The following is a 110,599-nucleotide window of genomic DNA, read 5'->3' as shown; positions in this document are numbered from 1 at the left end:
GGCAGGTCGGCTAGTAGAGTATCTATGTCACTACCTACCTGAGGAAATGAAACTGAGTATTTACAGCATCTAGCCTCACATATGTAACCTGTCTAGGGGCCCTTTGTGTGTGTATAGAATATAATATCAGCTGTGCTATGCTGAAAACAGAGCTGTTTCCATAGATATATAGTCAATTATATCTCTCGTCCACTGGGGGACAGCAGTGTCCAGAGAAGCCAGCAGAGGGGGCCAGCAGTGTCATCGGGATGGTAGCACACACAGGCACACATACGCATACAGGAGAACACATACACACACACATTGACAAAGACAGACTATTCCCACAGTCTCTTAGTGGATCATATACTCTCCCTTGTCATTCACGCTGCGTGCTCAGCGTAGACTGTAGACTATAAAGGCTGTGTATTTATAGATGTACTGTATGTTTAAATAGGTGAAGTGAACACTGACTGCTCTGGATCCTGTAACAGGGCCAATTTATCACTGTGTGGAATAGTCTCAATTCAAGCTCAAATGAGCTGTACCAAAAGTTGCGTATGATTAATTGCACTCTCAGAAATTGTAGTTTTAAAAAGTTTACATGTAATACTATTCTCAGAGAATATTAACCCCCAAAAATCTTTCAAACGAAATGTTACCCTCAGGATATTAATAACAGCATGTTTGGCAAGAAAATGTTGCAGGGAGTTATTTCTGCCCAAATCCTTTTTCCGCTGAGCGTCCTAGTTGCATAGATACACTCTGTTGCTCAGGCGACAGTTGCCATGGTGAGAGGAGATTTAGTAACCATGGAAATATGATCGCCAAAGTAAAGTTCAGCATCCCACCAACTTGAAGTTGGCATGACTGACTTCTATAAATGTAAATAGACTGTATTTTCATGAATGTATCTTAGAGTGATTAAACGTTCTTAAATATGCATATCTTTGGTAGTAGAATGACTCATACAGGTCACAAGCAAGGGTGAAATAGAACCAGATCATCAAAGGACAATATTGTAAGTAAAACCATTCAGAGAAAATGTAATTCTCCGAAATGACATTTCAAGCATCAACTTCCTTAAGAGTCTAGGGGGGAGGGGGGGTGGGGGTTCTACTAAGCTAACATATGGAATTGTTTTAACATGGTCATACCATGGATCATTTAGCTATTTGATTTGGAATTTTAGGACCCCTTTAGGTATCAGAAAAATATATTGAAAACATTTTTTGATCAGACATTGAATTTGGCCTTACTGCTATCAGCCAATAGAAATACATTGAATAACAGATTAATACATGGAAACAAATCTAAAAGAAGTTTGTTTTAAAGTGTATGTCCTATATCTGAGAAATATAAGAATGATCAGGAAGTTATTCTTAGTTTGTTACCCATATTTAACAAATGCTTTTGGCAGTGAACTACTTCCATATATACTTCCATTCATGTATTCAACTGGTATGGGCTACCTTCAACTGGTATGGGCTACCTTCAACTGGTATGGGCTACCTTCAACTGGTATGGGCTACCTTCAACTGGTATGGGCTACCTTCAACTGGTATTGGCTACCTTCAACTGGTATGGGCTACCTTCAACTGGTATGGGCTACCTTCAGAGTCTTGTGAAGCTTTTGGATGTCCTAGAGCTTAACAACCGACATGTACACTACCGTTCAACAGTTTGGGGTCACTTAGAAATGTCCTTGTTTTTGAAAGAAAAGCACATTTTTCGTCCATGAAAATAACATCAAATTGATCAGAAATACAGTGTAGACATTGTTAATGTTGTAAATGACTATTGTAGCTGGAAACGGCAGATTTTTTATGGAATATCTACATAGGCGTACAGAGGCCCATTATCAGCAACCATCACTTCTGTGTTCCAAATGACACGTTGTGTTAGCTAATCCAAGTTTATCATTTTAAAAGGCTAATTTATCATTAGAAAACCCTTTTGCAACTATGTTAGCACAGCTGAAAACTGTTGTTTTGATTAAAAAAGCAATAAAACCTACCTTCTTTAGACTAGTTGAGTATCTGGAGCATCAGCATTTGTGCATTCGATTACAGGCTCAAAATGGCCAGAAACAGAAAACTTTCTTCTGAAACTCGTCAGTCTACTCTTGTTCTGAGAAATGAAGGTTATTCCATGAGAGAAGTTGTCAAGAAACTGAAGATCTCGTACCCGCAAAACACCAGTCTCAACATCAGTGAAGATGCTGGGCTTCTAGGCAGAGTTGCAAAGAAAAAAACATATCTCAGTCTGACCAATACAAATAAAAGATTAAGATTGGCAAAAGAACACAGACACTGGACAGAGGAACTCAGCCTAGAAGGCCAGAATCCCGGAGTCGCCTCTTCACTGTTGACGTTGAGACTGGTGTTTTGCAGGTACTATTTAATGAAGCTGCAAGTTGAGGACTTGTGAGGCATCTGTTTCTCAAACTAGACACTCTAATGTACTTGTCCTCTTGCTCAGTTGTGCACCAGGGCCTCCCACTCCTCTTTCTATTCTGGTTAGAGACAGTTTGCACTGTTCTGTGAAGGGAGTAGTACACAGTGTTGTATGAGATCTTCAGTTTCTTGGCAATTTCTTGCATGGAATAGCCTTCATTTCTCAGAACAAGAATAGACTGACGAGTTTCAGAAGAAAGGTCTTTGTTTCTGGCCATTTTGAGCCTGTAATTGAACCAACAAATGCTGACGCTCCAGATACTCAACTAGTCTAAAGATGGCCAGTTTTATTGCTTCTTTAATCAGAACAACAGTTTTCAGCTGTGCTAACATAATTGCAAAAGGGTTTTCTAATGATCAATTAGCCTTTTAAAATTATAAACTTGGATTAGCTAACACAAGGTGCCATTGGAACACAGGAGTGATGGTTGCTAATAATGGGCCTCTGTACGCCTATGTAGATATTCCATAAAAAATCTGCCGTTTCCAGCTACAATAGTCATTTACAACATTAACAATGTCTACACTGTATTTCTGATCAATTTGATGTTATTTTCATGAACAAAAAAATTGCTTTTCTTTCAGAAACAAGGACATTTCTAAGTGAACCCAAACTTTTGAACGGTAGTGTTTGTGTTTGTCTTCCCTTTCCATCTTAGTGTGTTGCCCAAACTGTTCGGCCGCTACAGACAGAAGTTGGCAGATTAGCGGTACCAACGTCAGACGAGTCCCGTGATGCGGTCATAGTGTAAAACGGAGAACACCATCCTGTTCGTAAGAGTCTCATCTTTCCATAGAAGGGTCGTATTAGTTCAGACATTACGGAAGTTTTCATGAGTAGACCGATCTTCAGGATGTCTCATGGTCTGACAAACACCGCTGTAGCTCGGTCACCTTCCACCGCAGACGCTGAGAACCGCCATTGGTGGTTGCTGTGGATTGAGACGCAGCCCAAGCAAAAAAAAACAGATATCTCTATCTTAAACAGACAGATTTTGATGGAGATTTGTATTATTATGTTAATTATATTTCCGCGGGGCGCTGATATTGAGTCTAGCTTTAAAGGGATGGACCAGTACCAATTCAGTGCAATACAAACTTCTTATTGGCTACTGAGTGAACTGAGAGCATTTGAAACATACTTATCTTTTATGGCCCTGCATTGCCCATCTAATGGCCTAGACTAGCTGACCAATCACAGAGGACCAGTGTTTTGCCTTTATTAAACTCAAGTGGAACCCACACGCCTCAATGCCTTGGTTTCTTGAAGTACCGGAGAAATCTGAGAGACAGCTCTTTTGCAGGTCACCAAATGTCCCTTCGCATTGCTCTGAACTTAGTGAGATAGATTTGGACTAACATCCCCGCTGAGGTTACATCATGAGTCCCCGCTGTGCCCAGTGTTTGAACTATATATATAAAACTGCTATCCACCACCCAAGTGCCTCATTCCCCCTCATTTTCACACAGAGATCTGTACTCATTTTGCAGTTTGTTCTAAATTCAATGGGAGTTCAGTTAGCATGCCTGATCTTCATATGCATCCAGCATCACTTGCCTTCAATTCCTAGTCTGTCTTTCTTCCTAATTTGAAATCAATATAGACTTAGTTATGTAATTATTACACAACTATATGCCGGTAATGTATTCACCCTTGTGGAGTAATACTGGCCATTCTGTCCCTCTCTTTTCTTCAGCCTCATTTCTTAAAAACATATTGACCTGGATCTGCTGGCTGTGAGGAATGAGGCGGCCTCCTGTTTCTAAGTAAATTGGCTCTCACCGCGTCTGGGAGGGAGTCATCAGGACTGGAGCAGAGTCGAAGGAAAACACAGAATAGCTTGTGTCAGTTCAAACACTACATTTACATTTAATAATGAAACTAATACCGTTTTTTAAGGATATTGTTTATTATTTTGGCCGCAGGTCCAATTTTTATTCATGTTGCTGACCTAAAAATCTCCCAAAAGCAGGTCCAGGTGAAAATAGAGAAATAGATGGAGGTGAAGGAGAGAAAGGTGGATGGAGATGGGGAGAGAGAAAGAGAGAAAGAGAGAAAAAGAGAGAGAGAGAGAGAGATATGCAGGAGCAGTGGTTTGATGCCTTGAGCAAGGTGTGCTTATGAAAAAGAGTTAATATCTTATGTGATATCTTACTCCAGCCAGCCTCATTCAGACAGATTATGGTTATTAATACACAGACACAAAGATGGTCATTTCATTTCTGTCAGTGGGGCAGGTGTAATGGAAGCAGTCTCCAATCTTCCCTTCTCTTTGTTTCAGTCAGAATATCATAGAGTAGAGTAGAGTAGAATAGAGTAGTGCAGAATACAGAGTTGGGTAGGGTATGGTAGAATAGAGTAGTGCAGAATACAGAGTTGGGTAGGGTATGGTAGAATAGAGTAGTGCAGAATACAGAGTTGGGTAGGGTATGGTAGAATAGAGTAGTGCAGAATACAGAGTTGGGTAGGGTATGGTAGAATAGAGTAGTGCAGAATACAGAGTTGGGTAGGGTATGGTAGAATAGAGTAGTGCAGAATACAGAGTTGGGTAGGGTATGGTAGAATAGAGTAGAGTAGAAATACCTGGATTCGATCAACAAATCAAAATACACCTACTGTATCCCTACTGTAACATTTCCTTGTGTCTTTCCACATTTTTTTAGGCCTAACTACTACCACTCAAAACAACAGTAAACAAACAGCAAGATAACTCCCCTCTTGTCATTAGTTGCAGCATCCTTGTTCCTCTATCTTCTAGAATCTAAACCCACCCACACATTTCTTCCCCACTCCCAAACCATTTAGGGCTCTATTCAATCCGTATCGCAGAAGTTCAGTGTTAAAGTGTGGTTGACTCGCAGTTTGGTTGACTCGCATTGCCTCGCAGCATAATTGTCTCGCATTAGCTGAGCCTGCATTCACAGTAAAAGCTGAATATGTCAGCTCAATAGGAAATTGCCTTTACATTTCTATCACACAATCTGTAACGGTTCAGCAATACAGATTGAATAGAGCCCCTAATCCTTCTTGACCTTGACCTACACTGCTGATTCACCCCGTTTTTCCGTCTCGCTCTCCATCTCTCTCTCGTTCTCTTTCTCTTTCTCTCTCTTCCTCTCTCTGAGAGAGAGAGAGAGAGAGAGAGAGAGAGAGAGAGAGAGAGAGAGAGAGAGAGAGAGAGAGAGAGAGAGAGAGAGAGAGAGAGAGAGAGAGAGAGAGAGAGAGAGAGAGAGAGAGAGAGAGAGAGAGAGAGAGAGAGAGAGAGAGAGAGAGGAAATAAGAAAGGTATCCATAGAAACTATCGAGTTGCATATAATTGTGGTCTGTCTGAAATACTATAACTAACTATATTTCCCTGCTAAAAAGAGACATTGCTGATGCCAATACAAATATGAATTATAAATTAAACTATGAACAGTAGTGTCTTTGATGGAAATTAGAAAGTTGGATGAACTTATTGCAGCTAGGAGAAAGTTCTGCAGGTCTCCATCGCTAGTTCAGTAGTCTCCCTGTGGTAAAATATTGCTCTAATCAATGACAAAGCAAACGAGGTGGTGATTGTTAGCAGGGTGCTGAGACTGGTCTGGAGGCTAAATGTATGTGACAGCCAGCCAGGCCACGGTAGGGTGGTGATAGTTCGAGGAGTATCCGTTTTCCGTTTTAGTAGTTTTCAGCACCTCTGCTCTGGACAGCTCCACAATGCAACACTGGGATCCGATTTCAATTGCCTGTTCACACTAGGTAACTAGGGAGACTTGGTTTCTTACCCCACACCACCTCTTCAGTTGGTTTGTTACGTATATATGTAGAATCATAATTTGACCAATTATGTCGCAACAAAATAATCGTGCAGCAACGGGATTTGAACGTTTAGTCCATAATGTTGTTGGATCGGTAGTTAGGACATTAGCTGGCTAAAAGTAGGCTACATGAAAAGTGCACTACTGTTAATATAACAGTGTGTTAGTGTGGGTGTTCACTACTGTTAATATAACAGTGTGTTAGTGGGGGTGTTCACTACTGTTAATATAACAGTGTGTTAGTGTGGGTGTTCACTACTGTTAATATAACAGTGTGTTAGTGTGGGTGTTCACTACTGTTAATATAACAGTGTGTTAGTGGGGGTGTTCGGTGGATTTATGTAAATCACGAAGCTCATCTGGATTTTCTGCGGTGCAAGAAAATTCTCAGCCACAAAAGAGTGATCAAATTAAGAATCTGCATTTGTAAATGCGACTCTAACATTACATAATGTCTGTATTTGTCGACAACGACAATATTTAATCAACCACTTCCTTGTCATTAACTTTTTTTATTAGGCCTATTGCTATAAATCTATTCACAGTTCAATAATACAGCTTCAAACTCGCACAAAGACAGCTCGCATGTACAGCCTAACAGTGATCTAAATTCACTGAAAATCCAAGCAATGCATAGCAACCTGTTTTCTTCTCCGGAGGCCAGTCTAATAAAAATCTGTGGCGCGGGCGGTAAATAATAGGGAAGCACACCTACACTCTCAGGAACACAACTCCACGTAAACGGGGACATAATCAAAGTGACAAGCGCTCCATCCCTCCCGCCCGCCCTCTCTCTCCCACCCACAGCTAGCTAGGGACAGAGAGATGTGCCGTGCGCACCTCACATACACAGGGTTCGAGCGCTTATTGAGTCAAGTGCGAGTCCAACAGAGAGAGCGAATGCGAACAGTTGAGTGGGATGCAATGAAGCAACACAACAGAACATTGGAAGAATATTAGGATTCAAAGACAAAAAGTTTCAAAATGAACGTTATGAGACAATGAAGCGGGCTGCAAATAAGGAATTCGTAGAGAGAGGACAGAACATTAAGGATGTGTTTTATTTTTTATTCTGGAGAGGATGTCAACGGTGTTTTTCAAGTAGCTAACAACATTGCCATTCAAAAGGTGAGTATTTATTCTAATCGTTGACAGTTTTTTAATAGACAAAAACACTTTTCCATTGACAGGACAAGTTGTCATGAACTTGACCTGTTTGTCTTTAAGATTGGTTGGTTTTTAGGTTGGCTAGTCGAAGATTCTTTGTTGTTTTTAACATGCCGCGTTTCGACGAAGCTCACTTCATACACTAGTTACGGCCCCGAAATAAACTGCAGGGTAATCTTGTCTGTTTTCACCGGTATTATGTCACGACATGAACTCCTCGCCTTGTAGAGCCCAGTGAAACCTGTTGTTTTCTGCTGTTCACTGTCCTTCAGACAAACACTGTAAAAGGATCAATGAATCCGCTAACGTAACGCATTGTTCTGGCCTATAATGTCAATCAACTGTAAATGACGCGCAGGCAAATCCTAATTGTGTGACATATTTTATTGACTAGGCCGTAGGCGATGTGGTATGCCAGTTTGGATATCCTGAGAGGTTTGATTTGCAAGACTCGAAATTAGATCAGATATGGACACATAATTCCAATATTCACACATTATTATTTCCTATATGCGAGGGAATAGATTTCAGCACTGGACAGCTCTACACGTCAGCATCAACTTTGATATAGTTTAGCAAGTGCGTAGGCCTACCCTGCACTGTGTTATAAAAAAAAGTATAATTTTAGTTTTTCATTGGCTATTCAAAGAATGGGATATCTCGTCATCCCATATTTTTTCATAGATATGGGAAGGGCATGTTTTTTTACACAATAATGTGCATTCATGATAGACGTGCAGATCGTGCATATTTGAACGAGATACTGTGTTCATAGAGCTCCCATCAAAGCCATTCAAAAAAGACGGACATAACTTTCCCCCCTTCCTATTACTTGCCTACAATAACGTCTGCCATAATCATGTATAACAATGCTTTATTCAGTGATGACGACCCCACAACGCCACCAATCACCGCTAAACCGGATCAAAAGTAACACCCCATCCTCTGATGTCATAATCTCTATACCCCCTGTTCTTTCTTCCCTTCATCCATCCATCCCTGACAAGCGGATGCCCTGCCCTGTGCTGTCACCTAAACTCTTCACTTTCTTTTTCCTTTCTTTCTCTCCTTTTAATGTCAGCCTCAGATTAAAGAAGAACATTTAAGCCAGGTCGCTTGACTGCATCCACCTTTCATATCACAGTTTGGATTAGGAGATTACCACACACGCACATACAAACGCCAACGCCAACGCACATGCATACACACACACGAGCGCATACACGCACGCACGCACGCACGCACGCACGCACACACACACACACACACACACACACACACACACACACACACACACACACACACACACACACACACACACAGACACAGAGACACACAGAGACACACACACAAACTTTCATCCATTCATATTCATTTCCCCTGGGATTAAGTGTTTCCGGATTCAAGGCATATCTGAGCTGTATATACATATTGACAATTTCAGGCCCTAAATGTATTGTGTGTGTAGAGTTCTGTTGTGGAGTAGGTTGTGGTGTGGAGTAGGTTGTGGTGTGGAGTAGGTTATGGTCGGGGTGCTCAGTTGGTAGAGCATGGCACTTGCAACGCCAGGGTTGTGGGTTCTATTCCTACGGTGGACCAGTATGAAAATGTATGTATTCACTAGTGTAAATCACTCTGGATGAGAGCGTCTGCCAAAATGTAAATGTGCTGAAATATCTGGGTGTTTGTCTCTGTTCTGTGTGATTCAGTTTTACCCACATTAAAGTGGATCAGTCCTGTATGTGACTCAGTCACTCAGGAGAGCACTTACACCTCTGGTGTCTCTACCCTATCGCTTCACCTCGGCGGCGGTGCCTCGTGCTAAAATATCCCCGCTCGACACGGCAAATCAGAGCGTCGAGGAGGGGAAAGAGGTTCCTATGGAAACGGCTAATAACTATCATCAACATTTAATTACTCCTGCTCTCCCTCAGGGACTAGTGGTTCCTGACTGTCTCTGGCGGCGTCCTAAGTGACACCCTATTCCCTATATAGTGCACTACTTTTGACCAGAGCCATATGAGATGTGGTCAAAAGTAGTGCACTATGTAGAGAATAGGGTGCCATTTTCTTCCTACTCTCTATATACAGTACCAGTCAAAAGTTTGGACACACCTTCTCATTCAAGGGTGTTTCTTTATTTTGAACTATTGTCAACATTGTAGAATAATAGTGAAGACATCAAAACTATGAAATAACACATATGGAATCATGTAGTAACCAAAAAAGTGTTAAACAAATCAATATATATATTTTATATTTGAGATTCTTCAAAATAGCCACCCTTTGCCTTGATGACAGCTTGCACACTTGGCATTCTCTCAACCAGCTTCATGAGGTAGTCACCTGGAATACGTTTCCATTAACAGGTGTGCCTGGTTAAAAGTTCATTTATGGAATTTTCTTAATGTGTTTGAGCCAATCAGTTGTGTTGTGACAAAGTAGGGGTGGTATACAGAAGATTGCCCTATTTGGTAAAATACCAAGTCCATATTATGGTAAGAACGGCTCAAATAAGCAAAGAGATATGAAAATCCATGATTAGTTTAAGACATGAAGATCAGTCAATCCGGAAAATTTCAAGAACTTTTAAAGTTTCTTCAAGTGCAGTCGCAAAAACCATCAAGCGCTATGATGAAACTGTCTCTCATGAGAAACGCCACAGGAAAGGAAGACCCAGAGTTACCTCTGCTGCAGAGGATAAGTTCATTAGAGTTACCAGCCTCAGAAATTGCAGCCCAAATAAATGCTTCACGGAGTTCAAGTAACAGACACATCTCAACATCAACTGTTCAGAGGAGACTGTGTGTATCAGGCTTTCATGGTTGCTGCAAAGAAACCACTACTAAAGGACACCAATAAGAAAAAGAGACTTGCTTGGACCAAGAAACACGAGCAATGGACATTAGACCAGTGGAAATCTGTCCTTTAGTCCGATGAGTCCAAATTTGAGATTTTTGGTTCCAACCGCCGTATCTTTGTGAGACACATAGTAAGTAGGTGAGTGGATGATCTCCGCATGTGTGGTTCCCACCGTGGAGCATGGAGGAGTAGGTGTGATGGTGTGGGGGTATTTTGCTGGTGACACTGTCAGTGATTTATTTAGAATTCAAGACACACTTAACCAGCATGGCTACCACAGAATTCTGCAGTGATACGCCATCCCATCTGGTTTGCGCTTAGCGGGACAATCACTTTTTTTTAACAGGACAAAGACCCAACACACATCCAGGTTGTGTAAGGGCTATTTGACTAAGAATGAGAGTGATGGAGTGCTGCATCAGATGACCTGGCCTCCTCAATCACCCGACCTCAACCCAATTGAGATGGTTTGGGATGAGTTGGACCACAGAGTGAAGGAAAAGCAGCCAACAAGTGCTCAGCATATGTGGGAACTCCTTCAAGACTGTTGGAAAATCATTCCAGGTGAAGCTGGTTGAGAGAATGCCAAGTGTGCAAAGGTGTCATCAATGCAAAGGGTGTCTACTTTGAAGAATCTGAACTATAAAATATATTTTGATTTGTTAAACACTTTTTTGGTCACTACATGATTCCATATGTGTTATTTCATAGTTTTGATGTCTTCACTATTATTCTACAATGTAGAAAATAGTAAGAAAAACCCTTGAATGAGTAGGTGTGTCCAAACCTTTGACTGGTACTGTATATTGTACAAAATGTTCTAGATCTGTAGTACATCTATATGTCTTGGAAGCCTCTGATGCTGAAGATGCTGATATGGTTAACAGTATGGCTACATTCTGAGTTTCACGTCTCAATGGGAATCAGGTTGACCGGAAAATAACAGTTTCCTCAGTCTGTGGCGATGGATTCATTATGATCTGGCATTATCCCATAGACTCAAACTGAGAAACTCAAGCTGTCACAGTCTTCCACTCATATACATTATTCTTCTCCTCCAACCTAACTCAGATACACATTCTTGTCCAATCAAACTCCCAGGATCCTCGGGAAGTGGTATGGAAAGACCTGATACGTGTGACCCTGGTTAAACACTCCTTAAGACACAGTCTCTCTCTCTCTCTCTCTCTCTCTCTCTCTCTCTCTCTCTCTCTCTCTCTCTCTCTCTCTCTCTCTCTCTCTCTCTCTCTCTCTCTCTCTCTCTCTCTCTTTCTCTCTCTCTCTCTCTCTCTCTCTCTCTCTCTCTCTCTCTCTCTCTCTCTCTCTTTCTCTCTCTCTCTTTCTCTCTCTCTCTCTCTCTTTCTCTCTCTCTCTCTCTCTCTCTTTCTCTCTCTCTCTCTCAGCCCCTTTGGTCCAGCTGCTACAGTGGTTGATATGTAACAATGCTGACGTAATCTATCCCAGCCTCTTACTGAGGATTTAAGTTGGGAAGGATCCTGGATCCTCAATCCGGCCAATAAGCACACGGCAGGAGCAACATCTGTCCATCTGCTGTGTGTGTATTTGAGAGGGAAGAAAATGTCCATAGACTGTCACGCAAAGGTAAAAAACAATCCTGCTAAATCCTGTCAGTCTGTGGACAGTGTGTGTGTGTGTGCGCGTGTGTATGTGTGTGCACTCACGCTCAAGTCTGTGTGTTTTAATAAATCCGTGCTGACGTGTGTCGACGTGTCAGTTTCGTTGACCCAACAGTGATGTCACAGCGCCTTAGTGAGCTACTGCAGTTGGACATGTATTTTTCTACACATAGCTAACTCCACACCTCACTTCAAACCATCCAGTGCTGCTGTCCTATAGCGTGCAGCTACAAACCTGTTACGGCTGTTATGCAACGCTTTCCCTTGGTCGCCCTGATAGTCTAGCGATCACATAATGGGTACTAGCTCTAACCCACTACGTCACCCGGCCTCTAACCCTGTCATCAAGCCAAACACCAGATCAATTGTTCCCTTAACAGTAGTTCAGCACAGATTCCCCTCTCTTTCAGACCTTTGGCCCCTCCTATGTCTGTTAGTGTGTTCCACCCCATGCTGACATAAAGGGGCCTCGGGCGACCGGCTACGAGGGACTCAATCTATAACCATCATGATGAATATTTGTCTGTTTTTCTTCACGCATGAAGAGAGTTGACTATCTCCCACCCTCGTCCTGCATGACATGTGTAGATGTAGGAATACTGTGCATTGGGTGCTGTGATTCTGAATGACCTTAAAAATTCATACTGTTCTCTGATTTGCTGTCATTCCAGGAAATGCATCAGAAGGAGGCAACGCTGATATCTCCAAGGGGTCCTTAGACCTGAGGCTGTTGTCCTCCTGCCCCTCTGCCCACAGCCTCCTACCAAGCTGGTCTCTTTTAATGGTTGGCACTGGCCACCGCGGCCCTGATTACTGCCCACACAGACACAGCCTGATGATCACTGGTGCCATGGGAGCGGTGCGAGTCAACAGGTAGGACTGGAGAATAGGACAATCAGCTCCTTTTCTCCCCCTTTTCCTGCCTCTAAAAGCATGTCCTTGTTGTCTATTCTTGGACTATAAAACACAGGAAAATCACGTTTTTGACTGCACTGGGCCTTTAACCATGTCTCCTTCACCCTCCTCTCTAAACTCACGTATTTTGTTTGGGTTTTTGTTTCACATCAGATACAGCATCGTAGCCACCGATGAAGACCACTTCAAGATCTCCACCCTGGGCCTCCACAATGGCCATGGTCCCCTGATGCACCACAATATGACTGGGAGGGGTATGGGGGGCGGAGGAGGTGGTGGTGGTGGAGGAGGAGGAGGGTCAGAAGGAGGAGGAGGCGGCAGCTCGTTAGCCCTGCGAGCAACAGAGCCTGTCCACAACGGCCGCCAGATCTCCACGACGGGGCCCAACCATGTCCGGAGCCGCTTCGTGAAGAAGAACGGCCAGTGCAACGTGGTTTTCCACAACATGGAAGACAAGACGAAACACTACCTGGCCGACATATTTACCACCTGCGTGGACATCCGCTGGCGTTACATGCTGCTCCTCTTCACCTCTACCTTCCTGCTCTCCTGGTTCCTCTTCGGGGTGGTCTTCTGGGGAGTGGCCCTGGCCCATGGGGACTTCGACCTTCGACCCGGCCTGGGAGAGGGGCCTCTGGCCGGCTTGGAGGGAGGAGGGGTGGAGTGGAAGCCCTGCATCCTACACGTCCAAGGCTTCGTAGGGGCGTTTCTCTTCTCCATAGAGACCCAGACCACCATTGGGTATGGGTTCCGCTGCGTCACCGAGGAGTGTCCGGCAGCGGTGGCTACGGTGGTGGTCCAGTCCATTGTGGGCTGTATCATCGACTCCTTCATGATCGGAACCATCATGGCCAAGATGGTTCGACCTAAGAAGCGGGCGCAGACCTTGCTGTTCTCGCACCACGCGGTAATCTCCATGCGGGACGGGAAGCTGTGCCTGATGTTTCGCCTGGGGAACATGAGGAAAAGCCACATCGTGGAGGCTCACGTCCGGGCGCAGCTCATCCGGCCGCACGTCACCGCCGAAGGCGAGTACCTCCCCATGGAGCAGACGGACATCGACGTGGGCTACGACGAGGGCCTGGACCGCCTCTTCCTGGTGTCTCCGCTGGTCGTGGTCCACGAGATCAACGAGAACAGCCCGCTGTACTGCATGAGCAGCGCCGACCTGACGACGGAGGACTTTGAGATCGTGGTGATACTGGAGGGGATGGTGGAGGCCACGGCCATGACCACCCAGGCCCGCTCCTCATACCTGGCCAGGGAGATCCTGTGGGGCCACCGCTTCGAGCCCGTGGTCTTCGAGAAGGAGCACCGCTACCAGGTAGATTACTCCCGCTTCCACAAGACTTACGAGGTGCCAGCTACTCCGCACTGCAGCGCCAGGGAGCTCCGGGAGATGACGGGCCGATCCCGCTCCCCCTCGTCTGCCTCCGGCTCTAGTTCTACCCGGTCAGTGTCCCCTCTCGGTCCCAAGTCCTCCGGCCTCCACCTCTTGCCTCCACACTCCCCCAGCGCCTTCTGCTACGAGAACGAGGTGGCCCTGTGCTGCGGGGAGGAGGAGGGGGAGGAGGTAGGGGAGATGGGCGTGATGCTGGGGGGGAGGGACGACGGGGAGGGGGAGGAGCGGGACGTACAACTAGACATCTTCCAGGAGAGATTTCAGGACCAGGTAGCGGTGGACATGAACATGCTGTGTGTGCTGGACATGGACAATCAGATTGACCGGCTGCAGCCGGCTATAGCTCTTGATGCGCTGGGCTTCAGGAGGGAATCAGGAGTGTAGTGACTGATTCATACTATAGAGTCAAACTGAGACAAGACAATCCTGCGCTGGTCTGGTTACGCATCCACTATAGTTGCTGGAACTGTGCTAGAAAGGATATTGTGAGAGGAAAGTGTCCAAGCCAGCCAGGGCCGTAGCTACACATGAGGACACTGAGGTCCAGACCTAGTTATTATTATTTTTTAATAAAAAAATATGTATTTTTGGGGAACTCATTCGGGGTCTCAACTTACTGTTGAGAGTTAGAATAGTAGAATACACAAGGTGCGATTTTGAAACTTGGCTGCCCCAGTTTTCCTCTGTCACTCACTGACAGTCACTCAAATAGCCCATGTCATTAAAAAAAAGGTGAATTAGTCTAGTTAGTCTAGACTAAACTTGTAGTAATCATGACCAAATTACTGACTGGGCACATAGGGCACATGCCCAGGGGGCCTGATCTCCAGGGGTCCCCAATTGATTTTGTTAGTCGCTCTCACTCAGATATCATATTAACCATAAGTCATGTCAAAATGTGTAGAATTGCAGGAACATTTCAGAACTTTTTAATGCTTTACCATTTGTTAATAAAATACTTTCTGCTAACAGATCCCTCAGTACCTAATAAATTATAGTTTTTAATCCTGGTGCTGAGTTAATGTGTAGCGGCTAATTGTGTAGCTAGGCTATGCGTTTGTAGATCGACTGAGGTGAATGAAGCTTCAGAAACCATAGTGATAATGGCTTAGGTCATGTTTTTTTGCTCTCCTCCAAATAGCATTTTAGAGTTTTTTAATTGTTTAGAAATACAGTAAAATGTCCTCGCTAACAGTCAGACCCTGGCTACAGCCCTGAAGCCAGCACATTGTGGTTTGGGTCAGCCCTGTAGTGTGGATCAGTCATAGAAGACTCTCATGTCTAGTGTCCCGAATGAACTATGTGTCCTTGGTACAGTTCCTCTGCTCTTTGTGTATCCAACCAAAGTCCTCAGAGAGAGAAGGTAAGAATTCTGCAGCACAACGACGAAGGAAGGTTGAATGAGTTTCTTTTTGTTTTTAAACATAGTTGTGTTCAGTACATGAGTCTAAAGTTGCATTTTATAGTGCAAGACTTAAATGTATTCTTATTCTATTCAATATTCAGTTGTATATATTCTCTGGAATAATGTTCTTTATGAAGTAACTTTTGGTTCCATTCAACTAAATCTTGGTACAGTTTTTTTCATTTACAGATAGTTGTCATGAGTCATTAATACTTTCAAAACCACAAATTAAGTTGATGTGGTATTAAAAAAGTATTTTCTGTTTGTAAATATATCATTTTTCATGCTTAGAAACTAGGGCCGGGATGATACCAATATCACGATACTTGTTAATATTGTGGCAAGGAAACAAAGCATGAAGCGGATTTAAGTTCTTCAGGAAAACATTCGTAATGTTGGAAACAAACATCATTATGTTGTCATTCAGAGTCACATTTATTTATTTTCCAAGCTATAGCACCCAATAATTTACATACATTTTTTAAGAACCAAAGAGTTTGGTCTGCTTTGTGTTTCCAATGAATATTGCGATACTGGTAACATCACAGACCTATAGAAACCATGGTAATTTTGTCTTCCTGCTTAAGGTATATTACTGTTAATGTTTGATACATGAGCTATGTATTCCAAAATTAGAAAATATTTTATGACGGAAAAATAAATGATGGAAAAACAATGAATCTGAACAGAAACTGAGTTGGAAATAACATGTATTGTCCAGATAAAGAATAACGAGCACTTTATTCTGTATTTTATCAAAAGGAATATCTAAAAAAAAAAATGAAATATTTTAATTGCTGTTTTGTATGAATTAATAAATGTCTAGTAATAATAATAATAAACAAGCAGCAGTAGCTGTTCTGGTTGACACACTCTGCTCTGTTCTCACACAATTTTTTCCCATCAGTCCCAAAGGTCAAAGGTCAAACTGACCCCACGTTGATGTCCACCTGTTTCTGACTGCTCATTGGTTGGCCTGGTTTGGGGAAGTGTGTGTGTGATGTGAAGGCAGGGGGTTGTTGTTCTCTAGCTCAGTGACTCAGAGGTAATCCCATACACACACCTGTCTTCCTCACGATTCTCTCTTTCTAAACCAAAACTGGGGTATTACCCCAAATCTGTGTCGTACTCAAATAGCTCAGTACAGAGAGTTTTTATTTGGCAGGTTGTCTTTTAAAACGTCCCAGAGAGTGAGGGAGAGCGGGGTAGATAGAAATAGAAATAGATACAGACTGGAGAAGGACATACTAGGCCGAGGGGCAGTGGGGAGGGAGAGATAGAGAGAGAGGGGTAGAGAGAGGGGAGAGGAGAGGAGAGAGAAAGAGGGAGAGGAGAGGAGAGGAGGAACAGCTTGCTAAACACAACACACTGGTTTACTGTACCTACCTTCACCACGAGGGGGCAGTAAAGACTGCTCCACCACAACAGACCAATGGAAGAGAGAGTATGGTATACCAGCTCCCTCATGTGGTAAATTATCGGTCAAACATAACTATTTTTTTAAAGACGACTAGTCACCAAACCTTTATTTTCTGAAGTGCTAAGGCCCACCTGAACCCTTTATTTTCTGTATATGACGAATTACATTCCAAAACAATATCCATTTTCAGAAATGTTAGTAAATCAACTTTTATTATTTAAAGAAATTATGAAAGAGTTTGGTGTGTTTTTTCCCTGTCTAATCATGTCATGGGGTTGTTCAATGACAGACATGTATTTGTTTAAAATCTATCACTTGATGGTTTCGTTTCAGAGAGACAAAATGCTATATATCCGCCACATTCTCAGAGAAATAAGTAGTAATGCTAGGTTTTACACAGTCAAATGGAACAAATAACGATTTTTTTTTATAGAGAGCTGTACAAATGATACATTTATGAAATCAATGTTTAAATAAAAAATGTAATAAAAATGCAATACAGTAATAGGAGATCTGTATGTAAAACATTTGACATTTTAGTCATTTAGCAGATGCTCTTATCCAGACGACTTACAGTGAGTGCATTCATTATAGGATAGCTCGGTGAGACAACCACATATCACAGTCAAATATACAGGATAGGAACATTCAAGCTAAACAATGGATTTACAGTATAGCATTTTGACATCCCACACATCAAACCCATAAGCAATCACTGATTAAAAAAACACAAATGTGAAATTTAATGTATATAATGTTTTGGAAATAAACTCTTCATTTAATCTCTTGATGTGGTGAGGTACCTATAAGCAAAAGCTATAACTTTTTAAAACTCTATTTTCAAGAGCAAAAACAAACAATTCTTCTCCACATCTTCAGCAGTCGGTGTTGCTGAGCTCTGACAGGGGAAACTCCAGTAATGTCATATGTCTCCCCAACATCTTCCTCTCCTGTAATCAAATCATTCCCATCTTTAATTGTATTAAATGTGTTCTCCTGCTCTAACAAGCCACTTCCCCATCTCTATCGCTATCTCTCTCTCCTTCTCATCCTTCCATCATTCTCTCCTTCCTCTACTACTGTCAGTTCAAACGAGCCGTTTCCCCATCTCATACGCTATCTCTCTGTCGTCCCTCCCTCCCTCCCTCTCTACTGATGTCGGTTAATTAGCCACTGTGTCACACCCCCTTGTCATCAACATCCATAAAAACGACCAGCTGGGTGACCTTTGGTGACCTTTCTCCAGACTCCGTCAGTCATAATGGCTGACTAGAGGATCTAGGATCTGGGCTGTCTGGCAGGGGGCTGCTTTAATGCTTTGTAGACCTCCTCTGCTGCTGTTGGTTTCTGCCCTGAGGTTGTGTGGGGCTGTGTGGGGCTGTGTGGGGCAGTGGGCCTAGTGTTAGGGAATAGGGGCTAGTGTGTGTGCTCAGTAGGGGACAGTATTGGGGACTAAGTGGTGGAGGGTTGGGGGTCCTGGGACCCATAATGACCTGTTGTGTGTTGTGGAGCTGTGAACCATTCGTTGGAGGACAGAGAGGCATTGTGTTACACTGGGCTGCCCACGCTGGCTACACCACTGAGAACCACCACAGGCTGTGTGTGTGGGGGGATGGGGGTAAGTGTGTGTGTGTGTGTGTGTGTGTGTGTGTGTGTGTGTGTGTGTGTGTGTGTGTGTGTGTGTGTGTGTGTGTGTGTGTGTGTGTGTGTGTGTGTGTGTGTGTGTGTGTGTGTGTGTGTGTGTCTCTGTGTGTGTGTGTGTGTGTGTGTGTGTGTGTGTGTGTGTGTGTGTGTGTGTGTGTGTGTGTGTGTGTGTGTGTGTGTGTGTGTGTGTGTGTGTGTGTGTGTGTGTGTGTGTGCGTGCGTGTGCTTTTGTTTCTGTCTGCCTGTCCGTAAGTCCGTCTGTCTGTCTATTTGAGGCCCTGAGATCAGGTGAGGTGTCTAGCCTGTGAGGAACACCTGTGGATATCACATGTATCAACGCGTGCTGCTGTAACCACATGCAGATCATCCGTTATTGTCTCGGTGCGTGAATATACAAGACTGTTAATGTTTGCTGAGAAAAACATTGACACCACGTATGAAGAATACTGAAAATCGCACTATTTATTTTTCCTTTCCTCTCTTTCTTCCCCCTTTCATGTCTTGCTCCTCTCCGCCAACAACAGAGTCTTTCATTCGGGCATCTCAGTGGCTGCCTCAGGCCCTCAGGCCCTCTGCTGTTCGCTCAGCTTAATTAAATGTTCTGAGAAAAACTCATGATTGGAAAGTGACTAGTCTCTTCTCTCCTCTCTCCTTTCTCATCCCTCAGGGCAGTTTCCCATTGATTTTCCCATGCATCTTCCTTTTACCCCTCTGATCAGCATCAGAAAGACATTTTCCTGAGAAGTAAACTACGTTTTGCAAGTGAGTAGTCTGCTGGATGAAGCTCTTTCCCTCTGTATCCATAGCTATACAGCCAGGTCTCTTTTGGGAAGGAGGTCTTCTGAACTCAATAGGACTTCCTGGTTCAATTCAATGTTACAGAAAAAGTGCATCTGCACCAACACCTTGTGGTTAGAACGTCTGCCCTGAGATTGGAAGGTTGGGAGTTCGATCGCCGGCCGAGTCATACCAAAGGCTGTAAAAAATGGGACCCGATACGTCTCTGCTTGCCACTCAGCATTAAGGAGATGGATTGGGGGTAAGTCCCTGCGATAGACCAGCGTCCTGTCCAGGGGGTGTACTGGCACATCAAGCTGCCTCACGCTACAGAAACAGGGGATCAGCTCCTGCTCCTATGAGCCGTTCTGGCTCTCACAAGCAAGTCTACTTACTATGATCTATATAGACAACATAACTACGTATGCGTTGAACTCCTTTGCTCAATAACACAGGAATCCACAGCAGTCCTGGGCAACCATACAGGTGGTTATCGGTCTAATGATGCCTCCCTCTACCCAAAACCACATGACACCCAAACTCAGCACTGTCTGAATGAGAGGGGGGAAGGTAGGGGGAGGCCTGGGGCTAAAAGTGGTGCTGTCTGCAGCCTCTCATACCACCACTACTATAAGCCCTAATTGGTTAATTGGATCACTGCTGATTGAGGGAGACCTCTGAGGTTATTATTATGGGAGGCTGGGATAGTAACCTGGGGTTACCCTTATTATACACTACATGACCAAAAGTATGTGGACACCTGCCCGTCGAACATCTCATTCCAAAATCATGGGCATTAATATGGGGTTGGTCCCCCGTTTGCTGCTGTAACAGAAACCACTCTTCTGGGAAGGATTTACACTAGATGTTGGAACATTGCTGCGGGGTCTTGCTTCCATTCAGCCAATGGACCATTATTCCACCTCCAAACTTTACAGTTGGCACTACGTATTGGGGCAGGTAACGTTCTCGTGGCATCCGCCTAAACCCTGATTCGTCCGTCGGACTGCCAGATGGTGAAGCATGATTCCTCATTCCAGAGAACGCGTTTCCACTAGTCAAGAACCCAATGGCGGCAAACTTTACACCACTCCAGCCGACGTTTAGCATTGCACATGGTGCTCTTAGGCTTGTGTGTGGCTGCTCGGCCATGGAAACATATTTCATGAAGCTCCCGACGAATGGTTATTGTGCTGATGTTGCTTCCAAAGGCAGTTAGGAACTTGGTAGTGAGTGTTGCAACAGAGGACAGACAATTTTTACACGCTACACGCTTCACCTCTCGGTGGTCCCGTTCTGTGAGCTTGTGTGGCCTACCACCTCACGGCTGAGCCGTTGTTGCTCCTAGACATTTCCACTTCACAATAACAGCACTTACAGTTGACCGGGGCAGCTCTAGCAGGTCAGAAATATGACAGACTTGTTGGAAAGGTGGCATCATCACTGAACTCTACAGTAAGGCCATTCTACGGCCAAGTTTTCTATGGAGTCTATGGAGATTGCATGGCTGTGTGCTCGATTTTATACATCTGTCAGCAATAGCCGAATCCACTCATTTGAAGGGGTGTCCACATACTTTTGTATATATAGTGTAGTTTACTTAATATGTAATACATTTTTCTATTTGAGAAAAATCTTCAAATTTTTCGTAAATATTTGACTTATCTATTCATTGTGTATTTGAATAGGGACAGATAGAAAAACATAGGTTTCTTTATCTATGGTGACATTATGACAAAAGGGGCAATCTGCAGTTGTTCGTCCATTTTTGGACATAAATTGAGGATATGTACCCATTGATTCGTGGAGAATATAACTTAGAAATGCCTCAGGAGCTTAGTTCAACTGTTGTACTCCATCAGAACCAAAAATATAAGCTTGTTTTACTCCAATAATAAAATCAAATAAAAAAAATTAACCTTTATTTAACCAGGTAGGTCAGTTGAGAAGAAGTTCTCATTTACAACTGTGACCTGGCCAAGATAAAGCAAAGCAGCGCGACACAAACAACACAGAGTTACACATGGGATAAACAAACATACAGTCAATAACACAATACAAAAATCTATATACAGTGTGTGCAAATGTAGTAAGGGAGGTAAGGCAATAAATAGGCCATAGGGGCGAAATAATTACAATTTAGCAATTAAAAACTGGAGTGATACATGTGCAGAAGATGAATGTGAAAGTAGAGATACTGGGGTGCAAAGGAGCAACAACAACAAAATAACAATATGGGGATGAGGTAGTTGGGTAGGCTATTTACATATGGGCTGTGTACAGGTGCAATGATCAATAAGCTGCTCTGACAGCTGATGCTTAAAGTTAGTGAGGGAGATATTAGACTCCAGCTTCAGTGATTTATGCAATTTGTTTCAGTCACTGGCAGCAGAGAACTGGAAGGAACGGCGGCCAAAGGAGGAGTTGGCTTTGGTGACAAAACGGATGGCCTGTGATAGACTGCATCCAATTTACTGAGTAGAGTGTTGGAGGCTATTTTGTAAATTACATCGCCGAAGTCAAGGATTGGTAGGGTAGTCAGTTTTACGAGGGTATGTTTGGCAGCATGAGTGAAGGATGCTTTGTTGCGAAATAGGAAGCCAATTCTAGATTTCATTTTGGATTAGAGATGCTTAATGTGAGTCTGGAAGGAGAGTTTACAGTTGAACCAGACACCTAGGTATTTGTAGTTGTCCACATATTCTAAGTCAGAGCCGTCCAGAGTAGTGATGCTAGACGGGCGGGCAGGTGCGGGCAGCTATCGGTTGAAGAGTATGCTTTTAGTTTTACTTGCATTTAAGAGCAGTTGGAGGCCACGGAAGGTGTTTTGTATGGCATTGAAGCTCGTCTGGAGGTTAGTTAACACAGTGTCCAAAGAAGGGCCAGAAGTATACAGAATGGTGTCGACTGTGTAGAGGTGGATCAGAGAATCACCAGCAGCAAGAGCGACATCATTGATTTAGAAAAGAGTCGACACCATTCTGAGTCGACCCGAGAATTGAACCCTGTGGCACCCCCATAGAGACTGCCAGAGGTCTGGACAGCAGGCCCTCCGATTTGATACACTGAACTCTATCTGAGAAGTAGTTGGTGAACCAGGCGAGACAGTCATTTGAGAAACCAAGGCTGTTGAGTCTGCCGATAAGAATGCGGGGATTGACAGAGTCGAAAGCCTTGGCCAGGTCGATGAAGATGGCTGCACAGTATTGTCTTTTATCAATGGCGGTTATGATATCGTTTAGGACTTTGAGTGTTGCTGAGGTGCACCCATGACCAGCTCGGAAACCAGATTGCATAGCGGAGAAGGTACGGTGAAATTTGAAATGCTCGGTGATCTGTTTGTTAACTTGGCTTTCGAAGACTTTAGAAAGGCAGGGTAGGATAGATATAGGTCTGTAACAGTTTGGATCTAGAGTGTCACCCCCTTTGAAGAGGGGGATGACCGCGGCAGCTTTCCAATCTTTGGGGATTTCAGACGATACGAAAGAGAGGTTAAACAGGCTAGTAATATGGGGTTGTAACAATTGCGGCGGACAATTTTAGAAAGAGAGGGTCCAGATTGTCTAGCCCGGCTGATTTGTAGGGGTCCAGATTTTGCAGCTCTTTCAGAACATCAGTTATCTGGATTTGGGTGAAGGAGAAATGGGGGAGGCTTGGGCAAGTTGCTGTGGGGGGTGCAAAGCTGTTGACCGGGGTAGGGGTAGCCAGGTGGAAAGCATGGCCAGCCGTAGAAAAATGCTTATTGAAATTCTCGATTATCGGAGATTTATCAGTTGTGAAAGTGTTTCCTAGCTTCAGTGCAGTGGGCAGCTGGAAGGAGGTGCTCTTTTTCTCCATGGACTTTACAGTGTCCCAGAACTTTTTGGAGTTTGTGCTGCAGGATGCAAATTTCTGTTTGAAAAAGCTAGCCTTTGCTTTCCTAACTGCCTGTGTATATTGGTTCCTAACTCCCCTGAAAAGTTGCATATCGCGGCGGCTATTCGATGCTAATGCAGTACGCCACAGGATGTTTTTGTGCTGGTCAAGGGCAGTCAAGTCTGGAGTGAACCAAGGGCTATATCTGTTCTTAGTTCTAACATTTTTGAATGGGGCATGCTTATATAAGATGGTGAGGAAAGAACTTTTAAAGAATAACCAGGCATCCTGTACTGACGGAATGAGGTTTTGTTTGTAAACAAAGGAAATGTGCCTGAAAACATGGTTAAAACTATAATTTTGATATTGTGGATGGTCAGTCCTTGCATCCATACCAGTGTCTATGAATTTGAGAGTGGTTACATTTCTCCAGCCCCATCCCTCAGCTTTTTACTGAAAGCGAGATCGCTTTGTTATTATTTCAGTTGCTGATTGCTGCTTTAAGTGCTCAGACTACAGTATTATGACAACACATGAAACCCAGTTCCTTCCTTGTTGGTAATTGGGATATCTTTGATTATTAATCATTTCAGATGTAGCAGCACTGAGAGATACATTGTAAGAATGGCTAAGCTAAATAAATAGTCAACATCCTACACGTCTGTGTGACAAGATGCCATGACTAGCCCGGTGCTGACACTATGACTGAGGGGCCACTGCCAGCCAGTCACAGACGCCATTGTCCACCTTCACATTATTTTAATACCATAATTTTCAACCTCCTGCTAATGACTCAGTCCCATAATTCCATCTCTCTCTCTAGTTGTCTCACTCTACCCATCTCTCCCCATCTCGCTCTCTAGTGGTCTCACTCTACCCATCTCTCCCCATCTCTCTTTCTCTTCTTTCTCTCGTTCTTTCGTTCTCTCATTTTCTTGATATCTTGTTTTCTAGTTCCATCTCTCCATCTCTCTCTCTGTCTCTCTCCATCCCTCCATCACAATTGAGGTAACTCGGGCCAGTGTAGATACGGACCCAGGGGCGAACAATAGGGCATTCATGATGCCTTGCAAATGCAATGATGATCCTGCTCTCTCTAAACCCCCCCGCCCCAACCTCCACCAGCCTCCACAGCTGCACAGGAATGCGGTCCAACAAGTCCCCCCCCCTCCCCTCTATCCCCCCCGCCCCCCCCCAAACTTCCACCCTCACCACTATCGCAACCAAAGCCAACCTCAACCCCCTTCCCAAATAAAAAGAGAGAGGGCAAGAAATGGGCAATTCTGCAGATGGAACACAAAGAGAGGATTCATGGCTTTAGTCACAGACACTCACGGGAAGAGAGGGGGACCCATTTAAGTGTTGCGCAGCTGCACTGATTCATTGCAAAAAATGGGTGAGGAGAGACAAAGGTCAGCAAGCAGCATAATTTTTTATTCATCCTTCTGGAATCTGCATGAGGCCGTGCACATTAAATCACTATATCACTAAATCACTAAACTATGAATCACAGGGAGCCATGGCATCAGTATGATATGGCATCAGTATGGTCTGACAGTGGTCCTGGGTGGCTGAGTTGGTAGAGCATGGCACTTGCAGTGTCAGGATTGTAGGTTAGATTCCCAATGAAGGCCACCCATATGAAAATGTATGTATGTACGTACTACTACTACTAGTCTCTTTACAAAAAGTGTCTGCTAAATGGCATAGACAGTGCATTTGGAAAGTAATCAGACCCCTTGACTTTTTCCACATTTTGTTACATTACAGCCTTATTCTAAAACGGATTAAAGAGTTTTGCTCCTCATCAATCTACACAAAATACCCCATAATGACAAAGGTTTTTAGAAATTTTAGCAAATTTTTGAAAACCTAAAAACTGAAATATTACATTTACATAAGTATTCAGAGCCTTTAGTCAGTACTTTGTTGAAGCACCTTTGGCAGCGATTACAGCCTTGAGTCTCCTTGGGTATGACGCTACAAGCTTGGCACACATGTATTTGGGGAGTTTCTCCCATTCTTCTCTGCAGATCCTCTCAAGCTCTGTCAGGTTGGATGGGGAGCGTCACTACACAGCTATTTTCAGGTCTATTCGATGTTCAATCGGGCTCAAGTATGGGCTCTGGCTGGGCCACTCTAGGACATTCAGAGACTTGTGCCGAAGCCACTCCTGCATTGTCTTGGCTGTGTGCTTAGTGTTGTTGTCCTGTTGGAAGGTGAACCTTCGCCCCAATCTGAGGTCCTGAGCACTCTGGAGCAGGTTTTCATCAAGGATGTCTCTGTACTTTGCTCCGTTCATCTTTCCCTCAATCCTGACTAGTCTCCCAGTCCCTGCCACTGAAAAACGTCCCCACAGCATGATGCTGCCACCACCATGCTTCACCATAGCGATGGTGCCAGGTATCCTCAAGACGTGACGCTTGGCATTCTGGCCAAATAGCTCAATCTTGGTTTAATCCAACTAGAGAATCTTGCTTCTCATGGTCTGAGAGTCTTTAGGTGCCTTTGGGAAACTCCAAGTGGGCTGTCATGTGCCTTTTACTGAATAACGGCTTCTGTCTGGCCACTCTACCATAAAGTCCTGATTGGTGGAGTGCTGCAGAGATGGTTGACAGATCGATGACTCGACACAATCCTGTCTCGGAACTCTACGGACAATTCCTTTGACCTCATGGCTTGTTTTTTGCGCTGACATGCAATGTCAACTGTGAGACTTTATATAGACAGGTGTGTGCCTTTCCAAATCATGTCCAATCAATTGAATTTACCACAGGTGGACTTCAATCAAGTTGTATAAACCTCTAAAGGATGATCAATGGAAACAGGATGCACCTGAGCTCAATTTCGAGTCTCATAGCAAAGTGTCTGAATACTTATGTAAATAAGGTATTTCTGTTTTTGTTTTTTATAAATGTGCCATAATTTCTAAAAACCTTTTTTCGCTTTGACAATATGGGGTATTGTGTGTAGATTGATGAGGGGAAAAAATAATTAGATCCATTTGAGAATAAGGCTGTAACATAACAAAATGTGGAAAAAGTCAAGGGGTCTGAATACTTTGCAAATGCACTGCATCTGGCATCAATAAGAACACTGTTTCAATTAATCAGAGCATATTAATATCTGGACATGATCTACTAATAAAAATATATCCTGTATGACGTGGTATAAAATATATCTGAATGTTACTCCCAGGATCAAATCAAATCAAATCAAAGTGTATTTGTCACGTGCGCCGAATACAACAGGTGTAGGGTTGGCGGGTGGTGGGTGGAGGGACACAATGCAGATAGCACGGTTAGCCAATGCTGTTGGTTAGAGCCTGCTTACTTACAGGCTCTAACCAACAGTGCAAAAAAGGTATTAGGTGAACAATAGGTAAGTAATGAAATAAAAACAACAGTAAAAAGACAGTGAAAAATAACAGTAGCGAGGCTATATACAGTAGTGAGGCTTTAGCAGTAGCGAGGCTATATACAGTAGTGAGGCTTTAACAGTAGCGAGGCTATATACAGTAGTGAGGCTTTAACAGTAGCGAGGCTATATACAGTAGCGAGCCTACATACAGGCACCGGATAGTCGGGCTGATTGAGGTAGTATGTACATGTAGATATGGTTAAAGTGACTATGCATATATGATGAACAGAGTAGCAGTAACGTAAAAGAGGGGTTGGCGGGTGGTGGGTGGAGGGACACAATGCAGATAGCACGGTTAGCCAATGTGCGGGGGCACTGTTTGGTCGGGCCAATTCAGGTAGTATGTACATGAATGTATAGTTAAAGTGACTATGCATATATGATGAACAGAGTAGCAGTAGCGTAAAAGAAGGGTTGGCGGGTGGTGGGTGGAGGGACACAATGCAGATAGCACGGTTAGCCAATGTGCGGGGGCACTGTTTGGTCGGGCCAATTCAGGTAGTATGTACATGAATGTATAGTTAAAGTGACTATGCATATATTATAAACAGAGAGTAGCAGCAGCGTAAAAGAGGGGGGGGGGGCACACAATGCAAATAGTCCGGGTAGCCATTTGATTACCTGTTCAGGAGTCTTATGGCTTGAGGGGTAAAAACTATCATTACTAAGATGGTATCCAGGGCAGGCTGAGTGTCATAATATAACTAGGAGTAAATATGTGAGCCATGGAGGGTAAAGGCTACACCTGAACCATGGAGGCGTGGGATGGGGCCTTCCATCCACATTCTCCATTTCCCAGCATGAATGATACGCCATTTTGTCACTCACATGGCCTGGTTGTTTATAGTGTTATGAAGTTCTAATTTTAGAAGCGATATTAATCAATTAGAGCAAGTTGTTAAAAAGATGTAGAGATTTGGGTCAGAGTTGGAGAGGGTTGATTAGGTTTGAATTCCTGTTAGTTGCTTTGGATGTGGAATTTGTCCATGAGAATAGTTCAATTCCTGAATTGTCCTGAACCCTGATTGACGTCAAACCTGTTTACAGATGTTCTGGCCAATAGGTATTTGATGAAATGATTTTGAACTACATATTTTTACCTGTGTTATACACTTGTGTGTATAAGGTAGTAGTTGTGGAATTGTTAGGTTAGATTACTTGTTGGTTATTACTGCATTGTCGGAACTAGAAGCACAAGCATTTCGCTACACTCGCATTAACATCTGCTAACCATGTGTATGTGACAAATAAAATTTGATTTGATTTGATTTGATTTGTTGCTAACTGTAAAATTGAAGTGTCAACAAAACATGTCACAATTAATGGGGGAAAAACCCAAACAAGTATAAGCTAACTCTGCCTGTAAGTACAGAATATTTCCATCATTCAGGAAGCAATAGGTTGTCAAATACAACCATGCTAATATATGCAGTTCCTCCTTGTCAAATTATTTTCGGGCTTCTATTGAGTGCGTCATCATTCTGAACAAACAGCACCATTCACATCAGCCCTACGTGTCCATTGACATGGGAATGACTGTCCTCAATTATACACACGACAGTCGAACGCAGAATGTGACCCACTGCATGAATATGTTGACCGCTGTCCATGTTCCCTTGTTCTCTCTCTCTCTCTCTCTCTCTCTCTTTCTCTCTCGTCAGATTTCAGGAATTTCCCAGTGAAACTATTCTATGGACTGAGGCCAACACAAAAGGGCAGCCATCTCTCTCTATTTCCTTCTCTCGTTCTTTCTTTTTCTCCTCTATCATTTCACCATCAGCATGCTGTTTTCCAGGACGCAAAACTGGATTCCCCTTTTTTAATCTTTCTCTGCCACGGCTATCATTTTAGAACATGACATCACAATGACATTCATAGTATGTAGCTGCAGGCTTATTGGTTCATTTGAGAGTAAGAGATTACATTTTTGGGGGGATAGAGCCACAAACATGAACACAAAATGGCTGCTGCTGCCCCATATCACCCCACATGCACCTGGGGAGTCAGACATAGTGAATCCTGTCCCCTTGAACCTGCTAGTCATGAGTTCCCCATCCCCTCTCTCTCTCCTGCCACAGCACCATACAGATTCTTGTGACAGCGACAGGAGCAGACACATTAGTGCAGCCGGTCACATGGCAGGTTAAAGCAGGGATGTATGTCTCACTGTGATTAATAGATGGACATGTGAGTTCTATTTTCCACAGAGCTGTCAGCCCCTGGGGCCCATGGCCCTGGATGGGAGAGATGGGATCTGGATAGGAGAAAGATATGGACAATCTCTCTCTATGTTATATGAAAATATTCCCTTTGTACCAAAATGTACGTAATTCATTGTATTGATGAGCACATTCAGTACCTTATCTTGTGTAAAGTGGAACAAACAAAAGATTGAGCAAAATGCATTTACAAACAATTCAAATGGACTTTCTTTAAAATAAACAGATTGACATCAGTATTTTGGCAAGAAGTCTTATATTTTGGCAATAAGTCTTAGTAGTAGCCTATAGGATATGTCCGTCTCATAGTTGACTATACACAGATAGAGATTAATTATATTTAGGCAATAAATTTGCACTCAACTTAATTTTTCTAAAAGCCCCACTTTTTCCTCATAATTACTAGCTATTGAACTAATATATTTCAAAGATAATATTTAATCAAACGAATGTTAACTTATACATTCAAAAACGGATGATCTTTTAGATGTAAATAGCTTATAATAATCGACTGATTAGGCCTAAAAATAATAGATTGCAAGTCTGTCATTCTTGAGAAGAAATCGAAAGCGAGATGAAAATCAAACGAAAGTTATTGGACCAGGACATCAAGTTCACTTTTTTGGTTGGCCTCCTTTTAAAATTGTTTACAACTCGTATGCGCCTAGTTGTTCATTCATTTGATCTATCTTTCGTGCATTTCTCCCACACTATCAAGACAATTGTTTTTAGTGCAATTTATACAATTTATAGACTATATATATATATATATATATATATAAGAATGCATTTCTCCACGATTAATGCTACGACAATGAATAACATATTATGAACATTCTGATTGAACTAACCCTATGATAGGCTTATGAGTAGCACAGAGAGTTTTGGTGCGTTATTTAACAGGAATTCCGAACAGAATGAAACCATTTCTAGAAGACCTATAACATTTCTCGCCTATAACTGACTGAAGTAACTCTTCCGGCATAGCCTTGCTGCAGGATCCCAGTGTTATGAAAGTATATAATACAATTTCAGTTCTGCTAAATTGAGAAAATTGTAAAGCAGGTGCTTATTTCGTTAGTTAATGGTATATTGAGAATTTCTAGAATATCTAACGCTAATTTTGGCAACGGAAAAAAAACGAGGATTTCATGTGAATTAGCAAAATAATGACAACTTCAATCACTGCTAATTAACAATTTACTTTTAATTTGGAGTCTCACTAAAAAAACAGTTTCGTTTTAAATAAATTCAAACATATTTTTACCTTCTAGTTACAATACATTGGGAATACTCTAAGTAAACATCTCGCATTCACATAAAAAAAGAATGCCATGCCCTGCATAAATTCACAGTGATTTTTATTTCACCTAATGCATAATATAACATAGCCTACAGCACAGTCACTCTGAATCACAAAAGACATATCACAATTAATTCCAACTTGCTCTTTGCCCGTCAGATTCCTTTGCTTGCTTATATAAATCAACATAAAATCAAACCTTTTGTCAGCATATGAGTGAGAGGCTTTTTCTTTAAACTGCTCTCTCTCATACACAAACAGAAGTAGTCACTCACATCAAGGCCAGGACAGGGCCTCAGTATCCCAGTGTAGTCAGAGGGGTGTATGTAGCCCCCATCCTGAATCCTGCACCCTCAACCAACCCCTCTCGGACGAACCCACCAAGACCAGCACCCAAAGGCCCAGACCCATGGTCTCGGTGGACATGAGAATAAAACAGATGGAGAAAGCTAGTCCAGCTAGTGCAGTCCTTGGATGTTGTGTTATGTGTGAGATACTGTGTCTGTGTAGTAACACAGGGCCCAGAGACACACATCTCTTTCTTTTCTCTTATCATTTTTTCAAGATGCACAAAACTGCTTTTTGTTCCTCTCATTTTTTCATTTAGGAGTCTAATGGAATGGGGCTTGCAGGGCATCTGATCACATGGTTACAATTCACCTGAGATGACAACAAAGAGGCTAAAGAAGAGAGAGACGAGAGGGAGAAAGGGAGAGAGAGAGAAAACTGAGACACGGATTCAACATGAGAAGGAAAAGGGAAACACTGGCGGTTATTGTTGCAATCAGTGTGTGTGTGTGTGTGTGTGTGTGTGTGTGCGTGTGTGTGTGTGTGTGTGTGTGTGTGTGTGTGTGTGTGTGTGTGTGTGTGTGTGTGTGTGTGTGTGTGTGTGTGTGTGTGTGTGTGTGTGTGTGTGTGTGTGTGTGTGTGTGTGTGTGTGTGTGTGGCCCATAATATTCAGTCCCTTAATCTATCTTAACGTGTGACAATGTACTTATATACTGTAAATATCTGATATATTAATGACTACAAGTAAGTTACTTACAAGTTACATAGAATACAGCCAGTTACAGTAACAATACATTCAATGCAGTAAACATCATGAATGATTTGACCTCAACAGCACAACCTTACACACAGAACACTCTGGATCTTGACATGTATTTTAGACGCATATGTAATATTTTTAAGGGACGTCCAAGAGCAATTTGGAAGAGCAATATCGGAAGTGAGAAAAGTTATGTATTTCATAGAGTATAGGGGTGAAAGGTCACGTACATTGACCTCAGGATTGGGGCCATAAGGCCCTTATTGCTGGTCAACAATGTAGGGATGATGATTTTGGATCTAATTCAACTCCTCCAGCAACTCACTCTACCCTATATCACTTTTTGTCATATTTCAGCACTATATCAGCCACAGGCAGTACTGGAAATGTACCCAATTATCATACTTGAGTAAAAGTAAAGAAACCTTAATAGAAAATTACTCAAAAGTGAAAGTCACCAGTAAAATAATACTTGAGTAAAAGTCTAAAGGTATTTGGTTTTAAATATACCTAAGTATCAAAAGTCAAAGTAAAGGTATAAATCCTTTCACATTCCTCATATTAAGTTAACCAGACATCACGATGCTCTTGTTTTTTTTCTTTTTTCTGGATAGCCAGGGGAACACTCGAACAGTTCATTTACAAACGAATAATTTGTGTTTAGTGAGTCCTCTAGATCAGAGGCAGTAGGGATGACCAGGGATGTTCTCTTGATAAGTGTGTGAATTGGACCATGTTCCTGTCCTGCTAAGCATTAAAAATGTGACGAGTACTTCTGGGTGTCAGGGAAAATGTATGGAGTAAAAAGTACATTATTTTCTTTATGAATGTAGTAAAAGTAAAAGTTGTAAAAAATAGAAATAGTAAAGTAAAGTACAGATACCCCAAAAAACGTATTAAGTAGTACTTTAAATAATTTTTAGGCCATAGACCTAATTCTTTTATTATTAATTTCCTGGGGTTAACGATGACCTAGGTATAAGTAACATATTCACTGCATCAAATAGGGCCTTATCAACTGTATAATGACGTTATAATGAATATAACGACGTTGTGTATTTTAATCCCTTGGAGATTTTTCGTGAAGTTTAGTGTACTTTGACCACAAATGTATTATCATGATTGTTTATTTATTCAATATAACATGTCAACACATCAAACAAAGCAGGCCTTATTTGGTTCCTAAATAGAGCCAGTGTAAAGTCACTTAAGCCACTCTGATGTAAAATCTCACCTCCTTTCATTGGAAATATTAGTGGTGACGGACGGACAGGCAATAACAGTAACCCGTCGTCCAGTAAGAAAGCCGGAGAATATTAAATGACCAATAGGCGTCCAGCGTGTGCGCAAGAGGGTGGCGTCGACTCAGTGTTGGAATGCTGCCTCTCAGAATGTTTTCCACTTTCAATCACTTTTTTTTCTCCCGTTCCTTTTCACAACGGCGCTCTTTAAGCTCCGGTGCGCGATACAGAGCGGCCATTCATTGAAGGGCAAACCAAACGAGGGGGCAGGGGACAGGGCGAGCGTCACACTGGTGGACAGGGGAACGCACGAACTCCCGTGTTGAACGGGCGATCTCCTAAACTCTGCATTGGTAAGTTTTGTAACTTTATTTTCCATATGAACATAAAATAGACTTGTTTACGTCTTTGGGTGGAATTTCAGAAATATCCAAATCTTATTAGCTAAGAGGTTTTTTAAATTCCCAATATGATGTTGGGCTGAATTTTACGGGTTTTTCTCAGCTTTAGTCTAAAAATAGGATTAAAACAGGGAAATACATATTCTCAAGATTATTTAAAGATAAATACTGAAACATTTAGGAGTTCGTTTTTAATATTCAGTTTTCTTCATGAACCTTGTTTATTTGGAAAATAGGCCATCTTGGGTGAAGCAACCCCTCCTATGATTAGCCTATAATGGCATATGGACTCCTATGATTAGTCTATAATGGCATATGGACTGATATAAAATGACAAGAACCGGTGGATTTGGTCTTCTTATTATGTAGCCTATAAACTGGTTCCAGTGGACATATATTAGCCTATATTTCGTTACATTTTGTGGCCTAACATAACTGTAAACAAGAAAACATTGTATGAATGCCTTTCTGTTCGTCTCAGAGCTAACGGCCATTTCTAGGCCTACCATTGTAATGAAAATATCCACTGGGAATAGACGTTGAATTGACGTCTGTTCCCACTTGGTAAAGTCTCTGCTTAGGTCTATAAAAAATGATGTGAAAAAAGTTAGCAAATGGGGTCTGACCTCATTGCCCAGTGTAAAATGTGTTAATCGCCTAATTTTGTTCTATTCTATGTTATTAATTTCAGGCGACATCGGTGGAAGTGAATGGGAAGTGCAAAGGACAGGATTTGGGTACATTCGATTACGCACGAGTAGGCTATGGGTTTACGCGTGGCATATAGGAATAATTCCATATAAAGGAGCGAGTCCGGAGCACATCTCTCAGCGGTAGCTTAAAGTTTTGCATTCTCTGAACAAATTTACCAAATTTTCCTGCAAGGATATTTTTTTTGTTGCCAATCGATAATAGCCTATACATTAACATGTCTGGAGAGGAGCACAGTCTATCCGAGGCAGAGTTGAGTCCCGGGGGCTCAGATGATGGTCACTCTCTGTCACCGGCACACTCCGGGGCCACCGGCGGCCGGGACTCCCCGCTCATCGGTCCGTCGCAGCAACTGACGGGGCTTTCTGGCGCAGATGGCGGCGGAGAGGACGGTGGACTAGTACCCAAGTCAGAGGTGGATATGGACCGGTTCCCCATCGGCATCCGCGAGGCGGTCAGCCAGGTGCTGGACGGATACGACTGGACGCTCGTGCCCATGCCCGTGCGCGTAAACAACGGGAACAAGAGCAAGCCGCACGTGAAAAGGCCGATGAACGCCTTCATGGTGTGGGCGCAGGCCGCGCGCCGTAAACTGGCGGACCAGTACCCTCACCTGCACAACGCGGAGCTCAGCAAGACACTCGGCAAACTGTGGAGGTGGGCATTGGCAGGCATTGAAATGAATAGGCCTACGTGGGAAATTGATCATCTATAGGCTACCTGTAGGCCTTGTTGGCGTTTGTGTGCAATTGGAGCATGACTCATGCATAAAGTCCTACTGTCTTCAGATACATTTCCTTCCTGTATTTTTCAAATATGTTTCTGAAATGAAAGGCACTATATTATATAACCATTAACGTTATTTAGCAGACACACTTATCCAGAGCAACTAGGGTTAAATGCCTTGGTAAAGGGCATTATTATTCACCTAGTCAGCATTGGGATTCAAACAAGTGACTTTTCAGTTACTGGACCAACCCTCTTAACCACAAGGCTACCTGCCGCCCTGCCATGACCATGTTTTGTCCCACAGGCTCCTGAATGAGAGTGACAAGAGGCCTTTCATTGAGGAGGCGGAGCGACTGCGGAAACAACATAAGAAGGACTACCCAGAGTACAAGTACCAGCCCCGCAGACGCAAGAACGGCAAGCTGGGGACCAATGGTGAGGGAGTGGAGGGAGCAGAGGGGGAGGGCAGCCATGCCCAGACCCATTACAAGGCCCTCCACCTGGATGTGCACAGTACAGGGGCTGGGTCCCCCCTGGCCGACCTCCACCACCATCATCACCACCACCCTGCAGGTGAGTTCAACTTTATTGGTTAATGAATTTACCCAGTACTATGAGTAAGTCCTACTTCAACTAGCTAGGGCAAACAATAGGCCACCTAGCACCACACGGCCTTCTGTAACCTGAGAGAACAAGAAGGAAACAGAACTACCGTCTCCATTCCAAATGTTTCACTTCTATTGCTTTGCCGATCGTTATGTTTCCTTTTCCTTCCAGGTCAGGGTCACAGCCCGCCAACACCCCCCACCACCCCAAAGACAGAGCTCCAGTCTGGAAAGATGGCGGAGGGGAAGAGGGAGGGCGGCGGTGGCTCAGGGTCCTCTCGTGGAGGAGGCCTGGGGGTAGGAGCAGAGGGGGCCTCCGGGGGCCATTCATCAGCGGGCGGGAAACCCCACATCGACTTCTGCACCATGGACATCGGCGAGATCAGCCACGACGTGATGGCCAACATCGAGCCCTTCGACGTCAACGAATTTGACCAGTACCTGCCGCCCAACGGGCACCCGGGGGTCGGCCAGGGCGGCGGCGCCACACCAAGCTCCTCCGCTACATCCTACGCCTACGCCCTCGCCGCCGCCAGCGGTCACTCAGCCGCCTGGCTCTCCAAGCAGCATCAGCATCAACAGCCCTCCCCCTCAGACGCCACCAAGGCCCAGATCAAGAGTGAGTCCGGGGCCGGGAGCCACTACGCAGAGACTTCCTCCTCTTCGTCAGGAACCCACGTCACCTACACCCCCCTCAGCCTCCCCCACTACGGATCAGCCTTCCCCTCGCTGCCCTCCAGGGCACAGTTTGAGTACGGGGAGCACCAGGCTCCGGGGCCGTACTACGCCCACTCCAGCCAGGCCCCGGGGCTGTACTCAGCCTTCTCCTACATGGGGCCCAGCCAGAGGCCCCTCTACACTACCATCACTGACCCCTCCAGCGTGGCCCAGTCTCACAGTCCTACACACTGGGAACAGCCTGTCTATACCACCCTGTCACGGCCATGAGAGACTGAGATGCATGGGATTGGATGTGTGTGTGTGTGTCTCTACACCACCTTCTCACGACCCTGAGAAAGGGATAAAGAAAGACAAAGATTGGAAGGGTGTAGGGTGGCTACTGAATGTGTGTGTGTGTGTGTGTGTGTGTGTGTGTGTGTGTGTGTGTGTGTGTGTGTGTGTGTGTGTGTGTGTGTGTGTGTGTGTGTGTGTGTGTGTGTGTGTGTGTGTGTGTGTGTGTGTGTGTGCGGCAGGTTAACAAAGGATGGATATCTTACTGATCTTGTATTGGGATTCATTGGGACTTGACAGTGTATCTCTTTCCATGGAGGCCTTATAATCTTTTACTGTACAGTATATTTTCTATCACAGCCAATGGTCAATAGCCAATCAGAATAAACCTTTAACCAATGTGTGCCATGTTTTAGTGTGTAAGGTCAGGATCCCAGCTGCCAGAGTGTCATAGTGTATAGTAAGAGGGCTTATTGTGATGATGAGCCCAGAGCACACAGAACTAATACCGTAGTGGGAAGAAGGATACACATAGGGTTTCAAAATGCTGCTAACTTTCCCCAAAATTCCCAATTTTTCCAGAAATCCTAGTTGGAAGTTCCTGGAATTAGGAGGGAATAAGAAGGATGTCCAGGAATCCTCTTACTGGGATTTCTGGAAAAGTGGGGAATTTTGGGAAAGTTAATGGAATTTTTCCAACCCTAGCTACCTATATAACAAAGATTGATTAACATTGCCGGTAAGGACTGGCTTTCAGCGGGTTTCCACAGGCTATCAGCCTAGGACAAATACAATGTGATGTGTATCAGAACAGGGTTGTTTTAGATTGAAATAATCCGATTCTATTAACCAAACTAAAGGAAATGTTTGTGTGACTTCATTTTAGTATTTTTTTTATGACTTAAGTGATGTATTTCTTGGTTATTTTTTATATGACTTTACATTCTGGTTCGATATTACACTGACATGTCTTCAACACTGCTTCTGAAAGGAAATGTTTATTTCAAATAGGTCAGTTTACTTGGGCAAACAAAAAAACTTTATGCGTTGGTCTACGGGCGTCAGGTAGCCTAGCCGTTAAGTGCATTAGGCCAGTAACTGAAAGGTTGCCGGTTCGAAACCCTGAGCCGGCGTGGTGGAAAAACCTTCTGTTCTGCCCTTGAGCAAGGCAGTTAACCTGCAACAACTACTCCCCGGGCGCCATGGACGTCGATTAAGGCAGCCCCCACTGCACATCTCTGATTCAAAGGGTTTGGGTTAAATGTGGAAGACACGGTTGAATGCGTTCAGTAGTGCAACTGACTAGGTATCACCTTCTGCGATGCTGCTTGACTCGTGTGTTGCGTTGTGCAAAACCATAGTTGACGAGGAAAAAGGACATTAAAAAGGATGGAAAGAGAATTCCTGGAAACACTTTAGCATAGAGTTCTGGAAAGCAGCACGTTACCTCAACTCAATGTACATGTGCCAATAACACTTTACATGCTCTAATATCCTTGATGAGAATATATGGCACACATTTTGCTTATCCTAATCATAAATAATAAAACAATTGTTGAAGTCACTGGACTTTTTGTTTATTGATATGGATTGCATTTGTTAGCTCTGGTTGCTTCTAATTCCATTTGTTGACCAAATTATCAAAGCAAAACAATCTACATGACTCAGCAAGTACAAAATCGGCAAAATCTTTTTGTGAGGAATTCTCCAGCTTTAAACTAAAGATTTACTCTTAGTGAGAATTAGTGAGCTGTTTAGAACAAATGCCACATGCTATAGTTTATGTACATAGGTTTTCCCCTCTGCATCTCCCTTTTCTGTATCCGGTTTAATGTCCCTCTCGGCTCCCTCTGCAATGTGAATGATCACCACGTCTCTTCTTCCATAGGGGATTTCTACGGAGTCATTTTATACTGACCGTCTCTGCTTTGTAGTTTTTATAAAAAATAATTTCATTTCTTTTTTTCTCTCAATTTTGTACATTTCTGGATAGTTTCTAAACCTTTGTACGCTACACATTTGATGCATCTGCTTTCTTCTACAAGAAACAACAATGTACAAATATTATTGATGTTGTCATTACGTTGTCATTCTATTAAAGCAATTTATTTATACAAAACTGAAATCTATTGAAATTCATTCCACATTTTGAGAAAATGCGTTATGATATATAATAATATATATTTTGTCCTACAAAAGCATCAGGTAAAAGGATAACAAGTAACAACACAACATGTACAGTGCATTCGGAAAGTATTCAGACCCCTTCTCTTTTCCCACATTTTTTTTTACGTGACAGCCTTATTCTAAAATGGATTGAAGAAATTGTTTCCCCCATCAATCTACACACAATAACCCATAATGACTAAGCGAAAACAGGTTTTTAGAAATCTTAGCAAATGTATTTAAAAAAATAAATAATCCTTATTTAAATAAGTATTCAGACCCTTTGCTATGAGACTCAAAATTGAATTCAGGTGAATCCTGTTTCCATTGATCATCCCTGAAATGTTTCTACAACTTGAAGTCCACCTGTGTTAAATTTAATTGATTGGACATGATTTGGAAAGGCATACACTTGCCTATATTAGGTCCAACAGTTGACAGTGCATGTCAGAGCAAAAACCAAGCCATGACGTTGAAGGAATTGTCCGTAGAGCTCTGAGAATGTATTGTGTCAAGACACCGATCTGGGGAGGGGTATCTAAACATTTTTGCAGCATTGAAGGTACCCAGGAACACAGTGACCTCCATAATTCTTAAATGGAAGAAGTATGGAACCACGTATTGCCACTCGGCCAAACTGAGCAATCGAGGACCTTGGTCAGAGGGGTGACCAAGAACCCAATGGCAGCTCCAGAGTTCCTCTGTGGAGATGGGAGAACCTTCCAGAAGGACAACCATCTCTGCAACACTCCACCAATCAGGTCTTTATGGTAGAGTGGCCAGGTCGAAACCACTCCTCAGTAAAAGGCACATGACAGCTGGCTTGGAGTTTGCCAAAAGGCACCTAAAAGGACTCTCAGACCATGAGAAACAAGATTCTCTGGTCTGATGAAACCAAGATTGAACTCTTTGGCCTTAATGCCAAGCTTCAAGTCTGGAGGAAACCTGGCACCATCCCTACGGTGAATCATGGTGGTGGCAGCATCATGCTGTGGGGATGTTTTTCAGCGGCAGGAAATGGGAGACTTGTCAGGATCAAGGGACAGATGCACAGATCAAAGTACATAGAGATTGTTGATGAAAACCTGCCCCAGAGTTCTCAGGACCTCAGACTGGGGCAAAGGTTCACCTTCCAACAGGACAACAACACTAAGCACACAGCCAAGACGATGCAGGAGTGGCTTCGGGACAAGTCTCTGAATGTCCTTGAGCGGCCCAGCCAGAGCCAGGACTTGAACCCGATCGAACATCTCTGGAAAGACCTTAAAATAGCTGTGCAGCGACACTCCCCATCCAACCTGACATAGCTTGAGAGGATCTGCAGAGAAGAATGGAAAAATCTCCCCAAATACAGGTGTGCCAAGCTTGTAGCGTCAAACCCAAGAAGACTCATGGCTGTAATCGCTGCCAAAGGTGCTTCAACAAAGTACTGAGTAAAGGCTCTGAATACTTATGTACATGTCATTTCATTTTTTTTTATTTTTTTTTATACATTTGCAAAAAATCCCCAAAACCTGTTTTTGCTTTGTCATTATGGAGTATTGTGTGTAGATTGATGAAGGGGGGGGGGGGGTGATTTAATCAATTTTAGAATAAGGTTGTAAAGTAATCATTTTTTGAAAAAAATCTGGGGTCTGAATACTTTCCAAATGCACTGCAAACATCACTAATAAATCAAATCACTGCCATGTAGTCAGTGCTACAACAACAAGATCTCTGTCCCACAACACAAACCCTTCCCCTAAGCAGTTTAATTTCTGTTTGTGTGTGTGGCAAGCTAAAATTGACTGCTAATTCGCTGCGTTTAATCGGCTGAGGCTGCATGTTACTCAGAGAGACAAAGAGAACCATTGAATATGAGAGGGAGGGAGGGAGGGAGCTAGAAGGGGAGAGGGCCAGTGAGAAGGCCAATAGCTACCACAGTCAGTACCCTACTTTACACATGGACTTTCATAAATGTCTAACATAAATGCCTTAACTTACTCCCTCGTGCCCTGTCTCCCTCCCTCGCTACGTTTGCTCGCACTTCACAGTTCAGCTACGAAATGTAATGGATTCAAGCATTCAACAGCAGTCAGCAACCTAGATGATGGGGTAAAAATGTTGATGTTTTAGCTAGTTAGACAGTCTCACAACGCACAAGTTGATACCCAAACTCTTTGGATTGATAAATCATGTGCCATGCTCTACACAGTTGATACTTGAGGCAAATAGAAAACATAAAAAAAAAAAAGGTTCATTCTTCAACATTTAAAATATAAGTTACACTCAAACACATTATTGCACAAAAATGAACACCTCATTTTTCCATAGCTCTATATGCCTTGTACAATTATCTGTGGTTTTGCCTCCCTCTAGTGGGTCAATGTTGTACTGCAAGGCCAAATGCCTCATCACGTGGCTTTAAAATCTATGGTTTCTATGGCAGCCGCCAGTTATGTCCGGAAGAAACACTGCCATCATTATCCCATGGTGCAGCGTCAAGAAAGTTGAGAAAAATAGAAATCCATGGTAAGAAATACTACACTGTTTAGTTGTCTTGATAAATATATTAAATGTTTGCAGTTTGGGTATCTTGACTTCCTAGCATGCAACGTTTTGTTATCTGCCATGGTCTTTGCTCAGCAGCAGCTAACGTTAGCCAGCTGGCTTTAGATAACTTCTCCGTCATTCGTTGCAGATGGAGACGTCTTCTCGTGATCAAGCTGGTGGAGGTCTGTGGAACTGTCCTAGAAGGACCCAGTACAGCAAGGAGATTCAGGAGATGCTGAAATGTGGGGTTTTGTTCTCTCTCTTTGTGTGTGTGTGTGTGTGTGTGTGTGTGTGTGTGTATAAGCGTTAGATCCACACAAATACAATAAGCCTACCTGTGCTCTGGTTTCACAGTAATGATGCAAGAGTCGAGACTCACCAACTTCCAGCAAAGACAGATAAATGACAAACTTAAGAGTGAGTGTCACATGTTTGTTATCCATCTTCTCTTGGAAAGTAATGTTGACTTACTGCTTGAACTTCCTCCACGCCTGTTGCTCTATTTTGAGTCCTATCATTAATTGAAGTTTTATGAATAATTTTGCCAAACAAAGGTAAGATAATGTTATGTTTGTCTGCACTTTCAGAGGGATCAGCTTTGCCATTGACCTGCAACCCCACATCATCGGCTCCTCCCTCACTGCCCAAACCCAAAGTCGTAAAGAATAGCACGACCCGCACTCCAGCCAAGCCCCTGAGGCGCACCGCTGACAATTGTAGTTCTGGGGACAACTACACCAGAGATAGGTTCCGCCCCAGTGCCACACGTACGCGTTATGCTTCAGCTCTACTACCTTTCAACTGTCCGAGACGCTTGGAATTCTAAAGATAGGAGGCCCTGTTCTTCTGATATCAGAACTAGTTCACTGATAGTTGGTCAGGGACACCTGGGAACAAATGTACCACCATGCTCTTCTTGTAAAAAAAAAAGAAAGAAGTAATTTAGGCCTATGTGTATGAGCCCTCTTTTACAGTAGTTCTCTCACATTTCATTTGAATGCATTCAGTTGTACAACTGACTAGGTATCCCCCTTTCCCTCTATGAGAGATCTGGATGAGAGATGTATGTGCATTCATTCTCTCCCTCACTTCTTCTTCTGTAAGGAGATTTAGAGAAGGAGAAGAGGAGGCTCCAGAACATTCTAGCTACGGGACAGGAGGAACCCAGACCCAGTCGTCCCAGGAACATTTCCCTGGACCAGGGCCCAGAGGAGGAGAGGGACCGCTTCCAGGAGGGTGAGGTTTACCTCAGAGAGGGAGAGAGTTACTGCTTTCTGGCCACGGGGAAACATGTCGTCCACATCTCTGGCTCTCCTACATGTTTTCTACATATCTCTCCTCCTCACATACATAACTTTCCCCTCATTTCAATTCAGTTCTATATGACTCTACTAAACTAATAAAGTAATTTGCCCCAACCTACTGTAACCCCGTCCCAACACAGTGTTTGATTAAGGAGTTTCTCCTTGGTTTGATGTACGGTCTTCGCAAGTTTTCTAAGGGTTGTGTTCCTTTCCTAGTTTTGGATGAGATTGAGGAGAGGAAGGAGTTTCTGGAGGAGATGACAGCCCTGGGGAAAGGGAAGCAGTATCACAACATCATCAACACAGAGATCTCACAGGTAAGTTGTCTGATATACCTCATGTCATAGGAATGTCTTTAAGGAAAATAATGTACACCTAAAAACAACAGTGTTTCCATTGTACGGTTTCGATGATACAGATTCACTGGTGAACACAACGCGGAATAACACACGTAGGTACACTCACTCTCTCACACATTTTTAACGGTTGTTTGTGGCTCCTCGCCTTCCAGAAAATCCGTGAGCTGGAGGTGATTGATAAGGCCCGCAGTGCGGAGCTGAGGACCATTATGCCAGAGAAGAAGTCTGAGTGACAGAGAGGAATACTCATCTACTGACTCTGCTGAATGGATCTACTATACTGCTAATACTCTCCTACAGAAAACACACCGCACAGGAATTCTGAACTCAAACTTGGATACTAGTCTTCATTTGTGCATAATGCTTGTTCAAATTATGGCATGGTAACAAATGTTGCTGGGAAGACCCCAATGCATCCTTATCAAACTGTGAAAAAGCGTTGTAGTGTACATTAAAATATGACCACACATCTTTTTAGCGGCATTAATATGTTTTATTTCACAGTCTCCCAGATTTCAATGCAATTCTGTTGTTTCTTTAGGACCATGTTTCAACATCGCTCTACAGAAGCCCTTGGTGTGAGTTTTTAAACAGGAAGAAGATGCACAAACACACAAGCAGCCATTTTGAATGGAAGACAAGATCGTGTACTAGACAATATACGAACAGACTATAACAAGACATTCAGTTTAACTCCGGACAAAAACGAGACTTATTGACGAATACATTTAAATAAGGGCACTCTTAACATAAACGGATCTCATAGTACTATCGACTTTGACGGCAGATTCTAAGTTAAGGCAAAACTCATTGGAATTAGACAGCGTTTACAGAGTCAAACAAAGGCATTGTAAAATATATAAATTAAAAAGATTTGCATATTTTGCAGACTTTCCCAAAACAGTTAAACTGATATCAACTGGAAGGTATTAATAGTTTGCTACATTGTTAAAAGATAGCTACGGAATTTATATACACAGAGTGTACAAAACATTAGGAACACATGCTCTTTCCGTGACCTAGACTGACCACGTGAAAGTTATGATTCCTTATCCATGTCACTTGTTAAATCCACTTCAAATCAGTGTAAATGAAGGGGAGGAGACAGGTTAAAGGAGGATTTTTAAGCATTGAAACAATTGAGACATTGATTGTGTATGTGTGCCATTCAGAGAGTGAATGGGCAAGAAAATATTTAAGTGCCGGTTTGTGTCAAGAACTGCAACGCTGCTGGGCTTTTCATGCTCAACAGTTTCCCGTGTGTATCAAGAATGGTCCACCACCCAAAGGACACCCAGCCAACTTAACACAACTGTGGGAAGCATTTTGAGTCAACATGGGCCAGCATCCCTGTGGAATGCTTTTAACACCATGTAGAGTCCATGCCCCGACGAATTTAGGCTGTTCTGAGGGCAAAAGGGGGTGCAACTCAATATTAGGAAGGTGTTCTTAATATTTTGTACACTCACTGCATGCATATATATATATTTATTACAATCCTTATTGTATAATGTAGCCCCTAGAACTGTTCACACTTGTTTCGGTTGTAAATCTGGTCAGATTCTGTAATACTATTAAGTCAGTGACCTGTCATGATACAACTAAGTTAGTTAAATACACTGCTTTACATTCCTTGTATAAAGTCATTACTTACATTCCATCTTAACGATTTCTTACCTGTCGGTCATACGTCTCATTCTCAGACCGTGATTATCCAACCCTAAACATTGTCCAACATAATATCTACAGTCCAATATAATATCTACAGTCCAATAGTCAGTGATTTGGGAAACATGGTAAGTAGCTAGTTAAGAAATAACCATTTCGCTAAAAGCTAGAGTCATTATTTGGGTTGTCATTACTCCACCTTAACTGGCAGTATTTACTCACAACAACGGGTTCCTCTTTTAAAAAGATTCACAATAGTTCAGAAGTACCACAGACTCAAACCAGACAACTGACTGACACACACAACTCTTCGTTCTGTATCCAATCTACAGACAATGAGACGTACGCAACGTCCATGAACAAAGGGAAAACCTTAGGACCACTGAATAGGCAGGAGATGAGGGAGTGTTCTTTAGTTTCGATCATGATAAGAGACTGATAAATGGTAAGAAACCTGCAGTCATAGTATTTATATCTTTGTTAAAAACCGATTTAAAAAAGGCCTGGGTCACAATGTGCAAAGTAATATTGAAAAGGGATAGAAGAAACCACATATTGCGCTGAACCTCAAAGCTACACAAAATATACCTCTTCAATTCAGTCTTCAGATGTTTCTTAAGGTTTTAGTCTTAAAGCAGTTGAGTTCTTAACTTTCTCTTCACACAAAGGCAACTTCAAATATATACAGTACAGAACGCATTGGAGTGGCAGTATTTGAAAGAGCATCATGGGAGCTGCAGTACGGAGCAGAGTATGTGAGCGGAGTGGAGCAGAGTATGTGAGCGGAGTGGAGCGAGGAGCTGCGGTAGGGAGCAGAGTATGTGAGCGGAGTGGAGCGAGGAGCTGCAGTAGGGAGCAGAGTATGTGAGCGGAGTGTAGCGAGGAGCTGCAGTAGGGAGCAGAGTATGTGAGCGGAGTGGAGCGAGGAGCTGCAGTATGGAGCAGAGTATGTGAGCGGAGTGGAGCGAGGAGCTGCAGTAGGGAGCAGAGTATGTGAGCGGAGTGGAGCGAGGAGCTGCAGTATGGAGCAGAGTATGTGAGCGGAGTGGAGCGAGGAGCTGCAGTAGGGAGCAGAGTATGTGAGCGGAGTGGAGCGAGGAGCTGCAGTAGGGAGCAGAGTATGTGAGCGGAGTGGAGCGAGGAGCTACAGTAGGGAGCAGAGTATGTGAGCGGAGTGGAGCGAGGAGCTACAGTAGGGAGCAGAGTATGTGAGCGGAGTGGAGCGAGGAGCTGCAGTAGGGAGCAGAGTATGTGAGCGGAGTGGAGCGAGGAGCTGCAGTAGGGAACAGAGTATGTGAGCGGAGTGGAGCGAGGAGCTGCAGTAGGGAACAGAGTATGTGAGCGGAGTGGAGCGATCCCAATTTGACTGGAGTCTCGGAGCGAGATTCCCAAAGGCTGGAGCGTCAGCCTTCTCACCCGCTCCAATTTCGTTCCAGTAGCGCTCACTTCACGAGCTCAGGGCATGCCTGGCCCAGCATGCATCTGTAGTCTATTTGTGTGCTGCTATAACCCCTTGCTTTAGCTACTGTCATGCAGTTCACTAAATATTTTCATAAAGAAACTGCTAAAACACACCGGTGCTAAATCAAGGTGACTTACAAGATGAGGACCAAGAGAGGGATTACGGCGATGTAGCATCCACAACTAAATAATCAAATCGTGGAATCCGAAAAGACACGCATCCCGAAAGCATGATGGTGTACTTACCATATGCACATGCTAAAAGAAATAGGCTTGGCATAGTCCAACGTATTTGTTTATTCAAATACTTTTAATTCAAATCATATGGTTTGGTTTCATTACTTGAATACCAAATGGTAAGTCACAAAAATAGATGGGTGTTGGTTAAATTGTGATTTTAATGAACGGAGCGAATTTGGAGCGGCCATTTTTTCCCTGTGAGCGCAGAACGGTTTTTAGCGGAGCAGTTGAAAAGAGGTGGATCGCTAGCGCGAGCGGGATTTCCAACCGCTTAACTCTGCTCACATACTCTGGTAGGGAGGAGCGACTAGAAGGATATGCTACAGTAAGAGGAAGGGGGAGCATATTACAGGTTGCACACATTACAGTCTTTAACACAGCTGTGAGAATCCTGTGTTGTTTTTCCTTCTCTTCCCTCCACCGTGTTTTGTTTCCATCTGTCGTTTCCTTGCTCTTTCCATCTGATATGTCCCTCTGTAAAGGATGGTATCCCTCTTCCTTTCCTCCATCCATCATCCACATCCATCCTTCCGTACCTTGTTCAGCTCTTGTCCTTCTCTGCCATCTCCTTGCGTGGGCTGCCACCTTTTCCTTGGTTCACACTCAACCTCTTCAGAACCTTCATGGGTTTGAACTTCTCCTTCTTCTTCTTCTTCTTCTGTTGCTGCTGCTGCTCGCCCTCTGCTGCTGGCTCCTTCTGGAAGTCTGGAGGAAGGGAGAGATGGAGAAAGAAGAGAGAGAGAGGGGGGGAAGACAGAGACATGGACGAGAAGCGTGAATACTTCTAGCGGAAAGAAAGATGAAAGGGAGAGTTCTAACAAAACATGAAGCTTTTGTCTCGTCTTACCTTTTCTCTTCAACATGGTCGCCACCAGCTTATCCTCTTCCTCTTCCCTATTGGAGAAGCACAGTAAGATCACCAAAAACACAGACATCGACTGCAGATCACCTATCTACTAGCCCATCCTGCTCTAACAGTAGATGATAGGTGATTGATTACCTCTGCCTGTCCTGATCCATGTTGTTGATGATTTGGTTCCGCTGTTCGATGACGGTGACCAGCTCTGTCATCAGCTCCTGCTCCCTGCCCTTGTCCTCCTCATTCCAGTCTTTCTCTACAAGATGGAGGGATTAAGAGGGGAGGATGAATGAAGAGTAACGCACTGACTTAAAATGTGGATTATTTTCTGGACCCTGTTCCATTTCAGTGAATTCAGTCAAACAACAAAGAGGAAGGAAAGAATAAAAGTGTAATGGAATCAGGACTTTAGTTAACAAGCTTCCCATCACAGGTAGCTGCAAGGGCCTTGTGCTCTATGATGTCATTCGCAAACAGGAAGTGAGATCACACACCTGGCTTGTTAAGAAGACATCTCAGCTCATACTCTACGTCAGCCTGCCTCTCCTCCAGGTTCTGCTGCTTGGCCCTGTCAAGAGAAAATAAATAGTGTGAGAATCTTAAAGAGACAGCTGCTAAATGGGCCAATGAGCACAGGCTCTGGTGAGGCTTTGGTACGTACGTGTAGACCAGCTCAGCCTCGCGGCGCACCAGCAGGTGTTTCTCATGGATCAGAGTGAACCAGTCCACCAGCAAAGTCTCCTCCTCGTCATCTAGAACAGGAACACCACCATGAGAATATGGATAATATTATACTATAGATACAAATATGGACTATTGACCTGACTATTAAGACTGTTGACCTGACTATTAAGACTATTGACCTATTAGACTATTAAACTATTGACCTATTAGACTATTAGACTATTGACCTGACTATTAAACTATTGACCTATTAGACTATTAAACTATTGACCTGACTATTAAACTATTGACCTATTAGACTATTAAACTATTGACCTGACTATTAGACTATTGACCTATTAGACTATTGACCTGACTATTAAGACTATTGACCTGACTATTAAGACTATTGACCTGACTATTAAACTATTGACCTGACTATTAGACTATTGACCTGACTATTAGACTATTGACCTGACTATTAGATTATTGACCTGACTATTAGACTATTGACCTGACTATTAGACTATTGACCTGACTATTAAACTATTGACCTGACTATTAAACTATTGACCTATTAGACTATTGACCTGACTATTAGACTATTGACCTGACTATTAGACTATTGACCCGACTATTAGACTATTGACCCGACTATTAGACTATTGACCTATTAGACTATTGACCTGACTATTAAACTATTGACCTATTAGACTATTGACCTGACTATTAAACTATTGACCCGACTATTAGACTATTGACCCGACTATTAGACTATTGACCCGACTATTAAACTATTGACCCGACTATTAAACTATTGACCCGACTATTAAGACTATTGACCTGACTATTAAGACTATTGACCTGACTATTAAGACTATTGACCTGACTATTAAGACTATTGACCTGACTATTAAGACTATTGACCTGACTATTAAGACTATTGACCTGACTATTAAACTATTGACCTGACTATTAAACTATTGACCTGACTATTAAACTATTGACCTGACTATTAAACTATTGACCTGACTATTAGACTATTGACCTATTAGACTATTGACCTATTAGACTATTGACCTGACTATTAGACTATTGACCTGACTATTAGACTATTGACCTGACTATTAGACTATTGCCCTGACTATTAGACTATTGCCCTGACTATTAGACTATTGACCTGACTATTAGACCATTGACCTGACTATTAAACTATTGACCTGACTATTAAACTATTGACCTGACTATTAAACTATTGACCTATTAGACTATTGACCTATTAGACTATTGACCTATTAGACTATTGACCTATTAGACTATTGACCTGACTATTAGACTATTGACCTGACTATTAGACTATTGACCTGACTATTAGACTATTGACCTGACTATTAGACTATTGACCTGACTATTAGACTATTGACCTGACTATTAAACTATTGACCTATTAGACTATTGACCTGACTATTAAACTATTGACCTATTAGACTATTGACCTGACTATTAAACTATTGACCTATTAGACTATTGACCTGACTATTAGACTATTGACCTGACTATTAGACTATTGACCTGACTATTAGACTATTACCTGACTATTAGACTATTGACCTGACTATTAGACTATTGACCTGACTATTAGACTATTGACCTGACTATTAGACTATTGACCTGACTATTAGACTATTGACCTGACTATTAAACTATTGACCTGACTATTAGACTATTGACCTGACTATTAGACTATTGACCTATTAGACTATTGACCTGACTATTAGACTATTGACATGACTATTAGACTATTGACCTGACTATTAGACTATTGACCTGACTATTGGACTATTGACCTGACTATTAGACTATTGACCTGACTATTAGACTATTGACCTGACTATTAGACTATTGACCTTAGGCTTAATCTAGGACCATGCAACCTCCCGATATCACAAGACTAGTCTTGAGAGGTTTATATGATAGCCAGGAGTGCAGAACACTGGTTGATCTGATAGTTTTACCATTGGGGTTATCTCGTAGTTTTCTCTCCAAAGCCACTCCTCTCTGCTCCAGCTCATCCAGCTGTTTCTCCAGCTCTCCCATCTCTCCATGGATGTCCTCTGCTGGGATGTACTGGTCTGACTGCACCTGAACAACACACACATCACAAAACACTAGCACTGCAATCTTAAAATAATACAATATGGTACAGTTCGCATTATTTACATCCAGATTGAGTTGTTCCTTTGAAAACATTAGCGCCACTAGTCAAACTATAACCAATCCCATTGCCTATGGTAATAGCAGTAATAGTAGACTGTTGGCTTGTCGCCACATTCCATAAAAAGACTCAGACTGTCTGATGCTGAATCATCGAGTGACTCATTGAAATACAAACTTTAGCTGACGGTGGTGTCCTCACAATCTCACCTTGCGTTTGATGAGGGGGAAGCCGTGTCCAGGTGCGGGGGGCCGGGCGGGGCGAGGGCCTCTAGGGGGTCTGGTTTTAGGGGAGGAAACGGGGGAGGAAGAGGCTTTCCTGTTGAAAGGGTTTTCCTTACAAGTCCGCTGGAAGCAGAGAGAAGACAGAGATGAATGTCAAGGTATTAAATAATTATCATAGTATTTGTTAGTTAGGTATGAAGCTCATTACATTGAATATCTTGTATCATTAAAAGGTTCTTGGAAGTTAGTGGAGTTCATGTATTTTTACATGGTGAAAAAAAATGAGAGGTCCAGAATCCCTTACCTTGGGGGGTGGAACTGGGATAGCACTTGATGCTGCCAGGGGGCTGGGTGTCGTCGGGGGTCTTGGGGGCGGGGGCCTGGCACTCCGATTGCTCTGCGGAGTGGCCGGAGCCGAGCTAGGATTGGCTGGCTGTGGAGGAGGGGAGGGGCTCGGAGAGAGGCGATTGGCTGATGTGGAGGGGGTGGAGCCACCACAGGGCCCACAGATGGAGGGCTCTGATACGCTCTTGGTGAAGGGGTTGTCCTGATCGCCTGTGGATCTGCCCCCTAGGGAAGCTGGGTGGGAGGAGCTATGGTCGGAGGCAGAGGATAGGCTCTCTATGCTAATAGCTGGAGAGGGAGAGGAAGAGGAGGGCTGGGAGTGAGGAAGGACTGAAGAAAGAGGGATGAAGTGATATCAGAAAACAGAAAAAAGGAGCAGAAGTTGAAACGGAAAACGAAGTAGAGTTGGATGGGAGGAGGATGGAGAGAAAAACATTGTTAACATCCATGTATACACATCGAATGGTAACTTTCAAACTGACAACAACAAAACCACAGTGCTGTGCAGGACATACAAGACACATGATTGACATGATTTGAGGTGAAGTGGATGAAACTAGTCCAATGCTCTAACCAAGTGGTTCCCAACCTTTTTTGGTTACTGTACCACCAACTGTATTTTGTTCTGCCCAGAGTACCCCTGAAGTACCACCTCATCTGCATTTTACCAGGATGGTCTGATAAGTCTTCAAGTACCCCCTGTGGATAGGTCCTAGTACCCCTGTCTGGGAACCACTTCTCTAACCAACCTCTGTCCTACTCTGTTGCCATCAAGGCCCACTGACCTGAGTTAGAGCCGGGGGCCTTTGGAACAGGCTTTGGGGGCGCCGGACGTTTCTTGCACCTGGAGCCATTGGGGCTTGCAGAGCGGGAGGAAATACCCCCAATGGGGGGCGTGTCTGGGTCAGCTGCAGCGTCTGCAGCCTGGGAGATGCTGTACCACGGATGACTCACCACCACAGTGGGAGAAACCAAACCTCCTACTGACCCCTCCCCTGACCCCACCTCCTCTTCCTCTACTTCCTCATCGAAGGGGTTGGCGGGTGCAGGGGGCGTGGCTGGTCTGGAGCCCTCCCCTTTTAGAGAAGATAACGAACCAGTGTGTGGGGGTGTGGCCACTCCAGGGGGAGGGGGAGGTGCTGCTTTCTTCTTGGGTTCTTGGGATTGGACGAGGGCCAACCAGGGCGGGTTAGGGGGTTTGGGGGCGTCGCTGGAGAGACAGGAGCTGAGAGACAGGATGAGTGGGGGAGACAGAAACAGAAAGGGAGGGGGGAGACAAAACAACAAAGACAGATGAGTGCATGAAAACATCCACATGCATTAATAACACACAAAGACTGCTGGACAGAGACTGGGAGAGGAACAGAGGAAGTAGTCCAATCACTGTAGACTAGTAAAGATAGGTTAGTCAGTATACCGAACCTTCCAGGGGAGTGGGATCTTTCCCGAGGTCTGGGAGCTGGAGGAAGAGATCTCCTGTGTTCACCATGATCACCTGAGAGTCAAAATCAGACGTTTCATATATTTTATATTAGGATGGAGTTCACAGTTCAATTGAGGATCTACAGTAGCAAATAGCATAACTTATTTCAGCTGTCAATCACCTTAATCGACCACTCACCATTGACCGCAAGGTTGTCAACGCGGGGTGGGCGGACCCTGGGGGCGGGACGAGGTGGAGGGGAGGGCTGTGACAAGCGGCGAGGGATGGGGACTGGCTTACTGTTCCCTAGTCCTAGATGACTGACAGGTGTAGGAGGGATAACCCCATTGGCTGTGTCTTTGGCTGGTGTCGGAGTCTCCTCCCCCTCCTCGATGTCATCGAAAGGGTTGGGAGGAATGGAGGGTGGAGGTTTGACCTCTCTTTCTCCTGCACTGTCTTCCCTCTCTTTCTCTGTTTTCAAAGAGTCAGTTTTTGTTGTTGAGATAGGACATGGTGTAGAGTCAGAGTCATTGGTTGGTGTGGGGGTGTAATCCTCATTGGTGACACCCTCTTGGGGCGGAGTTTCTTGGGGCGGAGTCTCTTTTGGTGGCGGAGTCTCTTGGGGCGGAGTCTCTTTTGGTGGCGTCTCTTGGGGCGGAGTCTCTTTTGGTGGCGTCTCTTGGGGCGGAGTCTCTTTTGGTGGCGTCTCTTTTGGTGGCGGAGTCTCTTGGGGCGGAGTCTCTTGGGGCGGAGTCTCTTTTGGTGGCGGAGTCTCTTGAGCCGGAGTCTTTGCCGCCTGGTCCCTCCCAGAAGGAGGAGAAGTTTGAGGCAGCATGGGTCGACCAATCCTGACGGACGGAACCGTTGTCGGTCGCTTACTTAGGTCCGGTCGGCCGTTCTGATTGGCTAAGGCAGACCTGGCAAAGTGATGCGTGCAGACCAGGGAGCCGACGTCGTTTCCTAGCTTGTAGGACCCAGGCAGCAGAGTGCTGCTACACTCCCTACACCTGAGAGAGAGGAGAGCAGGAGGCAACATTCAGACTATAGTAGGCTCTGACATACCCTGTGGTAAGCACATTGATTAAACACTTGTAAAAACAAGTTGAACTTCTTCAAACTCTGGAAATACATATCAACAGAGGATATGCAACTGTCTGTTTTGAGTAACTGGAATAGCAGTGTTTTATCATTATACAGTAAACAGATTGAGCAGTATGACATGTTGTAGTAGCTGTGCAGACCAGATACACAGTAACTGAACGGGTGGTGTTCACCTGAAACAGTTGCGGTGGTAGAGCTTGCCGTCGACCAGGAACCTCTGCACCAAGTGGACGTGCCTCTGGCAGGCGGCGCAGCTGCTGCTGAGGGTGCTACGCTTCACCCCCGCCTGTACCCCCCCGTCCGTACCCATCGGACCAGGTAGACTCAGCTAGCACGGGCGTGGCAGGCAGGTGGCCAGGGGGTGAGGGTCGCAGGTGGAGGGGGTGTGGGATGGGGGAGATGGAGAGGATAGGGGGGAGGGAGGGAGGTGGGGGGGAGATCAAACATGGAGTCAGGATCGAGGATGTGGAGGATTCATTCTGCTTATCATTCTGCTTATCTAGCTAAAACCAGTCTGTTATATTTCCACCACCTCCTCGGCTTAGAGTCATTGCCTTAACTAGCTACATTTATTTTATAATCGTTGAAAAACATTGTCTTGATATTAAAAAGTGATATGTATTAAGTGGAAAAGTAGTAAAGTTCCAAACCAGCCTCTAATTAGCAAGGAAAGTCTAGTAGAAAACTAGTATTAGTGATGTAAGAAACTCTAGCAGGTGTTTTTAGTTAAAAGTCAAAGGGTTAGCAGCAAGTGTTCAAACTTGGCACACAACGTTAGTAGTATAAAACAAGTGTTAAATAGTTAGTGTCTATGTACAGAGGTTAAAGTTCAAAATGACTGACCTAACTGTTTCGATCCCCCTAGCCCCCCACCCATCCTACTGTCTAGGCTCAGGACCAGAGAGGGGGGAGGAGGTCAGAGGCCAGGAGGAAGAAGAGGAGGAAGAAGAAGAGGAGGAGGAAGAGTAGGGAGAGGAGGAGTGGATTTCCGTCTAAAGACGGGGAAGGAGGGAGGAGGCCGGTATGGGGGGGGCGGTGGGAGGAAGTCGTAGAAGGCATGCGGAAGAAGGGGAGAGACGGGATACAAAGGCTATCTTTAAAAGAAAAACAATGGAGACTAAACTTCTAGGATATAGTCCACATCAATACTATCTTATAGGCCATATTTCTGAGATGGCCTATCCTACAAGTTTAGCCTAAAATGTGTTTAGTAAATAGAATTACTCAATCCCGTACTGCATTGATGTAACGGACAACGTGACTTCAATCGAAACACTCACACACCAACTAGTACCCAACCTCTACCATACGGTCACACCAATAGATGCCATAGACAGACAACAATCCATTCACGCATCTGAAACGTTAGCATCGACACCTGATACTGTGACAGTCAATGTTACATAACACCTTTTGAGTGATTGTCCAGGTCTTGTCCATGCCAAAATACAAGCACAAATATATTCCCTGTTATGTTAAACAAATACAATTCATTAGTTATAATGCATGTACAATACAGTTAAATCAATGTAGTATTTTTGGTATTTTATTAGGATCCCCATTAGCTGTTGCAAAAGCAGCAGCTACTCTTCCTGGGGTCCACACAGCCATTAGTTTAATTTAATAAGGCTTAGAATTAGAATCATGTGAATGACATCATACACACAATCCGTAAATCCAGAATATCTGCATAAATCGATATTCACGTAATAACAAGGAAAACATGATTTCTTATTGACCCCCAGTGTAAAAGAGGCAACTTTGTCGTCGAGTTTTGTTATACAGAAATAACATACACCAGGTCAGAAAGCCCGACCTACGGTTTGCAGTGCTCCCACGTTGGGAAATAGAGCCTGTGAGAAGAGCTCTTTGGCTTCAGGCAATTCGGCGTGGAACAGCGTGGCATTGTGGGGAGCCGGTGTTCAAGTAGGCTACACGTAGCTAGCTATGTGTGTGGAAAATGTAGCTAGCTATGTGTGTGTCTTACCTGTCAACACAGGTAAGACATTTAACTTGTTTAGTATAGTCTGTTTGTAACGCCATTCACAACTTGTAGCTGTATAGTCTGTTTGTTTGTGTCGGTGGTCTTGTCTAGCTTAATGTTCTGGTTGGAAGCTAGCAACACATATAAACAATAGGCTAATATTGCTGCGGAGCAATGAGGAGATTCAGGACCTTTCCCCATACGCGTTTCCATGGCAATTCCATTGTTTTGGTAGCATTCCATTGACCTCTTTACCACATGTATTCATGCATCATCTGATTCCCGATACCATCGTAGCCCTTACCTCGGGCTCAACCACTTTGTCTTCTAGAGGGGCCACCGGTCTCTTCTGGGCCGGCTCAATGTGGCCTGTACCACTGGACCTCTTCAAGCAGGGGGGGTTGGCTACAGGAGAGGGAGATGGTATCAGTCAATTTCTTATTGAGTTTATGCATGGGCTAACTGTAGATATTTTCCTTTGTGTCAGAGCACTATAAAACCCAGAGGGCCTTTTGAGAGACCAGTTACAAATGCAATCGTATAGTAGTGACTCAGTGACGGCCTGTCAGTGATACTGTCGCATCTAATAACACAGGACCACTTCTCATCCAGCTAGCGAACCGTTTAGGTTACAGCTGTGTACTAAAGGCCCAGGAGTACTGGACCACCGGTCAGTAAGCGATCGTTGTGGAACATTCAGATAGAACTATAATATGTAGAACAAATATGCCTCTCTGACAAATAGAAAAAGGAATCACGTCAGCTCTATTCATGACAATTCTATCTGCAACATTCCACAACACAGTCCTGGATTGGCGCTTTCATGGTGTCTGGGTCCTCCAACCCCAGAGCTGTACTACTCACCATGGGACTTGTTGGTGAAGAAGTTGTAGTACTGGGAGACATAGGTGATGATGCTCAGCCTGTCAGGCACTTTCATGGATACCATGTCCTCTGGGTCCAGCAGAGCAGGGATTCCCAGCTCCTCCTCCGCCACCTCAAACGCCTGAAGGAGGGCGGGAGGGAGAGAAAGGAGAAAGACAACAATGTGAAAACAGACATTAGTTATTTTATTGTGTGTGTGCGTGCATGCACGCGCCCATGTACACTTTGATACTTGACCCCATGCTTCAAAAAAAAAAACTCTGCGTTATTTGGTCATAATTAAATGTTAAAGCCTGCCAGAATACTGTTGGTTGGATAACCATCTACCTAATGAAAAATTCCACTGAGGAAATGAAGGCCTTAATAGTTCTCTGCCCCAAATGGCACCCTATTCTCTATATAGTGCACTACTTTGACCAGGGTCCATAGGGCTCTGGTCAAAAGTAGTGCACTATGTAGGGAATAGGTGCCATTTGGAACGCAGGGCTGGTCAGGTTACAAAACACTGGGGATAATACAATCACTTGGCAGCTGTTCAATAAACAGGGCCACAATTGATGCAAAACTGTGTACATGTAAACAAACTGTGCACATGTAAACAAACGGTGTACATGTAAACAAACGGTGTACATGTAAACAAACTGTTACAAACTGTGTACATTTAAACAAACCAGTGAACGGGAGCTGTTTTTGCATGTGAAAAACAGACACATTCATCAAATGTAATATCAGTCAAAACAACGACAGCTTGCAGACAGTAGTTGAGCTGAATGTTATCCCAGCAGCAAGATCAACTCTAGCAATTAACTCAAAACAGAACGTCCCATGATGACTAAACCTTCTCAAGGATTATCAGTAGTCAGATACGTCTGAGAAACAATGGTAAACCAACGCAGGGGAACAACTGAAATCTACCGTGTAGACAGTGATTGGAAGTTAATCATCTAGCTTTAGTTTAGCATGCTGCGTGTTTGGGTTCAGGATTAGGCTGTCTCGGGCTAACTCAGGCTAATGCCGTAGCTACAGTGAAACACTACAAATGTTCACAGATATCCGACATGCTGCCAGTGAAGCAGTTATTTCAACCACCAACTGCTTCAACCCTGAAAAAGCTCTTGGATTATTGGAAAGAAATGTAAATAGTAGCATTCAGCTGTCAACTCAAACTCAGGTTGAGGATTGCTATAAGTAGACTAACCAAGGCCTACTCAACATCACGACAATGTTATTTTGGCCCCTTTGCAGTTGTTGACAAACAAATATTTGGCTTTGTTATTTAAATGATTTCTACAAACAAGCCTACAGCGGAGGACTAGTTTTTTTTCATATCCTCCCTTTGGTTAACTGTTTTGTTTTGTCTTTCGTTTTGTCATTCTTTCCTGTCCTCATTTGCTTGCTCTCGCGCCCCCTTTCCTCCCCCCCTTCACATGTCAGGCTCCGGCAGGAACCAATAAACAACTATGCTCTCGACAGACAGACAGAGAGACAGACAGACAGAGACAGATAGACAGACAGATACATAGAAAGAAAGACAGACAAACAGACATGAAGCAGACAGATGAAAATGTATGATAGTTAGCTGACTAACTGCAGACACTGCTCCACTGTCTCACCCATGTGACATCTGTTACTCATCTCTATTACCTTCCTAAACAACACTCACACTCTCATAGACACTAGCGGGCCTACACCTGGCTACACTGTATTCTAGCATAACAGAACTCACCCAATACATACCCTACCACAGACACAGAGGATGGAACCAGAGTAGCAACCATGACTGACTTGTCACAGCTAATTACAGTATCCGGCAACATGAAGTCACTAGCTGGTTCACAACTAATCATTACATCTAGGCCAAGGCTATTAGAGTGTGTCTGCGTGTGGAGAAGTGATGTGTTCTAGTGACTCACCAGACGGTTGTTCTCGTAGACATTCTCCTTGGAGAGGGAGTCAAAGTCTCTGGCATGACAGGGGGGGAAAAAGACAACATTTAAAATCTAAACGAATAACCTACTCTAAATCATTGATACAATCACAATACTAGTCAAATTATGAGAGATCACACTGCTATTGTTATGTAAAAGGTTGAGCATCTAACCAGACCAGAAATAACCCATATAGCATATTAAAGCTATAATATGTCACTTTTTGGGCAACCCGACCAAATTCACATAGAAATTTGAGTTATAGATCAGTTATAGATGAATTCCCATTGAAAGTATGTCTAAGAAGTGGTAGATCTGTTCTATACGTGCTATTTCTCTGCTTCCCGTTCTGAGGTTTTGTTTTTGCGTCTTTTACTTTGGGTTTTGTACACCAGCTTCAAACAGCTGAATGAATATACTATATTTTGGGTTATGGGAAATATTTTCCAAAGAGGTTTAGATGGTACAATGATTGTCTACACAATGACTGTTTGTTTTGTCACACACACTGAAATTAGGCTAACTATTAGAATTTTAGCAACCAGGAAATGGCGGAGCAATTTTTGCTTAGTGCATCTAAGTAATGACAGGCCTAACTATCTTGGCGGGGTTAGTCGGTTTGATCTCATCAGAAAAGACTTGAGTGATGGCCCATCAAACACCATCACGATCCGAACAGAAGGAGAGACAGTGTTTGGCCATACACAACCAGTTACCTCTATATTTCACTGAGAATGTGGCCACAGCGCACATCAACATCAACAGTGTTTTATGGGTGAACCCCACCGTGATGAAAGGACAGCAGGTTGGCTCAACACAGCAGTAATGAGTAGGTGGCTAGTTGACTGGGCCTGGAGCAGGGAACTAAACCCCATGTTCCCACCAGTTAACATCCTGCTGTAAAACTGGGCCTGCATCTCAAATGGAACCCTATTCATTATGTAGAGCACTACTTTTGACCAGCGCTCTATGGACCCTGATCAAAAGTCGTGCACTATGTAGGGAATAGGGTGGGATTTGGGACGCAAACCGAGAACATTTGTGAGTTGCTTTTGGACGCAACGTTTCTGCTCTGTTAAAGGTATATAGGAAAAACACCAACATGTTGTTTCTCAGTCTGGATACAGGAAACCTCACTAGCACAGCCAGCCCATAGACTAGTATGAGACTGCCTATAGCACAGCCAGCCCATAGACTAGTATGAGACTGCCTATAGCACAGCCAGCCCATAGACTAGTATGAGACTGCCTATAGCACAGCCAGCCCATAGACTGGTATGAGACAGCCCATAGCACAGCCAGCCCATAGACTGGTATGAGACAGCCCATAGCACAGTCAGCCCACAGACTGGTATGAGACAGCCCATAGCACAGTCAGCCCACAGACTGGTATGAGACTGCCTATAGCACAGCCAGCCCACAGACTGGTATGAGGCAGCCCATAGCACAAAGGGAGCTCTGTTCTCCCCCTAATCTGACTCTCATGGCCCCAAATGCACTTAGCCTAGCCGTCCTAACCTAACGCTACGTCACACACACTGCCACTCTGCTGTAGGCCTACTGGTGCTAAAGCGCTAATGCTACAGCCGAGCCTGCTATTATTCAAAGTTGTGCAAAGTGCAGCAACTGCCATTGCCAAATCGTCCTTGAGTAACACTGGAGTCTCTGGAGTGGTGCCCCTCGGGGCTTCAACAGCTGACAGCCTGACAGGCCAGATCAGAGCAATGCTTCCCATGTATTCATTTAGCAGCAGCTAAATTGTTGTTGCCACAACAACTAAAATGAGAGAAAATAATTGACCTATCACATTTTTTTTTACAATATAATCTTTGAGAACAAGAAATCAATAAAAGCTAGACAGTCAGGGAGAAACAAAAATTATACTAACAATAGATGAAGTATTTTTGGCATGGCTGGATTAGTGACAGGGCACACAGAGTTAGGGTACATGCCCAGGGGCCCCGATTGATTTTGTTATAATGTTTGAGCCTAAGAACACAGAATTAGCCATGGCAAAATGTGTTTATATGGAAGGAAATTCATTTTCACACTGCAAAATGTTTTCTCGGCTCCATGGAAAAATTGATAGAATTGCAAGAAATTGACTGGAAAAACAGCACATTTCTCTCTGCCAACAGTTCCAGACCGACTTAACCCACTCCTTCTGCGAGCATTGCACATTTTTGGGGGAGAATCACTGCAGACCATGACATGGAAGGATGAGGCACTGAGAACCTAATCCAACAAGTATTGCTGCCCTGCTCACAAGTTGATTTTCGACGAGGGGCCTGCCATTGCCACCGGTGTGCTCGCTGTCAACCATCCTCATGATTAAGTCCTGTACTGTGTGTGAGTGGACTTGGTGTCGCTGCCAACAAGCTACACGGTCTGCTTTAAGCTACATGCTCTGGTGGTTAAACAACAAAACACAGCATGTAGTCAAATATCCTCAGCATATTTGGTGGTGATGTTGCTGCGTGGACAGTAAAGAGGAAAGAGGAGACATTTTGAACAGTCTGGATGGGTGAGCTGCACTGTGTGGGAGAAAATGAACTTCAACCCGTCAGAAAGGTTCAACTGAGAAACACAGAGGTAGAGAACACCGTGTCAGGGTGGAAACGGGAAGTGAAACACAGAAAGGGGAAAAGAGAGACAATACGGAGGCCAATAGCGTCATGTGTAGGGGAGAATGACAGATCAAACAAAACACGTCTGACATGAGACCGTAGTCTGGCACCGAAATCACATGAAACGGAGGTCAATACTGACTGAATAATAACTGATATGGGCCAATCTGTCTGAACCCATTGATGGATCTACTGAATAAGGCTTATTGTTGGTACTGAGGAAATAATACAAGTTGCAGCTACCCAACCTTGGTCAGGCTTATAGCTTCAGTTTAATCACCTTGCTTATTAACCCTGAACCAAGAGCCACTTCAGTCAGAGAGAACTGGACCCTGTCTGATCCTGAATGACATTACCAGGATTCAGTCAGATAAGTCATTTGTATAGTACAGTGGCGTGCTGAACGCTGTCAGTGCTAAGAACTGGAGTAGCATCGCTGTGCAGTACTGTACACTGGCTGGCTATAGTAGCATGAGAGCTAAATGCAGGTTGGCAGGAGGAGGCCCCTGCTGCAGATTACCCTGACGGCCTGTCTGTCTGGATCAGACTGAAGACAGTCACAGAGAGGCCAGGCCACTGCTGCGCTGCTAGTTGGCTGATGAGGCTGCCTGGCCAAATAGCTCTGAGCTCAGGAGACAGAGGTAGAGCTGGTTCTTTAGCCTTTGACCCATAGAGAAAGATGTACTGTAACATATCTGGTGTCATTTGCCCTCACTCCTTTCTACTGTATGTAGTAGTTGAAGGCTTAGGTCACGTCGTGTGATCTCATGTCCTGTCACACACACACATAAGCCAGGATAGGTGCAGTGTGTATGAGATCCTGCATGCAGGTCATGCACGCTTGGTATTCACACACACGTTGAAGGACATGGACACACAACATGTGACATCTGCTGTACAGTAATAAGACATTCCTTTACAGAGCAGAGTTACAGTACGAGGTGCATGGTTGTACCTGAATCATCTGTACTGTATTGAATGGGAGGCATCATCGTTTGCTCACTCCTACTCTGAGCCAAGGCAGTTCTATTTACCATCTTCCGTCTCCTTGCAACCCATCATCGACATAATTTTGATGCAGTTAGTTTGTGGCCTAACTGTGCCCTTGTTTTGTGACTGCAGTGTGTGTGAGTCCCACACAGGAAAAGGGGTGTGTTGTTACAGACAGGGCCAGACCTGTCAACCTACATTAGATACTGCACACTTGGCTTACCCTTGGTTTTCCCCTTTCTAATGCTGCTTAGAAACAGTCTCTGCAGTGACGCCTGGATTACAAGTCAAGCCTAGGTTTGCTGGCTGTAGTAGCTCACAACAACGTTGTTAGTGGAACACTGATTGTTGTGGCGAAAGGCAATGTAGGTTAGCAAAACATATCTTTGTCCACACAAACACGGGTGCTAAAATGATAAACACCAACACAAGCTAGAAGGCACACCCTCCCTATATTTAGTTTCATGTTGAAGTGACATGATCTTGATCGAGTTCAAAAGGTTTCCGTTCCACAGTTCTGTGAAGGTGAGGACAATCTTAGTTCCCTGGCTACATAATTCCGAAGGTGGTCTGGCTCTGGCTGAGAGCACTAACTTGCCACCCCATGATATAAGTACACCCCTTATCTAGTTACAGGCTAGATTTTTTAAATTTAACTAGGCAAGAACTAGAACAGTTAATTTAGCCTAGCGTTAGACCAGGAACACAGAGTGTACTTGAGTGTCCTGATAGGATTAGATTACAGTGAAATCAGCAGTCACGCATTACGGTATCGAAGTTCAGCACCCAGATTGTTCTGTTGTTAACAGTTGTTACATTGTAACAGCACGTTGCAACATTGTACTTAGTGATCCTATTTTGGAGCAACAAATTGTTAAATTCTTGATGAGTTCGTGAGTTCCATTGTTATTTTAGAATTCTTGTCAATATTGACTTTTTGCCCTGATGTGTTAAATAAACCTGCTCTTTGTTGCTGGCGTGTTATGTTTCTAAATATGTATTGTTTCAGAGGGACAAGATCATCTTGTTTAGGCCTGGGAAGAAGTGGAGAACGTTTTTCAAAGTGTATTGAAACTAACTAAATACTTACATCAAATCCGGTCTATATCGGTGGATTATGGCACAGAATGCCAAGCCATCCCGGAAAGACGATGACATGTTCTTGATGTCTACATCGTTGTAACTCTCGCATTGTATCCGACACCATTCTTGAAGTGCTTTTAACGACCCCATGTTTGGAAACATTCAGATTTTATTCCTTTCAATAAGCTTTTGTAAGATTCTAGAAGCCGTCCTCCTGCTTTTCGAATTTTGGAGGACAACACCCGAAATGACTCATTCGGAATTCCATTGACTGGTCGAGGATAGTAGCGTTGAAGTCACGTTTGGTAGCAAGCAGGCTAACTTTGCGATGTCAATGAAACATGGTTTCCACAACTCCGCCTGCAGATGTGATCAAAGTTTCGATCTGCAAGTTTTCCCAACACGCACAATCAATAATCACCATATAAAAAGAATCCTACATACAATGGGTTTGACAGCTTGTCACAGAAATGTTGTCAGTGGCTAGCTAGCTACCTGGATTAGTTAGCTTCGGTCCAAATATAGACGAACATCTCAACCCTGTTTCAGACTGATGCAGTTAGCACTTTAGCTAGTTAGCTGGCTGAAGCTAACTAGCCATGTTTTCACTTGGAAAAACACATTCATTGACCCGAAACGTGTCCCTTATTCGTGTGAACTCAGTTACAATCCTTATGTTGAAGCATTCATCCAAAACTTTAAATGGGAAACGTGGTTGCTTGTTATATGGTGCAGTCCCATCTGTGTCGTTATACCGGTCAGACTCCAGAACAAGGCGTTTTTTCTTTCTCGTGCACTCCTCTTGACGCCAAAACAGAAGATACATGTATCAGATAAATGCACAGTTGTGTTTGGATGGCGATGATGGTTAGTTAAATGTATTATGAAAAATTAATTGTAATCAAGGCAGCCGACCATTCTGCCAAACCTTGCTTCGGCTGCCTGCTGTTGAAATGAAACGAATTCAACAACGTTACTCCTTTCTGTCCGCTAGAGGGAGTAGTTAAATACTTTTTTTGGCAACTTTTTTGGCCACTATAATTACAGGACACACACACTGTCTGTTGACAGCGACACAAACTCTTTTTGACAACTTTTATGAAATATGTTGTTGGTCTCTCCTCCTCTCTGTGGAGTTTAATAGACGTATAAGTGAAACTCTAAACTGCATATTGCTGTTTATGTTTCCAGTTTCTGTGCTATTAGGAGCAGGCTTGTCATCAATGGTTGAGGGTTGAGAACACACTTTGTGGAGGCAGAGAAGGATCAGGTATATCAGTCATTTAAAAAAACATAAATAGACCATGGGCAACAGCCAGAAGGCTTTAGCCTACCGGGTGTGTTTCTATTGCAATGCATCTGTCTTGCTCCTGATGGAGCCTTTACATGTGACGACGAAACATAGAACTTTGTGCCTTTTCGTGGTATCTGTGTAGAAAAGTGACATAAACATCCTGGAATATCAATCATGGAAGATGAGATGATCGTGCATGACATAGAGTTATGGTGTGTGAGTAGTGTCTGTGTATTTGGATGAGAGCAGCAGGTCTAGGGCTGACATGTGGCAGTATGACTTGACTTTTATTTAATTGAATTTTTTATTATTAACAAATATCAACAAACAAAAGAGGAAAGTATGACTTGACATGGAGGCTTTTGGTGCAAGATGATATCGGTCATAAAATGCATCATCACGCACCTCAGGTTTTATCCTTGACAACCGTGTAGTAGGGGGACTACCAAGAATGGCTTGATATGATGACGCCCATATCGTTGCATGAGACAGGCAAAGTAACGCGATAGCTGCCAGTTTGGCAATCGGAATCCCGAAAATGGCGGCGCCGCCAGAGGAGGAGAGCTTGGAGTCTCGCGTCAGTGAGTCATACGATGCTTTTACTGCTATAACGACTCAATACGTGAACAATTTACTTTCAGAAAACTGAGGTAGAGAATGCGCTGTAGTTGTAGTGTCATGAGCATAATTGTTGTATGTGCAGTGGATGAACATCCCAGTGATGATGATGCTTTATCCAAAGTGCTAGCTAGCGTGCTATAACGTAGCGATGCTAAGGTCGGGACAAAAACAGTCCTCATCCCTGTATTGTTTACGCAGAATAATGCCTTGACAAGCACGGATATCGTTTATTTTAGATGTTCTTAATACGCAATTTGTTACAAATACAACAAAGTCCGACTTTGAAACTGGTGAATAAGACTGGCTAAGCTAACTAGCCACATTATCCAGTGGCTAAGTATCAATGGTCAAATAAATTGGGGAGGAGTCATTCTGCTAACGTTTGCAGCAAGTAAACACGAAAGCTTTCTTTGTGCATTTGGTTCTAGGGTAGCGACAAACCCTTGAAAATGTTGATAAGCCCCAGGTTCTGGAATTTGCTTTTATTCTCCCCAGACAAAGCCACCAACCCTCGGAACAAGGAGGCGGACTGGGACAGTATTCAGGGCTTCTGTGAACAGCTCAACAATGAGCCTGAAGGGTAAGGAGGACCAACATGTGGAGAGTTGGTCATAGGCTTGCTTTGTCAGTCAGTACTTCAACATGTTTAAACATATGGCAAACCATACAGGTACTCTTATTTGATGTCACCTCCCTCCCCCCTAGTCCTCAACTGGCTACCAGACTTTTGGCACACAAGATCCAGTCACCCCAAGAATGGGAGGCCATGCAAGCACTAATGGTGAGTATACCATTATCGGGGTAATGTATTGGTTGACATGCTCACTGACATCTCCATTAGCCAGAATATGCTAATTGTAAGTGATCCCACCACCAGCAGTATCATAACATATATGTGTCCCTAGGTCCTAGAGATGTGCATGAAGAACTGTGGGAAGAGATTCCACAATGAAGTGGGCAAATTCCGCTTCCTCAACGAGCTCATCAAGGTGGTCTCACCCAAGGTACTGTCTGGAGGGCTATTTCTCTAGGGTTCCATTTGAATTGAATCACTGTTTGACTGCACCCCTTTTGATCTGAACCAAACTTTCCATATTCCATACGTATTTTCCCATGGTAGAAGTGGGGTATGCAAAATGGGTCCATTTTGAGCACCTGAATGTTTTGTCATTTCGGTCCAATAAGTCACTTTCTGACCACTTCTACTACGGGCCAATATGTATGGAAAGTTTTGTTCAAATCAAAAAGGGTGCGGACAACAAGTGATTGAAATCAAATGGAACAACCCTTTATGTAACTCAACCCCTTTTATAAACAAACAAAACACAGTAATCCATTATGTCTGTTTTGATGTTCCTAAATCTCATCTCCTGTGCAGTACCTGGGTACTCGGGCCCCAGAGCCAGTGAAGAAGAAGGTTCTGGAGGTGATGTTCAGTTGGACGGTGGGCCTGCCTGACGAGCCCAAGATAGCAGACGCCTACCAGATGCTGAAGAAACAAGGTGAGCTTTAATAGTGATGACACGCGTAGAAAGAATAGGAGTGAAATAAAACGTTCTCTCTGTGTTGATCCTTTTCTATCAACTCTCATTGTTTTCACTATGCTGGAACTTCAGGACGAGGAATATGGTTAAATCATATGATTATTACAGTACTGTAACTGTATGATCATTTCAGGAGTTCACTCATTAAATTTTATAGTTATCTGTATGTTCCCCTAACGTGTGCTCCTGATATAAATAGTATTTTGTCCATGTCAATCTCACTTCTTCTTTTTATAGTTATGCACCAACATAACACAAAATCATATTGAAACTCCTGAGTCTGCATCCAGAATTTTTTTTCTTCCACTTAGTCTGTCTAAGTGAGAGAAAAAAACTGTTTGTGTAGTATGACTGTTTGTGTAGTATGACTGTTTGTGTAGTATGATGGAAGATAATTACATAGTGTTCAAGTTAAGTGTTTTGCTCCAGGGAGTGACGGCCAACAATATTTCTTAGCCTGGCCCTGAATCCGTTGGTTGGGCTGCTTATTTTTACAATAACTTCATGGGGAAAACAATGTTATTACCAACGTGCCGGAAACCCACTCTATATACATGATGTACTATACACTGTAGGGAGTGCCGGTGACAGGCTGTTTATTCATGTGACATGGATGGGGTTCCCTGTTCTCTTCCAGGCATTGTGAAGCAGGACCCGGTACTTCCTGATGAGCCTCTCCCACCCCCTCCGCCCAGAACTAAGAGCGTCATCTTTGAGGATGAGGAGAAGTCCAAGGTAAAGATGACAATGAAGCAGCCCCTTGAGTTTTGTCAATAGAGATGACATTAGCGGACATTTTGAATTGATGTCGTCTTTCCATTCTTCCACTGTAATTTTCATGTATTCCCTAACGGCCTGCTCTTCCTCTTTTACCTCTCCTCCTGTTTCCCCCTGTTTTCCTTCCTCTTCCCTTCCTTCCTTTGTAGATGCTGTCTCGGCTTTTGAATAGCACTCACCCTGAAGATCTAAGAGCAGCAAACAAACTCATTAAGGAAATGGTGCAGGAGGTGTGTCCTACTCTGTTTACTCCTGTCTGCGCGATTGTGTGTTTGTTTGGGTGGGTGTCAATCAATGCTTATATGTCTATTGCATTCACAACGCAGTCAATTTTTTTACTAGTACGCTAAGTAAACAGCGAGCACTTTATATCGTCAAAGCACTTCTAATGATTTTATGGATTGAATTCTGAACTCCCTCACGATTGTGATTTACTATCCCTACAACTGCTCTCATAATTGTACTGTATATGCCTGCAATAAAACAACCTATGCAGACTTCAGAGCGCTCCAGCTTTTCTTTTATGGGATAATGTTTTTATTTTATTGCAGTGTTCTGAGTGTGTGTGTGTTCTGTTACGGTCCTCCAGGACCAGAAGCGAATGGAGAAGGTGTCTAAGCGTGTGAACGCCATCCAGGAGGTGAAGGAGAGTGTGGGCCTGCTGACCCAGCTACTGGGAGACTATAGCAAGGAGAGCAGCTCCCAGAGCAATCAGGAACTCATCAAGGTCAGCACAGAGCAACACCACTAGGGGTGTGTGTGTGTGCAATGGGCTATTTCTAAATGTGTTTGTGTTTGCAGGACCTATACCAGAGCTGTGAAAAGATGAGGCCTACTTTGTTCCGATTGGCTAGCGACACAGAGGACAACGATGAGGCCTTGGGTGAGAATCTTATGTTTACATATAGTGTGATAGAAAAGTTAGAAAAGTTTGGTCATATGCACATTCTTAAAAACATAGGTGCTGGGCTAATAAAGAATACTAGTATAGAACAAGAAGGCGCGCACACTGTCAGGACCTGACGAAGATCCGTTTCGGATCGAAACGTTGTCAATAAAGCAGTGAATTGGGAGCCGTAAGAGTGTGCGGGCCTTCTTTGTTCTATACATATAGTGTGATCACATCAATACAGCAGGTATGATTCAAAATGGCTGAAGAGTGATGCATGCCTCTGTACGGTTGTTAGACAGTACTATATGGTTATGTAGTGTTCTGTATTGACGCATTGCATAGCTCACCCTCTGTGTACGTCTGTTACGCCAGCTGACATCCTGCAGGCCAATGACAGCCTGACGCAGGTTATCAACCTGTACAGACAGCTGGTGAAGGGAGAAGAGGTGAACGGAGACAGCACAGCCATGCCCACACTACTAGGTGAGAGAGAGAGGACCTCTGTAGGGTCACGACCTGAACCTGCTGGCGTCTCAGAGGGGCAGACACACTGTTCTACACACTCCCAACATTGTTCACACATGCACAGACTGAACCTCAGGACATCCAGCATAATCAACCACGTTGTTTCCCTGTTCATTTTCACAAATGTGTTCCGTGTGTTTAGTTCAGTAGTTTCAAACATTTGATCACAAAGACTGACATGTTTGATCTCTCCACAGGAAGTAGCACAGCCCTCCTAGACCTGACAGGGTTGGACACCTCGCACACCGGACTTCCCTCCTACCCAGACACCCCCTCACTACAGACCCCGTCACAAGAACTGGGTATCAGCCTGCTAGATGATGAGCTCATGTCACTAGGTAAGCAGCAGTTCTGAATGTCGTTTCGCTAGCTTGTTTACTCTTATTAAATTGCCCAATTATTTTCCAACTTGCCATGACTCGTCCAACTGTGGTTATGCATTGTGTTCTCTCTCGGTTTGTGTCGACAGCCTCTTTCTATTGTTGTTTTCACTCAGGACTCAATGACGTAACGCCCAACTCTACCCACACTCCTCAGTCGGGAGACTGGAACTCCTTTCAGGTGAGAGAGAGTTGTCAGCATATGACGCATGCACACACACACAAAATGTCCCTAACCTAGTGTTTTTCTGCGCAGTGTTCTGACAGTGTAGAGCCAGTCGTCCCAGTGATGCCTACTGCAACAGTGTTGCTACCGGCCGTGACCCCTATCCCCCAGGCTCCATCAGGGGGGGCCCCCGCTGCTTCCCCTAAAGCCCTGGATGAGTTAGACCTGCTGGGCAAGACCCTGCTGCGTCAGTCCCTACCCCCGGGGACGCAGCACGTCAATTGGTAAACACTGCAGGCCAGAGAGGCAGCTGCTTATCTGTAACGTAAACACTCTGTTTTCTCTTTAAAAAGCTGACCCTTTGCTCTCTCTCCCTCTCACAGGGATAAACTGCAGCCCCAGTCCAGACCCACCCTGCGAGACCTCCAGACCAAGTCCAGTACCAACACTACTAGTACCTCCACCCCCAGCCCTGTCCCGGCCTTCCCCTCGGAGCAGCCTGGGTCTCTCCTAGACTCCCTGCCCAGCCTCGGGCCTCCTACCCCAGCCGCCCAGAACGACATCTCCTTAGCTAACGTGACTGTGCCCCTGGAATCAATCAAGCCCAGTAAGCCAATTATCTGATCAATCTGTATTACTGTATGGTTGTTTTGAACGTTAGCAAGAAAAATACCAAACCAGACTCCAAATAATAACTACAACATACCCAGCCGTTACCTGTGTTGCAACATGTCTCCAGACATGGTGATGGCTGGGCATGAACTAACCCTAAGCCTCTGTCTGTCCTCTAGGCAGCTTGTTACCAGTGACTGTATTTGACAAGCACAGTTTGCGGGTGCTGTTCCACTTTGCCCGTGACTCTCCTCCCTCTCGGCCTGACGTGCTGGTAGTGATCATCTCCATGTTGTCCTCCGCCCCCATACCAGTCACCAACATCCGCTTCCAGTCTGCAGTACCCAAGGTTGGTCCTGTCTCTCTATCATCTCTCGCTAACCCCCCCCCCCTCTAATTTTTTCTTAGTGATCCATCTTTTACCTCTATCATTTGTTTGTCCCTAATTTCCACTCTGTAGATGGTTGTGTTCTGTGGTAACATATGTGCGCTGAGTTGTGACTGTAGTTTAATGATTAGATGGTTGTGCGCTGAGTTGTGACTGTAGTTTGAGTGTAATGTGTTTCCTCCTCTGTCTGTTTCTAGGTGATGAAGGTGAAGCTACAGCCTCCTTCAGGAACTGAGCTTCCAGCCTTCAACCCCATCTTACCCCCAGCTGCCATCACACAGGTCCTACTGCTGGCTAATCCTCACAAGGTACTATCCACACACACACACACACACACACACACAGACTCCTCCCGCCTGCTTTCCAAGGTGTTTAACATATGCTCATAAAAAAAAACTGCCAAGTCAGCATCTCATTTGTAGCTGTGAAATTCCCTGAGGTGACAAACTGTCACCGTGGCAACAAAACAGAACTTAAACATGTGCAAGCAGAAAGCATGTTAATTTGTCCCCTTTCCTGGTGTAGCCTAACATGTTTCTGTTTTTTATTTCAGGAGATGGTCCGGTTGCGATACAAGCTCACATTCAACCTGGGAGAAGAATCACACGATGAATCCAGCGATGTAGAACAGTTCCCCCCTCCAGACACCTGGGGGAACCTTTAGTGGGACTGATCAACTTCCTGTCACCTGATCCGCTGCTTCCCTTAGGTGTAGGTCGAAGGTCCCCCCAAGCACTGGTCCAGGGAAAGATGGCGTTTTTACATTGTGATGGTTACGGGAAATCTGGTCTTAGACCTGTTATTTGGGATTGGTTTCTCCCTTAAGGGTCACACCAAATGTGTGCTGTTGACATCTGACTGCTGACTTTTTCGTGTAATTCTTACATGTAAAATCGGTTTGCACTCAGTTCGCAAATTACGTCCGGTACTCTGTTCAGAGGTGCTAACTACTCTCGGCAGGCAAACGCTATTGGTGTGTCCGTGCCCTTATGTCTTCCCATTTGTTATGGATTGAATATCGGCAGGGAAAGCTGATCCTAGATAAGTTATTTATGGGCAGTTTCTCCCTTATGCCTTCCCATGTGTCCCATCCATGATCCGCCACCCCATGTCCCTATGTTGTCATCTTTCATACTCCATTTTGTGTTTTTCTTCATTCCATTGACTACTACAATCAGCCCTTATTCTCCAATGCATTACTGTATAATAACCACCTCACGTGATCTGTCCAAAACAAATCATTGCTGTGAGTTCTGAGAGAACAAGTTGAAGCCTTTTAAACTGAATGTGGTGGGACTGTTTCTCTCAGGCCTATGCCTGATAGCATTATTCTGCACAAAATATGACACTCAAATAGTGTAGTCCAAAGTATTTTTTTTATTATTTGTACGGTGTAAGACCAGTTGGGTCTGTGAGTGTGTAATATAAGTTGGGCAGTAGGTGTCTAAAGCTGTAAAAAATGTATATCCTGTCCAATCTTCTGTGAAGGAATATCCAATCTATGACGTTTTTATTCATTCTATTGAAATCACATGATCATATTGTTTTGATTTGATCTAAACAGCAATTTGTTGCTGTTCCTATTTTCCCCCCGTTTAAGTGATTTCATTCACTACACGATGCATGCACTTCCTGTTTGTTTGGTTTTGCACATGAATATGATTCCCTCATTTGCTGTCCTCTGTTCCACCTTCAGCTGTTGACGTTGACCCAAAGGGAGAGGCGTTAGTTGAGTACTGAGTTGTCAGTGCTGACACCGTTTAAATCTGCCGTATGTGCCTAAAGCTGAGAGTTTGTTCTTTATGTATCTTGGTATTTAATTTTTTTTTTACCTTCCATGTACATATGAATGCTAATTTGTTTGTCAAATTTTTTCCCGTTTCGGAGTCGGACTACTGATTTTCTTGTTATGACATCTGGTTATGCTTCCTTTGGTGCGAGATGTGAAATTGTCATTGATGATGCGTCCGTTCAATCTCGGGGCGACCAATCATATCCGCAAGGGACAGTGGAGGCGGAAGCTTTTGCTCCAGTCAAGTAGTACCACACCCGATTCAATCAATAAAATTATTTATTGAAGACTAAGATTAGTTGGTCAGGTATCATGTTAGTGCTGGGCTAGAAGTAAAGCCAGCAGCCCCACCTGTCCATTGCAGATACAGTCATCCACCCCTGGTCCAACCATGCAGCAGCTGCATATCTCACGTCATTCTGCAGCTCCCCTCCACATTACACCTCCCTGCCTTTATTACCTAGCCTGCGTCCCAGAATTGTTTGTGCGGTCTTGCAAACTCAATGACTAGGAGCTGGTAAAACAGATCTGGGACTCAGGCTACCTATTTCTTGCTCTGACTTTGTAAATAATAAGAATGGTTCTGCAATTATGTACATTTGCCAAAAAAAGTATAATTACAAAGAGCAAATAAATATTGAGGGGGGAATGGTGAGAATGTAGTGCAAATATGTATTTAAGGGAAATAAAGTTATTCTTTTTCTTGGGGGTTTAAATGGACTTTTGTCTATTGGTGGTTGTCAATGAATGTGCACTCATGCTTACCTATCCTATACTCCATAAAACAATTACAAGGATTTTGGTTTCAGAAACTTTATTGAAATCCTGTGAAATAAAGCAAAGTAGAAAAATAACATACATATGAATTACCTCTTACCAATAAATGTTGATTAAACATTCACAAAGCAACACTCAATGCGCAGGATTATGACAAGTGTCTGATTTTCATTCCCAAATTGTCCTGATATAGTTCTAATATGATTCTGAAGAAAATGGCATAGCCATAGAGCTTATGTAGTTTATAAACAGTTTCTATAAAAAGCTGACTGCAGTATCAAATGAATATACATATTAAGAATAGGATAATAGAGAATGACATAATGCAACATTCACTTCCCCAAAAGAGAAGTAGAAAGCATAGCTGACTGACAAAATCACTGGAGTTCTACATGGCAACAAAAACATATCACATTTTAGCATTTGTTACTCACTAAAGGACTAGAACCTCACCATTTAGAGTAAATCGCAAATGCAAATATCAACCCCTGTCGTGCCAATTAATACCAAAGAGTCACAGCTTCAGATTCACAGAATACCATATTCTGGCAATGCACGGACTACTCTTGAACACATGAAAAGCGAGAAGTGTATCATGCATGAGTACTATATATTTTCAGATAGTTAAAATCATCGCGAAACATTTACAGTACAAAAATATGTAGCTATATGTTAGCCCTTACCTCCTCAAATCTCTTGACTTTTGCCTTCTTACCGTGGTAGGTAAGGGCAGGACGGCAACTAAACACCCTTTCAGAGTAACGTTACAGTTACACACTGATAAACACTAGGGTTTGAAGAACCATGGTGATTTGGATTCCAAGCACCATGACTGTATAGTAATTCTACTTCCTGGGTGGGGGTGTAGGAGGCGGGGGGGGAGCAAAGGGGTACGGAGGCTGCCCTATGAAGCCCATGAGAGGGGGCTGTGGCGGGGCCATCAGCTGGGCCATGAGGGGCTTGGGCCCTGCTGGAGGTGGAGGAGCTGGACCGAACACACCCTGGGGCTGACTGGACTGATTCTGCCCCCCACCACTACTACCCCTAGGGGCCCCATTAGCTGCCCCCCCAGCCCTGGAGCTGTACTGGGTACCATAGCTCTGGTACTGATCGGCCCCCCCTGAGCCGTAACTCCCCCGGCTGACCCTGCTTCGGTCCCTGTAGGAGGAAGAGGATGAGGACCTAGTGTCTCCGTCCCGACCCCCGCCACTGTGCCCGTCCCGGCTAAAGCTGCTGCCGCGGCTGTCTGGCTTGTTGCCCCCGCTGACGGAGCGCAGGCGACTCTCACACACGTCCTGGAACATCATGTTGGGGTTGTTGGCGCTGGAGCCGCCGCCACGGTAACGCATCCTGCCACCTGGAGAAGAACATTCACATAGGAGGATTAGAATGTCATAACATAAGCTGAAATATTTTAGTTTAAGAATGTCAAACATCACTGGTTACACAGAACGTGTAGTTTATGTTTGGATTTGAGATGGTAAAGGTAATAGAAAATAATTAAAAACTAGGGTCTAGAAATCACATCCATTCCTCAATTGAGTCAGCATAGTATGGTTCGGGTTGACCCTATAGTGTGAATCAAGCCAGTCTCACCCCCTCCTCCCCCATGTCCAGAGTTAACCAGCTGCAGCAGTTTAGGATTGATGGCCTGCCGGGCCTCCTCCAGGACTCGGACCAGGTCCCTGGCCTGGCGCAGGTTACCCGGGGTGAAGAAGGTGTAGGCCGTGCCCTTGTTGGTGCTGCGGGCTGTACGGCCGATCCTGTGCACGTAGTCCTCAGACGAGTTGGGGTAGTCGTAGTTGATGACAAACTTGATATCCTCCACGTCTTTGGGGGAAAGTGGTTTTGAGAGGTGGGAGAGGAAGGTGATGGGTGAGGAGAGAGAGATGAGAGAGGAGGGAGAGGAGGGTTAGGAGGAAGAGAGGACGGTTTGGAGGGTGAGATGAAAGAGGAGGGAGAGGAGGGTTTGGAGGAAGAGAGGAGGGTTTGGAGGGTGAGATGAGAACGGAGGGAGAGGAGGGTTAGGAGGAAGAGGAGGGTTAGGAGGGTGAGATGAGAGCAGGGAGAGGAGGGTTTGGAGGAAGAGAGGAGGGTTTGGAGGGTGAGATGAGAACGGAGGGAGAGGAGGGTTAGGAGGGTTAGGAGGAAGAGGAGGGTGAGATGAGAGCAGGGAGAGGAGGGTTTGGAGGAAGAGAGGAGGGTTTGGAGGGTGAGATGAGAACGGAGGGAGAGGAGGGTTAGGAGGAAGAGGAGGGTTAGGAGGGTGAGATGAGAGCAGGGAGAGGAGGGTTAGGAAGGTTAGGAGGGTGAGATGAGAGCAGGGAGAGGAGGGTTTGGAGGGAGAAATGAGGGAGAGAGGGTTTGGAGGGAGAGGAGGGTTAGGAGGGTGAGGTGTGGGTTTGAGAGATTTTTGTACAGTGAGAAAGAAGACAGATGGTATTCAAACAACACCAAAGCTATGAGAGAAAAGTGGATGATTATTTAGAAATCCATTTCTAATTAATATTGTATAAATATTGATTACCACTTACCTGTCCAATAATACCATAAGAATAACTATACATTTATCCAAATTGAAGTAGAATAAAAGTTTTAATTCTTGAAGTAAAACCTATGAAAGTTATTCAGTTTCGGGTCAAAATATCTTGACTGGAGAGGCCTAGAGGTTTAGTGGTAAACCCCATCAGAATGTGACAAGAGAGAACCACTCAGCATTAGGAGGGATTCAGTAGAGTTGATGATGTGACATTCTCTGTCTGGACCTTCACCAATGCACAGTTTACGCAATCTTACATAATAGTATAACCATTCAGAACATTTAGTTCTACCATGGTAACATGTTCTCTGCTGAGAAATGGTATAAGAAGAATATGGGGAAATGAGTGACAGTACACTGTCAACACGATCAGACCAGAAGAGTAAAAAGTATTTCCAATGTTTCTTTTAAATTCGGATGTTGAAATGACAGTAGGACAAAAAACTCTGTTTCTCATTACAGAAGCTCTGACAACACTGCTGGGTTGGTCCGAAAACAAAACATCTCCTTGGACCTTTTCCCTGTTTTCCATAGTAACAGAGGGAGGCCATTTTACTACTCACAGAACCTGCCAAACCTTAATATGTTTCCACCAAGAGAAAGTGTAAATGTTGGAGGATAGAGTTCAACACAATTCCTTTAACAAATACCTTTCTGTGCCTGACTTCAATATGGATCGATGAAACTACCTGAATGAGTTGATGCGACCGGGGAGGTCGTGGAAGGTGTAGTAGGAAAGGGGGTGTTGAGGTACTTACCCCTTTAGAGTTGTTTTACAAGGGTAGTCAGTCACCCCCTGTCCTGTCCTGATCAGCCCTGGTTCGCTTGGAGGCGCTGGGGGGGAGGGAGAGAGGAGGGGGCTCAAACTAGCCCCCCGTTTCCCCCTCACCCTTCGCATACACCAGCAACGTCGGACAGGAGCAGAACCGCTAACCCCCCCCCAATGGCCGGTTCTGATGCTCTCTCGCCGAGTTGCAGGACCTCCGCAAATCGATCAGGACTCGATCCAGCCGAGCTCCTAACTCTCCCCGTCTGTCTGCCTTTTGGACGGACGGACGGAGGGAGACAGACAGGCACCTCAGGTTGATCCCAAGGAGAGCTCGCTGGAATCACATACCCTCAGTCTATGATGGGGGTCTGTGGGGGTGTTTAGGAACCAGATAATCATATACCCTCAGTTTATTGTGGGGGTCTATTTGGGGTGTTTAGGAACCAGAGAAGGTGGAGAATGGGGGGGATGTATCCTTCTGATAACTAGACAAGCCACTAGCTAGCTGCTAACGTGACTGAGGGCAGCCCCAGTACTGTCTGACACCAGCATGTGCTGGAGCTGCCTTGTGCTGCACAACCCTGAGGGGGAGAAAAAGAACAAAGACACAGTCATAGGTAGCTTGGCAAACCCAACATGTCTACTTCCCCTTCTCAGGTTCCAGGTTTAACCTATTTAGTTAGGGAGGTGGAATAGGGCACTTCTGTACAAGTTTCAGGGTGGACATGGGGAGAACTGACTGTCGATTTCACGTATAGATACCCCTAAAGCACACCCTACCTAGAAAATACCTGTAGAGAAAATACAGTATAACTACAGTACTATGAATGATGTAAACGTATCTCGAGGAATAATCAAACATATAATACTGAATATATGGGATGTTTTCCTTCATGTTTTGGGTTACATCATAAAGGAGACGTGAGAGGAGGGTATTGGGACGAGCATGGGGACATCTGCCCCCCCATCACACCCCCATTTAGGCAGCGTGCCAGAGTGCTCCGGTCGAAGGACGTTCTGGACTGCAGTAACAAGAAACAGACTGTAAAACATTGCGGAGCTGAAGGCCTGGGGAGCTGAAGGCCTGGGGAGCTGAAGGCCTGGGGGATTGTGAGGCTACTAGTGCTTCTTCTTTCCTTTAGAATGTAATTGACAGAGGTCATGCTGTAGAAAGAGTGCTGACCAATTTTTCGTTGTTGTTTACAGGTTCAATAACACCGCTATTACATGTTTGCAGACAAATGTATGATTTTGTCGTTGTAAATCTTAAACCTGGAAAACGGGATGGGAAATTAGGCAACAACAAAAATCACATTTATTAATTGTGTGTGTTTTTCTCTGAAACTGTTTTGTTTGTGTGTGTTGGAGAGTGTGTATACGTTTTGAATCTGTATGTTGTGCTCTGTAGGAGTGTAAGTGTGAACACGTGAGTGTGTGTATTCAATGTTGAGAAGACATACCCAGACCACGAGACGCCACATCAGTGGCGATGAGGATAGGAGCTTTGCCGCTACGGAATTCTGAAAGTTCAGACAAAATCAAAGATGTTAGGTAGAAGACTGAAAAAGGAAACAAAAAAAATGAAGAAAACCCATACTGAAACACATTTCACCAAAGCTAGACTAAAGCATGGCCGTTGAAATGTGACCTACCTGTCAGAACCCAGTCTCTCTCTGGCTGGCTCTTGTCCCCATGGATACACATGGCTGGCCACCTAGAAAACACACCACAACAATGTTGCAATGGGACAGACAGCTGAGACAGCAGAACAGGACGTGGTAAGAAAGGCAGTTGTACGAACAGTAAGACAATTTCTCTACACTCTTATCTGACTAAGAAGCCCAACACACTCCATATGAAACCACAACTGGCTCTTGTTTTGCATAGTCAGTATCGTGGCTTTGAAAAAGGACTTAAAACCCATTTTGGCAGTCCGTGCTTTCCCTCAGTCTCTCTCTGTCTCACCCATCTCTTCTCATCCTGCGGGTGAGCTCGTCACAGCGCTTCTTTGTCTCCACAAAGATGATGGTCTTGTTCTCCTTCTCAGCCATGATCTCTTCCATCAGCTGGAGCAGCCTGACATCAACAAAAAGACAGAGGAAAGATATTAGGAAAACATCCCTCAATCACCGCAATCCCAAGACTAATATTCTCTCACGTTACAAAAAGATAGCATCCTGCACTCTGTTCCTGTCCTTCATAACCAAGAATACTGAATACTTTTAACTACATTGGTTTTATCCCTTCCAGATCAGCGATGATTAAGGAAAGGAGACATGAACAGAATGCAAAACTAGAGATTGATCTTGTCCATTGGCGGATGGCCTCACTAACTTGTTGTCCTTCTCGTTCTCCATGCAGACGTCTACTATCTGCAGGATGTTGTGGTTGGCGCTGAGCTCCAGAGCGCCTACGTTGATCTGGACATAATCCCGCAGGAAGTCCTCTGCCAGCCGACGCACGTCCTTGGGCCAGGTGGCACTCCACATCAGAGTCTGGCGGTCCGGCTGGGGCACAGGGAGAGAACGGTAATAGAGATACTCCTCCTCAGAGGACAATACACTATTACTCTATTCTATAACATGAGTATTTAGTTATTTGTGATGGATTGATATTATATCAACTGTCATTAAGATAGACAGGACGGACGGACAGACGGACAGACAGAGATGATCTACCACCCTCTGAGGTATCCATCTACCTACCCAACAATCCATGAATGGCTATGTATTACACAGTCATAATAATTGCTTAATTCCAGGAGATGTGTGTGCGGTTTGCTAAGTATAGCATGTGCCTGGCTTACCCGGATCTGGTCCACGATCTTGCGTATCTGTGGTTCGAAGCCCATGTCCAGCATGCGGTCAGCCTCGTCCAGCACCAGGTAGGTGCAGCGCCGCAGGTTGGTCTTCCCTGCCTCCAGGAAGTCTATGAGACGCCCCGGGGTGGCGATGCAGATCTCTGTACCTATATGGACATAGGATGCAAAGTGTCACAGTTTCAAAAGAGACGCAAATGCATCAGAAGAGACCAATTGCAAGATTACTTCCAATACTTGTAACTTTTTCAATCTTAATACTAGTAACTGAAGGGGAAGTGCAGAAAATTAAGCTAAGCTGGGGCCAGGGAACCAATCAGGTTTTAGATCATCAGAGGTGGAGAGGTCTTGTCTGTAGTAGGCACAAACAATATAAGTAAGTAAGTAACTCGTAACAGCATTTCATTCAACCTGCAGCTCCTCACCTCTCTCCAGGTCACGTATCTGCGGTCCCTTGGGTGCTCCTCCATAGACACAGGTACTCTTGATGCGGGAGGTCTTTCCATAATCATGAGCCACCTGCTGCACCTGCTGGGCCAACTCTCTGGTCGGGGCCAGGACCAGGCACTGAGGAGAGAGAGATATCAATACATACACTACCGTTTCAAAGTTTGGGGTCACCGAGAAATGTCCTTGTTTTTGAAAGAAAACCATTAAAATAACATCAAATTGATCAGAAATACAGTGTAGACATCATATCAATAAAATCTTGGTTCTCTTTATATACATTTGCATGCAGTCAACTGCATCATACACAGGCAAGAAATAAATAGTTATAGTTTCTTTAACAAGCCAGAATCCAGCTGGACATGCATAGAGAAGTATTTACAATCAAGAAAGGTGTCATAATGTTGTAAATGACTATCGTAGCAGGAAACAACAGATTTTTTATGGAATATCTACATAGGCGTACAGAGGCCCATTATCAGCAACCATCACTCCTGTGTTCCAATGGCACGTTGTGTTAGCTAATCCAAGTTTATAATTTTAAAAGGCTAATTAATCATTAGAAAACCCTTTTGCAATTATGTTAGCACAGCTGAAAACTGTTGTGCTGATTAAAGAAGCAATAAAACTGGCCTTCTTTAGACTAGTTGAGTATCTGGAGCACCAGCATTTGTGGGTTTGATTACAGCCTCAAAATGGCCAGAAACAAAGACCTTTCTTCTGAAACTCGTCAGTCTATTCTTGTTCGGAGAAAAGAAAGGCTATTGCATGCGAGAAATTGCCAAGAAACTGAAGATCTCGTACAACGCTGTGTACTACTCCGTTCACAGAACACTGCAGATTGTCTCTAACCAGAATAGAAAGAGTAGTGGGAGGCCCCGGTGTACAACTGAGCAAGAGTACAAGTACATTAGAGTGTCTAGTTTGAGAAACAGACGCCTTACAAGTCCTCAACTGGCAGATTCATTAAATAATACCCGCAAAACACCAGTCTCAACGTCAACAGTGAAGAGGCGACTCCAGGATGCTGGCCTTCTAGGCAGAGTTCCTCTGCCCAGTGTCTGTGTTATTTTCCCCCCATCTTAATCTTTTATTTTTATTGACCAGTCTGAAATACGTCTTTTTCTTTGCAACTCTGCCTAGAAGGCCAGCATCCCGGAGTCGCCTCTTCACTGTGTTTTGCGGTTACTACTTCATGAACGGTAGTGTATAACCTTTAATAACACATGATATATAGCTACAGCATACCATAGGTAGGTCTAAGCACAACAGAGTTAAGTACACTATAGAAAAGGGTCAAAACATTCTAGTCTCACAGACCTGAAATATATGAATAAGCAACAGTGTGCAGTTTCCAGTTGTGTACTCACAATAGGTCCGTCTCCCCTCTCTAGATAGGGCTGGTGGTTGATGTGCACAATGGCAGGAAGCAGATACTGCAAGAAAAGGTGCCAAATAGTACAATGAGGTCATGAGGTATATGTCCCAGTCTGACAGTCCAGGGACGTTTGTCCTCATGTGTCAATATGTCTTTGTGTGTTGCAGCTGTCAATGTTCCTCTGGGAGTTTATGTGTTTTTATACTGCAGCTGTTGGTGAGTGTGTGACAGAAAGAAAGACAGACAGACAGAGATGTTGCAGCTGTCGGTACTGTGTGTGTTGTTGGATTATCATGGCGTCCTTACTGCCAGGGTCTTGCCGGAGCCAGTCTGAGCGATGCCCACCATGTCCCTGCCACTCAGGGCCAGAGGGAAGCCCTGTGACTGGATGGATGTGGGCTCCTTGAAGTTCTGACTCAGTAGCACATCCATTACATACTCTGTCAGCAAAGATAAACAATTAAAGGAATAGTTAGCTAAAAATGTTGGCTTTTGAAATTCAACGGAGGGCCGCACAGATTTCTTTTTGACCGATTTGTCAAAATCAATTTGCATGCCATTATAATTTCAAAATACTATGTATTTAGTTTGACGTTCAAGAGTGGCATGGAGTGTTTTTTGTGTGTTTTTTTTACCCAATAATGTGGCCCATGAGCCCCCCTCCCCTTCCCAATAGCCTATGGGGTTAGTGTTTTGTAAGCTTGGGCTGTTCCATGAACTCTTTAAAATGGGTTCAACTTCCTATTCTCATCTCTTTACCGTCATGACAGCTGACAGGTGAAGGGACAGGCTATAATATAGGTTCAACAAGTGTCAACTGGTAACTACTGTTGTCTACTTACGGGGAAACTGTGCTTGGTGGAAGCTGGTGATGGCCCTGGGGCAGCCAGTACTGCTGACTGTGATCTCCTTCCTCCTGCGGAACTCATCTATGTCATACTGCAGACACAGACAACAGAGAATCAACAGGCTCAATACACACAATAGCATCCTTCTAAGAACATGTTTATATATTGTGTTTGTGTGTGTACCTGAGTCATGCGCTGGAGCTCTGGGTGCTCATTGTAGAAGTTCTTCTCAAACTTGGGCAGCTCATCCAGATCCCACTTCTTCTTGCGAAGGCGTTCTCCAGGGTTCCCAAACTTCTTCATAGGGGGAGGGCCGCCCCAGCTACTGGACCCAAACCGAGGCCTATAGAACATGCAACGAGAGGAGTGATGAAAAAGGGGATGAACGATCCATGATTAGTAACACTGCAACCTAGACACTAAATAGGTTCCTGGCCCTTTTAATCTATTTGCAGTTAGTGCAATTTTCCCTGGGTGGGGTGGGGCGGGGCACCGCCTATAACTCTGTTGCAAGCAAGTAGAGTTATTTATCATACACGAACAGGGCGCGTGCAACATGTCTGAGTGCACGTAGAGATTCAGCAAGATAGTTGTGTTTCAACGAACATCAAACAGCATTCCAATATATCCCCGTATCATATACAAAGCACACTTTTGACAGATATTCCTACGTGGCTATAACTATATTTCACATGCTGCAGAAAATATCTGCTTACCCTCTGTCTCGTCCACGGTCTCTAGCTCGGTCTCCATACGACGAACTCCCCCTCATGTTGTCAATAAATTCTTGCTTGTAGAAATATTTAAGAGTTGCACGGTGTTGTGCAGTCTCGATCCTACAATTCCGTTAAAATAGCTTATGTTATAAGGAAAGTACAATAAAGTCAAACACTTACTTACAAACACAACTTAAAATGTAAGACGAGCCCTGAAGTTATTGAACAAGCCAAAACAGAATTTTGTTTTGCAGTTGCTGCTGCTTCACGTCACGTCAACTCCCCCAGTCACTCCCTCCCTGTAGACGTAAGGTTTTGGGTCGTAACCCCACATAAACAACATGCACGTTTCGTGTCAAAGGAGCGTAAAGCAAATGGAGAATTCGGCGTAGCCTACATTTAAATTTTATAGCGTTCATGCCCTAATAATACTTGTGTACAGTTGGTGGCAGTAATACATCTTGTGATAGTGAGTGACGTTCTTGAGGAGAAAGCCTACCAAAGAAGAAGAAAATGGATCCAGAAAGTGCAAGCTAGCTAACCGTCTGTCTTGTGTAATAGGTCTAGTTTTCATGTTTCATGAAGATAAATATGACGTTATATTAGGTAGATTTATATTGTAGAAAGAAATGCCTTTGCTAATACAAAATAGAAGAATCGAACGACCAGGTTCGACAGTCGATTTGTTCGCCAGATATCCGCATTTGCAGGTGAGTTGACTAGTTAGCCAAGCAAACTATTTGTATTTATTTTATTTTATTTAACCTTTATTTACAGGTGAGTTGACTAGTTAGCCAAGCAAACTAGCAGCTGTCATGTCGTAAGCAAGTTGTCCTTGTTGGAATTAATCACCATTAAGTAACATATCACTTGCTCTTCATCCTATATTGACATTTTATTTTATTATTTTTTACCATAGGAAAACGCCCGAGTATTTCGATCCAAGCCGGTTGTAGATGTCGACCCGAAGTGCCTCCTATACATACAGCAACGAGAGTTTGCAGCCACAACACCAGTGGACAGTGAGTATAAACCTATAGTTAAATCAATAGGTCAGCCTAGCTTAACGTAGTATATTGTTGCGTCCAAAGGCTACCTCTACACTGATAAATTGTAGCTAAAAATCCGCTGCACAGTATCCACGACCATGACGAAATGTGTCCCTCTGTTTCCCCAGACTCTGTCGCTGTCCTTGGTTCTGATGATGCAACCACCTGCCACCTAGTTCTGGTGCGACACACAGGTACTGCAGTTCTCTATGTAATGTGTGTTTGTAGATACTATGATAGCATCAAGATATGAGCTTCTTAATGTATGCATTTGTACCATCTTGTAGGAAGTGGAGCTGCTTGCCTTGCTCACTGTGATGGCTCCAGCACGTGGAGTGAGGTTCCCCTCATCGTCAAAGCTGTCACATCTCTGAGCAAGGACCCTGCCAAGGAGGGCAGGTAAGAGATGACACGCACACACACCCACACATACACACACGTAATTGTCCCCTTGCTTCTTTTCATTCAGGCTGGAGCTCCACCTCGTTGGAGGATTTGATGATGAGTCAAAGATGTCCCACAAACTCAGCCTTAACCTATTGTGTATGTAAATATCCTTCCCTTTCCTCCGGTTTGAATGCAACTGCCATAGTAGCAACACCATTATCAGACTGCATAGAGAAACTACAACCCTTTTATTGTGTTTTGCAGCGGCCTTCCAGAGACAGAAAGAGGATATTCACCTAGAGACCTGCTGCATCACAGGTTTACGCTCTGTTATATTCTCTCTCCGCCTGTTTTTCTTTATACTACCCAGAGCTATATATGTAGAGAGTTTGGCTGCCGTGTTAGCACGGGGGCCATGTTAGCACGGGGGCCATGTTAGCATGGCTGCCATGTTAGCACGGGGGCCATGTTAGCACGGGGGCCATGTTAGCACGGCTGCCATGTTAGCACGGGGGCCATGTTAGCACGGGGGCCATGTTCGAACGGCTGCCATGTTAGTGCCTTTATTCTTGACGTTTTGGTGATGTAACAATACGAGAGCGTCTCCGACAATTCCCTATGAAATGACCCCCTGTAAACAAGCAAAGCAGGAGAGCGAATTTTATGCATTCGCATTCGGGGTGTATCCAAGTCTGTACTGTGTTGTGGTGTCAACAAATTGCATATCTTCTTTCAGTGGACATCTTCATAGGTTTTGAAAACTTTTCCGAAATTAACAGCACAACGCGGGAGTGTCAATTATCACTTAGCAACAGCTATGGAGTAGGAAGTGGAGCTCTCGGAACGTTCAGACAGAAACCCGCATTGGCCCATCTCTCTATATATCTGACTCTGCCCCTACCTATCTCAAGGCTCTTTCTCTTTTTTTCCACTTGCAGAGATGAATGACGTCTTAGTGGACGGAGCGCACAGACCGGGTGTGCATGGCATAGGTACTGTACTGTATCTACACTGCAAATCAATTCACCTTTGTGTAGCACACAGTTTATAGTATGGCATTGACTGTGTGTCGGCAGGTGTAAATATTAAAACAGGGGAGGTGTTCCCCGCCTCGTTCCCTCACAAAGGACCCGCGGAGGAGCTGCGATCAGCACGGACATTCACTGGGGGCCAGGTAGAGACTTGCGCATAGATATAGAACCTGAAATAGGCTGATTTCATAGAGCCACTATGCATCAGATTGGCAAATTTGTCAGCAAATTTATCTGGGGCCTGCTCTAATTGGGACGTCAAGTAGAACTAGAATTCCTGTCTACTGATATATTGTCTATGCTCTTGCACTTAATCTCTGACACTACGTGAAGGATTGATATAAAGAAAGATCAAAGATGACACATTGAATGGCTTGTGGAGTGTCTGGATAGAACCCATGCGTGAGTTGCTAACTACACTTCATCAGACAGTCATATAACATTGTAATTATTTCTCCACAGATGGCTGATATATATGACTCGAACAAAGGAGTTGTGAAGATAGGCCCATGTAAGTGGTCCCCGAATCTGGATATTTCCTTCTGGCTGTCGCAAGACGATGACACCATCTTAAAGGTAAAGTGTAAGAAAATAATACATTACTAATATTGATCCCACAATCACTAGAACTTTAGTTGTATGTCCCTTTAAAACCTTATTGACAACCTCTAATGTGTTATAGTCCCTGTTTCTGTCAACACTGATACAATGAATGTTGCATAGTATGTTATCAGTATACACACTGTGATATGTTACTCCCCCTGTTTTTTTCCCCCGACCAGTACCTATCCACGTCCCCAACGGCTGAGCCACCACACTTTGTCCAGCACATCAAGTCCACCATCCAGTTCCTCCTGGAGCACCCCAGTTCAGACAGCGTCTTCCCTGGAGGACAGCCCCAGCACTACCGCAGAACAGAGCAGGGGGACTGGGAGAACGTTAACCAGACATAAAGGGCTTGAGACTCTTCTCCAACCCCCTATTACTTTGACTTTCCCTGGAATCTGTCCAGAAATGAAATCACTCCTTAACTTCTGGAAGACAAGACACTGTGACCCTCCTCTTTACGCCATTGTGGGTGTCACATGTTATTGTTTTTTTGACTTGGTACCAGTACTCCCTGTATATAGCCTCTTTATTTTTATCTTATTGTTGCTCTTTTATTTTTTACTTTTGTTTATTTAGTAAATATTTTTCTTAACTGCATTGTTGGTTAAGGGCTTGCAAGTAAGCATTTTACAGTAAGGTAAAATTGTATTCGGTGCATGAGACAAATAAAATTTGATTTGATTTATCCGTGGTAGCTATGTACAGTACAGAGCTATCTGGATTGAACCCCAGTGCTGTATCTATGGACTGTCTGTTTTGTATATGTCTTATTTTAAATCAACAATACAGACAATACATATGTCCGCTCCCACAGAGAGTGCTCTGGTAAGAGGGTGCTCTGGTCAGTGGCTGCTCTGGTCAGAGGGTGCGCTCGCCCCCAGCCGCCCCGAGGGGCTAACAAGGCAAGGCCCCGGCCCAAAGGGATTTTCCAGGGGCGGGAAAAACCAAGCCCGACTCGCGGGCGAGCATGAAAGAAAGCGCACCCATAAATACCAGGACCAGCACACACCACTCACAGCATGAAGCCAAACCACAAAACATAAATAACGAAAAGCAAAACATAGAGTAATCACATCCCACCCTCACCCCTGATTAGAGGACCTCAAACATTTGCCCTGTACATTTCTGTATATACTTTAACACTCATAAATTCTACCCTTCCGACAGCCACAGATCAACCCATCTTTCTCAATAAATCATCAGTCTACCATGGTGTCTCACTAGGGACTTGAATCTCCCCAACTGCAACATTTCTGCTAAAATTGCCTTATAAATAAACATTTTATTTAGTTTACCTGACTTGACTGGCTGGCCCCAGTGAAGACAGGACAGGCGGAGCTCTATGTATTTGTCCCAAATGGCACCCTTTTCCCTATTTAGTGCAGTCATAGGGCCATAGGGTTCTGGTCAAAAGTAGTGCACTATGTAGGGAATGGGGTACAATTTGGGAGAGATGATATCTTTCTATTACTGATGATTGTTGTTGGGATGTTTTAATTGAGTTGGCGAATATCTGCACCCACGCGGTCTGTTGGATTGCACAATGTGTTCATCTGAGTCCTACTATGCTATTATCTGGTGTAGTTATGTTATCCAGTAGCTGTAGATGTACCCTTAGTGGACAAAACATTAAGAACACCTTCCTAATATTGTTTCACCACCTTTTGCCGTCAGAACAGTGGCTGCTTGCTACTTCTTTGTAACATTTTAGCTAGGCAGGTTAGGAGAATGAACATGGCAGGTTAGGAGAATGAGGTTAAGGTTGGGGAAATGGTTAGGCTTAGCTAAAATGTTACAAGGAAGCAGAAAGCACCCACGCAAAAAGGTCTCGAGTGGCAACCAATCTGGACAATTAGCTGTTAGGTTTCCATACACTCACTTATGTTGATCCTCCCAATTATTTAGTAACGCCTACTTTCAAACACTCCATGTATGCACTTGCCCATGACTCAAATTTGCATCAATGACTAAGGTCTGTCAGGATCGATTTTTCCTCAATATTGAACAATTTTGAAAACCTTTGAAAAACATATTCTCATGAACCAGAAGTCCAAATAACACGGGTATGTGGCACATCTCTTAACTTAGTTTGAGAAAAGCTAAGGGATTGGTTAAAAGATGGCGGAGTTATTGATAAATCAATCTTTATCAATGGACACATTTTCCTTTGTAAATTAATTTCATAGTGGCCTATCAACTTGAAACTTTTTAGGGCCACCAAAGACATTACCATGATGAACCATCTTAAGGAAACTACTGTATTAACGATTCACTTTTTTGGCTATGTAATGACTTTTAGTAAGGTTGGATGTCTTGCGTTTATAGCCATGGTGATCAACTGCACTGATGGAGCGGAAATCACAGAAGATATATGTGGTAGTTGCAGCAGATAAATATTTGGGTGTGAGAGATTTTAGTGCAGAAGATCTACAGGAAGTTTTGAGAGAAGGGTTTCCATCCTCCCATGCCGACGGTCTGGTTTAGGATCATTTAGGGCCAAAGTAGTGGGATGAGGTGGTGGATTTGGGGGGATAGTGTATAGGTGCAGTGTTAGGTGGTGCAATTTAAGATTTTCCCATTCCCCTTTTCTTTATTTTAGGACCAATGTGTAATCCGCATTGCGAAAGGCAGGTAGCCTATAGATTAGAGTGTTGTGACAGTTATGGAAAGGTCCCTGGTTCGAATACCCAAACTGACAATGTGAAACATTTCTATGTGACCTTGAGCAAGGTACACCCCACACATGGCCCCAATATGCAACACAGCGTCAAGTCTATTATGAATTCAGAAGATTTAAAAAAGATGAATATATTAAAAGATTTTATTATTTTCATTATTATTCCATGCTTATGTATTTTATGTCTTTTGAATTTGAAAGACATACCGGCTCATTTTCCTCGAAGCCCACACATGGCCCATGTTTTCCCTTTGAGGACCCCAGCCAAATAATGGTAATTCAATGCAACAAAAAAAGCTAACAATTTAGAATGGGCTGAAGATGGACCAGCCTATCAAGCATTTGTCAGAACTCTTCCATGGCCAGTCAGCTGTATATGTCTTATAATGTGTCCTCTTACTGTTATTCCTGATGTGAAATAAAAACAACAATTCATAATAGATGGGCCTCCTGTGTCTTTGTTGCTCAATATCCATCCATTGTTTTATTGTTTCTTATAAATTGAGTGTTTTTAATTTGGTTTTTGATTAGATTGTTTGCTGAAAATATGTTAAAATTTTGATCGCTAAACTATTTAGCCTTGGTATAGCCCAAAAGAGGGTCGCTTTTTTTTACCCAGCTCTTTTTATTATTTGGTACATCCCATTTGCTGACCTGTACACACAAGATGGCAGCTTCGTTGGAAGAAGAATTTGAAGATGCGCCCGATGTGGAGCCTTTAGAACCAACATTGAAAAACATTATAGAGCAGAAATCTCTGAAATGGATATTTGTTGGAGGCAAAGGTGGCGTTGGCAAAACAACATGCAGGTAGGTCGATGCAAAATAGTGCTTTGTCACTATTAGCTAACGTCACTAGCAAAATGAATGGCCTAGCCAAGTTCAATACCGCAAGCCCGACGTTCAATTAATGTTTCTTTATTGACAGTCATTTACCATCAGCGTAGCTCTTATTTCAGTGGGAACACAGTGAGCTAACGTTAGCTAGTTAATTATATGGTTAGCTAAAATGACAACAATAGCTAGCCAGTTAGCAACTGTAGCTAATTAGTTAGCTAGCTGTCAAATTCATAAGACTGTCATTACTTACTACGTTAGCTAGCAATCCAGCTGAGTTTTAAACAATCTTTTACATTAACAGCAGACATCCGGTTAGCAAACTCCTCTATCTATTTAACGTTATCTAGCTAACTAGTTTTAGCTAGACACTACCATCAACTCAACATAGACCATCACTTTCAAACACCAATTTCAAAGTTCGGTGGTTAAATTTGTCAGTTTCATGTGAAGCTGATTTTTATTTAATTGAGAAGACATCATGTTTCTAATGTAGTAATGTATACATACGTAAACAATGTTTCTAACTGAAGGGTTGAAAATGGTAACTGTCTGTCTTGTTTGTCTGTATCAGTGTTCATGTCTGTGGTCATATCTGTCTGTGCGTGCTCATGGCATTTCTGTCTATGTGTGCTAATGTCTGTCCTTTGCCCCAACAGCTGCAGTCTGGCTGTACAGCTGGCTGCGGTGCGTGACAGCGTGCTCATCATCTCCACTGACCCGGCACACAACATCTCAGATGCCTTTGACCAGAAGTTCTCAAAGGTGCCCACAAAAGTCAAGGGCTACGAGAACCTCTTCGCTATGGTATGTCAGCATTAGACCCAGTCTCTCTGCCCCAGTTTTTTCTGTCTACACTACAGACTGGTGATGTCGCTCTCAGCAGTATGCACTCTCTTACTAGGTTTTGAGAATGAGTAGAGGCAAAGAGCTGGTTTGTCAGACTACCTCCTCACCGTCAATATATTCATAGAAGTCGACTTAGGAGCTTATGTTGACTTGAGGGTGACATTCAGCAAGCTTTGTTTGGAGAATGACACAAGCAAGACTGTAAACTCTTGATTCACACAATAGTTTGTGTTTCACATACACAATAGAAATAGACAATCTAGCCATCAGTATAAAAAAAAAAGTCCTGCAAGCAAAGTCTGTTTTTCCCTAAGATGGAGATTTTCTCTTTCCTCCTGTGTCTTGCCCCGACCTCTGCTCTGTCTGTGTTGTGTTGTCTGTCTGTGTTGTGTTGTCTGTCTGTGTTGTGTTGTGTTGTCTGTGGTGTGTGTGTGTGCTCCTGCAGGAGATTGATCCCAGCCTGGGTGTGGCGGAGCTCCCAGATGAGTTCTTTGAAGAGGACAACATGCTGAGTATGGGCAAGAAGATGATGCAGGAGGCCATGAGTGCCTTCCCCGGCATCGACGAGGCCATGAGCTACGCAGAGGTCATGAGGTATGGAGACACACACACAGAGGTCATGAAGTCAACACTTAATGGCTCTCCACGTAGTTATTGATACACATTATGCTTTGAGTGTTTTTAAAAGTTCTTTAAATTCAGTCAATCATTGGTTATGTTCAGTTTCTGTGATAGAATGCACCATATCCATGGATGATAGTGTTGCTGTTGGTCTGTACTTGTGGTGGTAGAAATTAGTTGGGCTGCTATTATTGGGCATTATTGTCACCCGAATCAAATTCATACATCTGGGTTAGCTTAACCCTTTTCCTACAATTTCCAGGGCCATAATTTAAAAAGTCCCCATCAAAATCCATCCTTTTAAATTAAATATGTTTTTTTGCATGGGCTGAGTCTCAATCCACCACATCCGTCTATATTGCCCTTCCGCACTTGGTGAAAGGTGGCAGAGCTAGAGCGGTGTTTGTCAGACCATTAGACATCCCGAAAATCGGTCTTCTCACGAATATGTCTGGTGTCCGAACCGTTTGGCCTACAAACCGAGACTCTCACGAACACGATGGTGTTCTCCATTTTGCTCTACGACCCCCACAAGCATCACGGGACTCATCTGAAGTCATTACTGCCTCTTCTACCTGTAGCGTCCAAACAGTTTGGGCTACACACTAATATGACCACTCTGTAGAAAGGTGAGTCTCTCACAAACACATACATGTCTCTAGGACGCTCACAAGACTCGTATGAAGATCCCCTGTACGGGATTAAAAAAAATGTTTATTGCCTAAAATAAAAATTGATCTTTCTTATATCTCTCTGCTATAGGACAGACACTTCAGAACAAACATCCTTAGTATAGTCAAAATAATGATCTGTTCCAAGTAGTGGATCTGTCATTCAATACGTTTAATAGCAGTAATGCCAAATTCAATGTTTCATCAAATCTTTTTTGTATATATATTTTTTTGATACCAGGGTTTCCTAAATCAAATGTTATTTGTCACATACACATGGTTAGCAGATGCTGATGTGAGTGTAGCAAAATGCTTGTGCTTCTAGTTCCCGACAGTGCAGTAATATCTAACAAGTAATCTAACAATTTCACAAGAACTACCTTATACACACAATGTAAGGGGATGAATATGTACATACAAATATATGGATGAGTGATGGCCGTGCGGCATAGGCAAGATGCAGTAGATGGTATCGAGTACAGTATATACATGAGATGAGTAATGTAGGGTGTGTAATCATAATATAAAGTGGCATTGTTTAAAGTGACTAGTGATACATTTATTACATCCAATTATTAATTATTAAAGCGGCTAGAGATTTGAGGCAGTATGTTGGCAGCAACCACTCAATGTTAGTGATGGCTGTTTAACAGTCTGATGGCCTTGAGATAGAAGCTGTTTTTCAGTCTCTCGGTCCCAGCTTTGATGCACTAGTCTAGTTTCTTGGGGGGTGGGGTTCTACTAAGCTAACATATAGATTTGTTTTAAGATGGTTACACCAAGGATCATTTAGCTATTTGAATTTGAAGACCCTTTAAGGCAGGGTTTCCCAAACAGTTTTATTTTTTACTCTAACATTACACAGCTGATTCAAAGCTTGATGATTAGTTGATTATTTGAATCAGTTGTGTAGTTCCAGGGCAAAAAAACTAAACCGTTTGGGAAACCCTGCCTTAAGGGGTCTTAAAATTCATAATCAAATAGCTAAATGATCCTTGGTGTGAACATCTTAAAACAAATCTATATGTTAGCTTAGTAGAACACCCTCCCCCCCCAGCTTAGAAACTAGAGGGTTAACAAGGTTATATTGAAAAGAGTCATACTCTTTTCATCTCCGTTCAGGTTAGTGAAAGGCATGAACTTCTCTGTGGTGGTGTTCGACACTGCCCCCACTGGCCACACGCTACGTCTGCTCAACTTCCCCACCATAGTGGAGAGAGGCCTGGGACGACTCATGCAGATCAAGAACCAGATCAGCCCCTTCATCTCACAGGTAAGGCCTACTAGCCCTAAACCAGATCAGCCCCTTCATCTCACAGGTAAGGCCTACTAGCCCTAAACCAGATCAGCCCCTTCATCTCACAGGTAAGGCCTACTAGCCCTAAACCAGATCAGCCCCTTCATCTCACAGGTAAGGCCTACTAGCCCTAAACCAGATCAGCCCCTTCATCTCACAGGTAAGGCCTACTAGTCCTAAACCAGATCAGCCCCTTCATCTCACAGATAAGGCCTACTAGCCCTAAACCAGATCAGCCCCTTCATCTCACAGGTAAGGCCTACTGACTGTTGATTTATTTCTGTGTTAAGCATGAAGCTCTAGTTGCTCTGTTTTTATTGACCAGAGTTGCTGTCTGTGTCGGTAGCATCAGTTCTCTTATTGTTGCCACTTGTGCATGATCCTTTTCTCTAGTTCTCGCTCACTCTTTCTCCCCCGTAGATGTGTAACATGCTGGGTCTGGGAGACATGAACGCAGACCAGCTGGCCTCTAAGCTGGAGGAGACCCTACCAGTCATCCGCTCTGTCAGTGAGCAGTTCAAAGACCCTGTAAGTCAGACCATCACCGACCCATTTAGAAACCTAGATCTCCATAACAATGCTTCACCTAACATCTTCGCTCTAGGAAAACATTGTGGTGTGTATGCAGTGTATATACACCTGCATTATGTTCATTTGATTGATAACCACTCTACTTCACTATGTGGAGTTATTTGAGTATTGTGTGTTAATTACAGTTTTTGGAGTCCGTATAGTGACTATGTCTCTACTTGTGTTTGACGCCTCTCTCCGCCCCTCCCCACACTCCCTCATAGGAACAAACAACGTTTATCTGTGTGTGCATCGCCGAGTTCCTGTCCTTGTACGAGACGGAGCGCCTGATCCAGGAGCTGGCCAAGTGTCACATCGACACGCACAACATTATCGTCAACCAGCTGGTGTTCCCCGACTCAGACCGGCCATGCAAGATGTGCGAGGCCCGCCACAAGATCCAGTCCAAGTACCTGGACCAGGTAAAGCACGGCATAAGTAGTCTTCATGTTGTCAATGTCAGTTGTCTGTCACCACGTGCCATGCCCCTACAATGGTGTCCTAATCCCTAAAATTATGTCCTCACCTTTATTCTCTGTCCCAGATGGAGGATCTATATGAAGATTTCCACATAATCAAGTTACCGCTACTGCCCCACGAGGTACGGGGGGCCGAAAAAGTCAACACCTTCTCAATGCAACTCCTGGAGCCCTACATCCCCCCTACCAAGTGATTGACCTCTGACTCCCAGTCGCAGTCTGAACTCACCATCTCCGTCCCCCTTGACCCCAGCCTCACTCCTGCATTACAGCAACCCAGCAAGAACATCCCCATCCTCTTCATCTTCAGGAACCTAAACCACTACAGCAAGAACGACACACTCACACACACACACACAACAGGGGGAGGACAACACAGAACACAAGGACACACAACCACCTGTTCCTGTTGTAGGCCTACAGTCTAAAAGAGAAAGGAGGATCCACATGTGATTTATCTCCTCTCACTTTTCTCTATCATTCTATCTATACCATTCTCTCCATGATATCTCACCAGGGAAAGGATGAACTATTCCTAAAGAATTTAACTTTTCCCAGAGGAACACTCAAGGCCACCCCCTTTCTCCTCTCCTCCTCCCTCCTCTTTTTCCTTCCATATTCCAGCCTCAGTAATGTTCAAGTGAAACTATCCTTAATGGCTAAGTTTGGTGTCTGGTGCCGCTGCTGTGTTTTTCAGTATAAAACAGCTTTGAGACGATCGACTGCATCTTTGGTTTTTACCATGTGATTTAATTAGACTGTATCTGTTTGGTTTGCGTCTGAAATCGCACCCTATTCCCTGTATAGTGCATTATTGCCACACATTTTGACCAGGGCCCTGGTCAAAAGTAGTGCACTATATATAGGGAATAGGGTGCCATTTTGGATGCACATTCTGACTTCTTAATGCCCTCCATTGTGGGAATGGAGAATAATATGAGTGGTGGGAAAGTTTTGTCTGTTTTGGATGAAGGTGGGTGTGTGATGCAGGGTGAGGACTTACTACCCCAGGGTGAATAGTCACTATGAAGAGGGATATAGGCCTAGAGGGAAGGGTAATGGATTTAATATCATGTTATATTTTTGTCCCACCAATCCCATCAGTCCACTGACCAGCCTTAGAAGGGCATTTGAATACTTGAGTAATAATAGCATGGACATACTTAACTACATTATTTGACCAAAATGTTGTTCTCACGCACCACATGTTTATGGTGTAAATAGCATGTCCCCACTTACATTTAGTTCAGTTCTTGGATGAAGAAATTATATTTATTGATCACTGAGCAGTGTCATTCATCTATAATCTACAGTGTCAGATGGCTACTTGTAATTATTTTATGCCAATTTCAATGTTTTTCCTACTCTGATTATAATAGGAGGCCACTGAAGCAGTCTTTGTATAAAGCTTTTAAAGTGCTACTTTTCCCTCTAGCCTGGTTGAACCAGACTGAATGCTGCACTCACCATCGACTACCATTGAGTGCAGTGTTCAGTCTGGGGGGGAGGACATAGCCTGGTTTAACCAATCTCTTTCTCCCTGGCTGTGTAGGAAATGGCAGCCCTGGTCAAAAGTAGTGCATTATATAGGGAATGGGGTGCCATTTCAGACACACCCTGTCTGTTGTGTAGAGGGCTCTATTCGGGTACACAGCGTGATGCTAGTTGGCTACTTGGCTTAATGAATGCCTTATTAGTGCATTATAATATACAATTGATTACTGAATGTTGATTGGTCCCCTGTTGAAGGAAAGGTTGGTTCATTATTTAGCTCCTATTTGGATGTCATTCAGTGTGGGATTTGTGTTGCCTGCATTAGTGCACAGCTTCTTTCTTTCTCATCCACAGGCAAAATGTCCCAATAGCTGTCAATTTGACTTGCCATCAAGATATTCACTCACCAAAAGTGGTCATTATACTACCAACTATAGCCCCATAATCTCTGCATCAGCAACACAAGTCTTGGAAGGGTCCTTTTGATTTGATTTTGTCCGTGCAATGTTATTAATGCTTCAAGTTATGCATATTTTTCCCCCCCTAGGCAATTATGTTAAACTTACAAAATAAAACACAAACATGCCTAATTCGCAGGGATATTTTTTGGTTACGTGTTTTTATTAACACAGCTTTCATAACCAAATAATGTTACGAACTACAATACAGACACTGTGATTGGGTTCCAAGTAGCCCCTAACTAGACTCTTGGACGCAGGCGACCCCAAGACGCAGCCGGGACACGCATGGATGGTCTGCGGTACAACATGCCTTGTTGAACAACAGATTCGTCTTGACAGGTCCTGACTTTGTGGGTGACTTCTACGCTCAGAACCTGCAAACAACAAGCCTCCTGTTGAGCTGACACAGTGTTTTGTAGAATTCATTCAAATGTGTCAATGGACTGGGAAAAAACGCTTGCCTCGATCAAAAAAACTAATATAATGCACCATAAACTATTTCTAATATATGCACAATTTAATAAATATTACCGTACTGTTACATGGTTTAGTCATTTTTATATCAGTGGCAGTCTATGACTATTTCCTGTTTTCTAATACTTTTTTTCCCTTCTAGTTTTTACGCACTTGCGTTTTTGACATTGTGTAGCTCTCGGCAGGCTGTCGCTTGTGGTCCATCACCGATTTAAAATGCACTGTGCAGAAGCTCGCTCTCCCAGTAGGGGGCATGTACTAACGAGCTCCGTCTCCCTCCAATGTTTGGGATTTGCCCCGGGGCGCTCTAACCACTGAGCGCACTGCTGAGGCTCCAGCATCCAAGGATTACCCTCTACTGCTGCCTTTTTTTACTGTATGATGTATCGGCTGAATGGGTTACCAACGATGGACGTAGAATGGTTAGTAGAGAATATTAAAGTTGTACAGATGTATTAGGCTATGGAATATGTAAGGGCTTTGATCGTGCGCAGCAATAATGCTAAGCGCGGAGATTGTTGATTAACCTGAACCTGCAAACATCCCAAAGATCCACTCACTGCACAACAGTAGACTAGAGGTAATACCATTTGTTTCATACTGTCCTAAATTTGTCCGTCGAACTAGATGTTTTCATGGACTTTTACGCAAAGTCTAAATGTGTTGTGTTCTGGTGAGGTGTGGGTGGATGGGAAGGGAAAGCTCTGGACACAATTCTGCAGTTGTCTGCTTAATGCTGTCGTCTGGACTCATACATAAGTATATTTGCCTCTCCTCGTCATGCTTTGAGCAAACTCGCAAAAACAATGCATTGTACAAATTGTACATGTTAATATTTTCAAAATACTAAAATTTCATTTAATAAACATTGTACACCAATACACTAATAATGTTCTTATAAGTTCTAAATATGTATTTGAGTGTACTATTGCACTACTATACCCGAGGCATACAAATGAGGCAACATCGCCATTCCTGACGTGACTGGACAGGTAACAAAATGAACGATAGCTAAATGAAATACAAAAACGTCACATTTCACAACATACCTGCATGGAATGGATACAAATGCAAGGCAAACGTTCATGCTGCCGCCTGGACTGTCATACATAAGTATATTTGCCTGACAAAAGACAGTGCAGAATTCCCGGGAGAAAATCGTCAGAAAACTCACGCTGTCTGTACCTGAAAGAGACCCTCTCCCGCACCCAAAGCCAACGGTAGCTGGGCTAACCTTGCAAATTTGCAATCAAAGTTGCTCTCGAAAAGTATCCCCATTCACGCTAATATATATTCCTACTAACAGTAGTGGAACAACACTAAATCAATGATGATATATATTTTTTTTGTTGTGTACATTTGTGAACTCTTGCTAACATGTGCATTCAAAATAAACATAAACACATACCTCTCCTCATCACGCTTTGACCAAACTGAGGCGTAAACGCATGGTTTTCGTAGATGACATCACAACATCAACACAATTTAGAAAATAAATACAATGATATAGTTCACTCTTGAAAGCAGTGTAATACATCTGAAAATAACCATAAAATAATACATGAAAAATAAATATATGGGATTTTCGTTGAAATACATAAAGTATATTTTACACCTGTTACATAAACAAAACTGTATAGGTAGTATTTGTGGAGGGTTAGACATGGGTTTTCTTTCCATTTCCCTTGATAAATAGAAAGAAAACTAACACAATATATGTTTTCCGAGATATAGTATTTTTTTTAATATGATAGAATAACTGATAGATGACATCATGACGGTCACCTACACCGCGCAAGTTGCCAATGCGCGCTTCTGCGGGTTCTCCAAACTGCTCCTAGCCTGGAGGGGAAGCATCTACAAGGTCTTATGGAAGGAGTTCCTTGCTTTCTTCGCCATGTACACTGGCATCAGTGTCACTTACAGGTATGAGAGCCTTTGGCTACCAAGTTTATATAATTATTTTAACTTTCCATTACTATTTGAAGATTTCAATTTGTTTTAATTGGTCCACATTATTATGTAACTTTTACCTCTTCAGATTCTTCCTCTTTGATGACCAGAAGAGGTATTTTGAAAAACTGGCAATTTACTGCAACCACTATGCCAGTCTCATCCCCATGTCTTTTGTGCTAGGTGGGCAATATTACTAAATCAATAACACAGATTCTATTCGAATATTCTTATATTCTAATATTCTTCTATTATATAAGAAAATACCACTATTCATTACAGAACCATTTGCTGCTGTTTTCCAGGTTTTTACGTGACACTGGTGGTGAACCGCTGGTGGAATCAGTACACCTGCATTCCATTACCTGACCGCCTGATGTGCGTGCTCTCGGGCGGCCTGCAGGGCGTGGACGAGCACGGGCGGCTGCTGCGACGCACCATGATGCGATATGCAAGTTTGTCCGCGTTACTGATTTTGCGCTCGGTCAGCACTGCAGTGTTCAAACGCTTCCCGACCATGGACCACGTCGTGGAAGCAGGTAAATGTGTCATTCAGATGCAGCTAAGATATTGCATTTGAGGAAAAATTGCGCTTTGCAGATTTTCAGAATTCAAACACAAGAAAGTACAGTGTACATCTGGATACACCATACCCCTTGCAGTTTTGTCCGACATCCTGTGTCTTCCAAACACATACCTATAGTTAATGTAGCGGTCTAGCGGAGGTGAGTCGGACTCACGCTCTGGTGGAGTCGGACTCACGCTCTGGTGATGAGGTAGCCCTGCCTGCAACTTTAATCAGTGTTACCCTCGGTCCAATTTCCTCTTGGCCTAATTAAGACATTGGGTTTCAAAGCAGGACATGGGGGTTCAGACCCCACCTGTGACAGATACACTCCCCTCTCCTCAGGGTTCATGACCAGGGAGGAGCGGAAGAAGTTTGAGAGCCTCAAGTCCCCCTATAACAAGTACTGGATGCCCTGTGTGTGGTTCACTAACCTGGCCGCCCTGGCCCGCTGTGAGGGCAGGATTAAGGACGACAGCACCCTCAAACTAGTGCTGGAGGTAGTCTACAATACAACACACATAAAGCGACATAGTGATAAACCACATAATGTCAATAGTTATATGACATGAATCAGCTGTACCCGACTTACATACTGACTGAACCTTACACAAAAACAATATATTCAACAAAAACAATAACTTACATTTGTATGCTTGTCTGTTTATGTCTGCAGGAGCTCAATCATTTCAGAGGGAACTGCAGTATGCTTTTCCATTACGACATGATCAGTGTTCCCCTGGTCTACACTCAGGTTTGTGTGTGTGTGTGTGTGTGTGTATATGTGCATGCAGGTGATTGTATGTGCAATCATTGTAGAATTTTCTCAGTCGGCATCACTCATTTGGTGTCCTATGTTCTCGTCTCCACCATCCCTATAGGTGGTGACTCTGGCCGTGTACAGTTTTTTCTTCGTGTGTCTGATAGGACGTCAGTTCCTGGACCCCACACAGGGTTACCTGGGTCATGACCTGGACCTGTACGTCCCCATCTTCACTATGCTACAGTTCTTCTTCTACGCTGGCTGGCTCAAGGTCAGTGGAAATTCATTATTGTGTTCTCTAGGTAGCAAATGGAAGAAAACCAGACTGAAACAGGGAGAGGCTAGCAAAAACAAACATATTTTTATTTATTTCCGTTGCAAAATGTTTTAAAACATTTCCTTTGCATGCCCCAACGAACATGACCATTTTTTTTTTATGTTTTTCAGGTAGCAGAGCAGTTGATAAACCCATTTGGAGAGGACGATGATGACTTTGAGACCAACTGGCTGATAGACAGGAACTTCCAGGTTTATATTGAATCACATGTATTGCTGCCCTTCTCACAACCCCCCATTGTTATCTTAGATGTAATATATGCATGTATATGTAGTGGGGTAATTCTTCATATATATGATATTATAAATACATCACATGCAACCCATAATAAGACTAAGCAATTAGCCCATTAAATGAATTAAATGACTCCATAATATAGATAGCAATATGCAAGACCATGGTTAAACCATGTGCTATCAAGTATTATGCATTTAGATGACTAAGATCAAGGAATGGTCATATAAGCAAATATCAAAGCAAGTATTATTTAATAACTTTGTAAAATGAATGGATTCACATACAACGCATAAAGCTTAAGCTACAAGGCAATACTGACATTAACAAAGCATTAGTCTAGGCATATAGATCCAGTGGTGGACAAAGTACCCAATTGTCATACTTGAGTAAAAGTAAAGATACCCTCATAGAGAATGACTCAAGTAAAAGTGAAAGTCACCCAGTAAAATACTACTTGAGTAAAAGTCTAAAAGTATAAATCATTTTAGAAATCCTTATATTAAGCAAACCAGACAGCACCATTTTCTTGTTTGTTTTTTAATTTATGGATAGCCAGGGGCACACTCCAACGCTCAGACATAATTTACAATCTAAGCGTGGGTGTTTAGTAAGTCCACCAGATGGCAGTAGAGATGACCAGGGATGTTCTCTTGATAAGTGTGTGAATTTAACCATTTTCCTGTCCTGCTAAGGAGCATTCACTACTTTTGGGAGTCAGGGAAAATGTATGGAGTAAAAAGTAATTATTTTCTTTAGGAATGTAGTGAAGTAAAATTTGTCAAAAATATAAATAGTAAAGAATGTACAGATACCCACAAAACGACTTAAGTAGTACTTTAAAGTATTCTTGAGAGGACCATAAAACCCCTTTGCACAGAGTAAGTTAGAGTTCACCCTGTACAGATACAAGTTACCACAGAGATCATCCACTGAACAAAAATATCAATGCAACATGCAACAATTTTTAAGATTTTACTGAGTTACATTTCATAAAAGGAAATCTGTCAATTGAAATAAATTCATTAGGCCCTAAATCTATGGATTTCACATGACTGAGAATACAGATACCTTTAAAAAAAGGTAGGGATGTGGATCAGAAAGCCAGTCAGTATCTGGTGTGACCACCATTTGCCTCATGCAGCACGACACATCTCCTTCTCATAGAGTTGATCAGGCTGTTGATTGTGGCCTGTGGAATGTTGTCCCACTCCTCTTCAATGGCTGTGCGAAGTTCCTGGATATTAACGGGAACTGGAATGTCCTGTCGTACACGTCGACCCAGAGCATCCCAAACATGCTCAATAAGTGACACGTCTGGTGACTATGCAGGCCGTGGGAAATTTTCAGCTTCCAGGTATTGTGTACAGATCCTTGCGAAATGGGGCCCTGCGTTATTATGCTGAAACATGAGGTGATGGCGGCGGATGAAGGGCACGACCATGGGTATCTCACGGTATCTCTGTGCATTCAAATTGCCATCGATAAAATGCAATTGTATTCATTGTCCGTAGCTTATGCCTGCCCATACCATAACCCCACCGCAACCATTGGGCACTCTGTTCACAACGTTGACATCAGCAAACCGTTCGCCCACACAACGCTGCCAGGTACAGTTGAAACCGGGATTCATCCGTGAAGAGCACACTTCTCCAGCATGCCAGTGGTCATCGAAGGTGAGCATTTGCCCACTGAAGTCGGTTACGACGCCGAACTGCAGTCAGGTCAAGACCCTGGCGAGGTCGACGAGCGCGCAGATGAGCTCCCCTGAAATGGTTTCTGACAGTTTGTGCAGAAATGATTTTGGTTGTGCAAACCATTGGAGGCTCCTGAGGGGCGGATGGCTCATAATAATGGCTGGAACGGAGCGAATGGAATGGCATCAAACACATGGAAACCATGTTTGATGTATTTGGTACCATTCCACCTATTCCACTCCAGCCACTACCATGAGCCCGTCCTCCCCAATTAAGGTGCCACCAACCTCTTGTGGTGCAAACCCACAGTTTCATCAATTATCCGGGTGGCTGGTCTCAGACGATCCCTCAGGTGAAAAAGCCGGATGTGGAGGTCCTGGGCTGGCGTGGTTACACGTGATCTGCGGTTCTGAGGCCGGTTGGACGTACTGCAAAATTATCTTAAACAACTTTGGAGTCGACTTATGGTAGCGAAATGAACATGAAATTATTTGGCAACAGCTCTGGTGGACATTCCTGCAGTCAGCATGCCAATTGCATCTCCCTCAAAACTTGAGACATCTCTGGCATTGTGTTGTGTGACAAAACTGCACATTTTAGAGTGGTCAGCACAAGGTGCACCTGTGTAATGATCCTGCTGTTTAATCAGCTTCTTGATATGCCACACCTGTCAGGTGGATGGATTATCTTGGAAAAGGTTAAATGCTCACTAATAGGGTTGTCAACAAATTTGTGCACAAAATTTGAGAGAAGTAAGCTTTCTGTGCATATGGAAAATTTGGGGGATCTTTTATTTCAGCTCATTAAACATGGGACCAACACTTTATATGTTGCGTTTATATTTTTGCTCAATATACATACATATAGATAGCTTCAGAGTCCTCTTTAGGGTACAAGTTTCAGACAGATACCAGACATGGATACTATAGCTTTATTTTATCACTCATTCAATAGTCAGTCCTCTGGATACCGTAACAGAGATACATTTTGGCCCCTCAGAGGGGAAGGGCTGGCTAGTCCTTGAGCATTGTCCTTTAGGCTTTCCTTGTGTTACTGGCCATTTGCTATGCAGCTCCAGGTGACAGAGAGCCAATAAATTAGGGCCGAGCTTACACGTGTACATGAGTGGGATAAGTACTTTTGAAACATTCAAAGTGAGAGAAAAAATGGTGGGGTGAAAGGAAACTTCAACAGAAGAGTTTCTTGGAACTTCCCTCATCTGAAACTGAAGAGGTAGTGTTTGTGTTTCCTCAGGTCTCCATGATGGCAGTTGATGAGATGTACGGGGATCTTCCCATCATGGAAAGAGACCGATATTGGAACGACTCTAACCCCCGTCCTCCCTACACTGCAGCAACTCTATTCAGGCTGCGCAAACCCTCCTTCCAGGGCTCCACCTTCGACATGGCGTGAGTCTCTATTCTATTCTATTCTATTCTATTTTATGAGGCAAGTGCAATACATTTCTACAATACACCTCAAATATGTGTTCACCTTGTTGCAAGCAAGGATATTCTGTATGTGTGTCTTACAAGTCCAAAGATGATTAGTTGTATGTTTCTAACCTTGCTAACACTTCTGTATGGCCCTAAGGGCATTATTCAAGTAGTTGTAGTGATTTGAATTGAGTCTGTCCCCTCCAGGATTCCCAAAGAGGAGATGCACTTCGCGCCCCTGGCGGATATCACTGAGAACGTGGCGTCTGAGGGTGGGGGTCACCACCCCAACATGGCCCTGTTCAACCGGCTCCTCTTCACCGCCCCGTCCCCCACGGGACTCATTGGAGGGGCGCTGCGTCGCACCTCCGCCCAGCTCCAAAGGTTCCGCCGTCCCTCCGGGATGTACCCGCCCTCGTTCAGTGACGAAGAGGGTGAGGACGAGGATGATGAAGGTGGGAAGACTTTGGGGCCGTCTGGGGGGTCGCTGCCGTCTGTTTTGGGTCACGATACTCAGAGTACCATATGTAGTTGTGGAGGGGTGTTTAATGCTAGGACCCCCCTCATGGAGGTACAGTTTGGGGTTGGGGTGGAGAGATGTGGGGACGCCCTTCAAAGCCAGGAAGAGATTATGGAAGAAGATGAGGAAGAAGAAGAGGATGAGGGGAACACCCAGAAGGGGGCAGAGAAAGAGAAGATGGAGGAAGGGAACACTGAGGTGACAGGAGATATTCAAAGCCGCATGCTACTGCTCCCATCACCCCTCCAGCCTTCCAGAGACCGAGGCCAAACATCCATCAGACAACCCCAGGATAAGACACCCAGACCAGCCTCGACAACCCCCTCCAGCCCCCTAGCCCCCAGCATCATCCACCCCCGTTCCACAGCCTGCTCCACCCGAGACCTTTTCATCTCTGAACCAATCACAGAGCAGAGCACAGTGATCCCCGCCATTCCCAAGCCGCCCATTGGTGGAGCCAAGATGTCTTTCCTCACCGTGCCGTCCTACAGAGCCCCACAGCGTCATAGGAGCGTCAGCATGGGGTCAGAGTCCCCATTGGCTCCGAAACTACAAACTGCACCCTGTTTTAACCAAAATTAGTGCACTACTTAGGGAATAGGATGCCATTTCAGAATCGGACTATGAGTAAGGGAGAACATGCACACTTCTGTCCAACTGGGACCAACACACCACACTGAAAAGCTAGGTCATATGTCACTGTAGTATGTTCATGAAAAATCCCTGGTCTATAGATCATCTGCATGAAGTTCATCCTACTGAACAATCCACCCAGATGCTGCAAGGTTGGGCTACTGCTTTCACTGTGTTCACCAATCTTACACTGTACATTTACTTTAGATGAATGATTTTTCACCTTGTTACGTTGTTATGAATTATACTGAGGTAAATAAAAAGAAAAGACAAATCTTTCTTGCCATAGTTCCATTTCTGTTGCTATGAGACACAATAGCTTGGGATGACAGCAGATATGTGAGACAATACAGTCAAATTAAATCTGGAGAAAATGAGCGCTATACTGTAAGTCATGTTGATATTTTATTCGAAGCGCAAAAATCCATTGGCAACACATTGTAATAGTGATAGTCCTTTACTGTCCTATCTATTCCTTTTACTTTTAGATTCAAACTGAGATGGACAAAAAACGAACACCAAATACCATTTGACCAGCAGGTGGCGCCAATGTTACACAAAATAGTTTTTTTAACATCCAAGATTTTTTTAAACAGCCACAAAAATCCCATCAACATCCTCTTCCAACGTTCCTTGTCCATCCAGTGTCAATCCCACCATCCTCAACAGAGGGACCTCTCCCTCCATCTCTCCCTCCTATCTGGGCTGTAGCTTGGGAGAGAGCCCCATGCCTCTCCTGCTCCTGGCCTGGGTGGACTGCCTCTGCTGGGCCAGGAAGGACTGGGCTTGGCCTGGAGGTCTGTAAGAGCCCTCAGACAGCCTCAGCTCCTGCTGCTGGAGAGTCACACACTGGAGGGGATGCATAAAAACTAATTTCTCATTCAAACAGTAGAGTCGGCTCACTTTTCCAACTTTTTGCATTTGAAATGAGACCCTATACCCTATATAGTGGACTAGTTTTGGGGTAATGCACTATATAGGGAATAGGTTACTATTTAGGACATAAACAACAGTAAACATTCTCACACACCCACCATACTGTACCAGTCTCTAATAGTGAGCTTTTCCTCTTGGTCTTGTCTGGACATGATCCTCTCATGTGAGTCCTGTAACATCAACAGATAGAGTAACATCAATATATTTTTTAGAGGCTATATAATTAAGAGCATTGGGTGGTGCATTAAGGATTTGCCACAGACGATGGCGTATGACAAACATAGTTCTGAAATCAGGCCAAACACTCACTTCTTTGACAGCTGTCATGATGACGTCACAGGAAGTAGTCTCCTCTTCAGTCATCATCGTCTAACTGTATCACAACGATGCCCATAAGACATCAGCACTCCAACCAAACCACCAAAATAGGGCCACTGACTGACCACTAGCCAAACAGCAACATCTAGCCAGAGAAATTGTATCACATTAACAGTCAAATCAAATCAAATTGTATTGGTCACATACCCTCGTAAAACTGACTATCCGACCGATCCTCAACTTCGGCGATGTCATTTACAAAATAGCTTCCAATACTCTACTCAGCAAACTGGATGCAGTCTATCACAGTGCCATCCGTTTTGTCACCAAAGCCCCTTATACCACCCACTACTGTGGCTGACCCTCGCTACATATTCATAGCGAGGGCCAGCTAGGTAAAGCTCCGCCTTATCTCAGCTCACTGGTCACGATAACAACACCACCCGTAGCACACGCTCCAGCAGGTATATCTCACTGGTCGTCCCCAAAGCCAACACCTACTTTGGCCGCCTTTCCTTCCAGTTCTCTGCTGCCAATGACTGGAACGAATTGCAAAATTTGCTGAAGCTGGAGACTTATATTTCCCTCACTAACTTTAAACATCTGCTATCTGAGCAGCTAACCGATCGCTGCAGCTGTACATAGTCTATCTGTAAATAGCCCACCCAATCTACCTACCTCATCCCCATATTGTTTTTATTTACTTTTCTGCTCTTTTGCACACCAGTATCACTACTTGCACATCATCATCTGCTCATCTATCACTCCAGTGTTAATTTGCTAAACTGTAATTATTTCGCTACTATGGCCTATTTATTGCCTTACCTCCTCACGCCATTTGCCCACACTATATATAAACGTTCTTTTTTTTCTATTGTGTTATTGACTGTACGCTTGTTTATTCCATGTGAAACTCTGTGTTGTTTTTTGTGTCGCACTGCTTTACTTCATCTTGGCCAGGTCGCAGTTGTAAATGAGAACTTGTTCTCAACTGGCCTACCTGGTTAAATAAAGGTGAAATAAAAGAATAAAAAATGTTATTGCAGGTGTAGCAAAATGCTTGTGTTCCTAGCTCCAACAGTCCAACAATCAGCAACCCTTCTAATCAAACCACCTTCTAACCAAAATAATTAGTTGCGAATCTAAACACTGATCAACACACCGACCTAACAGCTTGCAAGCCACTGCCCAGCCCCTCTCTTCAACCAAACTACTTTCTAGCCAAAATATAACCACAACGCCAAACACTAATAAACACACCAACCTTACATCCAGCCAGGCGCTGCCCCTCTCTGCTCTCTCTTCAGCCCAGCCTGGTCTCATCCACATGGGGGGAGAGGCCCTGGCTGGTTTTGTTCAGGGTGAGAGACAATGGGGAGGTAGGCTTTAGTAGTCTGGCTCTTCCCTGTGGCCACATATGCTTTACTGCTGATCTGGGCACATTCAATGTTGTACGTCCACATTCAGATGGTCACAGGGGGGATTTGTAGGTCAGCACCAGAAAGCAAGCATCCTGTTTAGATGGTGTACTTGTACATCAAGCTGTCTCATGCTACAGAAACAGGCGGTAGGCTCCTGCTATATGGGCTGTTCTGACACAGGAACAAGCCTTACTTGTCCAAGACTTACTTACCAGAAAGCATGCTGGGTAAAATCTACAATCAAGTAACAGGTAATGATTATTGTATTATTGTACTATTTACTATACGGGTACATGAATGAAATATGGCCATATCAAAAAAACACCAGAAATGTACAGGGAAATCTCTCAGTAGTGATGGCACACAAAGCCAAGGATTTGTTGATGGTAAGAAGTCTGTAGGCTGGCTACCCTGTCCCTAATCTCTCGTGGACAGACTACATAACATTATTGAGGATGCGATCAAATTACTCAATATTTTAGTTCTAGGTTAACCTAGATTACCCTGTGCCCATGACAGGGTATGCAGATCAGTCATATCCTTGGCGAGAAAAAGGGCCCCCTCTGTTTGAATCGTTGATGCAAAGTCCCAAACATGACCTAAAGAGCAGTGGTTTACATCCATACATCAGCTTCCCCCGTCAGAATTCAATGTCATTAGGTTAATTGTTGACGTACATGTAAAAATGCCCCATCCTCCGCCAACTCTATCTCCCACTATAGGTGATTTCCAATGATTTCTCCCTGGCAAGCTGTGACCGTATTATCCTTTCCGCGAGCCCCTGTAAGTTCAATGGAACCACTGACTGGCCCCAAAAGGTCAACACTTATTTTGTTTAGGTACATGCACATCTTCTTACTGCAAACTCTGGCTTCAGCACTATAGGGGATTTCCAATGCATTCTCCCGGACCACCTGGGACCGTTTAGTACGTCCCATGACCTTTCCTTCACAGAGGCGGTTCAATCAAGTTCAAGCTCTTTTCAATGTGCGTGTGTGTGAGGGGTGTGGTTATGGTTGAGTTTCCGTCATTAGGCGATAACCACACAGAACTTTCAGAGAATTCTGTGGTTGAGTCAAAAAATGATAGAATAGACTTTCTCTGGAATAGGACTGGCGTTGAGGTCAACATGAGGCGTGTTTACTGACAAACGTACAACTCTCACACCCTTTACATACCTTTGAAGTTCATGTTTGAATGTCTCTGGTCTAGTGGTGTGGTTATGAAGTGACTCCCCACAACTTTGTGTGTGACTGTGTGAGTATGTACATTTACCTTGTGTGTGGGAAAACTGAGAGAGAGAGAGAGAGAGACAGAGAGAGAGAGACAGAGACAGACAGACAGACAGACAGACAGACAGAGACAGAGAGAGAGAGAGAGAGAGAGAGAGAGAGAGAGAGAGAGAGAGAGAGAGAGAGAGAGAGAGAGAGAGAGAGAGAGAGAGAGAGAGAGAGAGAGAGAGAGAGAGAGAGAGAGAGAGAGAGAGAGAGAGAGTTTCTTGGAACTCCATGATCTCATCTGAATATGTTTATTCTCTTAGGAGAGAGAAACACAAGAGTGTGTGTGTGTGTGTGTGTGTGTGTGTGTGTGTGTGTGTGTGTGTGTGTGTGTGTGTGTGTGTGTGTGTGTGTGTGTGTGTGTGTGTGTGTGTGTGTGTGTGTGTGTGTGTGTGTGTGTGTGTGTGTGTGTTTGTGAAAACACTCCAAAAAACGCACACCGTCAATTCCTGTCAGCTTAGATGAGGAGTAAACATCTGTTGCGAAACCTTCCTCCCACAGAAAGAGCTATTGCCTTTAGCCTTGATAGAAGATAGGAGAGACATTGTGGACAGTGACAGTCATACGCTGAATAACAAAACAACAAACATCACTTTCTCTGCTGCTATTATTCAAATTATTATTAACGCTAGCATCAGCAAATTTTGATATTAAATATTGTGTTAGTTTACCCCACTTTTTGTCTACTTCCAATCTGTAGCCTGATTCAGCATCAAGCTGGCAAGATCAGGATGGTCCAACGAGGCTAATCTATCTGTTTCAAATGTTTTCTCTGCTACTCTCAGCATTAGAACAAACTGAACATTGCGTTATCTTACACTACAGTTTTATCAGGTATCCCTTCGTCAGTTGTTTTTGGTATTGCTGTTCTGGCTTACGGTAAAATGAGCAGTGCCGTGAGCTGACACTAGAGGGCAAAGTTGAACTAATTATAATAATATTTTTTTTTATAGTGCTTTTCAATTCAAGTAACAAAGTGCTTCATATCATAAAATAATCGAATAAAAGTGCTAACAAAGAAACAAAGGCAGGAGGAAGTAACATTTAAAAGATAGCTAATTAAAGTCATAGATAGCTAATCAAAAGATTTCTCATTAATAGCATACAAATAATACTAACTTTAACTAGGATACCGTACTTCAATAACAGGTACAGTGAGCGATACTGTGCTCCAGTCAAGACTGAAACTATCCTCAAACACTCATACTACTGTACAAACAGTGGCAAAATATGATCCACCATTTTGAGCAACGCCAGCTTACTCCACTAGTGTTCCACTTGTGTCTGAGACAGCTAAATGTAAAAGAGCATAATAGATTGTATAGACTTACAATCTAATCCATCTGAGTTGTTGTTTACTATAGAAACAGATTTACACACAACAACCGAGCTGTTTACCTAGCTAGCTCAGAACGTGCAGAACACACGTACACACCAAGGTCGTGCCCCAAATAGCACCCTGTTCCCTATAGAGTGCACTACCTTTGACCCGCCCCAATAGGGAATAGGGTGCCATTTGGGACGTAGACTAACTCTGTCCCCACATAAATACACTTCAGCTCCCTCTGGAGAGTGAGCAAATACTCCCTTGACTCCATGCCAGTCTCCATGCCAGTCCTATGTTTGCTGTACCACTCTGCCAGCCCATGTCTGTCACTGCTCCAGTAGGCACACCTGTGTGTGTGTGTGTGTGTGCACGTAGATGTGTGTGTGTGTGGGCGTGTATGTTCTGCCATCTGGGCACTCCCTACCTCACACTCACCCCACTTCCTGTCTCACACACCCTACCCAGCCTTCTCCAGGAACAGCCAGTACAGGACTGCAGGACCTGTCTGTCTGGTTATGTGGACAAACAAAGTCAGTCAGTGGTCTACTCACAGAGACATACTGTATTTACAGTAGATAGACGGATGGGGAGAGATCGTGACTGAGACCAAGACAGAAACCGAGACCAAGACAGAGACCAAGACCGAGACCAAGACAGAGACCAAGACAGAGACCAAGACAGAGACCAAGACCGAGACCAAGACAGAGACCAAGACAGAGATCAAGACAGAGACCAAGACAGAGATCAAGACAGAGATCAAGACAGAGACCAAGACCGAGACCGAGACAGAGACCGAGACCGAGACAGAGACAGAGACAGAGACAGAGACCGAGACCAAGACAGAGACCAAGACAGAGACCAAGACAGAGGCCAAGACAGAGACCAAGACAGAGACCAAGACAGAGACCAAGACAGAGATCAAGACAGAGACCAAGACAGAGACCAAGACAGAGACAGAGACCGAGACAGAGACCGAGACCGAGACAGAGACCGAGACAGAGACAGAGACAGAGACCGAGAGCGAGACCAAGACAGAGACCAAGACAGAGATCAAGACAGAGACCAAGACAGAGACCGAGACAGAGACCGAGACCGAGACCGAGACCGAGACCGAGACCGAGACAGAGACAGAGACCGAGACCGAGACAGAGACCAAGACAGAGGCCAAGACAGAGGCCAAGACAGAGACCAAGACAGAGACCAAGACAGAGGCCAAGACAGAGACCAAGACAGAGACCAAGACAGAGATCAAGACAGAGACCAAGACAGAGGCCAAGACAGAGGCCAAGACAGAGACCAAGACAGAGACCAAGACAGAGGCCAAGACAGAGACCAAGACAGAGACCAAGACAGAGACCAAGACAGAGACCAAGACAGAGGCCAAGACAGAGACCAAGACAGAGACCAAGACAGAGATCAAGACAGAGACCAAGACAGAGGCCAAGACAGAGACCAAGACAGAGGCCAAGACAGAGACCGAGACCAAGACCAAGACAGAGACCAAGACAGAGGCCAAGACAGAGGCCAAGACAGAGACCAAGACAGAGACCAAGACAGAGGCCAAGACAGAGACCAAGACAGAGACCAAGACAGAGACCAAGACAGAGACCAAGACAGAGGCCAAGACATAGACTAAAACAGAGACATAGACCAAGACAGAGACCAAGAAAGAGAGCCGTACCATATCTTCCTATCTGTCTATCTCCTATCTACTGTACAGTCTCTGTTTATACAAGAACATTATCTCAGTTGTGTCTGTTTGAGAGTGAATCAACCTACAGTGATTGGTCTGGCTGAGACTGGTTGTTATCAAAATGTAACCACTCAGGTGTCTGGTCTGGTCTGGTCTGGTTTATGTGGCTGTGTGTCTTGCACTTGAACCTTGCATTTCCAGAATGAAGTAACCAGTTGTATTGTTTGTGTGGGAGAGAGGGGGTTTTGTGTGTGTGTGTGTGTGTGTGTGTGTGTGTGTGTGTGTGTGTGTGTGTGTGTGTGTGTGTGTGTGTGTGTGTGTGTGTGTGTGTGTGTGTGTGTGTGTGTGTGTGTGTGTGTGTCTTTGTGTCTTTGTGTCTTTGTGTATGTGTATACGTGCTTGCTTATGTGTCCGTTCCTGTGCATTGTGTGGTGGGTGTGTTTGGCGTACGTGTGTGTGTGTGTGTGTGTGTGTGTGTGTGTGTGTGTGTGTGTGTGTGTGTGTGTGTGTGTGTGTGTGTGTGTGTGTGTGTGTGTGTGTGTGTGTGTGTGTGTGTGTGTGTGTGTCTTTGTGTATGTGTATACGTGCTTGCTTATGTGTCCGTTCCTGTGTGGTGGGTGTGTTTGGTGTACGTGTGTGTGTGTGTGTGTGTGTGTGTGTGTGTGTGTGTGTGTGTGTGTGTGTGTGTGTGTGTGT

The 110,599-nt window shown here is 43.8% G+C and overlaps 10 protein-coding genes across 20 annotated transcripts; 7 read left to right on the top strand and 3 right to left on the bottom strand.

The window, feature by feature from the left end:
• The first annotated feature begins 7,051 nt into the window (after nucleotides 1–7,051).
• On the top strand, nucleotides 7,052–16,497 carry LOC139544280 (ATP-sensitive inward rectifier potassium channel 12-like). 2 transcript variants are annotated; one of them, XM_071351233.1, is made up of 4 exons: nucleotides 7,052–7,364; nucleotides 11,669–11,867; nucleotides 12,574–12,775; nucleotides 12,971–16,497. In XM_071351233.1, the coding sequence occupies exons 3-4, from the start codon at nucleotides 12,684–12,686 to the stop codon at nucleotides 14,601–14,603; spliced, it is 1,725 nt and encodes a 574-aa protein (XP_071207334.1). In that variant the 5' UTR covers nucleotides 7,052–7,364; nucleotides 11,669–11,867; nucleotides 12,574–12,683; the 3' UTR covers nucleotides 14,604–16,497. The 2 variants fall into 2 exon arrangements, with proteins under 2 accessions (XP_071207334.1, XP_071207325.1); XM_071351224.1 differs by lacking the exon at nucleotides 11,669–11,867 and having other exon boundaries at nucleotides 7,053–7,364.
• A 16,041-nt stretch (nucleotides 16,498–32,538) lies between these two features.
• Nucleotides 32,539–38,067, top strand: LOC139544293 (transcription factor SOX-10-like). The gene is made up of 4 exons (XM_071351246.1): nucleotides 32,539–32,904; nucleotides 33,644–34,320; nucleotides 34,697–34,965; nucleotides 35,170–38,067. Exons 2-4 carry the CDS (start codon nucleotides 33,881–33,883, stop codon nucleotides 35,943–35,945), a joined length of 1,485 nt encoding a protein of 494 aa, XP_071207347.1. The 5' UTR covers nucleotides 32,539–32,904; nucleotides 33,644–33,880; the 3' UTR covers nucleotides 35,946–38,067.
• A 2,439-nt stretch (nucleotides 38,068–40,506) lies between these two features.
• Nucleotides 40,507–42,792, top strand: c2h22orf23 (chromosome 2 C22orf23 homolog). Its single transcript, XM_071351272.1, has 7 exons — nucleotides 40,507–40,625; nucleotides 40,795–40,888; nucleotides 41,001–41,063; nucleotides 41,234–41,413; nucleotides 41,751–41,882; nucleotides 42,167–42,267; nucleotides 42,462–42,792. The coding sequence occupies exons 1-7, from the start codon at nucleotides 40,623–40,625 to the stop codon at nucleotides 42,540–42,542; spliced, it is 654 nt and encodes a 217-aa protein (XP_071207373.1). The 5' UTR covers nucleotides 40,507–40,622; the 3' UTR covers nucleotides 42,543–42,792.
• On the bottom strand, nucleotides 42,781–62,967 carry micall1a (MICAL-like 1a). Its single transcript, XM_071351181.1, has 16 exons — nucleotides 62,012–62,967; nucleotides 57,291–57,339; nucleotides 55,357–55,498; nucleotides 54,797–54,897; nucleotides 52,682–52,836; nucleotides 51,606–52,414; nucleotides 51,407–51,479; nucleotides 50,770–51,209; nucleotides 49,944–50,314; nucleotides 49,625–49,762; nucleotides 49,216–49,342; nucleotides 47,199–47,289; nucleotides 47,032–47,105; nucleotides 46,679–46,793; nucleotides 46,526–46,572; nucleotides 42,781–46,383 (listed from the first exon to the last, which is right to left on the bottom strand). The coding sequence occupies exons 1-16, from the start codon at nucleotides 62,164–62,166 to the stop codon at nucleotides 46,220–46,222; spliced, it is 3,051 nt and encodes a 1,016-aa protein (XP_071207282.1). The 5' UTR covers nucleotides 62,167–62,967; the 3' UTR covers nucleotides 42,781–46,219.
• Nucleotides 62,968–63,725: 758 nt separating this feature from the next.
• On the top strand, nucleotides 63,726–71,715 carry LOC139544231 (ADP-ribosylation factor-binding protein GGA1-like). 3 transcript variants are annotated; one of them, XM_071351138.1, is made up of 17 exons: nucleotides 63,726–63,879; nucleotides 64,415–64,499; nucleotides 64,625–64,700; nucleotides 64,825–64,923; nucleotides 65,298–65,421; nucleotides 66,101–66,198; nucleotides 66,390–66,470; nucleotides 66,830–66,967; nucleotides 67,042–67,123; nucleotides 67,505–67,615; nucleotides 67,855–67,995; nucleotides 68,154–68,218; nucleotides 68,294–68,487; nucleotides 68,587–68,810; nucleotides 68,995–69,164; nucleotides 69,401–69,511; nucleotides 69,757–71,715. In XM_071351138.1, exons 1-17 carry the CDS (start codon nucleotides 63,837–63,839, stop codon nucleotides 69,865–69,867), a joined length of 1,953 nt encoding a protein of 650 aa, XP_071207239.1. In that variant the 5' UTR covers nucleotides 63,726–63,836; the 3' UTR covers nucleotides 69,868–71,715. The 3 variants fall into 3 exon arrangements, with proteins under 3 accessions (XP_071207239.1, XP_071207229.1, XP_071207249.1); XM_071351128.1 differs by having other exon boundaries at nucleotides 68,127–68,218; XM_071351148.1 differs by lacking the exon at nucleotides 63,726–63,879 and adding an exon at nucleotides 63,930–63,948 and having other exon boundaries at nucleotides 68,127–68,218.
• A 77-nt stretch (nucleotides 71,716–71,792) lies between these two features.
• Nucleotides 71,793–81,543, bottom strand: LOC139544243 (probable ATP-dependent RNA helicase DDX17). Its single transcript, XM_071351159.1, has 13 exons — nucleotides 81,288–81,543; nucleotides 80,755–80,914; nucleotides 80,566–80,662; nucleotides 80,030–80,163; nucleotides 79,716–79,781; nucleotides 78,324–78,465; nucleotides 77,887–78,047; nucleotides 77,415–77,587; nucleotides 77,046–77,156; nucleotides 76,733–76,794; nucleotides 76,541–76,600; nucleotides 73,369–73,602; nucleotides 71,793–73,129 (listed from the first exon to the last, which is right to left on the bottom strand). Exons 1-13 carry the CDS (start codon nucleotides 81,341–81,343, stop codon nucleotides 72,618–72,620), a joined length of 1,968 nt encoding a protein of 655 aa, XP_071207260.1. The 5' UTR covers nucleotides 81,344–81,543; the 3' UTR covers nucleotides 71,793–72,617.
• Nucleotides 81,544–81,650: 107 nt separating this feature from the next.
• ntan1 (N-terminal asparagine amidase) lies at nucleotides 81,651–85,094 on the top strand. The gene is made up of 10 exons (XM_071351170.1): nucleotides 81,651–81,997; nucleotides 82,207–82,309; nucleotides 82,465–82,530; nucleotides 82,624–82,735; nucleotides 82,806–82,879; nucleotides 82,988–83,041; nucleotides 83,662–83,715; nucleotides 83,800–83,897; nucleotides 84,217–84,330; nucleotides 84,537–85,094. Exons 1-10 carry the CDS (start codon nucleotides 81,917–81,919, stop codon nucleotides 84,705–84,707), a joined length of 927 nt encoding a protein of 308 aa, XP_071207271.1. The 5' UTR covers nucleotides 81,651–81,916; the 3' UTR covers nucleotides 84,708–85,094.
• A 2,550-nt stretch (nucleotides 85,095–87,644) lies between these two features.
• Nucleotides 87,645–94,458, top strand: get3 (guided entry of tail-anchored proteins factor 3, ATPase). Its single transcript, XM_071351068.1, has 7 exons — nucleotides 87,645–87,850; nucleotides 88,537–88,684; nucleotides 89,172–89,320; nucleotides 91,141–91,291; nucleotides 91,736–91,843; nucleotides 92,110–92,307; nucleotides 92,430–94,458. The coding sequence occupies exons 1-7, from the start codon at nucleotides 87,708–87,710 to the stop codon at nucleotides 92,556–92,558; spliced, it is 1,026 nt and encodes a 341-aa protein (XP_071207169.1). The 5' UTR covers nucleotides 87,645–87,707; the 3' UTR covers nucleotides 92,559–94,458.
• Nucleotides 94,459–94,989: 531 nt separating this feature from the next.
• On the top strand, nucleotides 94,990–103,205 carry LOC139544194 (bestrophin-2a-like). Of its 4 annotated transcripts, none has more exons than XM_071351056.1 (10): nucleotides 94,990–95,215; nucleotides 96,560–96,719; nucleotides 96,835–96,929; nucleotides 97,052–97,285; nucleotides 97,657–97,811; nucleotides 97,988–98,065; nucleotides 98,193–98,345; nucleotides 98,522–98,602; nucleotides 101,597–101,751; nucleotides 101,986–103,205. In XM_071351056.1, exons 2-10 carry the CDS (start codon nucleotides 96,568–96,570, stop codon nucleotides 102,878–102,880), a joined length of 1,998 nt encoding a protein of 665 aa, XP_071207157.1. In that variant the 5' UTR covers nucleotides 94,990–95,215; nucleotides 96,560–96,567; the 3' UTR covers nucleotides 102,881–103,205. The 4 variants fall into 4 exon arrangements, with proteins under 4 accessions (XP_071207157.1, XP_071207123.1, XP_071207134.1 ...); XM_071351022.1 differs by having other exon boundaries at nucleotides 96,548–96,719; XM_071351033.1 differs by having other exon boundaries at nucleotides 96,528–96,719.
• Nucleotides 103,206–103,323: 118 nt separating this feature from the next.
• LOC139544210 (protein Hook homolog 2-like) lies at nucleotides 103,324–106,835 on the bottom strand. 5 transcript variants are annotated; one of them, XM_071351115.1, is made up of 4 exons: nucleotides 105,455–106,835; nucleotides 104,177–104,240; nucleotides 103,966–104,037; nucleotides 103,324–103,780 (listed from the first exon to the last, which is right to left on the bottom strand). In XM_071351115.1, exons 2-4 carry the CDS (start codon nucleotides 104,231–104,233, stop codon nucleotides 103,628–103,630), a joined length of 282 nt encoding a protein of 93 aa, XP_071207216.1. In that variant the 5' UTR covers nucleotides 104,234–104,240; nucleotides 105,455–106,835; the 3' UTR covers nucleotides 103,324–103,627. The 5 variants fall into 5 exon arrangements, with proteins under 5 accessions (XP_071207216.1, XP_071207189.1, XP_071207180.1 ...); XM_071351088.1 differs by having other exon boundaries at nucleotides 104,177–104,330; nucleotides 105,450–106,294; XM_071351079.1 differs by having other exon boundaries at nucleotides 105,450–106,288.
• Between the last annotated feature and the right edge of the window lie 3,764 nt (nucleotides 106,836–110,599).

This window comes from Salvelinus alpinus, chromosome 2 (assembly GCF_045679555.1).
Source record: "Salvelinus alpinus chromosome 2, SLU_Salpinus.1, whole genome shotgun sequence".
Lineage (NCBI taxonomy): Eukaryota > Metazoa > Chordata > Actinopteri > Salmoniformes > Salmonidae > Salvelinus > Salvelinus alpinus.
The sequence above is the reverse complement of the archived record's forward strand: the minus strand, read 5'-3'. Positions and strand labels throughout refer to the sequence as shown.

Bases quoted from the DNA above. Each gene is read 5' to 3' on its own strand.
- LOC139544280 (XM_071351233.1), top strand. From the start codon at position 12,684: ATGGTTGGCACTGGCCACCGCGGCCCTGATTACTGCCCACACAGACAC. The intron at 12,776-12,970 runs GTAGGACTGGAG...GTTTCACATCAG, and splicing joins GGAGCGGTGCGAGTCAACAG to ATACAGCATCGTAGCCACCG.
- LOC139544293 (XM_071351246.1), top strand. From the start codon at position 33,881: ATGTCTGGAGAGGAGCACAGTCTATCCGAGGCAGAGTTGAGTCCCGGG. The intron at 34,321-34,696 runs GTGGGCATTGGC...TTTGTCCCACAG, and splicing joins ACACTCGGCAAACTGTGGAG to GCTCCTGAATGAGAGTGACA. The intron at 34,966-35,169 runs GTGAGTTCAACT...TTTTCCTTCCAG, and splicing joins TCATCACCACCACCCTGCAG to GTCAGGGTCACAGCCCGCCA.
- c2h22orf23 (XM_071351272.1), top strand. The intron at 40,889-41,000 runs GTGGGGTTTTGT...CTGGTTTCACAG, and splicing joins GATTCAGGAGATGCTGAAAT to TAATGATGCAAGAGTCGAGA. The intron at 41,414-41,750 runs GTACGCGTTATG...TTCTTCTGTAAG, and splicing joins GTTCCGCCCCAGTGCCACAC to GAGATTTAGAGAAGGAGAAG.
- micall1a (XM_071351181.1), bottom strand. From the start codon at position 62,166: ATGTTTCCAAACATGGGGTCGTTAAAAGCACTTCAAGAATGGTGTCGG. The intron at 57,340-62,011 runs GTAAGTATTTAG...CTGTCATGCCAG, and splicing joins CGATATAGACCGGATTTGAT to AGACTTTGACTCCCTCTCCA. The intron at 52,415-52,681 runs GTGAACACCACC...CCTCTCTCTCAG, and splicing joins TACCACCGCAACTGTTTCAG to GTGTAGGGAGTGTAGCAGCA.
- LOC139544231 (XM_071351128.1), top strand. From the start codon at position 63,837: ATGGCGGCGCCGCCAGAGGAGGAGAGCTTGGAGTCTCGCGTCA. The intron at 64,701-64,824 runs GTGAGTATACCA...ATGTGTCCCTAG, and splicing joins AGGCCATGCAAGCACTAATG to GTCCTAGAGATGTGCATGAA. The intron at 68,488-68,586 runs GTAAACACTGCA...TCCCTCTCACAG, and splicing joins GGGACGCAGCACGTCAATTG to GGATAAACTGCAGCCCCAGT.
- LOC139544243 (XM_071351159.1), bottom strand. From the start codon at position 81,343: ATGAGGGGGAGTTCGTCGTATGGAGACCGAGCTAGAGACCGTGGACGA. The intron at 77,157-77,414 runs GTTAGTGAGGCC...TGTTGATGTCAG, and splicing joins GAGAACGAGAAGGACAACAA to GCTGCTCCAGCTGATGGAAG. The intron at 76,601-76,732 runs GTAGGTCACATT...CTGAACTTTCAG, and splicing joins GAGAGACTGGGTTCTGACAG to AATTCCGTAGCGGCAAAGCT.
- ntan1 (XM_071351170.1), top strand. From the start codon at position 81,917: ATGCCTTTGCTAATACAAAATAGAAGAATCGAACGACCAGGTTCGACA. The intron at 83,042-83,661 runs GTTTACGCTCTG...TTCCACTTGCAG, and splicing joins AGAGACCTGCTGCATCACAG to AGATGAATGACGTCTTAGTG. The intron at 83,716-83,799 runs GTACTGTACTGT...GTGTGTCGGCAG, and splicing joins ACCGGGTGTGCATGGCATAG to GTGTAAATATTAAAACAGGG.
- get3 (XM_071351068.1), top strand. From the start codon at position 87,708: ATGGCAGCTTCGTTGGAAGAAGAATTTGAAGATGCGCCCGATGTGGAG. The intron at 88,685-89,171 runs GTATGTCAGCAT...GTGCTCCTGCAG, and splicing joins ACGAGAACCTCTTCGCTATG to GAGATTGATCCCAGCCTGGG. The intron at 89,321-91,140 runs GTATGGAGACAC...ATCTCCGTTCAG, and splicing joins AGCTACGCAGAGGTCATGAG to GTTAGTGAAAGGCATGAACT.
- LOC139544194 (XM_071351056.1), top strand. From the start codon at position 96,568: ATGACGGTCACCTACACCGCGCAAGTTGCCAATGCGCGCTTCTGCGGG. The intron at 97,286-97,656 runs GTAAATGTGTCA...CCCTCTCCTCAG, and splicing joins GGACCACGTCGTGGAAGCAG to GGTTCATGACCAGGGAGGAG. The intron at 98,066-98,192 runs GTTTGTGTGTGT...CCATCCCTATAG, and splicing joins TTCCCCTGGTCTACACTCAG to GTGGTGACTCTGGCCGTGTA.
- LOC139544210 (XM_071351115.1), bottom strand. From the start codon at position 104,233: ATGATGACTGAAGAGGAGACTACTTCCTGTGACGTCATCATGACAGCT. The intron at 104,038-104,176 runs GTGAGTGTTTGG...TTGATGTTACAG, and splicing joins TCATGACAGCTGTCAAAGAA to GACTCACATGAGAGGATCAT. The intron at 103,781-103,965 runs GTGGGTGTGTGA...CATCCCCTCCAG, and splicing joins TTAGAGACTGGTACAGTATG to TGTGTGACTCTCCAGCAGCA.